The sequence below is a fragment of the Varanus komodoensis genome, unplaced genomic scaffold, assembly GCF_004798865.1.
Source record: "Varanus komodoensis strain SLA01 unplaced genomic scaffold, ASM479886v1 scaffold47, whole genome shotgun sequence".
Classification (NCBI taxonomy): domain Eukaryota; kingdom Metazoa; phylum Chordata; class Lepidosauria; order Squamata; family Varanidae; genus Varanus; species Varanus komodoensis.
This window is the reverse complement of record NW_025336045.1, coordinates 3,417,053-3,561,231: the sequence shown is the minus strand read 5'-3', so window position 1 is coordinate 3,561,231 and position 144,179 is coordinate 3,417,053.

Below are 144,179 nucleotides of genomic sequence, written 5' to 3'. Positions count from 1 at the left end.
AGAATATGGCAAAGTTACTGGGATGAAAATAAACAGAGAGATGAAACTGTTAGTGAAAAATCTCACATTGGAACAGAGAAAAACTTTGATGGAACAAATTGTTAAAAAGGTTAAATATTTGCGAATTTCTCTCACAGCTAAATACACTACATTGAAAGAAGATAACTATGATAAATTATTTAAGGAAATTAAGAGTGACCTGGAAAAATGGGCTAATTTGCAATTCTTTGTTGGGAAGAATAGCAATATTTAAAATGAACATATTACCAAAGTTTCTATTTTTATTCCAAACAATTCCCATAAAAATTGATAATTTTTTTTTTGATGATTTAGATACCCAAATCTCGAGATTTGTACGGAAAAAGAAGAAACCAAGGATTAGATTAAAAATGCTTCAGGAGGCTAAAGGGAATGGGAGTTTTGGCCTTCCTGATTGGATGTTGTATTATCAAGCTTCTGTCTTAACATGGCTAAAAGAATGGATAACTTTAAGAAATAAGAGAATTCTGTATCTTGAAGGGCATGGTTTGCAAATGGGTTGGCATGCTTATATGTGGTATGAGAAGTGTAAAGCACATGGTTGCTTTTTAAATCATTATATTAGGAAATCATTAATGTCGGTGTGGGAAAAGTTAAAGACAAAACTGTATAATAAATTACCAAGATGGCTTTCACCTATGGAAGCTCTTGTATACTCAAATGCTTTGAATTTTGATATGGTTGTGCGATATGATGATATTTTGGATAATGAAGGAGGATTGAAACTGAGTCAAGAAATACAAGAGCAAGGAATTAATATCTCTTGGTGGCACAAGGTTCAAATGTAATCGAGATATGTTAAAGACTATAGAATGTGGGGTTTTTATAAGGAGATAACAACATTTGACCATGTGATTTTAAAATCAGATGAGAAAATGATTAAAAGATTGTATAATTTTCTTCTGGATAGGAGAATGGAAGATGAACAAGTTAAGGAAACTATGATAACTTGGGCACAAAACTTTGGATACAATATTGAGTTAAAGAAATGGCAAAAGCTGTGGGAAAGAAACATTAAAGTAACATTAGCAATCTCATATAAAGAAAACCTGTATAAAATGTTTTATAGATGGTGTGTATCGCCAAATAGATTAGTTGTTTCCAAATATGTCAAATGGATGTTGGAAATGTAAACACAAACTGGGTACCTTTTATCATATGTGGCGGACCTGTGATAAGGCAAAAAAAATATTGGATTAAAATACACAAATGGCTTGAGGGAATGTTACAAAAACCTCTAATATTTAAACCTGAAGTTTTCTTATTAGGCATTGTACCTGAGGATGTTGGTAATCAAGCAATGTATTTGATTTTACATGTAACTACTGCAGCGAGGATTGCATTTGCTCAACATTGGAAGAGTGAAGAACCACCTACCGATGAACTGATCTTAAAAAAGATCTTGGACTGTGCCGAAATGGACAGATTGACTTTGTCTCTGAAGGAGAAAAAAGATACAGACTTCTATCAAACTTAGAATTCCTTTTATTATTGGCTAGAGAAACAGGACTATGCATAGATTTAAATATGTTTATGGATTATCATAAAAAAAAGTTTGGTGGGCTGACCCAGTAGGTCTGATGTTTTTGATGATTGAGGATTTTTAGTTTCTTTTTGTTAGTTTTGTTATTTAGTAGAAAATAATAAAACTTTTTCAAAAAAGAAAAAAGAAATGTACAGTAATGCAGAACTCCCTTGGCAATTAAGACATCAGAATGAATGTTACTCTACTTCATGTGGAGGATACATCAGGCCTTTTCAAAATTATCTCTTAAATTGCTTGTAGTAATAGTGTTTTTGTTAAAGATGGTGCATTGCTGTTTTGATGAAGTCACTTTTACCATTATGATCCATGATGGGCATTGGGTTGTTGATGTTCTTTAACTGACTAAGGTCAGTAAATGAAGTAAGTGTGTAACTTCCAACTTAGGCCAGCATCTGGGTGCTGCACTTGTTCCCAAAGAGGCTAGGAAAACCCAACATGTTGCAATGCGATGCAGTTCCCTCTGCAAGCATGGAGTGAAACCAGCCACATGCACTGGAATGCCATTCTTCATCTGAAGTTGGAGCACATCATTTGAGGTATGCACTTTACCTGCATACATGGAGAAGAGGGAACAGAAAATATGCCATGTTCATGACTGCGCATTAGCTAAATCAAATCACCTGGAATATGGTTCTTCAATAGTATAATTTGTCTTACAACAGTATGTGAGAGTTGCAAGACTGGTATACCGGAGGAGGAGTGCAGTCTTAAGAAGCTGAAGTCTCTGCCTTTCCTTTGCTCTGCTGGCCAGAACAAGGCAGAGTGAGAGGAAAGGAGCAGTGTGAGTTTTATTTATTGGAAGTGTTTATATGCCACCCCATTAATAAAAGTCTCTGGACTTACAGAGAACAAAAAACCAAAGAACAGAGCAAGCCATAACAAGAACAACGTGCAACACACTGCATCCAATAAATAATGATAAAAACAGGATAAAACCAATTAATTGTTAAAATATCGGGAAAATAAAAAGGTCTTCACCCAACACAGAAAAGTATAAAGCGACACTGCCAGGCAAACCTCCCTGGGGAGCGTGTCCCACAGTCGGGACGCCACTGCTGAAAAGGCCCTTCTCCGAGAAGCTCCCCTCCTAATTTCCTTCAAGGAGGGCTCCCAGAGAAGGACCTCTGCCCCTTATCTCAAGCAGTGGGCACGCACATAGGGAAGAAGGTGCTCCTTCAGGTATCCAGGACCCAAGCTGTTTAAGGGCCTTATAGGTCATTGCCAACACCTTAAATTGGGTCCAGGCATCAACTGGCAGCCAGCATAAATGATAAAGGACTGGTGTGATATGGGAGTACCTTGCTTTCTACCCTTTTCTTTGTTGGGAGGCTTCTGTGTCTGTCCAGTTCTGGTCAGGAGATGGAGGGCTTCCATGTCCACCATGCACCCTCTCTTCTCCAAGGAATGCTCACCTTTGAACCCGACCTTTCCCAAAGATGCTGTGGAATCCCTTGAAGAGAAGGTGCTGGGAGGGGTGGACAGAAAATACCCCCTTGGATTTCCCCTCCCAAATTGTAGCTGCAGAGGGGGAAGTGCACTCTGTCCCATATCTCCTGGCGACCACGGGACTGCTCTGTAAAGCGTTTCTCCCAAAAAAGAAGAAAAAAGAGTGCACACAATGAAACTGCCCCTCCTCCAATAAAGAGCTCTCAACACCTTGGGGGAAGGAGTAGCCAAAATACCGGATTAGCAGAGTGGTGGTCAAGTTAAAACTTTATGGAAATCGAGCCCCCTGATCACTGTGAAATCTTTCATGAAACAACTCTATGATTTTGATGGTAACTTTAGTCTCACTGTGTGAAAACAAGCTAAGGAAAACTTTAACATATAGCAACACCTGAAATGAAAACTAGAAACTTAAAATAAACTCATTAAATACTTCTGAGCGGCCTTAAACACAGACAAAACATGCACTTTGATTTTCTACCCCAAAAATTATGAAAATGAGCACATGTAATTATATTTCTCAGTTTTAAAAATTAGCTGACTTACTTAGCTACTAAAATGTATGTCTTATTTTAATAATTTGTCTCCCAGTATGAACTCTCAACATACTTTGATATACAGATTTTAAAAATGGTCACATCCTTGGCATAAAATAAAGTTCTAATAAATTAAAGGTTGGCTGAAAAATCTCGTATTACAGCTTTTAATGAAAGCAGAGGTGCCAATTTAAATTGCTATAGCAAATACGTTATTTTTACAGAAAATGAAAAATGTACTGTATGAATAGATATAGATGCTGGCAATAAACCTGTCTGAACTTAGGGTCTTTAATATTGCTCTGATACATTTCTTTCCATTAAGGAAAAGGGACTTTGACCTAAAATTATGAAAGGGATTAAGATATGCATCGGCAGAGAGATATATGTCTCATGTTGACAAATTATTCATTAAAGTTTTATGCTACTTGCCCACTGGGATTATTAAATAGGATTATTGTGGCAGTTCCTATCAGTGCGTTCATCTTGATTGGTGACAGTCACAGGAAGGTTTTGGACTGTTCATCTGAAATGCTGAAATAATTGGGTGTGGAGGAAGAGGTCTTTTCCCACTTGGTCAGCTTGCTGTTAATCGCTTTATGATCTCGCTTGGTCCTCATGCAGACAATACTGTATTTCCATGTGTCGGATACAAGTGACTTTGGATGAGTTAATCTTGGACAGCTGGAATAGGGATGACATCATGTTGGTCTAGCTAAGCCAGGGTGGGAAACGTGTGCCTCAAAGGACCCCTGAGCAGCCACTGTCCTTCGGTGTGGCCCTGGGGTCCCACCCAAACACCACACTCTGCCTGGCAGCAAAAAGGAGGGGGGAAATCAGCTAACCACTATGGAGTGCTGCAATGACTAAACAGAGCTTGTTTTCAAACTAAATTCTGTCCCTGTAGCATTCTGTGGCAGTTTCTTGCATGAAAATCAGTGGCATATCACTGACAAGAGTACAGCCCATTGGGGTGGGAGAGCAGTAGAAGGTAAAAATGTTTCCAGGATCTCCCAGAGTTCCACATTTAGTTGCTCTAAATCAGTTTTCTCCAATTTTCCTCTCAAACTGCATTGTACTGCAACTCCCTTCATTCCTCACCATTGTCCGTGATAGTTGGTGCTAATGGGAGTTGAAGTTCAAAATAAACCAGAGAAGGCTTTGCTGCAGTGATTTTGGAAAGTGTTTTCTGGTGGACAGTCAAATACAGTGATCCACTATTCTGACACTCTGACCTGCCTCTGCCCTCTCAGGACGAACACTCATGAGAGAGGAATGGGGGAACATGACGGAATTTATTTATTTATTTATTATATTTATATCCCACCTTTTTCTTTCCAAAAAAACTCAAAGCAGCAGACAGCATTCTCCTCTTGCTCTTAAGCTTATCCCCAACACAACAACAACCCTGTGAGATAGCTGGGCCTGAGCATCTGTGACTGGTCCAAAGTCACCCAGCTGGCCCCATGGCCAAGTGGGGACTAGAACCCAGATCTCCTTGCATCCCAGTCCCATGGTCTTAACCACTACGCCACAATGGCTCTCTCAAGTGCACATCCTTTCAGCATGTAGCTGTCCCAGCAGCCAAATTCTCAGCCGCTTGATGTCCAGCGGAAAGGCATTGCCATCTTGCTTTCAGCCTCTCAAAGGTCTTCTCCCAAAATAATGTGACAGCAGCTAAAAGTCTTTTTATGCACCCTGGATTTTATTGATCAAGCCACATCATCACTACGGGGCAACACAGTGGGCATTGCCTAGTTTTAGTAATGAAACAATCAAAATGCATAAATGAACAAACACCAGTTGAACAGATCCAGCATAGAAGGTGCTAAAAGCCCACAGCGCAATCGCAACAGCAACCCCCAAAAGTCTCGTAAAACAGAATAGAGCATGGCCTTCCCAAAGACCTGCCATGTTGGACTTGAAGGAGCAACTGGAAAAATATCAGGAGACACCAGTAGCAATCAGCTACTCCTGCCCTACCAAACATCAGTGGATTAAAGATGCACAGTAATATACACCTTAGGGAAGCCCAGCTGCTTTAAACCCACCATGGTTGCCTTTCCTTGGCAAAGAAGCCAGCTATGCTTGCTTCTGTACAATTCCTCCCAGTCTAAGGAGGACTGGGAAAACTGGTCCTGCCCGTCCCCACATGAAGAGTGGGGAGAAGTGCTGTAATTGCACATGATGTGCAGTTTGTACCAACATGCAGTCCCAGCTTTCTCCAAGGAGTTCATTTTAGAGTCTGTTCTCTTGAGACCATGCTAGGTGAGATGGTTAAAACAACACTATATTACATGAGATTTCAGTAGGTTAGCTCATTTCAGTGACAGACCTCTCTAAAGTTTTGGGGCCAGGTAGGTGTATATTCATATTTCAGAAATATTAGCATGCCACAGTTAATACTGGATGGCAACTGTTTTTAAACAAATGATGCCTACATTTTGAGCATATATTGCTTTGCTAGTGAATGCTTCCTACATTGCTATTAAGCCATTTCTGCGTTATGGGATCCAAGTCTTGCATATTTTCTGTCAGCAGAGTTGATGGTGCTAAGGGCAACAGTTCTGGAATTAGGTGGCCGCCACTGGAGATTCAGATGGGACCTTGTCCCAGGGGAAGGCCAACAGAGTTCCAAGACTCCTTCCCACTCTTCCTCTTGAAGTACCTCTGATTTCAGCAGAGTAGCACATTCCTGTCACCTGGTTTAGAACCTTGACTGAAAAGGATGAGGTGGCAGTCCACGAGAGTGGTTGTGGCATAATTACATCAAATGTCCATGGTTCATGATTTTCCACGAGGAAGGAGTTGGAAATAATGACTCATGAGATTAGGGATGCTGCCAGATTTCATAATTAATTGCTTCATAGGTCAGAACTCACCCATTCATCATGCTCACCTTTGCAGCAAGCCTGACGCAACGCAGTGTGAATTTGCTATTGAGTTTGGAACTGACTGTGATCTTCAGAACATATGCAGTCATGTAGGACAGAGTTTCCTTCTCTACGTTTTCAGTCATCCTACCACCTAGGTCCCCCCAGAAGCTCACTGGAAGCAGTGTCTGTTGCTGCTTCCCTCAGTGTCCCCATGTAGCTCGTGCTTCGTAGGGAGGAGGCGAGCAGCAAGGGGGTCTTCCATTTCCATGCATGCACCTTCATCTCTTCATGAAGGGATGCTGAGTAAACATCCCATGGCAGGCAGGCCACATTAAGACAACCAATCACTAATGAGCTTTACCATGGTAACACATGCTGTCATGCCATCTTGCACACTGATATTGCGCATGCGCGTAAAAGTGAGGGCTCCCATGAAAGGGGGACTCTCATCCATGCTCACACGGATGCATTTGTCGCTGTCCAAGTAAAGAATGAACTCACTTGAGGTGAGATCGTGTGTCACTAAAAGGGTGCTCTCAGCCCAGAAAAGGTCCAGCAGGAGGCTGGGTGCATCTGTCCAGGCTGCCAGTTACTTCCATTCCCACTCTAGCAGTTCCGCTGAGGCCTGCTCCTTCTCTGTTGGCAGCTGGGGTTTTCCCTGCTGCCGGAGCGGAGGCTGAGGGATGCTCTGTGTCTCTCACCTGGCACATTGCTTCAGGTGTTCTGGAAGGCCAAGGGAAGAAACCTGGGGACCACAGCAGGACACACACTGGGATCAAGCGGGTCTTTGGAACCCCAGGCTGGTGGAGTAGAAATTTTCTGTGGCATCCCAATCCCTCTCCTCTGCAGAAATCCTCCTTGAGCTTCTCCACTATCCCATCTTTCTCAGTTTTCTACACACTGCTAAATCTTGTTAGAAATTGTTAGCCTTTTGTTGTTATTGTGTTATCACCAATGATATTAACAACATCAATAGTAACAACAATGACACATTAATTCCAGTTTTTAGAAATACCCAAATAGGATCCCTCTACTTGTGACCTTCATTTCCAGATTTTTGTCACATCCTCATAGAATACTCACATTAGACAGAGATGAAGCATTTAACCAGCTTGAACCTAAATATGTATTCTTAGTACAACCAGGTGCAGGCTTTGAAGGAAAATTTACAAAAGCAGACAGGAGCACTAAATGCTTGACCCAAAGCAGCAATAAAGATGAGCTGAGATAAAACAGATCTCCTCAGCCTACTGAGTTGATTGAGGTATTCTCTTTTCCCTTGCCGGGACATTCACAACATTTTTCATAGCAAATCTCAATTCACACGGCATTCAGCCACAGGCTTTCTCATTCTTTCAGGTGCTAACAAAAACTGACATAAGATTGTCATTGGCTTTCTACATTCAGTAGCCACACAATCACGTTACTCTTGGGCACCACACTTAAGATTCTGTTATTATCTCTCAATAGGTAGAAAGTTAGGTAGGAGAGAGAGAGAATAGGAAATGATAGATAGATGATAGATTGATCAATCGATCTATCCATCAATCCTGGAAAAAAATGTACCTGACAGTACTTTGGTTATTTGAACATGGAGATGCCAAGCCTCCTGATTAGGAGCAGGCATTATGAAGATGTTCGTGCTAACAGCACTTCCATCTTTGAATACAGCTTGGAGACAGAGGTACCTTAATCTGGTAAATCAATGTGGATTTGTGTCCCATGTCCCATGTAGAACTACATCAGCATCCTGCTCCTTACAGTGGCAGGAAAACATGCATGCAATCCTTCCTTCTTCAGTTCGCAAGATACAATAAAATGGCACAAACATAAAAGGGCAGTGCAGCCTAAACACTTCTTTTCTCCTTGTGTTTGATCCAGATTCACTGTTCTAGAATTGGTTTAGCTGTTGGTGTTGCTACATCTTGATCAGCCCAGGTACACGCAACTGCTTTGCTATGCACAGATCCACTCAGCCCATACTGTCCGTGTGCCTTGGGCCTGACATGAAGAACAAGGGGACTGTGTGTATTTTTTTATTGATGTTTAGTCACAAAGTCATGCCCGACCCATCACGGTCCCATGGACAACATTCCTCCAGGCTCTCCTTTCTTCCACCATCCCCTGGAATCCACCTAAGCTCACACCGACTGCCCCAGTGACTCCATCTAGCCACCTCATCCTCTGCCGTCCCCTTCTTCTTTTGCCATCTATTGATCCCAGCATTAGGCTCTTCTCCAGGGAGTCCTTCCTTCTCACTAGGTGGCCAAAGTATTTGAGTTTCATCTTCAGTGTCTGGCCTTCTAAAGTGCAGTCAGGGTTGATCTCCTCTAGGACTGACCGGTTTGATCACCTTGCGGTCCAAGGGACTCGCAGGAGTCTCCTCCAGCACCACAATTCAAAGGCCTCAATTCTTTGGCCCTCAGCCTTCCTTATGGTCCAACTTTCACAGTCACACATTGTTTAGATGTAGGGTGATGTATAAAAGGTATAAATGAAATAAATGCACCAGCAACTGACATTTTAAAATCCCTCAGTGTGGCCACAGCTTCCCTGCCCTGTGATTAGATAGCAGACACTTTATAAGGTCACTTTTAACATTTGGAAGGATAAGCACTTGATTACCCTGGGACAAGGTCCATTGATTGCCTCCTGATGGGAGCCTGCACACAGCTATGGTGCTATTCTACAACTTACTTGGCTTAACAGTTAATCCAGCCCTGGAAAAAATTTGACTTGACAGTGTCCCGCTAGCCACTGTATTTTTGGTGAGGTTTTCCACCAACCTGCCCAAATCCAGACAAGGGTCTAGACAAGGCAGACAGACCAAAGTTGCTAAGGACATTCTTCTGACAAAACTGTTGACCTACCTATCTGCAGTTTCTTCCTACTTTCTCAAGAAATGCCACTGGGAGGAAACATGCTAGGATGTGGAAGTATTCGAAATAAAAATCGACAGTCCTCCAAGAACTGCTGCAATAAGGACAGAGACAGGCAAAGATCCCAACAGTCTCTACATGATGAGGAAATGATCAGCTTGGACCTCTGCTATTTGATTGTAATATTCATATAATAACGGATAAAGCCTGCTGTAAATATCAGTTGCTCTGCTGCAAAGAAATAATGTTAAAACTGCTCCAGGCACAATAGTGTCCAACTCCTTCGTGCTTCTTTTTTAGTTTCAGCTTGCAGTGTAAATACATTTTGGAATCATCTAGTCAGACCATCTTCCCAAGTATTGATTACTTCTGAGTATACAAGCTCTGATTAGGTATACTTGAGATGTCAGTCCTCTTCTGTGAAGTGACCTGATTAACACCTCTTGGACTAAAGTATTAATCAGGTTGTTTTGACACAGTTTTTACCAATTTAAATATACCAAACTGCGCATTTAAACAAAATTTTTAGAGAAAATATATATTCAAATGCACATTTTGTGAGTTTTTAAAAATGAATGTGGAAAGATAGGCATTAGTATGGAAATAGAGGGTAATGCAATTATGGCTTAAAACAAGCAGAAACATGAATTGGAAATAGTAAATTTGGTCAAAGTCACATGGAAAGCCTTCTTGACCTTCAGGTCTGCCCATTCATTTCAACAAAAATAGGTCCATTCATAAATCTCTCTGGCTTCATTGATCTACCATCTCCATCTAAGTGAAAGAAACATCTGAGCACATAAGAGTTCCGTTTGCACAATGAAACACATCCAAGGGTAAAGATCAGGATCATGGGTAGACACCTTTTGTCTGGCAGTGGGGCCATCACTGGATACCAACTCCATAGATACCAGCCAGTCTCCAATGTACCTTTTCTGGGTACAGTCCTAGAATGACCTGGTGACTCAGCTCCAGGTTTTCTTGGATGAAACTGATGATTGGAATCCGCTCCCATCAGAGTTCAAGACTGGGTTTGGGGAGTAAAGCAACTTTGATGAGGGACAAACACTGGGAGCAAGATTGGTGAGCACATCCCTGCTGGTTCTTCTGCACCTCTCAGCAGCTTTCAGTGCCATGAACCATGATATCCAACCAGAGCATCTGGGCAGTAAATGAAGCTGCTGCCAGATGTCATCTAGACTTTTGGAGTTGTGTCTCATCACCATGCTGATGATGTCCACCTCCCAGATGCCTAGCAGGCTGTGGAAGCCCTGAACTGTTGCCTGGACATCACTGGGTGTGGGTTAACAAACTGAGTCTTCGTTCAGATAAGGCAGAAGTACTGTTGATCAGTAGGAGAGCTGAACTAGTGCTGGAGGTAAAGTTTGTGCTTGTTGGGGTGGTACAACCTCTGAAGGATCAGGTTCATAACATTGTGGGGGAAGGGGTGTTCTTCCTGACCTAGCATTACTCCTGAAGTTTCAGATACCTTCCATAGCAAAGAGTGCCTCTGCCCTACTTTACCTTGTGTGCCACTTGTACTCCAGCCTAAAGAAGGTAGATCTGGCAACACGGATCCTCCAGACCTTAATCAGTTCCCACTTAGCTTATTGCAATAAGCTCTGAATGGAAGAATGAAGCCTAATTATAGGAAGGACTTAAAATTCTTCAGATAAAACTCAAACATGAGGATATTTTCTTCTCTGAAGGCTATTTTCAACATCATTCCATTGATTTCCAGAATATAAGAAAGCAAAAGCATTCACTCAAACTTTTGGCCTTGCTGACTTAGTGCTTTTGAATCGGGCCCATGCCGTGAAAATGGTCTTTTGCCTTCTCTAACTTTTGCTGCTTAATCAGGCAGTTGTTATAATATAATGGTTCTCCCTGAAAAGAAAGTGCTGGAGAATTCAGCACAGGGAAGATGGGGTCCTGAGACAAGTAATTCACAAAGTCTTATTAAAAGACCGAGGCTTTCGTATCACTGGCAAATTGCATGGTAACCCCAAGGAGCTCAATTTAACAACAGCAATCATCAGCCAGTTAGCACCATCCTTTTCTCCGAACTTCTCTGGGAGCATTTTCCTCTTTTCTTCAGCAAAATCTCCTCCACTTTGGAGCCATCGAGCTTAGGAAGTTCTGCTCAGCATGCCTATAGAATTGACAAAGATTTTTTTTCTGTCCCTGCCACACTAACCTCCATCTTCAGCATTGTTACAGGGGAAAAAAGGCAAACAAACCTGAGGCTTAAATGAGTTGGCTTGTAGAGAACATAAGGAAAGAGGGCTGCCAAATTAAGGATTGCTTAGAAAATAAAATAATGCTTTAGGCTGCATTCTTAAGCATACTTAGTAGAAAGTACATCTCATTGAACCGAGAGGAACTGACTTTTTACTGTAGGCGTCAGCGATTAGGTCACTTTTCAGCATCTTATAGTTCCCTTTGCTTTGATTAAAATGGCATTCTAGAAGAGGGACAGGCAGCTTTTGGGGACCCCCAGGCACAGCTGGCAATTTGAGGAGAAGTAGTCATGGGCATCTCCACAAAATGCCTGCCTTCTGAGTACACAGCAGAGGTGGGGGTCACACACCACACAGAAGGCAAAATGGGAGGGCCTGGAGCCTTGTCAGGAGCCACGTTTGGAACAGCAAGGCCAATCTCTTCAGGATGGAGTAGTGGCCTCCACTTTGCCTCCCCTGCTGCCATGACTGGAAAACCCTACGGGCATCCGCCTGCTAGGAAAACGAAGCGTGATGCTCACACACTTCCACCCTCACCCCGAGGACTCAGGTCAGAGTTCAGCTGTGCCTCCGTGGTGCCTCAGAGCTGGGGGAAAAGAGGCTTGGGGCTCTGGTGGCTGAGTCTTGGCAAGGCCAGTCTCCTCTACTCCCATCTCCCAGAATTCCCTCAAACCCATTACCCAGTGCTGCTCTTCTGCACAGGCATGTTCCCCCAGCTGTGCATTCAGAGGGATTGACCACTCTTATCTCTGGGGACTCCCCAAAGTCCAATGGCCACTTGAGTGCTGTGAATTGGTCCAAGGAGGGTGCTGTAAATGGACTGATAAACCTCACCACTTAGTCATGCTGGACAGTTCCTGAAAATTAGATGCCTCTTTCCCATCCCCACCTCTATTAACCCCCACAAGTTTTCTCTATCCTAATTTTATAAGTTAGGTATGTTCAAAAGCCTTGGTTGTTTGCCATGAATAAAAGACAAAACTGAAACAAGCCTCAGAGCAATCCCACAAAGGGCACAGCAGGTGGGCCACGAAGCCCTGTGCTTGCCTCACTGTGGCGGGACTTTGATGAACCCTCTAATCTTTTAAGCTGGAGGAACTATTCTTGCCGGTTGCCAGCCTCTCATCTGGCTGCTTTTAGCATCATTAAGGTTTTTTCAGTCCTCCAGACGGTGTTATCAAGACGTCGTCTGCTGGTGCCTGTCTGGATTTAAATGCAGTGAAGGATCACCTTGCAGATTTGTCTGAACCCCCTTCCCCTGCATTTTCCTCCAAACCCCAAGGAACTCCAGGGCATACACAATTCAGGAGAGGCTCAGGCATACGATGCATTGAAGGCAGGGTTGAAGGCAGAAACTGCCTTATTTTACTAGCAAAATCAATCCAGGAGTACAAAAGTAATACACCCCCAGATGGGAGGATGAGAGACCTTCCTCCAGGCTATGGATTATATAGCTCATGTATTTGGGTTACATTAGCATTTCTCACTACACAGACTGGATTTCAGTCGCATCTTCCAACAGGGTAATAGCACTGAAATGGAGAGCCTTCAGAGAGAGAAAGTTGATTCCAGTGAGGCATTCACTTTATGCCTTGTTGTTGGATAAGGAGTTTGAAGCGTTCACATTTTCCTCGCCCTCCTTCATTTGGCCCATCAGGTTGCCATTACCTGGAGTAGATTCACCTGATTACTTCAGCAAATGGAGGTTTGTACGTTCATTTTTGCCATTACTTTAGGAATGTACCTGAGAAAGCTCTCCTATTTCAAGTCAGAGCATTTGTTCCTGACACCGACCTGAAGCAGCTCTCCTGGATTTCAGTCAGAATACAAGGATGCTTTGGTTCTATTTGGATCGGAATATACTGACATTTGCAAAGTTTTTGGACACAAAGTATTTGAGATTCAAACAATCTAAATGTGGGGGAAACTGAAACTGGCCACTTTGCCCATTCTAGTCCAGAGCTGAGTGCTTGATTAGGGTTCTGCTCTTGTTTTCTCATAGGTTCCTCCATCTATAACAGCAACATGGTGCCAGTGACAGAGCATCAATACACGAGTTAAGTGGCCATGTGAATCTGGCAGCAGGGCAAGGAGATTGGAGAAGAGAACCCTCTCCTCCCTTCTCATAGTAAGCAACTATCAAGTATACATTAATAACTAAAAGTCAACCTCGCACCATTTCCTTGTTAAAACAGACGAACAAACAAACAAACAAACCAAGCACAAGAAAGTCAAAACAAACCCCATGATAACATTGAAACTGCAACCGTAGCAATCCAGTTATGATGGCAGAGGCCAGTAGGAGTTCAGGGAGTATCCATCCTATGGTACTGAGTGCTATATGCATGACTCTCTGCCAGCTGGACAGAAGGTGCAGGTGTGCGCTCAGTGTAATGGGCTCCTGGCTCTCAGGGGACAAATTCATTCCCTCGAAGCCAGAGCTGCTGACCTGGAGAAGCTCACAGAATCAGAGAGATTAACCAGTGAGAACCTCAAGTACCAAGGAGGATGGCCCCAACTCCTGAGTGACAGCTTCCCTGCGGTCGTGGAAAAAGGGAATTTTGGGGAAGGGGTACATCCAATGAGAATGAAATGATTGCTTAGAAGGGACCCATTCTTCAGAAGGCAGACATCGAACATCCCACAACAAGAATATGGCTCCAGGAAGTAGAAGGCGTGTGGAAGTGGGAGATTTGGTCATTAGACACATAGACAGCTTTGTTTGTGATGGGCATGTCGATGCCTAGAGCAAACATTTGGGATATTACACACTGGCTAGATAGCTTTGCAGAGAGTGTGACGGTGGAGCCATTGGCTGTGGTCCAGGTTGGCAGCCATGATGTGGGAACATGTAATCATGAGCTCCTGGAAGCCAACTTTAGGTTGGCAGGTAGAATATTGAAATGCAGGGCCACAAAAACGCCTTTCTCTGACACCTGGTCCTCATGCAGGGTGAGGCAGATGCAGCTGAGGAGTCTCACTGTGTGGATGAGATAGCACAGGGAGAAGCGGTTCAGATTTTTAGGTGCTGTGGAAGATTTTGGGATGAGAACTGGAACCGGAACCAGACTGCTTCTGGGCTTCCCCCACTTGGTTTGCCCCACTTTCTCCTGGTGCATGTTCCCAACAATGGCTTTCTCAACAGTGCAACTACACATTTCACTTCATTTAGCTGTCATTGCTAATAGCCACTGATATGTTTGTCTAGTCCTTTCAAAAACCCATCTGTGGCATTGATCGCCAGGACATTTGATGGCAGGGAATTTGATAAATTAATCATTGTTTATTAAAACTATATATCAATTTTCAGCCCACAAGGGCCCTCAGAGTGATATACAATTAAAAATACATGCGAGCAAGTGCTTACTATAGTCTTTCCAGAGCCTACTGCGAGTCAACTTCATTAGATGACTCCATACACACACATTCTAGTGTCATGAGGGAATACTTTTCTTCTACTCAATCTCTCCACAATATGTGTGGAGAATATCATGCGTACTGTTAGCGAGACATTACTTCACAGTGGCCAAAATGTGAAAACGGTGAAAAATGAGCTTTCTCTTTGCAAGCAATGCTGAGGTATGACAGAGAAGTCTTGGGAAGCCATTGCAAGAGAGGTATCTCCAGTCCAAATTTCAGGTGCTGTTTTCAACATGATTCAAGAGAGGCCCCTGCTAGGGGCAGCATACTTGACACTACCTAGGAATATGGAGTCTTTAAAGCCCTATTCCCATTCTAGCCACATGAAAGGCTAGCAGGTGAACTGGGGGCACCAGGACCACCCTTCTGGCCCCTCCCTTGATCTCACCCCACTGACCTCAGGGAATTTTGTGATTAAAGGAAGAGCCAGCTGTTCCTGTGCAATTTCCTCCATTCAATAGTGAGCTCTCTCCCTCCCTCTTGCTTGCTTACAAGACACTAAAATGAACAAGAGCTTTGTAATCTTTTCAATTTTTAAATTTGGTTCTTCAAAACTTTGGCTGGATGGAGGGTTTCCAAATGCCAAGTACAGAAATTTCAGCGTTCATTCAAATATCCAGGTGAGTCACCTCAGCACTCCAAACAACATTAAGAGGGAGACTCGTGTGAAAAGCGTTTGTTTATATCGGCCCTGCAAGCGTTGCCTGCCAAACGTGGGGCAACAAAATAAATAAATATAGATCAGAGCCTCCGGAATTGCTGAGCCATTAAAACAGTTTACACAGCATCATAGATAATTACAATTATGCCCCTCTTAGGGATAAGGGGAACTGCCAATTTTCCTGCGAAGGAAAATAAATAAATAAATTGGAGCAGATGTTGACAACTCGAACTAGTTTAGTAGGGAGCTTTAGGCAGGGCTGTCAGCAGTAAATGTGAAAATGCTGATAGAACTAGAAAATATTCTTGTGGTGCTTTTGTGTTTTTTAAAGCAGGAAAAAGTTGCTAACTAGCAGGTGATTCATCTCAGAGGACAAAAAGAAAGGGGGAAAGCCTGTCAGGTCAGTTTGGATCATTAAAAAAACTTGGTCTGGGGCCAGGGAAATACTATATGGGGCCATAGGAGATTTGGTCACTAATACAGAAAGCTGAAGACTTTTGCTGCAAGGGCGTAAACAGGCATCTCCTTCTCCTCATATTAATGCAACACAGACTGAAACTACAGGTGCCCTGTGCTGAAAGTCCCTTTGCATTATCCTGCTAACCATTCTGCATCCTCCTAGCTACTTTCCTGCTATTTTCCCTTGACCCCACCTACAGACTTCCATCAGATGTCCTTTAGGGAGCTATAAATGCCACAGTTTTGTCAAGTTACTAACCCATTTCAAATGCTGTGCCTTAAATAGGAGCCGTTGAGAAACGTGGTGCATGCCATAAGATGTTTAGATTTATTTGCATCATTTTCACTGTCCTGGGCGGGTCGCATGAGGCTTACTCCTGAGGAACATGGGGATTGGTACTCCTCAAGAGAGCGAATACATCTTAGTCTGGTTTCTCAGCTCTGAGCATCCCACTTTGGGTGGCCGTGGTGGGAGGCCAGCCTAGCAAGAGAGTCCTGCTTCCTGGCTGCATTGTTTCTGGCCACTCTGCCATGCTCAGGGCCTAACATTCAGTCTGGGGATATGTACAGATGCAAAGGCAGAAGCAATGACAATAATTCAACACTTCTTACAATACCGGAGAAAATTACAGCCAGGTGACCCATGTTCTGTTGTCCTGTTAAGAAAACCACAGCACTGTCCTATTTGGCTCCATCTCTGTTAAGGTGTTTTCCTTACTTCTGAATTATGTTTTCCTTGGTGGACATCAGTTTTTGGCTTGATGGTTATGTGTTTGTGTGTTGTTCAGTACTCAGTTTTATTGCATTGAAGCAGTTTTTTAAAATCCATTCTTGTGATTCTTATGGAAGTCAGTTATTTTCCTTTAGTGGTTCTTTTTATATTGTAAGTCTAAGGGAAGGGACTGCCTCACAGCTGACTTCTGGAAGCCATTCTGAGGTCTTTTTAGGCATGCAGAGAACATTTGAACAAATTATCCGGCATGTGTTATGGATATGGATGAAATCTGTGTTGAAGCTTTGCCTTCTGCCCAATGGAGATCCTGATCAGATTCCTTCTCACTCTTGAGACTTCCCCAGATACTGTCTGAACTCCTTCAGGCTGATCACTGCCACCCTAAATACTAGTAACCCTTGTTTAAAAAAAATAGAAGAAACTGGGGTTTTTTTTTTAGCATATTCAATATTCTACCCAATTTCTGTGCTGTGCAATTGCAGAATTGCAGAATATGCCTCATGCTCGCATCTTTCAGAGAACATAGGGTGCCATCTAATGCATGTTTAGACACAAAAAGTCCCACAACAGTGCAGGCTGGGAAATATTGGGAGATGTAGGACTTTAATCCCTTTAAACATGCATAGGATTGTCTCTATAATTCCCATTGATGTGTTCAAGGTCTTTACTCCAAGTCTTGAGTCAAGTCTCAAGTCTTTACTTTCAAGTCCAAGTCAAGTCTCAAGTCTCTCCTCAAGTCCCATGCATCCTGCCCCTTGTTCCCGCCTCCCATCACCTCTTTCGTGCCAAGAAGAAGAGCTGAAGCTTTGCCTTCCTTTCCGCCTATTGTAATCCCCTCCTTCCTATCCTGCCCCCACCTCCTTGAACCTCCCTCACTCCCTCCTACCACCTCTGCTGAATTCATGCCTGCCTTCCAGGATATCCAGCCATGAGGTAATCCATGGAATGACTCAGTTGTAAAGAATGTAGAAATTTCGAGTTGAGGCGATTCACTCTCCCGTTGCTCCTGAGCTGTGTCTGAGTTGAGTCACTGATGCAACTTGAGTCAGGCTTGTGTGTGTTTCCCACACTGATACCGCCCTAGCAGGGATAGAAGCAGTAGGCATGGATGGCATCCAGTGATAAATTGTAACTTGGCAGTGTTCTCTGTTCTCAATTAATGGACTTTTGATGCCACTAGGTTTGACACATATCACACACACACACACACACACACACGGTGCCAAAAAAAGTATACACACTTTAAGGGATATTGTCTATGTCCTACTTTTTGAAGTTGAATTGAATTACGGTAGCAATGCGTAGTAGGACGTTCGCTCCAAAGGGGGCGTTAATCAAATGAATGCGAGCATCACCATGTGGCAGTTTTTAGTACAGTTTTTTTCTTTCTTAAAATGTGTATACATTTTTTTGGCACCATCATATATGAACGTTTTCTGGTGGAGAGCTCTACTAAGGCTGAAATCACCTCTGCTGTGAGGAAATTTATGTTAAGGGCAATGTGAATCTTGTCTATCACACTGGATTATTAATTGTAACAATATCAACATTTTAAGCTGACAGCTGAGTGTGCGTGCCATTTTTTCCCCAGATGTTCCTCAGAATAGATGAAAGAATGAGGCTAAAACATAGCCAGCCCTTTTTGTGACATCTGGAAAATGAGCACATGAATAAAAAGGAATGTCTCTCTGCCTGTCCCGATATGGGTAAAGCTGACCTATTGCCCCAGTGCACAAGAAAAAGGGAAATTCCTGCCATGGTGTGGCAGGACGCATCGTTAATTGGCTTCATGTTTCCACTGCTGCAAGATGACACGCAGACAGCTATGAAGCTGACATCTTTTAAAAACTTGACCCATGTGTCCACAACGTGCATGTTTAAAAAATTCATTGTGTGTACGACAGTGAGAAACTTCTTAAGGAACCGTTTGTCGATTCTGTTGTGTTTCTCAAAGTCATTACATGGGCATAAAGATCTGTGGATATAGATCCAATTAAAAGAAAGAGGTTGCAAATTGCTACAAAGTCAACGGTTCTTCCAACTCAACATTGGCATGCTGATTGAGCAGTCATTTATACCAATCTGAGCTGGATACAAAAGCAATAACAAATCAATTCAGGGGCATCTTGTACCCATTTTGTTCTGGCATTGATTCCGAGGAGGGGGAGGAGGGGGAGGTGCAAGGCAACGATGAGACAACTTGGAAGTCTAAATTGGCATCCTGTGTTTATGATATGACAGATAAGATCCAAGAAACAAATTCCAGGGAGGGGAAGTGGCAAAGGTTTGCACTGAAATGTAGGAAGAAAGTTCTTGGGCACTTGGTGAATATCGTGGTTCTGTGTTTCCCGTACAGTCCTTCCTACACTTTAATTTATTAAATTTATTTATTTATTAAAACATTTTTACTATTCTGCAGGCAGCTAGAAGCATCACTAGAACCCTGGTTCCACAGGGCACTTAATTTGTGAATAGAGGCAGTAACCTGTAAGCTGATTAGATTACAGTAATCAGAATCTGGAAAGGGTTGAAGTGAGTCCATGGTCATTTAATGCAAGCAGGATCTGCTAGTGGTGTCTGTGCAGGAATATCCAACTTCATAGGAAATCTGCCTGACCACCTTAGGCAAGGCTACCTTGTTGGGAACGTGGTGTGGCATCCACCCATCCACCTGGCCACAACTTTCTAGGTGAGTAGAGAAGGCTTCTTGAGCCCCCAAACTCTGAGTGCATGAGTTGAGCTAGCCCCAAAGATCTTCTGTATTTACCCTGTGGATCCCAACGTCTTGCGCTCCAAGCCCTAGAAGGGCACTTCTGGGTTCCCCTTGCACTATTCCTAGCAGTATTTCTTGCACATTAAAATACCTGCACGCTGCCACCTTTAAGAAATGGCACCCAATTAATCCATCAGTATGGTCCACCCTAGAATACTACTTGCTGCCCTAATATAAGTGCAGGGGGAGCGGCCCGATGGGACAATCTACAGACAGGTTCCACCAGAAGAACCCCACTCTGCCCCAAGAGCTACCTGCTAAGCCTATGCAGAAAGCGGGAAGGGAAGCTAAATGGGGAAAAGCCCAAAGTGAGGGTGCTGCTGCCTGTGTTAGCACATCACAGGCGTGGATTACCACCTGCATCCCCACACCAGTTGCAAGTGCCAACGTGGCTGTGCCTGAACATTTGCTGCATGGCTTGGAACGAGCCAGGAGCAGGGAGAGGCCGGACGAACCAAGAACCAGAGGCCATTCCCAGCTAAGCAGCACTTCTTCCCTCCACCCTCCAATCCCTGCCCAGCCCCCTGCCCCTTCGATGAGATGGAATTACAAGCAGAAACACAAAGATTTTGGAAGGAGTCTTCTGCACGCTACTGTGATGCTACTCACATAGGCAATAGTTTAAAGCTGTTTGAAATACTTTATAGCCATTTCCCCAGCATTTGATACTTTAATTATTCTCAGTCCTCACCCTTTCTTCATTCTAATTAATTATTTGCTCACTTGCATGAATCCAGAATGAAAAATGATTTTTTAAAGGATCCAGGTTGAGCCTCTGGCTGGCCAAGACTTGCATTGCTCTCCTGGGGAAATTGGAGGAAGGGAGAGCTCCAGACAGCCTCTGTGTGCCCAGGAGAGGCGCCCAGTGGGTGAGCAGGAGGGGAGGATTTGAGGTGGCCCTACAGTCCTTGGCTGAAAGGAGGGGCATCAGAGGCATCGCCAGCACATTCAAATACGTCTGCATTTCTGTTCATCAGAGCTGCAGTTTCTCCAGTGGGCCAGCTGTTCTAACATCATCCATTTCCAATGGACTTTTGGGTCACTTTTTTTAGGGGAGGGGGGATTTGTGCAAATATGACTTGTGACAATGCACGTTAGCACACCTGTGCTAACCCCGGGGAGGCTGGGGAATCCTGTGCCAGTCGGGATCTGATCCATTCCCATTTTATTTTGGCTCTATAAAAAGTTCTTAGTGATGCTGAACTCCATCCCCAAGATCGGTTCAGCACCACAAGAGAGCACCATGAATGGTTCAAAAAAGCTACAATGAGATCAGGAGCACAGCTGACATCAGAGTCACCAACTTCCCTTGCTAATCCACATGAATCAATGCACATCTATGCAGATGCGCTAATATGAATTAGCCTAAGCCGATTCTGGTTCAAAAGAAGAAAGAAAAGAAATCCAATTGGAACGAAAGATGCCTGGTAATCTGCTAAACACAGATGGAATGGATTTAACAGCATCTGTACATTCCTAGCCACAAAGTCCTGTTTGCTTCTTCCCAGAGCAGGTGAAGCAAGCTATGTGCAGCTGCCCTTGAAGATGGTTCAGAAGCTGCAGCTGGTGCCAGATGTGACAGACAGAGAAATAACAGGAATCTGGATGTCTGCATATGTAAGATCTGTTCTCTCCCACCTGCATTGGGTGCCTGTATGTGTCTGAGTCCAGTTCCTGGTGCTGGTCTTGGCCTATACAGTCTTACATGGCTTGGGACCTCTGTACTGGATGGACCACAATCTGCTTGGACTCTGTGCTCAACAACTGGGGCCTTCCTCTGAGTGCCAACTCCAAGAGAACGGGGTGTGGAGGTCGCAACAAGAGGGCAATTTCTTGGTGAAGACCCCCCCATGTATGGGATAGCCTCCTTACTAATGCCCACCTGGTGCCAACCTTGTCATCTTTTCAGGGATAGGTCAAGATGGCCCTTTATGCCAAAGCACTCAAAGATATGTGTTGGTATTTAAGGACTGAAGAGGAGTACCCATCCCAGGAGTTTCGCAGGTCTACTCTTGACTATGTATTATTTCAGCTGATTTTAATAATAATAATAATAATAATTCCTGTATTTTGGAAAAATATGGCATTGTTTTATGAAAGGAGTGGTATAGAAATGGTGGTGGTGGTGGTGAGGAGGAGGAGAATGGAAAAGCCAAAAACTGTTGGTGAACATACTCAGCTGAGGTTCAGTAGGAGTACTGCTCAGCAGCAGAAACTTGGAGCAGCCAGAGGAGGTGATGGTGCTGCCGCATGGACCACTTCTCAGCAGCCTGGAGAGGAAAGCTGCTGTGCCTCCACAGCCGGTTTAGATATCGGTCCCCACTGCAATGGCAAAGGGGCACGGGTGCCCTCCAGGGTCACTTCTCCTGCAGCGCCCTGCACACAGACTGCATGAAGGCAGGTGAGGAACGGCTGCAGTGGCAGATCAGCCCACCTGAGCTCACGTGGTGCAGCATCTTCCCTCAACCCTGATGTCTGGGTGGGAAAGCCCAGGGAAGGGGTGCAGTCAGGGTTTCCCCTTGACCAGGGACTCCAGAGTGCTAAGTCAGGGCAGGCATGAATACACACACAGATCTCTATACTGTCAGACATCAGATATCTAAGAGTGTCAGAGATCAAGCAACAGCTGTCAAATATCTATCTCAGAATACTGGATATTAAATACCAGCATTGTCAGATCTCAAATATCAAACACTGTTAGAAGTGAGAATGCCAGCCTCAAAGACGGGGCACTGAGAGAAAGGGTCCGCATTGTTTCAGCACTGCTTTGGGTGGCCTAGAAGACCATCACCCTTCATCAGAGGCTGGCTAATGTCACTGCCCTTGTGGATCTTTCCTTCCTTTTCTGGGGAAAGGAGGGAAGCTGCATCTGCCATAGGTCTCCCTTCCCCAAGTGGAAGGAAGGCACAAGGAGCTTGAAGCGGGCAGCACACTGTAAATCTTCATTAGTTTGCTTTCATTATGGAAATGGAAGAATGATGATGATGATGATGTCTGCTGAATAAAAGCACACCTAAAACTTTGAAAAATACAATATAGACTTAAATGGGTCAGTGTAAATCCTTTCGGGCTTCCAGATTCCAGGGGAGGAGAAAATAAGCTAGACGTAATATTAGTGAATATATAAATAAATCCCTCACTGCTTTGCAGCCTAATTAATAAATTATGACCATATATATATATATATATATCTCCAGACAAGATTCATTACTAAAAAGGCAATTTCTTCTAAGCCAGCTTTCCCCTGCCTCGAAGCCATAAAATTATTCACTGATCTCCCACTGTGCTGCCATTCAATTAGAGTTAAATGTTGAACTTTATGTTGTATATCTACTATTGATAGTTTCAAAGTGCATATCACAATGTCCAGGTTTGTGTGTGTGTGGGTGTGGGGAGGGGAAATCTAATAAACTCATGTTTAAAAGGGTATTGAATGTTTCATAAATATACAAGGAGCACCATTTGTTACATTCCACAATGAGATGCAGAAGCCTTAAGCCTGAATATCAATGCATAATTTCCACTAACTTAAAAATTGATCTACCAGAGTCACACACCCTCTAGCAGGATTTTAATTAAATTGAACCTCACTCACCTTTTCCCACTAAATTCCTTAGATTCATTTTTCTATTACAGTTGAAGGCATTTTCCAGCAAAGTTTTAAAACTGTAAAATAACATTTCATAAACAACTTGCTTAATAATGCATCTAAAGCTATCAAGCACTGATCAATGTTGGATATTTTTTTTCAGTCTATCTAACTTAGTGTAACTTAGAGTGGTCCATCCACCAGTCACAAGACACCTGCACACCAGAACCATAGCAGAGTAAATTGTCCCCTCTCTGAAAAAATATAGATGACCACTAATAGTTACCACTGCCTGCATATGACTACTTGCGAAGCTGGGCCAATGGTAGATCTCCAGATGTTTTGGGGCTCCAGCAGGGGCCATTGGTCAGGAATGCTGGTGGTGGACATTCAAAACTTCTGGAGATCTATTTTCCACCCATCCCAATATTGCGATAAATGCTGTGTGATTACATTATAAATAAATAGATATGATGATAAAGAGAAGCATGGAGTTGGAAGGCACTATAAAGGCCAATCCCCTGCTAAGTGCAGGTTGCCCACCCTCTCCTGAAGCAAAGGAAGCCAGCACTTCCTCCCAAGGGGTTACTCAGTTCTTACCTTTAGCCTTTTCCTCCTCATGTTCGGCCAAAATCATCCCCCTAACAATCTCCACTCCTTCATTCTACTTCCCCCTCTGTACCAACAGAGGGAAACTCTGCTCCCTCTTCTGCACAGCGGCCTCTCAGATATTGAAAGACTGCAACCTTTCCTCTGCTTAATCTTCTCTACCCTTGTGGGAACTTTTCCATCCAGCTCAGTTGGCTATTTTCCTGCTGAGTGATTCTGCCATTGGCATGCATCAGGGACAAACGTGTGGTGAAATGCATTGAATTGCGGAGGGCAGAGGCAAATGCATTGAATTGCGGAGGGCAGAGGCAAAAGAGGAGCATGATTGCGCAGTGTGAATGAATGTGCAAAAGAGGAATTTCAGCAGGATTCCTGCACTACTGTTAATAGCACAGGAGACCTGATCAATCCGTCCCATCTGGTGGCCATCCTGGCTTGAATGCTTGGTAGAAAAGCCATTTGAAAGTCCTATACAGCAAGGGTGGGCAACACCCAGATCCCAGGTCCCCATGGGCTTAATTCCAGGCCCTGATGTGGTGGGGCAGTGGAAAAACTAGCAGAGATTTGCCACCACATTTCGGTAGCATAACATGATGGTGGCCTAAAATGACTATTTTCACTTCAAAGTCTTGGCCTTTGGGGGCATTTTGTACGACAGAGTTAAGAAGACAATTTTATTATCTTGGCCCCTTTGTTACTTTTGGTCTCTAGGTCTTCTTGTTGCATCATTCCACTAGTCTTTCTGTTATTTTTTAAATTCATTTGATTATTTACTATTAGAGATATTCCAGGATTTCTTCCGGTCAGCTTTTTTAAGGCAACCAACTTGATTCACCCTTCCCAGGCGCATTCATTCATCACAACACAGGGATCATTCAGTTTCCGCACCTCTCCGAATTTTGTTGTACAAATCTTGGCTCAAAAAACGTTTCAAATATATTTAAACAGAGGTATTTTAGTTGAAATGCATCCACAGATGCATATTTTCCTGAGTACTTTCAAGGCGTACATCAATGCAGCAAAGGGATAGACCAGACTTATGAATGAACACTTGTGCAACTGACAAGGACTGAAAATGCACATCCTCAGGTTCCTATTAATAGAGCCACAGATTCTATTTTAGCTTTTGTTTCCCTTGCAAGCTGCAGAAAAACCACCCAGCCGATATCATGCTGGTGGCTGAACTAGCAAGGGACCGCATACACATTATGGTAAATTATCACATGGTTCATGGTGGAGGAAGGCCCCAAATAAGGAGTGGAGCTTCTGCGTGCACATGGAACATCCTAGGCAGCTTCAGATGTATTCCATCCCCCTCCCCAATGGCTTGAAGCAAAGCAATCCACAGTTACCCAGCAGGAAATGACCTATTATGACCCTTTCACCTGTTATGGCAAGATTACTTTGAACATGCAAAAAAAGCACTGTTCACACTCAACAGGCAAAAGGCAATGATTCAGTGCAGTTGCAGCAAGCATCTGTAAGAGCCCAGATAATTCGAAACGGCCCCTGCATATCAGTGTATACCAAATACGTCAAGTATGGGTCAATCCTCAAGCCAATTGTGGATGCGAAAATGCACATCTCGCTGAAGGGAACGGAAGTGTTCCAGCCGGCTTTGCAGAGATCGACCAGGCCTGTACTCATTGCAGGAATGAATAATCAACACCTGATCCTAAAAGCCGTTCCTTGGAAACAAGTTGCATTGATTTCCACAGACTGCATTTCCTACAATTGCTGACAATTGCAGCCAAAAGTTGAGAACTGCAGCAACAGCAACTATTTAATGAATAAAAATCTGGTAGGAATGGCATGAGAAGTGTTTCATTCTGGATGCTTGTTGCTTCTTTCTCTAGCCTTCAAAGGTTCCAATGTGTTTATCACACACACCAACTGTATGTATTCAATATGTATTCTACCCATTTTCTCATTATGTGTACAGCTTTCTGATGCGTTCTGAATTTATACCAAATCCCCAAGCCAGCTTGCCAAATGTAGCAATTTGGCGAGCAGAATGCAGCTTTTCTTATTTTCAGAACTGGATTTCAGAACAACTTTGCTGGTATGGGTTTGAATTTTGAAATCCTAAACTTTTAAAGCTTTTGGAAGGGAAATGTTGGATATCAACTTATGAGATCTCAGGTTGCAATCTGGTCCCACATTAAGAAAAAGAAAGAAAAAAAGAGAGAGGAGAGGAGAGGAAAGGAAAGGAGAAGAGAGGAGACTCTCACTGGGCTAGATCCAGACTAAGTTAATTGAACTTTGGTCCATTGACATCAAAGGGATAACTAGCAATGGGATTTATGGGAGAAGTCCCATCAATTTCAGTGGGAACTAAGCTCACATTATTTAATTGGAAACCAAACTCCTGATTTCAAAAAGAAAGGGTTCAACATCTAATTAAGGATACAATCCTACATATACTTACATACGTCTGATTGAATTCAGTGAGGCTTTCTTATGAATAGATGTGCATAGGATTGCACTGTACATCTGTCTCCTTGAAATTGGTTTTAAAATTGTTTCCTTCTGGTTGGATCCCTACCCTAAATGTGTACAGATAGAATATATTTCAGATAGAAAAGTATCTGCAATAATAATCATATATTGCAGTTAATATTTGAAATATTTGCAATAAAGTATAGGGGTAGAATAATCATGCTAACACACTCATCCTTTGCTGTATATTTGCACTGGAGCTGGCAAAAACGAGGTCCAGTGCAAACATAGTTGACGATCATCTACTCCATTACTCCCATGTTGCAATCTGTAAGTGGGCCGAGTTATGCAAGTTTGGTTTCTGCAGCTTCTTTCAGGAGATTCCTCAACTATAGCCAGGTCTCTGCGCACTAGTGAAAACAAGTGAAAGCAAAAAAAGATCTCATGGCAACGAATGGCGGTCTCTTCCTTTTGTTTCTTCTGGAAATGATTTTTCCACATTCACACGGATGCTACAGTCTGGATTTCTCCATTGTATATATTTCTCATTATTTTTAGAATAGGCAGCTCTCATTTCTACTGGGGGAGAGGGGGCTAAAAAAGCCCAGAAAGTGCTCCCTGAGTAGGACTCTAGGAATTACCATCTAAAGTAAAGGTGAGAAACTTGGACCTTCCCAGATGTTTTGGCTTACAGTATCTATTGGTCCAGCTAGCACCCAGACGTTAGCATGTGCACACAGGCAGAAATATCATGAGTTGTGTCTGGGATGGCACAAAACTCTATTTTGGAAGGAGGGTTGGAGACCAATTAACAAAAGGGTTCTTTAAAGGGGACATAGTTGCATTAGAAAAGAAAAAGCACTTGATAGAAAGCAAGTTTCCTTCACTGCCATGGGACTTATTTCTCATATTACACTAGCCAGAATGAACAAACAATTACATGTAACTAACAGCTGAATTTCTTGTATGTTTCCTGAAAGTATGTCCCACTGGGGCTTACTTCTTAGCAAACTTGCAGCCTCAGTTCTATTGACTTCACTGGGTCTTCATTCTTCGTAACATCCTGAAGTTGCAATTCTTAGCAGCCTTCCTTTAAGATAGCATGCACTGAATTCCATAGAATTAACTTCCATGCACATTTTTAGTATAAAGATGGGAAATTTACACCATCTGGATTCTGTAGCCTACAACTCTCATCATCTCTAGGCAGCACAGCCACTGCTGAAGGATGATAGAAATTGCTGGTCAGTGCCTGAAGGTCATTGCATACTACCCCTGGACTAGAGGAATGGGTTTTTTCCCCCTTTCATCAAATCTAATGAGTGTAAAACTGACAGATCCCAGGAACGTGGAAATTAAATTCCCTCACTACTCATGTTCCTTGTTAAATTATCTTTGCTATCCCCCTCTGTTTTAAAAGCAACATTTTTAACCTCCCCAACCACTCTTCTCCTAATACCTAGGCAGCCACACAAAGCATTTTTGGTTCCAAATTATTTTGGAATGAACTTAACAAATTGCAACTGCAGCCCAAGATGTTAACTGACAGCTGTTTGAGCAGGAATGCTAATTGCTTTCATACTAAATTAGCCATTGCTGAAATTAAGCAGTGGCACAGCAAAACTATTTCAGCAGGCTTGGTTTAAGGGGACGCTGGCCGACTCAGACAGCCGTTCCCTACAGCAGTGCTTCTAGCAAAGCAGCACAAGAAAAACCTGGAATACGCACTCGTGGGGTTCAGTTACATGGTGCTTGAATTACATTGTTTGCAGTTGCTCCCTGGGTTTTATTTTGAAGAAAGGGTATCAGACCACCCCCATCCAGATCAGTATAACAATTCACAAGGAGTGGAGAGGTAAATCCTGAAAGCCATTCTCCCTTTACCTGGGGGCTGGAACAGAGGAGGGAGGGTCTCCTGTGGCCACAGTGGAGCTGGTCTGCTTTCAACCCCAGCATGGGGGAAAGCGGCTGAGGGAGGTTTCAATCTCATGCATGGTGGTCAGGATCCGTATCACAGCTACAGGGTTATTCTGAAGGAGGAGAAACTCCAAGAAGGGAGCAGCATGCATGCAATTTATGTCATGTGTAAGATCCCCTTTGATTGCTGCCTGCTGGGGAAGGGCACAGGGCAGGCGAAGCCAAGCTGGCTGGTGCCACCTTTACGTATTGTAAACCATTTGTGGTGGTGTGTGGAACACAAGTGTGGCATTGCCCAGGTCCCTCCCTGAATGCTCTGCTTCCCATCATCTTTGGTTGTCCTTTCTCCCCCATAGACTCAGGCCAGACTTTCCCTTCCCGAGACCTTAGAAGCTCCAGTCAGTTCAGTTTACGGACACAGTTGTGAAGGGACTCTGAGGATACTTTCTCTTACGCAGTTGAGTCAGGACTGGAACATATATTTGGTAACGCAATTTCCATCCTGGAATAGTATTTGGGCTCACTCAGGCTAAAAGTTTGGATGTTTTCCCCCCTTAGGCTTGAATTGTGGTGAGTAAGTGTGATTCATTCAACACAGTGGGACTTCTTTACAAGGAAACATGCATTGGGCTTTGTGTGAAAATGGTTTCCTCTCACAGAATGTTGAAAACAACTCTCTTTACAAGTGTAACTAGTGCCAAAGTTCATTGGAGTTCTCAAGTTCAAAATACCGAAATGGTTTTGACGTAAGAAGCTTGGAGATAACTGTCTGTAAAGATTGACTCGGATGATGGGTCACCTTCAGAAGGAAGGGCTGTCAATCCACCTTCCTTCCTCCAGAGAAGAAACCTCCTCATAATATGTGCATTAATTTCAGTCAGATATGGTATTATTTGGTACTTCCAAGTTAGCCAGTGTTTTTGGGACTTGCTATCAGAAGAATTTAAAGTCAATGTAGTGTTAAATAATTTGTTTTAAGGAAGATTATCAGGAAGTCAGAAAAGTATAATAATCAGGGGATTTATTTGTAATGAAATATTTAATGAAAAAGCAATCACATAATGCCTGAATGATTTTGAGTTAGGTTGCAATGCGATAAGCTTCTTAATAAGCATTATGGCAATATGACATTGTAAAGACACAGTAAGAAAAAGGCACACACCTTATTCTTCTGTTGACCTTTGAGGACTCTGTTGAATTGACATTGCCTATGCTTCTGTTGGTTGTTGCAAAGTCTAAATGGTGATTTAATAAAATAAGCCATTTTATTGGCTTGGAATGCAGAGTGTCCCTTCCATAAACGGAGGAGCTCTTCTGCTTGTGGAAGGGATTGAGATCCAGTTGAGTTCAGCTCCCACCAGCTGAAGAAAGGGAAAGCTGACATGCCAAGGTGCCCGGGAGGACTGTGAAATAGGTTTCTGCTGGACCTGAAAAACGAGAGTTCCAAGGAGTGTTTAGTGTACTGCAGTTCAGTCCCCAGTTCTCCTTCCAGGTAAGTCATTTGGGCTGGCTACCAGCCACTTGCCATGCTGCCCATGGCAGCCATGTTGCAGTGGCATCAAGCGGGGTTTCCCAGGTTGTAAAAGTGCCCATGGCCCAAAAAGCTTGCCTACCCAAAGGAGCACAACACTACCCATAGTGGTTTTTCATTCCCTTGTGTTGAAATAGGTCTGCCTTTACCTTCCCATTAGTTTTCCTGTAAATTTCAATAGCAATCCAATTTGCAAGTTTTTATTAAAAAAAACCAACAAACCACCATACATTTCTCATACACCACCCAAGATACTTAACACATTCAAATAAACAGTCCAGATGGACAAGTCTAAGCAAATGGCTGAGTCCTCAAACCAGACTTTCCTTTCCCTTCCTTTTTTTGAAAAAATAGTGACACCTAGCCACCCAAAGCTGGGAAATGGATCTTGCAAAGGAGATAAAACCTCCAAGCTAGTTGCAAGTGATAATAATCTATCATATAATTAAAAGTGGAGATGCACTTCCCTATTCAAGGAGCAGTGATTTCATTTGCAGGAGAGAGCAGGGAGACACATAATGAAACCGTTTTCAGTTTTGCCTTCCTGGTTCTTGTGTGTAAATATCTGAGGAAAGGTTTGCAAACAAAAATTAGTGCATTGTGTAATAATACGCCTTCAGGCTGGAATGCTAAACCATTGCATGGAAAGATAAAATTAACAGCCTCATATCATCATCCTTCTCATCACTGTATATTTTAATTTGCAACATCTCTTTCTAGCATCCACGGGAGAGTGAGGGCATTATTGTCCTTATTTTGTATAAAAGATATGGAAACAAAGAGAGAGTGACCGACAAGAAAGGACAGAACCATACACTGTTGAGAAACACATACCAACAAAACAAGATTCCCAAACTTTGTTTCCCTTCTAACTATAAGGCAAGAGTTCAAGAAAGGAATTTGCAGGAGCAGATAGGGACATTTGACGAATCTATTGGGGTGCAATGGGGTGGGGTGAATCTGATGGGGGTTTTATTATTTTTACCCTGGATTCTAGTTTGTTAGACCTGGGTAGCAGCTGACTTGCTGTGGTGTGAGTCAAACTATCTTGTGTACTTTCACTTCTAAGACAGACCACGATTTGCATTTTTTGACTGCTAGTAAACTTGTGCAAATAAGAATTCATACCTCCAAATGATACGTGGAGTTTTGAAAATGTCCGTCTTAGGGATGGAAGTTCATAGGAAGGGAAAAAATGGACTCACCATCATCAGATGGGAAGTGGTCAGGGAATCCATCAAGCTCCAAGGAGGCTGATTTCCAGGTTTTGGTACAGCCACAGGAGGAGATCTGTTGCCTTGAAGCCACTACTCCCCTCCTGTGCAGCTGGCCATACTGGGAGACACTGTGAGCTACGTAACTCAGGGGGCAGCTCAAGAGAGGGGGCAGTTCACCTCCCTAGCTTTGCTACTGGACAGGCTGCCTGTCACCACTGCCTCCTCACTGCCCCCTCTGACCCCACAGCAGTTGCTGCTGTCCATAACTCAAACCATGTCTACTACAGATTGCTGCCACTGCCTCGTTTCCTGCTACAGCAAGTTATACCTTACACAGCATTTGCCACAACAGCGGAACAGCCAGGAGCATTCTGGGACGTGCCACTGGAGCATCCAGCCATGCCTCGTTCTGTGTAAGGGGTCCTTTCTCAGAACAAGGGATTGTGGGCAAGTTTGCCTGTTTCGCCCTGGCAATGAGAAATACTTTTAAATGGCTGAAAAATAAACAGCACTTGCACTATCATGGTGAAGCAGTATTGGTATGGGTGAGTTCTAAGGTAGCCTCGTCTGCAATGCCTCACTTTGAGGGAAGGTGCATTGCAAACAGTATGTGCTTTGATTTGGATTTCCTACACTCCAGTAGGAAAATCAGGTTCCTGTTTATCACATTTTGAGATTTCAAAGTCCCTTAAGGAATACAGATTACAGATTCAGAAACTAACCTGCTCCCCACCAGAAACCCACCTTCAGTTTGAGATTGGGAGGGTGTATTTGATGCCTGATAAATAGCTTGATTTCCATTTGATGTAGCAGAAGTTGCTAAGATTTTTTAAAGATGATTATTACATGTTAAATGGTCACAGTGCCTTTCCAATATTATCAAGTCAGTTTTTACCTACACTGTGCGACAGGTGAATCGAAGCTGATAATCATTGCGTGGGCTAATTCAGGTCTCAGAAGGCACAAAAGAATTTGTCCGCCAAAAAGGTCCACGCTTTTGGAGAGCTTGGCTCAACACGGTGTAAATAAATACCTACCTCATAAATCACTGGAGTTCACTCAAGGAAGCCAAAAGGGGATGGAGTGCGATTGGGAAATAAAGTAATCTAGTGATGTCGTTCTGGTGTGAGGTGAGAGGCATGACAAGGCTTTTGTGCTATGTCCTCATTTCAAGCAGAAACCTGGAGAGGAATCAAGCTTTTATCTCCACAAACGTTTAAATTGTGGAGGATTTCAACATCCTAACATGCAATATCCCTATCTTCCTTTCCAAGCCTTGTCCTTTGAGCAATAAAGAATGGCTTTGGGTTGCAACCAGCATTCAGGACCTGCTGGGCATTGTTTTCATTTAAGGTTGTTTGTTGTTGTTGTTTTAATAGAGATATGTCATCCCATGTTTTATATTCATTATGCATCTGCTGTTGCAAGCTGGACCCTGTAATTTCTTGAATGTGCTTAAGTAAAATAAGCAGATTCTCTTTTGAATTCAGATAACACTTGTCCTTGACTATGATTTTATGACAACACACACACACAGGCACCTATATCTCCCTGCCAGCTATTTAAATAGTGCAGTTAAACTCAGGAGGTATGAGGAATTCATTTTGATTCATTTTGGACCAGAATGTACCCAATCTGCACTTCCTGGATCCAAAGCGAGACCTGGGCATATTCTGCAGACCTGTACTCATAATGCAATTTGTGGGGGGTGGGGGATAATTCTTTGATAATGCATACACTTGGAAAATGTACTTGAGAAATGCATAATTCTGAACAGTGGGCACCCACACTTTAATTCTGCACAGTGGATGCACACACTTTAATCAAGCAGTGCTAACTGCATATATTTTAACATGCTCACATTTGGAAATATGTGCATGAAAATGCACAGACATTCTTATGCAAACTGAAGGGAGCAGTGCTCACCACCTGATGCATGTATGCATCTGGATGAGCTTGAGAGATCCTTGACAAGTTTGAGTTCTTACTGATGTCATCGTAAGTCCACTGTTTGTCCCCTCTATTTCATCTTGGAAATGTCTAGCCAGGGCATTGTTGCAAGTACCAGACAGATCCACATGGCTTCAAGGGCCAGCAGTATCAAGGCCCTTGTTGACCTGGAAAGCATCTCAGCATGGAACACCCAAAAGAGAGATCTAATCAAGTTAGTGTGCTATTGTTCATCTGGCATCCTGGTGTGGCTAGATTTGGAGTCTAGGCCCCAAGCTTGGAAAGGTTGGACATGGGGCTTACCACAGAGCATCCTCACTGTGTCCTCATAGGCACCACAGTTCTTCCCATGCCGGCTGCAGCTCTGAAGCTGCAAGTGCAAGTCTGGAGATGGGGCAGGCATGCCATGCTCCATGTGGTGGGAAGGAAGGAGTGAGCCCATTGCTGAACTACATTTTTTGCAGTGTGGGTAAAGTACACCTGCTCTTCCTGTGCTTCATTGGATACCTGTAATCCTCCAAATTTGGAGAGTTATAGGAAGTTACAACTCCTGTCTAACACCCTCCATCCAGCAACAGAGGAAGGCACAATAATGGCTGGGGTAAACAGTAGATGAATATGTTGCTATTTCACTGACACATACTTTGGCTTGATTACAACGGTCTCCAGAATGTGCCAACATATTTCTGGAGTTCTGAAGAGGAGTGCATTTTAATGCAAACTTATCAATTTCCAGATCCTGTACATGAACCAGAAGAGATCACACCTTTCAAAATCATGAGATGGCATTCACATATTTTTAAAAGTGTGATAAAAATATGTAATAGGAACAATTTGCTTATTGAGAGTAAAGGACACACACACACAATACACACACACACACACACACAATATGTGTGTGTGTGTGAGAGAGAGAGGGGGGGGAAGCAAAAATGACTTTTTCAGAAATGTATATTTGTAAAAATGTGCTTATTAGGATAAATGCACAGAGCTTTTTCAGGGGTGAATTAATAGATACAGCTCTGAATGAACTTAATGTGGGAAAACTGAGAAACTGCATGGCAGTTTGGTCTATCCTTAGCCAACAACAAACAGGTAAACAGAATAATGATTTAAGCAGGGGTGTCACAGACAAAGTAATGGCAGAAGTGATTATTGAATAGCAGAGTGCTGGGTAGACTCTGAGAAGCACAAGATTGGAAAGAAGACTAGTCAGGGTGAAAGATGCCTAGGACAAGAACTAGAATTTTTGCTGAGGGGACAAAGGAGGAAGGGATGCTTTTTTAAAATAATAATATAATGCACATAAATACAATACTATACAATTGTACCTCTTTATTTTCTTTAAATATATCGCATGTCTTTGAACAGGGCTTTCAAACTGCCATGTTGCCCTCCTGCTTGGATAAAACAGGAAGTCTTCTTTGGCAAAACAGGAAGTTTACCCTGGTAAACAGGATACATCTTTCTATATCTTTATAACTTTCATTTCACATGGACTCTTTTCCCTGCAGTCTCTGATGCTAGATTTCCCAGTATCCCTCATAGTAAATAAAAGACACAAAGAGAGTCAGTTTATTATATACTCTAGAAGTTCACAGCAATTTAATCCCCTCATGAGTCATTGTGTAGATGTATAATGCACACACACAACTAAACTGAACTATATTGCACTAAAGTGTAATATTATCATGATGAAAATTACTTTTCTTTTTCAGAAGACAAATGTAATTCACTCTGTGATAGGTTGGTACAGAGAAGTATAATATGAAGAGGACCAGCCATAAATCCAATGTATCAGATTCATTTTATCTATATGCTGCCAATGTATCATCCTGGTTTATGAGAACTACTTGAAAAACATCTTCAATTATGTAATGGAGCCCGAATTCCACTCTCTGTTACTAACGCTAAGTTAAGAATAATGCATCCAGGCGTGAGTTATGGAGATAATAGCATGCTTCATAGCTCCTGCAGGCCATGTGCTGTGCAGGATGCAAAGACAATATGTTCACAATTTGTGTAGTTTAATTTCAAATCTCCCCAATTTACAAGCAAATTATGAAGAAAATTAGTAATCACTTTCAACTTTGCCTGAGAAAGCTGAAATCATTTGTTCTTGAACACATCATTAAATTAGCCACGATTGGGTACAAAATGAAGGAAGAAGGGCTGCTGTTCAAGTGTGCCACCAAAGACAAAATGGCAACCAGGTGATGGCCGGCTGGTTAAGCTCCCACTTAATTTTTCCAAAGGAAGTATGACCATCTGTCACTGCTGGCCACGCTTTTTGTCCATACTAAAAACCGAGGGTCCTAATGGTGTTGAGGGATTACCAACAAAGGGGGATAACGGCCTGCGTATATAACCACCAGCTATTTAATGACACAGCACACACAAGGCAAAAAGGTACCGGGAGAGTGCACAGGCAGATATATAGTGGGGCAGTCTGAGAAAGGTTCTGGAATGAATTGTCTAAATTCAGGGGTAGGAAACTTCAGCAATTCTGGAGGCCATAGATAAGTTCTATCACAATCAAACAGGAACAAATTTCTCCCCAAGACCCCTGTGGGTTGCGTTCCTCTTCACAGCTCTTGCCCACCAGCAGCATTCAGTGGAAAACCACTGCTTACATGCTCCTGAATATTTTGGTGGGGGCACTGAGGACCCCAAGAAAACATTGGTGCGTGTGAATTCCACCCTTGTTTCAGTGGAACATCGGGGCAGATGTAAGTGTAGGAATACGCAAGAAGGAAGTCTCCAACCGTGAAGGCTTCCAGCTACCCAATGCCCTGCAAGGCTGCTGCCAGCTGGTTGGAGAAGCAATGGAGACAATGCATATCTCTGTCTTCCTGCTGGTACACTTTCTTCTGGGTGGGTTTCCAAGTTCTTCTTGAGAGGTTGCAGGACCAGGGCTGGAGAGGCCACAGGATGCTGCAGATCCTGGTCTTTCCTCTCCTTTGTTCCACCTTGTGAAATCACTTTTGCAAACTTGAGATGCAACCACCATGCTCTTCCCACGGAAGGAATAAGTCCTGGGAGGAAGGCTCCAAAATATTCCACAGTTCCTGTTGCTCTGTTACAGTTATCTGGGAAATTCCACTACATTGAGGGATCATTTAAAACATATTTGCTTTATTTATTACATTTGTTAAATGACATGTAATAGATATTTCTCCGCAGCCTATAGATCCATTTAGAATGAAATGATGCACCTGTCAGATTCACGTTCACCAGCATTTTGTAAAAAAATCAAATCACTTCTTTTCAGAATCAGCGAATTTTAGTAGATTCTTATCAATAACCAACTGAGATAAATCCTCACCTGTCTCCATCAAGCACATTCTGTATACGTTTGTTTGTAACATTGATATCCAGCTTTCCTCCCAAAGGGCCCAAGGCAGCACACACGTTCCACCTCCTCTCTGTTTCTTCCTGACAATAATGCTGTGATACAGTATAATCTGAGAGTCAGTGACTGGCCTAAGGTCACCCATCAAGCCACATGGCGATGTGGAGACTGCAGCTCAGGTGGCTCATGCCCGAGTCCCAGACCTCAACCACTTCTGCACATGGGATCACAATCTGTGCAGCTACTTCCAGCCTGGAGAGGACCATGAAGTACCTGCATCCCATGGGGCTGTTGAAGCTAGAAGGCATCAAAAGGTTGAGCAATCAGGCATTCAGATGCAAACTCAAATGGTCAGAGGAATGCATAGATATGTCATTCTGGAGTTTGCTCACAGTTCTTTTTTAAATCTCAACTTCTTTCTGCTCCAAATATAGATAAGTTTGTATTGCCATCGAACTGAAATGAATTTCTCACTTAGCCTGTTATGTATCTACTTGCTTATTTATTCATGTAAGATATTGGGGGATTGTCCCCTTCACTCAGTAAGTGATTGAGGTGATGGACAAATATGCATTTATAATACATGTTCTCTGGATGGCTTTGAAGCTGATACATCATTAAAGTACAATATAAAGATGCAAAGAACAAAACAGACAGACGAAGGCATTAGTACTACGACAGAAACTTCTACTGAGACATGCCTTATTTCAGCACTGTAGATTGACAAAAGGGTGTCTGGCTGGCACTGGACAGGTCATAAGGATGCTGCCACTCGAACCAACCTGGGAAGGCCTCTTTCAGGCTAGGGTGCCAGTATTGAAGCTGCCATTCCTTTATATGTCACCTGCCTCAATTGACCTCCATCAGCAGAAGAGGAGAGGACATTTTTGCAGAGGTTTCCTCTCCCGGCAGCCCTCCACAGACTTCCTGTGCTCTTTCAAAGGGTCCTCAGTCTCTCTGAAGCCATTTGGAAGCCTCTCCGCTTCCATCCTTACCCACAGCACAGGAATAGAGCTTGACTTGGTCAGCAGAAATGAAAATGGGTTTAAGCCCATTTTAAGGAGGAATGGGAGGCATCTTCACCTCTTGTCCTCCCCAGCACCCCAAATTTTATTTACAATTGCTTCCTCTAGCAGCCGGACTAGATGCCCAGCCCTGAGCGTGAGTCTGGCTTCCCTGACCAAGGAAGGTGCCTGGGACTGCATTGACCCCCCATTGGACCCACACGGCCTGCCCCCCATTTGGCAAAAGACTCAGTTCTGTGCATAGCTGCATCAGTAGCTTCTAGTCTGAGTAAAAGAGTACAAGCAGCCACTAGCAGGAGAGCTGATGAAAGACCAGGCGCAGCTACTCCTACAGACCAGAAGCTCCAGGAATCTAAGCAGTTCTGAAGTCGATGCAAGTCTTTCTTCATCATGAGTGCCATCCTTTTGTTCTCTGAGCCAGTCCAGCTATTGTTTTGCTGTGCGAAGAGGAAAGTGGCAGGACAGCATTATCTTCCCACTGCTGAAAGGCCAGCGGTGGGCCCCTCCCCGCATCCCAAAATGCCAGAGGCCCTGCCACATGGCTTCCCCTTCCTGCTGTTTCAAAGGGGCCTTGCTCATAGCATATTGGCTGTTATTATCACCTGCAGCAGGTGTCTTCTTCATGAAAACAGCTAAAAATATCACTTGGTAACAGAAATCTGGCTTAACCTTGCCATTCAGATGTTGTAACTGAGGCACATGCTGTGTTTCAACCACAGGTCATGGAAACGCTCTTTTGCTAGAGAAGAACTTCCAGCATTTTCCCTCAAATTGCATTGGCAATTCAAGTGTGTGAAAACCTTCTCCTCCGGCACCTGCTTGAAACTGGCTTCTCTCTTTCGTCAGTGGATAAACTTATCTGCATACCATGTACTGATTCTATACCCCGTGTCAAAGGTTTTGTCCTCCCCACCATGTTCCCCACATTCCCAGCAGCCCCTTTCCCTAACGAGAAAGGGGCATGACGGTTAAGCGGAATAAAGCCAGTAGCATTTGGATATATGCAACACAAGAGAGACATGGCACAAAAGAGGAACAGGATTATAAATTACTTTTAGTGTTAGTTGACGGTTCTGCTTTTGCCTGTAGAAATTCTGCAAAGCAAGAACCAGCTGTTCCCACATAGGTTAATTGTCAGATGATGCCAGACAAATAAAGAATAATGCATAGACAGTGCTGGGAGTGAGAGAGCTTTGGTGGCAAGATGGCTGTTTGCTGGCTGTTAATTGTTGGTAGCGGTATTTAAGAAGCAAAAGTACTCAGAAAAGCCCTCGAAATCCAGAGGAAATGAAGGCAAAATATGCTGCAATGCTCATTTGTATGCAAGAGCCAAGTCACTGAAATATGCAAAAGTGCTTCCTAGTTAGAGGGTGTCTTCATTGATAAGCAAATTGTGTATAATCTGAGCTCTCCCAGTTAAAATCAGCTTGCTCACTTCATTATCAGAAGGAACCATAAAGCAAGTGATCTCTCTGAATAAGGGCTCAGAGGTGAAGGGGAACTGTAACTACCCGCTTTATTTCAGCAAGGCCAGGGGTTATGGGATGCAGTGACAGGCACCTCTGGGATCATCAGAGCATGTAAAGGACCCCACCTCTCTGGCTCTCAGGCTTGCCCTTCCCCACTTGCCCATTTATTCAGCTGCACCCCTTGGCAAAGGCTGTTTACATGAGCAGTGTCCTCCTTCTGCGTACCTTTATAACTTTCAGGAAGGCAACTTCTCCCAGAAAGCAGAACCAGCTGTGATTTGATGGTCTGTGATTTTACCCATGTGAATAAACTGAAAAGGACCCCCAGACTGCTGCAGCCTTAAGCTAAGCACAAAGAAGACACATGCTGGAAAGTAGCTAGACCTGGTAGGGTCCATGATGGGAAGCAGTGATGCAGCTATGTAATTTCAGACCCTGGACTTAATGGTCTCAAGAAGCCAGGGAGATGGCCACAGGGATTCCTCCAATTTGGAAGCACTCCATTAACTTCTCTCTTCTCCCCTACCAGACTCCACTTCGAGCGCATGCGTTACAACTGCTTCTACATTCCTGCTATCTTGGAGCGATCCCCTGCAAAGAATAACAGTTGCAGAAACAAACAAAACCATTTGCCAACCCAGAGGAAAGAGCAAAAGAAGCCCATTTCAGCATGTTGAACCTGAATAGAGCAAAAGTGTGACGAGGGGGAATATTCGAGCCCAGGTCCCTCTGTCGTTGCATTTGTCACCTTCTGTTCATGGAGGGTGATCAACTGAAAAGCAAGCAAGACTGACGGAAAATCTGAATTCATGCTTGCCCAGAGAGCTGAACACAAAACGATGCTCCTCTTTTTATTTTTAATTACCTGGGGCTACTTAGTTCTTTGATTGTCCTGTTTCATTGTGTTTTAGGTTCATTATTTTTCTGCTGTATGTTCATTCAATTACGTTTTAATTGAGGGGCTTGGAGTGGGGGTTCCAATTGTCCTTGTCCATTGAACATGCTGCCAGGGCATGTTGGAACTGCAGTGCATGGATATCTGGGTACTCCAGTACCAGGAGCATCTCTTTTTCTCAACATCAACTATTAAATGTGCTAAGGAAACAGAAACATTCTATATCATAGCAAGGAACCAACGCCAGAGCATGTGAGCTCACATGCTAATAAATGAAGACTAACCAAACAGGGGCCAGAAAGAGGATCTTAAAATCCAACTGGAGAACACAAGATACCAAGCAAGGCATGGGATTTAAGGTATTTGGCATTCAGGGCTGGATCCAAGCAAAGGTATGGCCAGGATCAGCAACATTATGCCCCCTAAACTTCATAGAATCATACAGTTGGAAGGGACCCAGCAGGCCTGCTGAACTCCAACCACCTGCTCAATGCAGGACTCAGAATTCCCAGCTAAATTCCAATCAGGCCTGACCCGGCTTAGCTTCGAAGATTAGGCAGGATCAGGCACTTTAGGCTATCCAGAAGCAATCTGGCCTGTGCCTCAGCTTTTATGTGGGGATGGAATGATTAGGATTCCTCACTTGTCAATGCAGTCCTATGGGAAAAATTAACTTGGAGTCAAGAACTCCACCTGACTGGCTGTTTTTTCTCTCATCTTGCCAGCCACCTGGGTTGCCTGGGAGACAGCTTTGGGCACAGCCCTTCCTTGGCCAAGTCTGCCTCTTGGCACCATACCAAATAATGTTTTTCCGGTAGGGGTGACTCAGATGCTTTCCCCCAGACTTAATCCTGGCAATCATCCATCTGGAGTAGCTGTCTCCTGTTCACTGTGATCTCCTGAGGAATCAGGCATAGGTGAATCCCCAGCTCCAGTACAATGAAAACCTTGACCAGGTCCTTAATCAGATTCTTCTGTGTCCTTCTTGAAACCACGGCACAAGGGGAAGGCATAGCACCAATGTTGGGAAAGGCTGATCTAGCTTGTTCCATCTTTGCACTCAACTAGAACAGACAGTCATGCAAGCAAACGTACCTGGTGGAGATTTACTTTTATATTCAAAGGTTCTTCTCCACAATCTTTCCCATCAGACATTAAATTGATTGTGATGGGCAAGAGCGCCATCTCTGTCATGGTATCCTCACTGCACATGTCTATACTTCTCCAAGGAAGTTCACCCACTGCAAAATCACTCTGGCAAGTTTTAGATACCCTTTCAAAATGTATCTGTCCACTCAATCTTTCCCAGACATATATGCTGTTCTACTGATTTTGGAATGTTTTGATATATTTTAATGTAAACAACATATATTTTAATATAGATTAATGCAAAATATTTTGAAATCTTATATCAAGCATAAAGGGTGTAAACAGTCATTTTTTTTCTTTATCATTAGGGTTTATATCCCATCTCTTTTCCTGCAAGAAATCCAAGGTGGCTAATAAGTTCCTCTCCCATTCTGTTTGCATCCTGTGAGGTTAGGTAGGCTGTGAGTCATTGGAAAAGTGATTAAATAAATCACTTAAACAATTCACAAATTCCTTTTTCCTGGAGACTTGCCAAGGTTTGAGCTTAAGGCTTCTATCAGTAGGCAAACTTTCTGCTCCTGATTAACATGCATTCATCTTAAATGTTGAACAGAGCCTGGGGACAATTCTAGAGGTTTCAGTTTCCCTCCCCAACTAGAACTAGTAGTTCTAATTCCCCTTTACTCAGCACTGGTTAGGCCTCATCTGGAGTACTGAGTCCAGTTCTGGGCACCTAAGTTTAAAAAGATCAGATAAGTTGGAAAAGGCTCAGAGGAGAGCAACTAGGACGATCCAGGGACTGGACACAAAGCCCTGTGAGGGGAGATTGAAAGAACCAGGCATGTTTAGACTAGAGAGGAGAAGACTAAGAGGAGATATGATACCACTCTATAAGTACTTGAAAGGCTGTCACAGAGAGGAAGGCCAGGATCTCTCCTTGATCATCCCAGAATGCTGGACATGAAATAATGGGGTCAAGTAACAGGAAATCAGATTCCGGCTAGATATCAGGAAGAACGTTCTGACTGTTAGAACAATATGGCAATGGAACCAATTGCCCAGGGAGGTTGTGGGCTCTTCCACTCTAAAGGCATTCAAGATGCAGCTGGACCGCCATCTGAGAGGGATGGTTTAACTTGGTGTCCTGCACTGAGCAGGGGGTTGGACCCGATGGCCTTCTGGCCCCTTCCAACCCTTCTATTGTATGATTCTGTAATTCTAGGATACTATTCACTGAGCTTTTGCTCTGGGATTTAGCCAAAGCCTTTTAAATATATGTGGCACTATTAAATGAAATTGAGCTTTCAGCAAGCGTCCCTTACTTTTAGGAGTTGCCTTGAGAAAATGTATGTCAAAATTGTAGCATTTTAGCAATGGGAAAATGGATGTCCTAGAAAGCCACAATGATGTGAAATTTTCTGACATGTACTCAGGCATCCTCAACTAGTTATTTGCCTATTAAAAATACAAAACCAGAGCACAAATAACAACAAAGCATCCCTTGAGTTTGAAGCAAAGAAAGCTGTCGTATCTTGGATGTGCATCAATGTTCCAATGTATTTGTCTCTTCAATGTCACTTGGTGGCTTCCCAGTATGTCTCCTCTTTGCCTTCTCCTTGCTTGCTCCTGTTCTATCCTTTGTGTGAAAGTGGTCTGCATGCCAAAAATTGGGACAAGAATAATATATATAAGACAGGCCACAATCAAGCTCAGTGTAAGAACATTCTAGGCATGTTTGAAGGTAAGACCAACTTCTCACGTAAGATTAGGAAGATGACAAACAGAAAATGCAAATGACAGATTTGTCTATCTATTCTTCTTCCAGGAAAATGCACCTCAGTGCCATTAGAGCCGATCCTGCCCTCTGATGGAATCAGAGAATGGATCTTCCCCCTTCCTCCCTTTGACATCCCTCTCGTGCCCACCTATCCATCTGCTCTTCTCTAGGTCACAACATCCCTTGAACCTCCCATCACAGGACTGGTTTTTCATTCCTGCGTGATGCTGGACCACTGTGACATTATTCCTCCTTACTCTCCTAGGTGCATCTGATCCAGTGCCTGGGTGGGAATTCAAGGTGAAGCAGAGCAAAGAAAAGCTCTGCATTTATGGAAAATGTATGATCTCAAAGAAAACAAGAAAATCATTTGTGGGAAAGAGGAGTAACTCAAATAAATGCCAGTGTGATTCCTGGATTATATACACTGAATGATATAAAGGGATTAACTGCTCTGAAAACACCAACTAAAAAGAATTATTATATCTCAAGCAGTACCAGTGTGCATACTCTGAGCTGCAGCCCTCAATACTCAGTCAGGAGTATTATAATGCTTAATTAATTGAAGGAAAACTCTTCACACACAGTGAAATCACACATCTTTCTGGAGTTGTTTTACATTCGGCGCAGTAGGCACTGCAATTTTAGGTATTTCTCCTTCAGTGAATTAAAGCATCATACAATTTTCTCTTCTTGTGTTCAGTGTATTTTCCACATCTGAAGTACACATATTTAAAGGGGATGAAGGGAGGGTTGCCTTTGATAAGCTGGGTTTTGTATGCATAAACTCTATTAGAATTTCCAGCCTGGGAAATTAGATCCCCAAGACTGAGCTGTCCCCTTGATAAGCAAAATGAAAAGGGGAAGGACAGTCAAAAAGCAAATGTGAACTGAGGAGTGCCTGCTACTAAATATATGCCTGAGTAAAGCTTGGCCTACACCGAGACACAGCTCACTGCATTTCCCTATTCTTGTTCATTGGTGGGTGGGGGAACAAGGGGCCCATGGGCCAAACATGTCCCTTTAAGTTTCCACAGATGGCCAGGCCCTCTTTTGGGGCACCCCTCCCTGGCTTTTGTTGGTTGCCGCTTTGGCACATCCCCTTCCCCATTATGAAAGGTTGAAAGGCCTTCCTGCCCTCCAAGGCTTTGTTATTGGCTGTAAGCACCTTAAACTAAAACAAGCTTCTAGTTTACCTTGCCCTGCTCCTTTCAGCTTTGGCCCTGACCTCCAATAGAGCATCGCTCCTGGGTGATTCCAATGAAACTTTATCCTAGGGCTGGGAGAAGTCCCAGTACATGATGCCTGGGAAGTGAGTTTAGGAACTAGGGGTGTTGGATGTCGTAAAACCATTCTATGTACTTTTTGAAGATTCTCAAGAGCCTTCCATTCTGTTTTCTGCTCACTGACTAATTGGATTTTGTACAACTCCTCATTGGTGCAAATGTCTACTTCCACAAGTGGTTGCAGATATGCCCCAAATGTGATTTTTCACTCTTAAGCTTATGAGGTAGGGCCTGGTAATGCAAACTTTTGTTCAAGTTTTGTTTTGGACATGTTTCTATGGCAAAATTTGCATTACATGACAGATTTTTTTTTCCAGGTCCAGATGTCTACAGAATTCTGTGATAGTGGAAAGGGCAGTCCATTGTGTACTTTGGAGGTCAGATTCTTAGACATTCAAATGCATTCTTCACCCATTGGATATTTACCTGATATTCCCATTGGTGAACTAAGGAAATGTGTCTAAGTGGACATGTGAGGATTTATGAAGTTCCGTCTCTGGCATTATGTCCATGGAGGCTTCTGTGCACATCATCTTTGGATGCTGTTGCTCATGAATATAGATGAACCAGCCCACAGCTGTTCGATTGCTTTAAGTGAGACTCTTAACAAGGTGGCATCAGCAAATTCTTTTATGAGCTGCTCCTGTACTATTAGAGGAACAGAGTCCGTTCTTCTGCTACAGATTCACCTGGAAAGGTTGACCTCTCTCTCATGCTTGCCTGAAAGTCCCCCCGCCTCTTGCCCTGACAAGGTAACATATGCTTACAAATACAAAATCTGCCAACTTGGCAGATCCTGGAATTCAGAGATGCCTTTGAAGGTTGATCTGAAATGTTGAAATGTGATGGCATGTGGGTGCTTTGGATTTGATGGGGAACGTCTGGTCCGCTTGTTAAAAAGAAGCCCATTCCCACTCCACCCAGATGAGATGGCTTGGGTAGAGATGGCATTTGTGGGTGGCAGAAGGAGTGGGGTGATGGGGCAGCTGAGAAGCTCCTAAGCCTTCTTCATGCCCTAGTCTTGGTCTCTTTCTTTCCAGCTTCGGGAGCTGGCAGAGTGTCTTCTTGAGAGACAGAGAAGAAAGAAAAGCAAGAGAGGAGATTCTGTTTCCACATGTCTGTCTGGAAAAGCGGGAGGGGCATACTTTGGCTTTTGGCTTAACAGACCTGGCTAGTTCACTGAAGTGGCTGTGGCTTATGGGTTCTCATCCCTCCTTGGCAAGAAGCTCCACTGGATCACTTCTGGCCTGTCATGGATTTCAGTTTGGCTTACCTCACAGGATGGCTGTAAAATGGAGATGACCTTGGCTACTTCCTAGAGGAAAAAAAGGCAGGATATAATAGTGTTTACAAGGCTAACAACAACAACAACAATGGCGATGATGATGGAAATGGATACCTTACACTGATGCAGTTTTTGTAATGAAGGTTTGGCTTCCTTCAAGTGTTGGCTTTGGGAGCTAGAAACCAGGATGCCACCCAAGAGTGGATCCAGTAGAAAGGCAGTGAAGAGCCGGCCCAGCCCCTTCCCACTGTGTGACCAACCCTGCTGCCTGCTCCATCCTCTCCTGAAGAGGAGGTACCAGACCTTGATTGTATTTTGCAAATCTGGGCCACGTTGGTAAATGGGAACATGAAATGAAGACAACAGATGGTGCTCGCATAGGTGAGATGGACAGATCTGGATCTGTACCTCTTTTGGCTACCAGTGGAAAATCCTGCCCAGGATGGCTGAGTGCTTTGTTGTTTTGCATCAGAACTTACCAAGATTCTTAGATTTCTTTATGAACAGGATGAAAATGTATTGAGATATAAAAAAAACAAACTTGAAAGTGGGAGAAACTGAACTTGACAGAAGCTTTGAGTGCTTGTCTCTTAGAAACGTGAGTTAGAATCCCTGTATATTCAGCCATGTTTGTAGCACTGAATTAAAGTTGCCACGTCTCTCGCTTTCTCTCTTTGGTTAGCTTTTTGATTGATTTTAACAGCTGTATGGCAGGCGGGTGCAGCACAGCCTCCACTTTATTCAGAACAAAGAAACATACCAGATTTGGCCATTGTGAGTGAGTAATTTTGTTCCCTTGGTTTGTTGAGAAGCATTTGTCCAAATTGGCATTTTTCTTCATAAATGGATTAGAATGAACATCCAATTTAACAAAATGAGGGAGAAAGCAAAACTGACAAATTCATCCATGGTAAGGTTTCATTTTGGCATGCACCTGCCCTGTATAGAAACTGAACAACTTTCCAGAAATGCGATAGTAGTACATGGGCACAAATGTTGTGCATGCTTTTTGCATTTAATCTGCCAAGAGTTTAATGGATCTTTCCAAAATTCATCTCCCTCCACACACATGCTTGCGATACCTTCTTGCAGGTGTAGGCAGTGTTAGTGCCTGCTGCCCAGGGCAAGGATTCCGCCTGATGGTTGTGGAGGAGCGTACAAAGGCCAGAAAGAGCTTCACCATTTTCCCCTTCCCTTCCCATCATGTGAACAAGGATGACCTAGTGGACAAAATAGCAGCCAGAGGAATAACAGGGGAAGCTCGCAGGGCTCCACAAAAGTTAAGAGACTACCTGAAAGAAAAAAAAGAGCATGCGCAGGAGGTGGAAACAGGGCCAGGCCACAAAAGAAGAATATAGGCAAATAGGGAGGAATTGCAGGGACGGCATCAGGAAAGCTGAAGCAGGAAATGAACTGGGAATAGCAAGGGATGCTAAGAACAAGAAAGCCTTGCTCAGATACATCCAAACCAAAAGACATGTGAAAGAGAAGGGTGTCCGGCTACTGAAAGTGGATGGCAGAGTAATAGCAGATAACAAGAAAAAGGCAGAGGCACTCAATTCCTACTTTTATTATTATTATTATTACATTTTTATACTGCCCATAGCCAAAGCTCTCTAGGCAGTTGACAGCAATAATCATAGAATCATACACTCAAGTCACCCATCCCATTTCTGCCCAGGCCTGACGCTGCTTAGCTTCCAAGATTAGGCAGGATCAGGCACTTCAGGCTACATGGAAGCTTTGCCACAGTCTTCTCCTACCCAACAAGAAGATCGACAACCAAGAAGCAGTGGAAGTTGGAAGTGAGAGGTGGCAGCCCAAGATTAACAGACAAATGGTCAAAGAATATTTAGATGGAATAAACATGATCAGATCTCTAGGGCCTGAAGAACTCCATCCCAGAATCATAAAATTGCTATCAGAGAAGCTCTCAGAACCACTGGCTATTATTTTGGATAAATCCCGGAAAATAGGAGAAGTGTGATCTTGATAAACTTGAATGCTGGGCTGAAGGCAACAGGATGAGATTCACTAGGGACAAATGCCAAGTCCTACACCGAGGAAAAAGAGACCAAAGGCATTGATGCAAGATGGGGAATACGTGGCTCAACAGAACCAAAAAGGGAAAAGACCGTGGAGTAATTGTGGACAACAGGCTAAATATGAGCTAACAAAGGGAAAATGCTATTTTGGGATACATTAATAGTAGTATGGCTTCCATATCATGGGAAGTAATAGTTCCCAATATTGCTTATTACAATATTACAGTAGAATACTGTATCCAGTTCTGAGCATTTACAAAAGATGCAGAAAATTTAGGAAGGGTCCAGAGGAAGGCAACAAAAATGATCCAGGGTTGGAAACACTGCCCTATGAGGACAGACTGAGGGTACTGGACTTGTGAAGAGAAGACTGGTGTGAGGGGCATGATATCACTCTGTAAGTACCTCAAAGGCTATCACAAAGAGGAAGGTCAAGATCTCTTCTTGCTGATGCCATAGGACATGGGATAATCAATTCCAGTTGCAACAACCCAGGTTCAGGCTAGATATGAGGAAAATTTCCTTACTGTCAGAGCAATGCAACAGTGGAACCAGCTGCTGGAGAGGTGGTGGGCTCTCCCACACTAGGGACATTCAAGGCAAAACTGGACAGCCATCTGAGTGGGATGGTGTAACTTGGAGTCCTGCACCAGCAGGGGGTTGGGCCGGATGGCCTTTTTGGCCTCTTCCAGCTCTGCTATTCTATAACTCTATGCTGCTGTACATGGGACAGGATTTAATTAGGGATGGGCTCATTGATGACATGAATGTGGTGATGGGTCCAATTTTCTCACTAGGCTAAGATGGTGGGAGAGTGATGTGCATTGATTCTGGGTATCAGCACCCAGGTTCATGGGGCCAGCTCAAAAGTAGCATATCTTGTGGCTTTCTGGAGACGAGAAGGGAGAATGCCATCGAACAGACGTAACATTTCCACTGATGGAGGCTTGTCCTGCTAACTGTCAAGGAACATCATCTTTGGTGCAGGAGATTTTCCAGAAGGAATAAAACCTAATTTATTTTATTAGCTCCCAAGGGTCAATGCAAATTAAAGACATTGCATCTAATGTTGATGTTTCTGTTTTCAGGGGCTATTGTCACATTTTGTTCCAAATGACTAGGAATCTGTTTGTAAAAACAGCAGCTGTAATCCAGAGCTCCATGTCGTCTCCCACACATGCAGAGCTGTGTGCAATGATCTTTCTAAATGCCCCAGCCTATGCATGAGCAGGGGAATCAGTTTGCCAAATTTCTACTGGGGAGAAAAATTTTCTCAGCGGCTTCTCAGAGGTGCCGCTCAGCCTTGGCAGAGCTTTTTGTTTTCCTAAGCAGTGACGTTTTCCTGCTGCCGAAACAAGCGACAGTGGTAGCAGCTGTGCTGGCAACTTAGCCACCGTCCCACGTCCTCCACAATCTCTGGAACTAGTGTGTGGCAAGGAAATAGAGGATGACAACACAGGGACGTGTGAGGTGCCTGCTTTGGAGGCCGGAATCCACCGGATCCCCTGGGTTTGGCACTCTGGACTCCAGCCTGTTCTGCAGCGCCCCTGAGTTTAACTTCCCAGAAAACACACTGAACATCCCGGAGGCTGCTCATCAGCAAGCGACCCTGCAAGAGCTCTGTGCAAGTAGCAAGTAGCAAATACCATGCAAATGACCTCCAGCATTTGTTTGTGCTGCACAAGATATGGAAGAAGTGTGCCGACTGTGCAACCGGAGAGTTTTGGAACTTCCTCTAGGCTTGGCTTGCTTTCTAAGGATGAGAGGAAGCCTGATGGACAGAAAAGGGCAGAATTCCATGGAGGATCATCACAACCCAAGCTACAAAGACATGGTGAGTATTCAGAAAATCTGCTGCCGCTTGGTCTACCCCAACCCATGGGTGGATGAAAAAAGAAAGAGAGAAGGAAAAAGAGAAACATATCAGAATCTCTCCCCCGCCCCAGAAAACTAATGTATCCTGAGAAATTTGGTGTCAGCTCTAATATCTTTAGAATCTGGATATCTCCAACAGATAGTTGCACAGATACCCCCATATTTATGGGCAATATTTGCAATACCATCCTCACAACATTTGCAGACCTGACAAAAATTTAGTATCTTTTAAAGGCCTCCAGATATTGCCCAATATTCTGATTTTTGAGGTAGTTGTAAGGCTGTCTTATTTTGGGATTATATCTGCGGGAGGGGCATGGAAGGAAATGAGGTATAAGCGACCAAGTGAGCCATCTGGTGAGAAAATGACACCCTCTTTCTCAAGCAGCCCCACCATTTTCCATGGTTGAAAACCTTCCTGAAATGCTTCTACATCCCCCGGTGTCTCCCCTCTGTTCTCACCTGGAAGTATCTTCCAAAGCTTTAATTCATTAATCCTGATCCGAAGCTCAAGTGAGCGTTAAAGTCCACATGTGTTGCCCCATCTTTATTTCAGCAGGTGAGAGGGCAGAGTGAGAAAACAGAACACTGCGTTTCAGAGGGACGGCGTCAACACCGTCAAGCTGACTGCACCCTTGGCTTCCCCTGCACCATCCCGGGGTGCCTGGCTGCTGCCGGATGCGTGCCTGGGGGAGCAGGGAAGCTCTGTCACATTCCTGCACTGGGGCAGGAAAGTGGATGCCAGCCCCAGCTCATGAGCTGATGCCCTCTCGGTCCATTGGTGGGACCCATTGCATGCAAGCATACTGGTTTTAAAGGATTCTTTTGTTCTTTTTGGCTCTTCTCTCAATCAACAGGTGTTTGTCCCTGTCATTTCAGGACAAACAGGGGTGACAAACAGGCAAACAAACAAGACAGAGGTGTTGAACTTCTTTTGGCCAAAAGGCCGAATTTGTTTTAGGGGAACTGTTGACATCCCTGGTGGGTGGCTTCAGCAGGGCCAAAGGTGAGCACTGGAAAAGCCAAGCACAACATTATACCAGCATGGTATAAATTAAAGCTCTTCCTTGAACTAACTAAACCTTGAGAGAGGCATCTTGTCATGGACTAGGACTGAGAAACTCAAGGATGCCTACTGGCAGCAACTCCAAGCAGGAGTTGGAACCTTGTTTCCAAATCTTCATAAATCACCTTGGATCTCACACCCGTCCTCTCCATTCCCATGAGGTGCTGCTATTGCTCTGCTCTCCATCCTAGCAGTCAGGCTCAGGCTCAGGCTCCTTCAAAAAGCAGGTAGGAGAATATTCTTCAGCCTGGTCCTGGCTCCCCAGACCTTCACTTGGAAGTCAGCAACTGCAGGAAAGGACTGTGGCCCTCAAACAAATATGTGCATAATGAAAGACAAGCTGTGAGAGGTGGAACTCCAGAATCTCCTTCTGGTCTGGGTATAATCCCTTGCCGTCGCAACATCTCGGAACTCCTGCTGTAGGTTGATCTCTGTACCCCTGAACCCAATCCAAGTCTTGGCTTGGTTGCCCACCTTAAGGAGCTGAGATGCCACCTGTTCCCTGTTCTGCGTTGCACCTCCTCAGCGTATTTAGCACCCAGGGCAGGTGACAGATACCTGGTAGATCATGACAAATTTCAGCCTTTAAGAATAGTGGGTGGGTAGAGGGACATACAAACAATTGGTGGTTGGGGGAAAGGGAATGGACCGGAGGAAGGGGCCAGAGAACTTATCATCTGGTGAAGCACTATGAACTGGACTGAGACCCCAGAGTGGCTGTATTTGGTCCATGGGACTAAAAGCTGACACCCTAAAATCAGACGTTAAAAGTGAATTGGTACTTTGCAGTTCTCTTCCAAATTAAAAACTGCTTAATGTCCAGCCCTCTTTGCTGTGCAGTGACCTCCTCTGGACTTATTCCTAACATTAGTTTTGTGCTGTGTCTCGAAAGGCTGAATATTCTTATTATAGAATAGAGATCCTCCTAGCAATATCTCTCACAAGAATTTATCGTCCCTTTTTCCACCTCCCTTGAGTCACTCAAGACTTGGAAGACTGGAGAAGAAAGGAAGATGATTTTTAGAACTCCACCTTAGCTAAAAGCTATGTCCCTGTTGAGGAAATGTGTCATACCTCCCGTGTGGTGCTGCCCTGTCTGATTCATCTTGCCGCATTTCTTCACTGACCATGCGCTGCATTATGGAAGGCTGGCCCACTTGAGCTAGCAAGGAGACACGCATAAAGAGAGCAGCAGGGCATTCTTCTTCATGGGCATTCAGGTTCTGAGCTTCACCCTGCGGTCTTGAAATGAAGCACAAATGCCACCAAATCATCTTGCATGCACTAGCTACCCATAGAAGGGGAAAGAAAATTGCCAAATTCTCTAAGGGCGATAGTCTGGAGAACTGATGGAAGTTAATTTAGAGACTTCTGATACTTTCCTTGCTAGGTCCAAACGCTTATTAAAGCTAAATAGCAGGCCATGAACTCTGGGCATGCACAAAATATTCTTCAAATAACCTACAACATTGTGACTGCAAATCTTATATTGCAATAGTCTTGGGAAGAGAGAGAAAGAGATCTTCTGCATTGTGCCTTGGACTGATTGAATCCAGAGTCACTCTTTGGAATTCAGCAAGCTCACATCAACTTAACAGAGCTCAGGATCAGGGGGAGGGAGGGGGAGGGAGGTATAGACCAGGCATGCACCGCAAAGAGAGAGCAAGAAGAGTAAGAAACAATTAAGTGATACAGCAGAATGAAATCACTCCTAGAAGGTCTCGTTAAAAGGGCAGCTTGTTGCGAGAAGGTGTCCAGAGGGTTCCGTAGCCACGTCCCAGCTACAGAGCGATGCTTAACCTAAGGCTGACGTGCTATCAGACAGTGCCGTTTCTTTAATCTGGAACTTAGGCCAAACCTCTGTTCTAAACCAGGCCACTGAATTGATGGGCAGTCATCAGTTCACTAGCCCTGTTAAGAACCATGCAACGATAGTGCCAGAGACGGGCTGGAAAGGAATACATTCACACAGCTTGTAATAGACACATTTATCCATTTTTGGTTTCACTCTCTCATTGTTGCAGTCTTAAGCTAGTTCAGTTTGAACTTCTGAGAATTTTCCACAAGTTTGGCTCACATCTAATTTGAACTTTGAGAATTTTCCACAAGTTTGGCTCATATCAAAATCAGTGTTCCTTCAGAAATTTCCTGAAAATCTATATATAGTTTCGTAATGCTTTCTTGTAATGTATGCAATTGTACCTCTTGTGAATGTTTTTGCGAACAATTCTCCTACTATAATGTATTTTGAATGAGTGTGTCAATTGTGTGTACATTTCCTTATATGTAATGAATATTTAATTTTGTGTATGCCTTTCTAGTGGAAAATTGCCATTTCAAAACTTGAAGATGTGTAAATTTGGCATGATGACACAGTTTTGGTTTGTCTGTTGGTGAAACGTTTGAAATTAAGTAAACATACATAAAAAGCCAATCCCCCTGGCCAGGAGTAAGGATGCACAAGAATTTAATTTCTGTTCATTTAAAATCATCATTTACCCTGTTTGAGCCCAAATTAAAAATGTGAGACCATCTTATATGCAAGCTCACTCATTCCTGAGTTGGCAGAACTTGTTCAAAAACTGCATTCTTTAGAGAAATGTGCAGCTCTTAAATTTGTTTATTTATTATATTTATGACTTGTCTTTTTTTTCCTTTCAAGGAACTCTAGGAGGCTCACATGATTCTCCTCTTCCTCCTCCTCCTCTCAATATTATCTTCACACCAAGAACCCTGTGAGGAAGATTAGGCTGAGATTCTGTGATTGACCCAAAGTGAGGTCAATGGCTCACCCAGTGAGCTCCATGGCTGAGTGGGGACTGGAACCCTGGCCTCCTGAGTCCCAGCCCTGCACTCTTAACCTCTATACTACGCTGGTTCTAGTTGAGGAAGGGAATGTGCAGGGCTGACTGTATAAAGCAGAAGCAATTGTGAGCCCTGCTTGCAGATGGGCATCACTGGATACCACCCACATGATCCTTTAAGCCACACGGTAATACACATTGGCATGTGGAGTTTGTTGTGAAGGTGTGACGATGGCTAAAACTCCACTAACCCACTTCACTCCTGAAATGAACTGATGGAAGGGCCCATCCCTGGATGGAGGAAATCCCCCTTCTGCAGACAGGCTTGAAAGGAGTGGAGATGCTATTGTTGGAATGGGGCAGTGCCATCTGAAATATCCACCATCACAAGACCTTTGCAGCAAATGCCATGTCAATTGTGTGTCTTAAGTTTCAGGGCAGGGATGGACAAATTTGTGGCCCTATGAATGTTCTGGACTCCAACTCCCATGATCTCTCACCATCAACTGTGCTGGCTAAAGCTGTTGAGAGTTGTAGGCCAAAGCCTTTGAAGGCTTCTGGAGACTCATCCCTGTTTTCTAACTCCTGTGATAATCACATTATTTTATGCAATAAGGCTGGAAATAAAATGCACAAATGAATGCATAGAAGTAGGACAAATGAATGAATAAATACAACTGAGATGTCAGACTCTTGCTGTGCAGCAGGTCATGGCTGTCGAAACGTGTGGATGGGATTAAAAAAAGATCCTTCTTCCTTCCTTCCTTCCATTCTGAGAATCATCCCATTGACAGGACCATCAGAAATATTAAGGCATTGCTCTGCTCCCGTGACCATTACTGGATACACAGCAGTCAAGTTGCCAGCAGGATGGACACCCATTCCCTGGGCTGTGCTTGATGGTAATATTTTATGCATGGAGCTCGGGCTTTCTTGAACCAGAAACAACAGCATGCTGTGAAACAGAATGCTTAAGGAAAGAGTTTTTAAAAAATCCATTAACTTGAAAATATTGTTGATCAAAGAAGCTATGAATCCTGTCCTAATCTGCCTCGAATGGCCGAATGAGCAAGAGAGCAAAGCAGTGGATGGAAAAGGTTCACGTGCCAAGCCTCTTTTGGATACCATTGTTCAATGTTGCCTCCAGAAAAGACTGACAGTCTTGCTGGTACCAAATCACTAAGCTGAGGGGAAGGTTGGCAGATGGCTGCACGAAGAAATGGCACTTGTGATTCAGTGGCAACTAACAGATTGTGGGAGGAAAGGAGGGATGCTTAAGGTAGGTGGTCTCTACTCAAAGCTAAGGATGCAGGAGCTCTCCAATGCCCATAGCTGACTTTCCAGTTCAGTAACAGTTCACTGAGCAGTTCTAGTGAATTGCACCAGGCCACAAGTGGAAGAGTTATCAACAGCATGGGCTTGTGGCACAGTTTGCTCCATGGGTCTGGATCAGGTACAGCCCTGGATCCTGCACTCAGTAAACTGGAAGTTCAACCATCGGTCACCCAAAAGTGGAGAATCTACAAGCTGTGATGTGGGCCCTTTCCCTGTATTTCCAGCACATGTACAGGCTGCAAATGTGGCATTGCTTTTTTTTTTTTAGCTAAAATGGTATCAGCCACACAGGCTATGATGATCTTAGCAGACTTGGAGACTCCTCCGACTTGTAGAAGTATTTATTTATTTAGTTAGTTAGTTAGTTAAAGTTTTTATATGTCATCCAATACCAGAGTCTCTGGACGGCTTACAAAAAAATAAATAAAAATAAAATACCAACAAACAACACACTGCATCTGACCATTAATGATAAAAACAAAGATAAAACCAATTAAATGTTAAAATGTTGGGAAAATAAAAAGGTTTTCGTCTGACACCGAAAAGAATAAAGCGATGGCGCCAGCCAAACCTCCCTGGGGAGCACGTTCCAAAATCGGGGTGCCACTGCCAAAAAGGCCCTTCTCTGGGTAGCTACCCTCCTAATTTCCTTCAAAGAGGGTTCCCAGAGAATATATAACATATAAAACATATTTAGGAAAAGAACCCTAGTTGAAGAGAACAAACTGATAAGAATGGAAAGGGATCAGTGGCCATGGAATGCTAGGTCTAGACTGCGTGAGACTTAGAGCAGTCTTCCCCAACCTGGTGCCTTCCAGGCATGTCTGGACTGCAACACCCAGAATCCCCACTCAGTGGCCCTACTGGATGGGAATTCTGGGAGTTGCAGTCCAAATGCCTTGGAAGACCACTAGGTTCGGGAAGGCTGGACTAGAGGATCACGGAGAGGGCATCGCCAGCTGACTGGGGCAATAGTGTGTGAGAGCCAGTGTGGCGTAGTGGTTAAGAGCCTGGGACTGGGACTCAGGCGATCTGGGTTCTAGTCCCCGCTCGGCCATGGAGTCAACTGGGTGACTTTGGTCAGTCATAGACTCTCAGCCCAACCTACCTCACAGGGTTGTTGCTGTGGGGATAAGATGGAGGAGGAGAATGATGTAAGCTGCCTTGAGCCCTTTGTAGGAAAAAAGCAGGATATAAATCGCAATATAAATAAAAATAAAATAGAAAGCTGCTCTCCACACTGCAACATTTTCTTGCAGGTTTCACATGTCCATAGTCTCTCCTGGCACACTTGCCCAAATACGCATAGCAATAGGAAAATACAATGGAGAAATGAGAAGTCCTTAAAAGCAGAAGTGCAACCATGGAGGTGCTCGGTTGAAAAGAGGTTATTTGATTTTAACTATTGGAAGAAAACATCAAATGCTGTTCGCAGTTCCTGTTCCATCCAATATACCTCCAATTTCCATCATTTGGTTTTTAAAAAAAGGTATACCCCCTACACCTGCTCAAGACTCTCTCTCCCAAGTTTGGGACCAATTACTTCTCTTGTTTCCTTAAAGGGATCATCCGAGCGCATCGTGACAATGAAAGCAGGGTGGGGGAGGGGAGAGGACTCAATTTGCTTTAGTAACACGAGAGAGCAGCATTCTAATTGAATCTCATCCCACACTTGGAAAAGCTAACACCGAAAAATAATAATCTAAACGTAATAGGAAAAAGAAAATGTCGCATTGTGATGGCAAATGTGATGAATTCTAAGTTAGATCTTGCTACAATGACAAGGCAGAGACATTTTAAAATATACTTGATATATGTGCTGCTGATCATATTTTTAATCTGTTTTAATCTGCCGTGGAAAGCCACAAAGTGTGGAGTTGACAACAAACATTTTCATTCTGCTGCTGCTGCTGCTGTTTTAATGGAGAAGGCCTGGAGCCCAAGTCCCGGTGTCTGGAAGCCACCCTGGATGCAAGAAGTGGCTGGCACAACAGAACTGATCTTAGTTGGACACCCAGCCGAATCCCCCACCCCTGTATGGTTGCCAAGTTACAAAAGAACCCGGCAACTCTGCTTTCAGACTATAGAAAGAGGGTGGAAAGAAGGGGCAGACATCTCCAGGGCCAAATTTCGGGGTCAAAGAGTGGAATCCTCATCTATTCACTGTGAGTGGTGACCCCGTCCAGCAGCTCCACCTCAGACTCTGCCACTGAGAAGCACAGAAAATGGCCCATTTGGTGATCCAGACACCTGGTCTCTGTAACTGGTGTTATTGGGATGAATTGACAGTGGCCTTCCGAGGTTTCAGGCACGATTCTTTCCCAGCCCAGTCTAGAGAAGCTGGGGATCAAGCCCAGGACCTTCTGCATGCGAAACAGGGGCTCTGCACAATTATCACCTAAACCCCAGAGCAATCCTGCGTGATGAGCTGGCATCATTCAGACAAGGGTCTCTTCTCAGCCTGCACTGGAAGGAGAGGAGCTCTGATGATGATGGAATGCAGATTCCCCTCAGAGCTCCCCGCAACATTTCTGAAGGTGAGGGCAATTTAGTTTAGCTTGTTGAGCCACACGTTGTGCATGCTTTCTCCCTTATTGATGCCTAATTCTAAGGCAGCCCCCTGAATAAAGAAATCTTGCTAGATTAATCAGATGAGTTTTAGGCTAGTAATTGCATAATGTATGGGTTAAATCTGCATAAATTTGATGCAAAGGGGAAAACACCCTTTGTTTTTGTTTGAGAGGGCATATGCGCATTTTTAGCAGACATCATTTTAGGGTCAAAGTATACAATAGTTTGTACAGATTGAATTGATGGAGTTAGCAACTTAGTTTTTCTCTTTTTTAACTCAAAGTAAGTATAGGGGAGATTATCAGCCTAGCGTTCCTCCCTCCCTTCACCCCACACACAGAGCAGCCTTGAGATGGATGATGAAGGGCATACCTGCAAATTAAATTGCCCAAACTGATCCTTTTCTTTTCCAATTGGGCAGCTCTTTGCAATGCAGAATGCAGGTGACTCCAACCCCTGCTATAGTTTTGGAATGAAAGCTAACAGCTCCCCACACTTCGTACTAGGGTGCTCGACTGAATCCCTTGCACTTATTTTTAATACAGCCATCTGAATGGGATGGTGTAAATTGGTGTCCTGCAACAGCAGGGGCTTGGCCTCAATGGCCTTCATGGCCCCTTCCAACTCTACTATTCTATGATTCTATGATTGTATAAGTAACATGTAGTTTGACCTTGGCAGAGTCATTCCCTGCCTCACGTGTGGAGAATATCACAAAGTGCATGGACTCAGAAGCAGTGCAGGAACTCGGTTCAAAGTTCTGGCTTTTCAATCCTCTGTGCATTACTTTTCTGCTGCTTGGGGTTGGTTTTCAATTCTGCTGACTATTTCTATAGCTCTCTTTTATACTGTGGTATTTTAATGCTCTGATTTCATGTTTCTTCGGGGGGTTTTCTGCTTTAAGTAGTTTAATTTTAATTTTGACTTCTTGAATGCAATCCTGGGGACTTACTGAAGGGTGTGTGTGGACAAACTATGGTGCCTGCCATCTGCAGTTTTTATATTTGAAAATGCAATAAGATACTTTGCCTGATCAAGTTGTATCTTTCAAGTCGTTCCAAAAAATTAATCTATAAATCTTGTCATTTCATGGAGTAACAACAGCTTTTGCATGTTAATCATTTGGCTGCAGCCCTCCATAATTTTCTGGTCAGTGACTTTCTGAAGAGGAAACTGTCATATCTGCAAGAAGAAAGAAGGAAAGGAGCAGCCAAAGAGAACTAAGAGAGTGCCATGAGAGGAGGGTGCAATCCAAGAGAAAAAGCAGTCTTGTCCAGGAACTCCCATCCCAGATACGGATTAGGTTTTCCAACCTTTTCCTCCAGATCCGCACAAAAATACCACAGATGTGCAAGCTGTAATTTCTAAACACTTCTAAGTAGCTCATTGTATAACCATTGAGGTTGCAGGACAGGCTGTCATCAACCTTTCCTTTTTGCAATATTTAGGCTCTGCTTTCCGGTAGGGATGCCAGAGAAATCTGCAACAGATTCAGATAATTTCAAATGTCTCAAAATCTGACCTGCAGATTTTGCGTAGACCAGCTTTGTTCAAATCATGCAGATTCTACAGAATTGTGGACCATTTTTAAAGGCATTCTGCAATTTTGCATAAATTGAATCATAGAAAAATATGGAAGGCTTTTAAAAATGATCATTTCTCCCATAGACAAAAGTAAAATAGGAGGATATACATTCGTAAGGATTTGTATGTTTAGGGGAAGATTTGTGTATTTCTTGGAGAGCAACTTTGCACAAGTGCAAACCCTGATCCTATCAATAAGTGGATGACAGAACAAAAAGTTCCTGACAATCTGTAAATGTAGATGGGATGTGTTTATAATAGCTAGAGACACTGTTCTGAGAGCAGGTCCCTCTGAAAACGCTGGTGCTTCAGATCCGTGTACTTAAGAATCACGGTCTAGATAGTACATGTTCGGTATAATGTCAATGGAAAAGTACATACAAACATGGGTACATTTTGTGAAATACTTGTGCAAATGCATATGAACTTCTGTGCACACTGATGTGGCCATGGGATGAAGCAAGGTGAAGGCCGGGCAAATGAGGACCAGAGGATCCGAGACAAACGGACTTTCCCATCCAGATTCCCTCCCTCGAGGGGACGCTGAGCTTGTGGGCATGGAAGCTCCCCACTGAGACAGCCATTTGCCTAAGAAGGATTCTTTCAACATTGTTCTGTCAAATAATAAGGCACTGCACTGTGCTGCCATTTGGCTGCACTCCGCAGATCTCTCTACTTTGGGCAAGATTGATGGGAGGCTGAAATCTTTTAACACCGAATGAATAATGTCCTGCAGTTGGAATTGCTGCTCATATGGGACCTCCATTTGCACTAATTGACATAACTATCACAGTCCCCCACACACGCATCTGAGTATAGACAAAGGAAACTGCTGCTTTTCCATCTCCACTACACTTTGCATTACAGAATTGTTCAATCAATTCCCTTCAGGAAAAGCTGACCAATTTCCCACTCCGAGCCTGGGCTCATCAATATTCCCCCAGCATGCCATCCTTTGAAGAACTTCAGCACATTTTTTAGTTCCTTTCTCATCTTCTCAGCTCTATTTAAATGCCATGAACTTTACCTGGGTGAGGTCACCTCAAATCAGTTCCAGTTTCATCACCCTTCCACTTTTCCCTCTGACTCATTCACAGACACAAAGCAAGTTTGGAGCAAGATGCATCCAGGGACCAACAAAACAAAACAATAGCGGAAACCCGATACAGTATTCACTGGGGATACATGATGCCCTCAACTTTCCTTGCTTATTTATTAATGCAAATTTTCAAGCTCTAATTGTGAACCACTGCACTCTGCTTTTGTTATTAGAACAAGTGTGTCCATCTTGTTATATTTTCTTTTCTTGTCCACAGAGACCCACCGGTCGGAAAGCAGCCAGTCAGCCAGGCATGATGGCTCACCAGGAGCTTGGTGAACTTCCTGTTTTAGTCCTAGAACTCACCTATGCATGTGCAATTTTTTTTCAGTCCATTCTGTTCGTCTCCATGGATTGTCATGCAACTTTTGTTCTGTCATCTGTTCCTTGACAGCATTGATTTTTTTTTAATATCAGAGCTTCATTCTTCATGCAGAACTGCATTCATCTGCATCACTCAATGTGCATTAGTACAACCAGACACCCAGTCCAAAATGTGAAAGTCTGAGTAGTGAATTCATGGAGTCCACCTGACTCAGAAAAAAGCCTATCCCACTGTTTAAGCTATTCCTTAAAGGCTTCCCTCTTAATACTATGCATACAGCAGAACCCTGAGTTTTATTGAACTCCTGCTGGACCCTACACATGTACGGGGTTCTGCCATGGGTCACAAATTGTGTGGGATAGCTAATATTCCATCGAGAATAAGTCAGAACACATCTGGAGAATCCACTGGAGCTTTCTTGGTGCATAATCCAGCTAGCAAGCTCAGTCCTCAGTACATGAATGATCAAGCTATCAAAAAATGCAAAATGGCAGAGCTAAATAAAAAGGTAAACTGCCAGTTTGTCAGTGAAATAAGAAAGCAAAATATCCTATCCGACTTCCTCTGCCTCTTGGTCTTCTTCAGATTCTGAAGTAAATGTTGGCATATTAGAGGCATACGCTGACATAGATTAGTTCTCACACTACAGAGATAATTGGAGGAAGCAGGGCCAAAATCAACAAGAGCTGAGAAATAAAGCCTTTTTAGAAAAGATGTTGTTTTCTTTGTGCATGGATTTTGAAGTACAGGGGAAATGAGGAGTAGGGGACAGGAGGGGAGTGTGAAGCCAAGAATGAAATATTCAAAAGTAGACCCCATGCTGTGGGCCAGATTTGCTGAGCTCACCTCAGAGAGGTGTAAATTACATTTCCACAGCCAGAATGGGAAGGAAGATTGATGCATAGTAAGTGGAGCTATGTGGTGAACTTTCTCAGGTACGGACCGGGGAGAAACTTATCCCCCACTTAGTCTCAGTTGTTGTTACCTCAAGCCGTCTGAAGTAAAATTCGCAGTTTCAACATGTACTTGTACTTGGAAGAAGATGTCTTGAATCCGAACGTGACCTCACTTTTTCCACAGATGGTGAAATGGAGACAGAAGGGATGTGAACAATTTGCACTTCCTCATGTTTCACTGGCCGACTGACTGCTGGAGGAAGAAGCTGCTCCCCTCCCTTGCTTGAGGCCGGAGCTCCAATAAGCCAGTGTTGGCATGGCATGAACAGGGCTTGCTGCCAACATGGAGTCTCCCAGGGAACCTGCCATGCTCCCAAGGGCCATCGACATTGTTTCCACCAGCACATTAGTAGCACTGACGGCAGCACATGGATGGATCCTGCCCATTGCTGCCAGTGTAACTTCAGGCAATCCTCAGAAGAGACCATGTGGAGGAGTCTTGTACTGATATTCATTAATATTAATATGTGGAAGGGCTGTAGCAAGAACTCAGTACCAGTCCATAAAACAAAAGCAGTTATCACCAAAACTATTAACAATGCCACTTTACCAACCAACCACCCACATCACAAAAGTGGTCAACAACACAGAAATATTGACTGAAGTGTTATGTTTTAAATATATCAGTGACTCAATCTCATCATGAATAATATGAGAGCAAGCAGTTACCTTGCGATTCCGTTTCCCTTAATGATGGATATACTTTCACACTCGTGGATGTCTAAAACAATTGGGGCTTAAGCTTTTCCCAAACAAAACTTGGAAGCTCTTTCCTACATGAAATTAAAACGCTCCTTTTGGTTGTTTTGGGGTGTGTTGTTGTTGTTTTGGTGCATCATTAAATGTGTCAAATGTTGTGTTCTTACCTGGGGGATTATGCAAGGCTTGTAATATTTATAAAGTGAACAGCTACTCATCTCAGGGCCGTTTCTGTTGTATGTATTATTTATTTTCTGGCCTTCCCCCCTCCTGTGCAAACGTATCTTTAAGAACTGTGATTAATAAAACATACTAGTTTCAAACATTGTGGACCCAATTCCCAAATATAGTTATTCAGGCCATTTCTATGCAAATGTCACAGGAGAGAGTTGCCATCACCAAAAATTAAAACAACAACAACCCAGAAATGTTGGTCTGGGCAACATCCCTTTATATTAAGTATATGTTTCTGATTAATGGATTTCACTGCCTGCACCTCCAACTAACAGCCTAGGGGATTTGGACATTGCAGCATCAAAAATGCTGTAATTAAAAAGACATACCTGTCGTTTTTAATAAGGAGCACCCCCATACGCAATGTTTTCTCCATGTTGTTGGGTTCTAAACATTATTTGATTATTCATCTTTAAATAGAAAAAATAAATTGAACTAAAGGGATGTTACAAAATTTAATTAAATTTTTTTTATTTAACATTTGTATCCTACATTGTCTGCTGTGGAAATAACATCTCAAGTGGTATGCAGGCATTACGAAGCCCATAATATTTTGCAGAAAAACAGTAAGTTGTACCCACGTTAGGCCTACTTAAAGCAGACCCACGACATGGGTGGGTCTTAAGTTAGACTGGCATTGGATAAAACCTACTTAAGCATGATCCTATGCACGTCTACTCAGACTTATGTCCTCCTGGATTCAGTGGGGCCTCCTCTGAAGTATGAGCACATAAGAGCCATCTAAGAACCATTGCACCAAGTAAAACCCCACCCCTTTCCAAAAGTAGGCATGACTGGGATAAACTGCCACAGAAACCCTAGCAGTAAAGCTCAGCTCCTAGATGCTGAGATCTTGCAAGGAACCTCACCTTAAAGCATTACCAGAGATAATGCTTGCAAATGTGCCATCTCTTCCAGTTCATATCTCTGGGTTGAGATGGTTCTGGTCCAAATGCCCATAGCACTTGCATCCTCTCTCCAGCTGTGGGGTGTGGTACCAGTGCAGCCTAAACCTGCAATCTGATGCACAACTCACCTGGGAGCCTCCCCTGCAATTCAGTGAGGCTTCCTTCTGAATGGACAGACAAAGCATCTCACTATCCTGCTCCAAGCCAAACCCACAGCCTAAGCAAGTGAAGGGCACTCTAGCTGAGGCTTGCTTATTTATTTGTAGATTATATTTTTCATGTAGCCCAGCAACCAATGCTCTCTCAGCAGTTTGCAGCTTGGGGATGCAGCACCAATACTAATAATAGTCTTCCCCAAACATGTAACTTGTCCTTCAGGAGGAATCAACCAGTATGCAGGTAATACAAAGTACATAACTTCAAACAAGCAAAGTGACCACCAATACCAGAGTACACATTTTTAAAAATGATGTTTAAAGATTTAAAAATTGAAGATTTAAAATTCTTTTTAAAAATGAAGGCATTTTATGAATTTAAAATTAAAGCATTCTTTACAAAATGTTATAAAAATGTGTGTGTGCGACAGATTTTTAAAAAGTGAAACATATTCATGTAAAACACCAGGTTCAGTCAGAGATAGAAGTACATTACAGTCACACTTAAGCCCATTTATGACAACCAGTACTGGATATAGGAAAGCCCCACTGGTGTGGATGATGGGCCAATGTGGTGCAGTGCTGCAGTGGGTAAGAGTGTGGTCCTTGAACTCAGGAGATCTGGGCTCTAGTGCCCACTCATTCCTGGAGCTCCCAGGGTGACTTTGCGCCCGTCACGGACTCTCAGCCCAACCTACCTCACAGGGTTGTTGTGCAGAAAAATGGAGAGGAGGAAGAGAATTACGTAAGCCATTCAGAGTTCCTTGGAAGAAAGAGGTGGGACATAAATAACGTAACAAAGAAACAAATAAGCAATTGATTTGAATTGCAATGTATTCAAATTCAGAGTCCTGTCCCCTGCACCTTGCCCAGTCTATCTGTTTGGGTCATCCATTTTCCATCTAATAGCTTCAAAAGGGAAATTCCTCTGCCCATGACAGAGCACTGCTTGCCAAGATCCACAATGACCTTGTTCACTTAGAGCCGCATCATGTTTCCACGAGGGGGCAGTCCTCCTTTTTTCCACCTCCTTAGCAAGAAGGATTCGAAGAATGAATACCACATGGAATTTCTTTGAAGGAAAAGAAGATGGGAGTGTGAAAACTGAGGTTCTTTTAGTAGTGATCACACAGTTGCTTACATAAAGGGTTGTTCCATCTCAGCGTCGTGCAATTTGCGAGTAACCAGACCAAGCATACTTTATCGGTCAAATATTGTAGCTGGCCAGGGCTTTGGAAGCCAATTTCTTTTGGTTGCCTCAGAAAGGCACAACCCCGGTCTCCCATGCCTCTCTTGGGCTGCCAGAGGCACAACTGGAGCCCTGCAGTCAGCAGTGAGGGTTACCCACTTGTTCCTATTTAAAGTAGGCCTCTTGATTGAACACATGCTCCAGCGTTCTGCATAAGAAGATGCCTGCATAAAGGGATATTCAAAGGCAATCACAGGGAATCTGTCAACTGTTTCTTAATGAATTTCTTCATTCTTGAAACTTGATTGTACAATTATGTTCATCATTTCAAGCCATAGAAACATGCCAGGTGACCCCATGGATGTGATTAAAAACAGGTGAGTGATGTTCAGCATTCAAATGAGCTTTTCAGAGTGATCAACCAACGGAGCGCTAGAACGCAGTCATGAGGCAGGAACAAGAAGTAAGACGAACCATTTTATTGTCCTGAAATGGTGTTCTGCCTGCAGAAACAGATGTTTGACAGATGTGTTTCAGAGCAGGAACACGTGTGTTAAGTACTTGTTACACCATGACCTGATGCAGGGGTTATTGCCTTCCAGATGTTTTGGCTTTCTTGGCTAGGACTGCTGGAACACGGAATTATTGGCCAAGCATCTGGCAGCCACAAGTTTCCCACGCCTGGTGCAATGGGTCCCCTTTCATGAAGGATATGTACATCCCCATATTTTACCCTGAGAGTACTGTATAAGAAGCACAGATATAAAATCCTACAAAATACTGTAATAAAGCATGACTTGTTTGACATCATAGTAATATTCACGTTATGAAGCAGAATTGATTGGTTTCGATACGTAGACGTATTTTGATCACTGACAAAAGTTGCTTTCCCTGTACTGTCCCACTGCCAGTAGGACTGGGTGAGAATTTTGTTTCAGGGTTCTTTGATGGTTTTCCTTCATTCATCCCTCCAGTACTAAGTGCAAAAGTGAATGCACAAGATTAGTGGTCAGAAAATCGTACATTTCTGGAATGGCACTGTATTCTGGGAAAGAAAAAAATCTTTCTTACCATTCTTAAAGGGCACAGAAATATGCTTTAGTCCAACTTTTTCCTAACCTGGTGCCCTGCAGGTGTGTCGGGCTGCAACTCTCAGAGCTTTCAGCCTATGCATATACAAAAATGCATGTTTTTGAAGTACACACTGCATTGTACAAATGCATGCATTTGAATGATGTTCCCAAAAACACATATAGCCTCCTGGATGAAGAAAGACCAGTTGCATGGACTGGGAACAGAACTTGCTAGTAGAAAATCAAGGAGCAGGATGAGGTTGAGATTCCTAGATCTCTGACATCCCTGAATGACAATCAGCCATCCATGTAGGTCCGGATGTAGTTTAGTGCTATGAATCTGGTAGCTTGCAATGGACCAGAAGGGAGTTACTACTTCTTGCCACTGAACTGATCATAGTTGACAGCTTTCTAAAATTGACAGACAGACCTGTCATAGAATGAGCATCTGCTGCATGACTCTTTGCCTATCTGAAAGATCTGAAAGATCTAATCCTTTAATTTACATATCTACATCCATTTTCTGCAATTTTGTTTAGCTACTAAAAATGCACACTTGAATTTGTGTTAATAAACAACTTTCAAGTATGCTTTTGGAAGAGAGGGCATTCTCTCTGTGGCTGTTTTTTTAATGCATTTGGACACCTTACCGTAACTTCAAAGGTTTTGCAGATGCAGTTTACCAAATATTCCATTAGCTTTTTCCCATCACATGACATCATTTGACACATATATTCATAAATATATGTGAGGAATGTAAAATTGCATGCTTGTATTTCACACCATGCCTAAATGCTAATTGGGAAGCCTCTACTGCAGGAGCAGATATTCCAGGGTTTTGGATTTTAACCCCCATAATTTCTGACCATTGCCTGTGTTAGATCAGACTGATAAGAGTTGCAGTCCAGTCATCAGAAGGGTAGCAAATTACCAATCCTTGCTCTACGGATAGATGAAACCTGAACACAAATAAGAAAGTCAGCCTATCCAATACAAATACACATCTGGAATTTGGGGAAATGCTTGAGAAAGCGAATGGTCCTAGCCAATTAGATATTGACCATTCCTGCACTGAAATTATATTATTGGAATCAAAGAATTTTAATTAGCAATGGGTGAACCTACCCTCATGGAATCCATTATTTTCTTGTTAAGTGAATAATGTACTTGTCTAATCTTGGATGAAATTCAATTCTGTACATACCAGTTTGTCCACATTAGCAAAGTGCATCATGGGAGCTGTAGTTTGCAATCACATAATACATTGTGATGCTACCCTTCCAGTCCAACTATTCTCGCATGGCCTACACTAAGCAATTTATTCACCATCACTTGTGGAAGGACCTTGAAAGGGCTGCTGTGGGGGCCAAGGCACTGAAAGCAGTAGAATCACAGAATTACAGAATGGAAGAGTTGGAAGGGGCCAGAGGGCCATCAGGTCCAACCTCCTGCTCAGTGCAGGACACCAAGTTCAACCATCTCTCTCTGATGGTGGTCCAGCTGCATCTTGAATTCCTCCAGTGTGGAAGAGTTCACAACCTCCCTAGGCAATTGGTTCCATTCTTGTACTGTTCTCACAGTCAGGAAGTCCTTCCTGATGTTCAACCAGAACCTACTTTCCTGTCACCTGTTATTCCATGCCCTGCACTCTGGGATGATCAAGGAGAGATTGGGACCTTCCTCTTTGTGACAGCCTTTCACCTACTTAAAGAATACTATCATGTCTCCCCACAGTCTTCTTTAGGCTAAATGTGCCCAGTTCCTTCCTCACAAGGCAATATTTCCAGACCCTGAATCAAGTCTGTTGCCCTCCTCTGAACCCTTTCCAGCTTATCTGCATCTTTCTTAAACTTTGCTGCCCAGAAGTAGACACAGTACTCCAGATGAGGCCTAAACAGTGCTAAGCAGAGGGGAACTACTACCCCGCTTGATTTGGATGTGATACTTCAGTTAATGCATGCCAAGATAGCATTGCTTTTCGACATCTGCATTGCATTGTTGGCTCATATTCAGCTTGTGATCGACAACAATTCCCAGATCTTTCTCACTTGCAGTACTGTTGATTCAAGTATTCCCCATTTTGCGGCAATGCATTTGGTTTCTTTTTCCTAGGTGCAGAACTTGGCATTTGTCCTTATCAAATTTCATTCTATTGTTTTCATCCCAGAACTCCAACCTGTCAAGAGCACCTTGAATTTTATTTCTGCCTTCCTGGGTATTAGCTAGCTACTCAGTTTTCTTGTCATCTGCTGATTTGATCATTGTCCTCTGCACTTTCTCATTCAAAGCATTAAAAAAAATGTTGAAGAGCACTGAGCCCTGCAATATCCCACTTATTCTTCCCAGTTTGGCTGATTCTGTAACCCTCCGTGGAGTCACCATACCATTGTTCCATCTAGCCCAATTAGCTCAGTAGCAAGAATGGATCATGCACCTTTTTCAAGACCAAGTAGGATGCCTCATTAGAGAACTTGGGCAACCAAGGTTGGGACTAGGAATGCATGAGAAATTTTTTTCAGTTCATGTTTTTTTAAAAATCAGGATTTATCCAGTTTGTACCTTCTGGAATGAACATGCATGCTGTTCATGCATATATTTCCAAATTTGCAGTATAGAACAAAAAAAAAATCTGTTTGCCACTTACATACACTGTAATGTAATAGCTACACTGTCCAAAATGTAGTGTCATTTGACAGTGAGTGGGTCGTCAATTTATTTATGCTGTTAGCTGTCCAGAGACGTTAGTAATTGGACAGCATACAAATTTTACAAATAAAAATAAAATAAATAAATACATTAGAAATACATATGCAGAATTGTACTTTCAGAAAATGCAACTTCACACTTGCATCAACGGAGAGGAATGCAAAGAGTTCAAGTATGTGCACAGATAAATTCATTTATCATTATCATCATCATTTCAATTTCTCTGATGCTCAATAGCTGTAATTCTCTGAGTGATTAACTATAATGGGGAAGTATATGTTTAGAAATTATGGATGAGAGTATACACACGTTTCCTGTAGAAGGTAAAGAAAACAAAGCTCACAAGAATATGAATATTGGACAGAATGTGCTGTGAGCTGGAATTCAGAAAACATCAGTGCTTTCCTTGTGCTTTCCTTGTAAGTGCATCCCTCGGTTATTTCAGGTAAGTGATGAGGGACATGGCAGCTAGAATGGAGAATGTTTAGTGCAGGATCTCTGTGTAGTGCATGTGCCAAAAATCCAGAATCAGTTTCAGAATGAATAAGGAACGGTCATGAAATTAATTAAATCGACATTCAAGCTTACTGCGCGGGTGGGCATTATGAACCCATGAGTTTTGCCCAGTAAACTGATTAACTGTGAGTTTTGGCAGCACTGCTAATTTTAAGGCATGCATGCAGTAAAGCTAAGGGGCATCGCTTAATAGTAAATTAGATGCTTCAGTTGCAGAAGGATGAAGTTTGCAGAAATGACTTCTCCTTGTAGGGCAGGGAAAGATGGTGCTGTGAAACTCTGGAGAGCTGTTTCTGGTCAGTAGAAGCCACAATAAGCCAGATGTTCTGGCTTGGTACAGAATTGTAATGCAGTGTCTACAGGCAACCTGTAAATATAAAATGCATTATTTTAGAGCAATCTCATAACATAAACATATGAAGTTGCTTCAGTTTGCTAAGTGGGATGCTTATCTCTGAAAACGAAAACCAGCAGCATGTGGTGTGTCACATTTTGGCATGCAACTCTCATCATCCCTTCCTACAGATTATGTTGGCTAAGGCTCATGGGAGTTGTAGGCTGAAACTCTGGATGATCACAAGCAGCCCAGACTTGAAAGGGAAGAATTTGTGCTTGTGTGCAGTTCAGAGACTGAGTGATCATTGAGGTATATTTGAAGGCATCCCAGTGACCTCTTGGCTGGGAAAAAAGAATAATTTACTGCTTTACGGCTTTCAATTTCTCCTGTTGCCGTGTGCCATCCATGCCATGGGGGAAATTGTTCATGAAACCATGAGTTATTGTTGACGGAGGATGAAGAAACTCACAAAGCAATCATGGCATGTCATAATTTTAGTTTGCTGGAAGTTACAAGGGAAGGAGGAGAAGGCTGCAATACAGGTGGCTTTTCAGAAGCACCCATGCAAGCCCTGTTTTATGTCTAGGTCACCCTTAGTTGGCCAGTGATCAGGGATGATGTGTATTGCAGTCCAACAAGATCCAGAAGACAAGAACTTCCCCTCTCCTGAATTAACAGCTTGGGTCCACCTCACATACCCTCAGTCCAACCATGCCCATCTTCATGTATGATGAAACTTTGGATCGATTATCCTGTAATTTGGCTTCTGTATAGTGTCTAATCTTGCCTGTCCTTGGAAGCTAAGCAGGGTTGGGCCTGGTTGAAATCTGGATGGGTGACTTAAAATGTTATGAAGTGCCCACAGAGCTTCAGCTATGAGCAGTATAAAAATGCAATGTAATAATAATTATTATTTAGTGTGGCCTGAAATGCCCATTAAGGATCAGGGAACTGCTAAGCCAGGAGTGCTGAAACTTTTTTAGCTGGTCAGCTAAATTCCATTTTGAAGAATCTCCTATGAGCCATTTGGGCAGGCTGAAGACAAAACAGCAGGTCCAAAATAACGCAATATGTTAGTTTACATTTCTTACTGCAGGTAACTAAGCCTTAGGAGAGACATTATAGCAAGAAATAACTGCAAGAACTGGGAATCCACCAAATACTTCATTCATTCATTCATTATAATTACAATATTCCTTTCAAGGAACTTGAGGCAGCTTATGTCATTCTCCTCCTGCTGCTCTCAATCTTACCCTCAGCACAACAACTCTTTAGAGGCTGAGCTGAGAGTCTGTGACTGGCCCAGAGTCACCCAGGGAGCTCCCTGGCTGATTTCCAAAGTTCCAGTCGCAAGCTCTTGACCAATACACCACACTGGCTCCCAGTGACTGGTGGTTGGGACCAGTCAGGCAGGACTAGGGGAAAGGGACCTGATCATCTGTGAGGAACCCTGGGCGGGGGTGAGATTCTCCCACTCCTCCACCATAAAATTCTGTATCCCTGTTTGAAGTCAGAACTACAGAAGTCCTCTGCGGTGAACCAGCATCTGTGTACAGCTGAATGAGAAAGATTCTATCACTTCTTTAATCTAAAACATCTGATTGGTGATCTGGGAACATCCGATCTATTTCTTATGGGAAGAGGATGCTGCTCTTTACCTGACCTGCACCTTTCTCCTGTACTATTTTTATTTCTAAACTGATTGGAATTATATTTGTACTGCTTTAAATGCACTTGCACAAAAAGGGAAAAATGCTTAACAGTGGTTTCAAAATTAAAGGTTGTGTAATGGACAGGAGGAGATTCCAGACTGTCACGTCTAAATTAGTTGCTCATCTGCTCGCATAACTTTATTGAAGAATCCGCACTACATCTGCCTCTCCATGGCCTGTTCTGCAGATGAAAGCCCTTCCATCCATCCATCGGAGAGCTGAATCGGATACACTCCACTATCTCTTCCCTACCATCTTGATTTCTTCTGCCTGATATGACTGATGTCATCAAAGTTCACCTTCAACTATCTCGTTTTGTACATTGATTGTCTAGCTTGTCACTCTCAGCCATGTCACAAATTGCACGCCATTCCTTTTCATGTATGAACATGCAACAAGAGCTCCTGTATGATCCCAGTGGATTGGTCACCGATGTCTGCCTCTTTGGTGCCTGCAGAACATTCAGCGTTAAGCCCCGACTGTGCGAAAAACTCCTTTAATGCTAAGGGCTGCGTGATCCGAGCACCTGACAAAGTAACTTTTGTCTTGAGGAATATCTTATCACTCGAAACAGCAGCTGATATTAAGAACTATACTACCTCTGATACTTGAGCTAAGATACAGCTTTTTCCTCCAAGCGTTTGCCATCTATGGCTTACTCAAGCTCTCTGTGGCTATCAGTCATGTCAGAGCCTAGATAAACAAACAGGTATGCTGAAAGTTAAAGGCGAAGGAAAGATTTTATTAGAAGGGCACCACAGAAACTCACGTGTGCGACAGTGTGCAAGAGAGCAGTTCTCGAGACGCTGTACCCCTTTGACAGCCTGCCAGAAATTCATACATGTCACAAAGCACAAAAGAAAGGTATAACTGGGCACACAGTAATTTTCCAAGTTACTCGCTCTACACTGTTGCTATAAACAACCCTTGCCAGAAAGAGTAACATTTTTCTTATCTTAAGAGTTGAGGTTAGAAGCATGCAGCCAAAAGCTAAAGCCTCCTTTCCCCTCTTTCTACTCCTTCTACACTGTTACAAATCCATGCCATTCCAACCTAACCCTTTCTTTACACTGACTCCTCACAGTCATGATTGTGGCCATCCATAGAACCCTGGTTTACATGTCACTGCAACCCACAGGTTGGCTGGTTTGTTTTGTTTCCCCCAAATCCCAGGTTATTATAGGTGAAGTGGAAGTGAGTGAGAGAGCTGGAGGGCTCATACTGCAGCTGTGTGCACCTAAATGATCCAGAGATGCCTCAGCAAGTTCTTATGTATCATGTCCACTGGGTATTCTGGGAAAGAAACAACCCAGTTTTACCCAAGAACAAACCATGGGTTATGATTTTGGATCAGCTGTTCTCTATCTACACACCCCTTCTAGGTTCAGACATCACAACCCACAACTCAGAAATGAGGCCTCCCTGGGCTGTTTCGCTGTGTGAGCGAGGAAAATGAGTGGGCAAAAGCCAGCATGTTCACTTATTCCTATTCATTCATGACTACCCATAGTTTAAAGAACATGCAAACCAGACTACTATCTTGCTAATTACAAAGTTTAACAATGAGCTGTGTAAATAATTACTTCCTTTTATCAGTCTTGAATCTCCCACCTAAAAGCTTCATGGTTCTAGCATGGGAAACAGAATACCTTCCCCCATCTATCACCCAACCCAGAACTCCAAACTTCCTTCCTACTTTCTTGCTGCAGAATAGCTTAGCAACCATGAAAGAGAAGCTGGGAGAAACAGCCGTATCCATCTCCTGTAGACAATGATTGGAAAGCCTGCGATAAAAGACACCTTAATGTGTTCCACCTTCTAACATCTAACCTTAATGTCAGAAGGTGGAACTGTCAGTCAATGACTCACACTCCTTTTTCCCCATCATGGTTTAGGGAGAAACAGAACCCAAATACAGCAAGTTTGACTTCAGACCGTGTGCCTTTCCAAAATCCAAATCATGGACAGGGAAGCCTGCTTTGCCATCAGAAGCACTCCAAGCTGTCCCGAGGGGTCCCAGTGAGGCTCATGCTGCAGCCAAATCTCAGGCACATCCTGGGTTGGATCCAGGCTCGGCCTTCCGCAAGAGGATGGGGTTTACTTACAGAGGGTAAGTAATGCCCACCCACCCCAAGGAGCAGGACTCCCAGCTCTCCGTGAGGCACTTTCAGGGCATGGTTGGGCCTGCCACCGAACAAGGAGACTGGCACCTCCAGCAGCATGCCTGCCATCGATGGCATCATTTTACGGTCTCCCCTGCCTCTGATTTCATTTGGAATTATGCCTACCATGAAGTGTGCCTTTTCCACAGCAACCACACACCACAGCAACTTTTTCAGCGTTGTCCAGCACAACCTCAAGATTGCTATTCCGGTCAGCCATTGCCAGCTCAATCCCATCAGCCGGTATGTGAAAACAGGATTGCTATTTGTTTGTGGCCTCTTTTGACACTTCCTAGCATTAAGCCGCATTTGCCATTCAATGCCCAGCCCTCCAGTTCAGAGAGATCTTTTGGGAGTTTTTCACCATCCCATTCTGTTTTAACCATCTTAAATAATATTGTGTCATCAGCAAACTTGATCACAGCACTGTTCACCCCCAAACCCTGATGCCATGCTCACAGAACCCCCAACTCTGGGGACAGGATGATGGTTTTCTCAGATGGGTTCCCCTTTTCCCCTGTGCCCACCACTCCGGAAACAAAAATGCTCTTAGAGAGTTAGAGAACCCTCAGAGCAGTGTGGGGGAAGGCTGAGGGGGATATCAACGAGCTTCCCCCCACCTTTCTGTGAGTGGTATCTTCCACTGAGTTGCCTGCTCCTTCCGTGATTGGAAGGCACCATTCTGGGTGCAAGCTTGAACGATCCTGCGTCAAAGGACCATTTCCTAGGGATGCTGGTACATGTTTTCAAGGCAGATTAGAGTTGCTGAAGTGCAACCACTTAGACCAGACAACATGGCTCTGAAGTTACAGAGAGACCCGTGCTCAGAAATGGCAGCTTGCTTGGTGTATTGGCCCAGAAGCTACGAGATTGGTGTAAAACCTTTTTTAGCTGATAGCAGAAGTGCTAGGTAAAATGGAATATGAAATTGCTTTCATTAAAACTATATTTTCTGTCTATTCCCTACTATTACAATCACAGCTTCTTTTCACCACACACTGTCTACAAAATTATTTTTACATTGGAAGAGACTTTTGAACTCCTTTAAACAGGAAGACAAAACACTTTCAGAGAGGTGATTGAATAGTGGAAATCTATTGAAAAACACTCAACATCAACTATATTTTATGTGATCTATTGTTCACAGAAGGCAGACACACATCAATTGGCTTTATTGTTACACTTGAACGCAATGCCCTTTGTTCCAAATATAAAAGTTAATTGGTTGGTAACTCACTTTGATGACATGTTTGGTGCACTTGTGAGACACATTTTTTCTCAACCGTCATATTTTAAATAGATTGCATGCCTTGCAAGACTTACTTAAAATTGTCATTAGAACTTTGCAGAATTCAGCTCTCTCTGTGTAGGTTTGAATGCTCTCAACATACTTACTCATCCTCATAATAATGTATATATATTATAGACAGAGCAAAATAAACAGGCAAACGGAGGGAAAAAAGACTGATAAAAATGGAGCAATTACTTTACAGCCGGAGAGCAGGGTTGTAATTCTGGTGATGTTTTTCCTTTTGCATTTGAAACAGGCAATCTCCTCCCGCTCTTCCTCCTCCACCACCACCTGGGTGCTTAAAAACCTCCTCTTTTTACTGAAACATCGCAGAGGTGATGTTTTAAGTCATACATTTGTCAAACACATTCCATGATTCATATAGACCAGACTGCAGCATTTGACTTTGCTTTCGGGAAGATGGCAAGAGGCAGTAGAACAAGCTATCCAGTGCCTCAGATTGGGGATCATACGTAGCCCTAGTCACCCAAGAAAACACAATAAAGCAAAGACCCCAAACACATCTCTCAATGCATGTCCAAGATTCAATGGTAACATGAGATGATCATTTTGCTCAGTTTCAGGTTAATTCCTTCTTTGCGGTTTCATTGTTTATATTCAGCTTTGTAGGCTGCTTTTCTGCCTCAAAAGACTCCCGCCATACACCCGCAAGCGGTGCACTGCAAGTAATAAACAGGCAATTGCTATGATACATTGTGGGCAATCAGGAAAAGAACCCTCATTACTTTCACCGTACACAGGGCGAAGGATGCAGCATCACAGAGACACCGACTTGCATGCAGGCTGAATCCTTCTTTGAGTAGAACCTCTGAATTCAATGCAACTGCAGTTTCTCCTCACTAAATTCCATTCTGTTGATTTGCATGGATCTGCCCTAAATACGATTAATAAATTCACCCCGTGGAAACACCTGTTCACATCAATGGCAGCACACACCTTGGGAGGAAGAAGATCTGAAGCAATTTCCCTTTAGGTATCTTCTTTCCATGGTAGGTATCACAGGAGAGTATGTTCAATCTTCTCTTGTATGCTTCCATTTCTGGATCAAGCTCAAAGACCAAAGCTAGTTTGCCTACCTTGCTCATTTTGTTTGTATTTCGTTTAGCTCAAATCATTTTAATTAGTCCACAGTGTATGACTATTTTAATAATACCCATCTGCCTGTGCATTCTTCCGTACTGTGTATTTTGATCTCCAGCTGGTTTTATTTTTAAAAATGGTCAATAAAAGAAAAAATATTGTATTGCATATGTCGTAAATATCATTTCATTTAGACTTTTCTTCCTTTGAGAATAACAGATCATTAAAAGAGGCTGATCAGTCACAGCGATGTCTGCATGGCCAACAGAGTGATTTCAGTGGAAACAGGATAGCAAGAACAGATCTGGGAGTTCCGAATGAACACTGAATGACTGTAAATAGCTCCAAGGGAAGCCAGTTTTGCTATTGCTGAGATTGGACTTAGCTTTATTTCTCCTACACAGTGGCTGGGTAACCATTTCTGCTCTGGAATGTTCTCATGGCAATCCGATTGGCTGTTCCCAACCCAACTGGGAGGAAGGTGCCTATAGCAGGGGAAGGCTTATGTGATGAACTTACACATAGAAGGCTGCTTAATCTTGGCATATTCCTTGGTGCCATACTTCACTGAAGCAAGGCTCCAATGTGGAACTCATGCAAAGTATTCTCAGGGTTCGAATGGATGGATTCACAGTGGAAATAGCAATGGGGTGCAGAGGAATATTCAAGTCAGAACTTTCCTTGGAAGCAAAAATGACCAAACTGAGGCTGTCAAACTCTGGACACATCATGAGAAGGCAAGCCTCACTGGAGAAGATACTCATGCTGAGGAAAGTGGAAGGCACAAAATGAAAGGGAAGACCAAATATGAGATGGATTGACTCCATTAGGAAAGGGACAGTTTTGAATTAACAGAAGCTGAGCAGGGCTGTCATGGTTAGGACATTTTGGAAGGCCCTTCAAGTCAGAGATGACTTGGTGACATGTAACAACAACAAACATAGGAATATAGGAAGCTGCCCTATATTTCACATAGCCCAATATTGTCAACACTGACTGGTAGCAGCTTTCCTGAGTTTCAAGCAAGAATCCTTCACAGCCCTACCCAGAGGGGCAGGGACTAAATCTGGGTCTTTTTCTAAACACATCAGGTGTTCTGCCCCTGAGCACTGCCAGCGATCACAGGAATCAAAAACTGCAACTTTTCCCTCCTGGTCAGAATCGGAGGAATGCTGCAGGCAGAGTGGCTACTTTGGAGGGGATTACATCTGCCAGTGTCAAAAATCAGGTACAGGGGTCTGTTCTCCATCCAGATCTAATGTAGTGCTCTACCAGATACAGACTCTTGTGAAGTACCATTGGTGATCTAAAGTTCATTGATTGCTATTTCTGCCTTTTGCGTATCTTTTATCTTTATCTGCCTTGTAAAACGGATTGTGACCCTGTGGATCCAGAAGCTTTCACTGTCTGCTCTCCTGCACAGGCGTTTTCCTGTGAAAGCTCCTGGTACCATGAACTGCTTAGTAAGTAAGGCAGTATTTGAAATGCATGTAATGTAATGTGATATAATCTTGAACGAAGGACAGTAAACCTGCAAGGTGCCATCCGTTCCTTTTCCCATGGCAAAGGTCACTTTCTGGGCAAGTGAGGGCTCTTCATAGAAGGGAGTTATACCTGGATGCAGAGAATAGGTAGCAAGGAAAATGGAAAGTGTAGCTGGGGAGATGTCACTATATTTTGTTATTTCATAACAACAAAATGGATTTTAAAGGAGGGCATCATTTAATAACTTGATTTAATTTGCTGTTTTAAAACAGCATACCTTAAATTATTTGAAGTTTTGAGATTGAGAACAGTCTCACAAATATGCATTACTCTTGCATCTAACTTTACAATAAATAGTAGTTTACAAGAATAGTAATCAAACATGACAAGACAGAGTAATAATATTTCTATCTGAGCACTAACAAAATAGCTTGACTTTTATTTTCAGTGTTTAAAATGCACATATCTCCATTTAGGTAAACTTGCTAAGTTTTAAAGCTTAACACTTCAAATATATACCTGTGCTATTGGCAGCCAATCCTCTATAACATCCTCTGTGAAATTCGAGTATATTTTTACAGACGCCTTACTGCCCTCTGGATTCCTTCGTTTTTATTGATTTTTATAGCCTTGGGGCTGGCATGGTTGAAACAAGCTGTACTGTAATTTTTCATTTTGGTCCAGCTTTTATTACTTTACCCAGGTCTCTCGCTCAGTTATTGAGTTTGTGCATCATTTTGAAATTTACGTCCCCTTTAATTGCATTTTTATTTTTCTTCTTAGAATTATGCCAAAAACACCACCTTGGAGAGGATTTTAGGGGATGCACTTTAGTTTTCTCTGAAATAGCTCCTTCCTTCAGTTGGCTAACAAACAATGCAATCCTATGCATATCTCCTCAAAAGTAAGTTCCATTGAGTTTGATGGTATTTACTCTCAGGTCACTGTGCACAGGACTGAAGTCTCACTGCGATGCTATCCTTAATTTTTCTTTTTCTTTTTTGCTCTCTCTCCCTCTCTCTCTCTCTCCCTCTCTCTCCAAGAGCACTGGCTGAAGGAAAACGTCCTTAGCTGGAGATTGCCACTCCGGAGTCCACATCTTGCAGTCAAGAACAATTCTGCTCCTTTGTTCCCAGACGAAAACAAGAATAAGGCATCAGAGCAGTTGCACACAGGAGGATAATGCCTGCGAGATGTTGCCTTCACCCACCCACTCTTCTGGGGCAGCAGCCCTGCATACCAGACATGATTGCATACCCCTGCCCACGTGGGGGACCCCAGACTGCGCTTCCCCATTCCCCAGTTGGCCTGAGCCGACTTGTTGCTCTCCTCCCTGGGTACAGCCACTATGCTAGAGTAAGAGCCCCGCAGCCCCACCCCTCTCTTTATGGCTTCCTCCACCACCTGCCTGCGAGGAGCAGCTGTGGAGATGAGCCTGTGAAGCCTCCCTGTGCAAGCCAGAATGGCCATCTCAGCCTTGGGCCATTATAATGGTCCTGGGGAGGAAAGCTATGGCAAATCTAGACAGCACACTAAAAAGCAGAGGCATCACTCTGCCGACAAAAGTGCGTATAGTCAAGGCTATGGTTTTCCCAGTTGCAATGTATGGCTGTGAAAGCTGGACCATAAGGAAGGCTGAGCGCCAAAGGATTGAGGCCTTTGAACTGTGGTGCTGGAGGAGATTCCTGTGAGTCCCCTGGACCGCAAGGCGATCAAACTGGTCAGTCCTAAAGGAGATCAACCCTGACTGCTCTTTAGAAGGCCAGACACTGAAGATGAAACTCAAATACTTTGGCCACCTAGTGAGAAGGAAGGACTCCCTGGAGAAGAGCCTAATGCTGGGAACAACAGATGGCAAAAGAAGAAGGGGATGGCAGAGGAGGAGGTGGCTGGATGGAGTCACTGAGGCAGTTGGTGTGAGCTTAGGTGGACTCCGGGGGATGGTGGAGGACAGGAGAGTCTGGAGGAATGTTGTCCATGGGGTCGCGATGGGTCGGACACAACTTCGCGACTAACAACAAATCAGTCATTTATGCCTGCAGTTAGCACTACTACAGTGGTTGGAGAAGGGCCACCAGGGCTCCCTCAGTGCAGAAAGCCTGTCCACCCAGGGCACCTTCCACTAGCTCCTGGAGCTCACAGCAGGGATGCTGAAGGCAAGTGAGAACCAGCCCAGTCATGAGTGAGTCCAAAGCCATGGTCCCTGCTGCCCATGATTGCGTATGCTCAAGCAACAGCAGCTGTGAGCAGATGGGGAAATCACATGCTCTCCAAAGCCAAAGGGAAATACGCCATGTGTAAGACCAGCATCTCATTATCTCTTCAGTGGCCAGGATGCAAAGAACCATGAAATTAGCTATGTAAGCCCATGGAGATTTTAGATGCCCCTTCCCCTATGAAGAGCAGCCTCTTTCCCCCTACACACAAAGGAATGTGGGAAGCTGCCTTATACCAGCTCAGGGAATTGGTGCATCTAGCCCAGGATTCTCAGTGCAGCCCCCGCTGGAGAGTTTGAGCCTGACGCCCTCTGCATGCAGACCAGGTGCTCAGGGCCACAGAACTGTGGCCCTGAGCTTCAAAAGCATTCTGCGAGCTTCCTTCTTTTCCAAGAAAAACGAGTGAAAAATCCCCTGCAGTGAGTAACCATGCAAATATATACATGCTTCCTTAGAGTTTAATGGGGCCTACTCCCAGGTAAGTGGGTACAGAACAGCAGCCTATTGAAAACTTTCAGGATTGGGCCCCAAATTCAATTTCTGGGACTCCTGTCCATACTATACCCTCCCAGAGGTGATGTTAGGCAATTTCTTTCCAAAAGCATGAATTGCATCATAAAGATGTGATTTATTGCTTGTTTGTGCTGTGTTGATATAATTAAATTGGAAAGGTGAGGATTGCTTTTGAACATCTGTCTTTCGCTTTGGAATTCTTCACACTCTGTTGATTGGGTTGTGCTTTGTATTATTTCAATGTCCATGACTGTCAACAGAAATGGGATAGCGCTCATATGAAGTGGTGATCCGAAGTCAGAAGCAGCGCTGCATTTTTTATTTTTTATTTTTAAAAAATGATAATAGACTATGACAGCTCCAGCTTGGAACAATTCATTTCTTGTGTTTCTGAAGGGCTCAGTGAATTTCAGGGTGGAAATTTGCCCATTTTTCTTTCATCTGAAAAAATAAAAATGGCAAGAAGGGCTTCATTGTCTAACCTGTGTGGCAAGCATATACCCACTTAATGAATCTGGGGGTGCTTAATTCTGAACAGATGTAAATAGACACAACTGACTGTTAAGGTCAGGAAAATAGCTTTTACCAGTTTAGAACTGCAGTGTCTTGGTTGTCAGAGAAAACTTAATTTAACAGTGGCTATCCATATTCATCAACAACGCATAACAAATAGTTGTTGCGATCTTTGCATTGTACACCTTACCTCTGGTGGGCCCTTAGCTCTGTGGCATGAATACCCTGTGCCCCGGATTTTGATCCACTGCAGATAAGAGAATCTAGATGAGGCTTTCCTGAGCACTGGGCTGTCTGTATCTTCCAGGAAACCTGTTGTCCCCTAGATGTTCTGCTGAACAACTCCTTTCAGTCATAGCATTCCCAGGAGGGCTCATGGAAGATGGAGGACAAAACAAGGGCAAGGCCTAATAACATATAGGTTCTTTATTTTGGCTTTTGTCATAGCTAAGAAACAACAGATTACAATAGCGAAACATCTTTATTTGACCCACTTGCCTAGAAGCACCTGCTGGCACCCTGAAATCTCCAACACCTCTCAGCCTGGGGATGATGGTTCCAAGGGCCTCCTTGATGAACACTCTGGGCCAAGAGGCAGCAGAAGCCTGCTGCAGAGCTTGGAATGACAGTGGTGTGGCCCTTTGTAGGCAATGATGGAACCTAAAATGTTTTGCTGGACACCATGCTCCCAAATAGATACACCTTTGCTAAATTTTTTATTTTATTTTTTATTTATTTATTTATTAAAACATTTCTATGCCGCCCCTTGCCGTAGCCTCGGGGCGGCTCACAACATAATAAAATACACAATACACATAAATAGATATATGTAGATCAGACAGATAACTAAAAGTTCCTTTTCACAGAGTAGCTCTATCCCATCTTCCCTTGACAGCCTCCCATGCTCCCCAATGGACTGGGGGATCTATGAGAATGGTGTGGGGCAGTGGGATGGGTGCCTCAGGCACAGGGGAGAGTTGGTGGAAATTTACCCTTATTCATTTATTTCATTTTAAATGTTAGTAGAGGAGAAGCTTCCAATCCAGGCCCCCAGTACTGAGCTTTAATATCTTGAATACCTGAATACATATACACATGTTCTGAATTCTGAAGTTCATCTGAAGAAGCCTTTTCCACCAATCCTGGTTGGGCTGCTGAGTGCAAGGGAGAGGGACTTTTCAGTGATGGCCCCACATCTCTGAAAACAGCTTCCATGCAGGTTCAAGACTGCAGAGAATTATTTGCCCCTCTCCTGGATTTTCATAGCCCGAGGGATGCAGGACTTACTTATTTCATGGTTAAAAGTTCTCAGCTGGTTTTTAAGACAGCAGCCCTCTCGGGATGACCTGTAGAAATAACATCTCATATAGTTACCCCAACCATGATCACTTTTGTTTGTAATCTTTTAAAAAAAAAGAATGCATTGATGTATTCAGACAATTGTTTATCAAAACTGTTCTACAGCTGCAGTCAAACTGTAACACATTCAAAATACAAGTAGAGAAATGCAGATACTGTGAGTACAGTAACATTTTGTACAAAACATTACATTTGGTAATGCTTTACAAAAATCATATATAAACTATACAGATATAATATTTGAACAACATTTAATCATTTGCAGCATTATACGAGGATTAATATTATCCTGGATTCTGGTATTCCCAAAGGAAATAAATGGAGTCTCTTTTTCTGTGAATTTATTTTCCTGTAGTCTTCTTCCTTAACTCTGTGTTAGTTAATCTGTTCACATATGTAATATCCTATAACCTATTAATCCACTCATCAAATGATGGGGATTAATTTTTGTCCATTTAGAGGCCATAATCATGTGAGCTGCTGCTAACAGGTGCATTATCATTTCAACTTCCTCCAATACCAAGGCCTTAATATAACAGACTAAAGTCATCAGCTGTTGTGATGGCATCTCATTATAGCTTTAATTTCATTCTGGATTAATATCCAATAATGTTTAATTTTTAGATATGACCAAAAGGTATGAATCTTATCTGCTTTTACCAGACCATATCTCCAACATTCAAAACAGTATGGATTGTACTCACCTCAAAGAACTCAAGTATACCAACAAATCATCTTGAAAAAAACAATTTTTCCCCTGATTCGAACAGAATGTGGTTTTAGTTACCTCAGTGCATACCTATTTTCATATTTTTGCTTTTTCTTACTTTACCTGATACTGATTCTCATGATGATTGAATGTTAACAATCACTTTATAAATACTAGTATTATCTGTGGGATAAACTACATTCCAAATTATAAGAGGAGAATCCAATTAAAGTTACATTTGTGTGAGCATGGTTACACAAATGATTATGCATATAGTTCTGCATAATGTTTGTACAACCTGTTGCACCTTTGGCAGAATGACACTTTGGATACTACCCACTATTTCAAACTCAGATTTATCTCTCATATAGCCATACTTCCAACCGCCCCCCCCCCGATGAACAGTATCCAAAAATGGAACTTGGATTCACTATATTTTTGTTTAATTTGATATGATATTAATTCATCAATAACCCATCAATAATTTCTTAAGTTTTATCAATCCTGTCTCTTCCCAAAATTACATATTCCCCAGTAAATCCATTATTTCAACTCCTTTGTTATAATCAACAATAGTAAAGAGTGATAGACTTGGACTTAACTCATTCAAAATGTTGTAAACTGAAAATAGAGTACTAATACATAGGAATATTTTTAGCAACTGCTGAGTCTTCCTTGCTAAAATGCTAGAGAGCTTTTCTGTTTTGTCTTGGGAGTTTTTCCTGTTCCAAAATAGTTACATAATCATTTTTAACTCAGGCTCTCAGATGTTGCAGCATAGCTGCCTGATAATACCACTTCATTCACTTTATATTAATCTTCCATCTGTTGATGTCTGATAAAGTGGTTTAGTCTTCATATTGAATAGGGTTCTCTACAGGGTATTGAATATTTTCTTGTAGTTTCATATTTTACTGATGATTTGAAAGCATCATCAGACATTGCCATCCCTCAGGCTTACATTTTGTTGTTTAATTTACATATAAGTAGACCTGCAGTCTAGTGGTTCTGAGACAGTCACCTGCTGGTTGTAAACAATGTCCCCAAAATTCAGCCACCTGCTTTTTACAGTTTTCATTTATAAACCCAATCGTTCCTGGGGCACAAAATAAATCTGCATAACAATGGCCAGTGAAATGCTTTTCTTACCCCACACAATGTAAACATATAGAGGCACAAATGTCCCATGTCCTTTGGATTTTACAACAGGGCATGTTTGTTTGTTTGTTTGTTTGCTTGTTTTTAAAAATACTGGGAAGAGAGGCAAACCTCTCACTTTTTCACTGAAAATTAAAACCTAAAACCCACTGTTATGCAGAATGGAAGCTGAGCAGGGGAACAGTCAAGTCAAACAATGGCCTTTCATAGGGACCATTTCCCTCCCCAAACACACTTTGTTGTATGGGATGAAAGAATAACCTCAAAGATTAATGCTACTTTTCAAAAATTATGCACATGTGCATCCTATTGTTTCCAACTGAAAATAAAAACTATGCTTGCCGATTTGAACATTGTTGATCATCCCACATGCAAAGACATGGGGTTAATGTATATTCAAACGAAGATTCTATCTTAGGTATTCTGTGTTTTTTTAGATCTGGGTATACCTCATCGTGAAGGAGGGGGAGAAAAGCCTCAACAGTATTGTGGCACATTTTATGCCTACTAAATTTATTTTGAAATTCAGATTGGAGTCCTCCAAGACCACAAATATAATATTGGCTAACTTTTTTCACATGACTGTTGACTGGTCTGATTTAACTGAATGGATTTATATCCTGATATTTGACTAAATTCAGGGAGGAGTTTCAAACTCTGTATATTCCCCCATTTTAATCTAGACTTTCCAAAAGTGGAGCACATGAACTCTATTAGAGATCCAGTTAAAAGAACAAATTATAAAAGTGATAACAGGTATCCTGTTATGGAAAGCATCTGATTATATTCATTGGCAAAATCTGATGCTGTGAAATTTGCATATATCAATTTAATTCAGCTGGAAATTTCTTTTCCCATTCCCAAGTTCCATAAAACCTAGTAAGCATAACTCCATTCTACCCTATCAAAAGCTTTCCGGTATCACAAAGTAACAGAGCATGGGGTTTTCTCTCATTTCTGCTCTTTAATGTATGCATTTAGGGTGCCGTCCAATATGGTTGCCCATAATCCTCCAAACTCTGATTATGGGTATCCAATGGAAGGCAACAGCAGGATCTAGCCTAGTGTGCCACTGTGCTCCCCACACCTTCCACAACAGTTAAATGGCCAATTTTGGTTGTCTTAATGTTTCTCCTCTTTTTTCATAGACAAGAGGCTGAAACTAAGGATTCTGAGGCTCCACCAAGATTCTTTGGAGGATGGCAGTCTCTCGATCATCCTCTCCCCATGGTATGACCCTGCACATGCACACACACACTGCTTCTTGTTCTGTACCTTTGGTGTCCAGCAAATGTGGAAAGAAATGCTCCAGTTGTGAGGGTGGAGGCAGGACCCTCTGAAGCTGGAGTTGGTTCTCCAGCCTATCTTGTGAAACACCACCTTCCCAATAATACCAGGAAGCCCTAGTATTGCACCTTCAAGAGCCTTCAATAACTAGTCGATCATTTTGGACTCTTAATAAAACCTGTTTACTCTTTCTTAATATACTTAGTGGTAATGCTACTCAATTTTTTCTAGTATGTTTTCAGATTTTGAAATCTTGAATAAGTGAAGCTATAGATTGGAATGATTTATCTGGTTTGGAATCATCTTTGCCTTAATTTAGGATAACTATTGTCCTGCCCTCCTCCCACATTTTAGGAAAAGCATTTGCTTTCATGATTTCATTTAATACGTTTAATGAAGATGTTGCCAAACGTACACACTCTCTCTTTCTTCCTCTAATGCTCTTCTGTAAGCCCATTTTGTTTTAATTTCTCTTTATAAAAGCAGCTTCTTCCATAATCAGAACTTGTTTATTGTTTCTGTTGTATTTTGGTTAGTATTATATAGTTTTTTATGAACACTGCTTTGAAAGGGTCCTAATCTTACAGGTATCTGTTGAACCTTGTGTCTCATCCAAAGAAAGGGCATGCTATATCTTCCACTTCCCTCTTGAACAAATGGCATGACACAGTAGATGTAACAAGGATGAGTAAAGTGAAATAGTTGTGACATCACAGGATCAGCCAGTTAGGTCATATAGGATCAGGATGAATGAACATGAATTGATACCAGTAAGTAGTTGCAGGATTAGAATGTGTGCCTGTGGTGTAATAGAAGACTCTGGTAAGTAACGACAGGATTATGATGAATACCTAGTGAATGATTTTAGCAAGTAGGTGAAAGGCCAGGATGATCTAGGAGAGTGATTGATGTAAAATTGGAGAAGTCTTCTCTTCTCCACTTGTATTTCCTGGCTACTTTGGACCTAGGAGTTTGTTTGTGTTTGTTTGAGTTTTAGTGGCTTCTTTTGACTCCTTCCCTTTAGGAGGAACTAAGCTCAAAAATGACAAAACTGAGGTTGTCATACTTTGGATGCAGCAAGAGAATGCAAGACTTATTGGAGAAAACAATAATCCTAGGGAAAGTCAAAGGCAGTCAAAGGGAAGACCAAATATGAGATGGATTGAATCCACAAAGAAAGCCATGGACTTGAGCTTGGGAGATCTGAACAGAACTATCATTCAGAAGACATTCTGGAGGTCTTTCATTCATAGGATCTCCATAAGATCCTATGAGGTGAGGTTCCTCGTGAGGTTCCTTGTGAGGTTTGAGCTCGAGAACAGCCTTTCCCTCTGTAAGGTTGCGGATCTGATTGTGCTGGTCTACCCCCAGAGCCGGATGGATCCGGATGGATTCTTGAAGGCCCTGGGGGAATTTCCAGTTGAGAAGGGTGGTGCTCCTGTCGAAGCTCTGGTCGAACTGTGGAATGGGAAAATGACCAGGGCTATTGACACGATCGCTCCCAAGCGTCCTCTTCCGCTGGGCAGAGCCCGCTCATCCCCTTGGTACACAGCTGAATTCCGGGCGATGAAGCGGGTTGGGAGACAGCTAGAGCATAGGTGGAGGAAATCACGGGATGAATCTGACCGAACACACTTAAGAGCCCATTATTGGGCCTATGCTGTGGCGGTGAGGGCGGCAAAAAAGAAATTCTTCTCCATGTCCATTGCCTCCTCACAATGCTGTCCGGCAGAGCTTTTTTGGGTGGTACAAGGGATGGTTCATCCAGGCCCTAAGAAAGACCTGGTACCACCCTTGATGGCCCGCTGTGACAACTTTGCCAAGCATTTTAAGGAGACAATCGCTCAGATTCATCATGAGCTGGACTCCACTAGTGACTCAGAGCCTTCAGGGGAGGGGCCAATGTTGCCGTCTGGTCCACAATTGATGGATGAATTTCAGTTATTGCAGCCTGATGATGTGAACAAGGTGCTTGGACAAGTACATCCTACCACCTGCTTACTGGACCCTTGCCCATCTTGGCTACTTAAGACAGCCAAGGACGGGATAGGGACCTGGATCCTGGAGATTGTCAACGTCTTTCTGAGGGATGGCCGGGTACCTGCCCCTTTAAAGAAGGCGGTAGTCCGGACTGTCCTAAAGAAGGCATCCCTGGATCCAGAGATGGCCACCAATTATACACCGGTGGCCAACATCCCATTTCTGGGCAAGGTGTTAGAGCGGGTGGTGGTGGGACAGCTCCAAGCACTCTTGGATGAAACTGATTATCTGGACCCATTTCAGTCCAGCTTCAGACCTGGATATGGTACTGAATCTGCCTTGGTCACCCTGTACGATGACCTGTGCAGGGAGAAAGACAGGGGGAGTGCATCCCTGTTGGTTCTCCTGGACCTCTCAGCGGCTTTCGATACCATCAACCATGGTATCCTTCTGGATAGGCTAGTGGGATTGGGAGTTGGAGGCACTGCTCTGCAGTGGTTCCGCTCCTATCTCAATGGCCGATTCCAGAAGGTGGTGCTGGGGGACTATGGCTCTGCGCCATGGCAGCTATGCCATGGAATTCCGCAGGGGTCCATTTTGTCCCCCTTGCTATTCAACATCTACATGAAACTGCTGGGAGAGGTCATCAGGAGGTGTGGGCTGCGGAATCATCAGTTCGCTGATGATACCCAGCTCTGTACCAATCCAGGTGAGGCAGTGGCTGTACTGAACCGGTGCCTGGACGAGGTATTCGCCTGGATGAGGGCCAATAAACAGAAGCTCAATCCAGAGAAGACGGAGGTCCTGCTTTGGGATCAGGCTTTGGGATGAAGGAACTTTGACCTTGTCCTGAATGGGATTCCACTCCCTCTTAAGGACAGGGTCCGCAGCTTGGGAGTGCTCCTCAACACAGAGCTATCGTTGGAAGCTCAGGTGACAGCGGTGGTGAGGAGCGCTTTCCTTCAGCTTCGGCTGATCCATCAGCTGCATCCCTACCTGGAGCATGACTTCCTGGCAACAGTGACACACGCATTGGTCACTTCCTGATTAGACTTCTGTAATGCACTCTACGTGGGGCTACCCTTGAAGACGGTCCGGATACTTCAATTGGTGCAAAATAGAGCTGCCAGGCTGCTGATGGGGACTGGGCGTTGTTCTCATATAACCCCAGTCCTCCGTCAGCTCCACTGACTCCCCATTGAAGTCCGGGCCCAATTCAAGGTGCTGGTTACCACCTACAAAGCCCTGAACGGCTTATGTCCTGGATATCTAAAGGAACACTTGCACCCATATATGCCCTCCCGCCCCTTGAGATCGGCGGCAGAGTCCCTTCTCCGGGAACCCTCCGTGAAGGATATTAGGAGGGTAAGTACTCGGAGGAAGGCTTTCTCTGCGGTGGCGCCCAATCTATGGAATGCGCTCCCCAGAGAGGTCCGCCTGGCGCCATCGTTATTTGTTTTTTGGCGCCAGGACAAGACCTTTTTATTTAAATGCTATTTTAATTGTTAAGGTTTATTTGTTGATTTTAAACTGACCAGGCTGTTTCCACTATTTTATGTATTTTATGTGTTCTATGAATTTTTTATTTATTTATTTATATGCGGGATTTTAATGATTGTAAGTCGCCCCGAGGCTTATGCGAATGGGGCAGCATATAAGCTGCCTAAATAAATAAATAAATAAATAAATAAATAAGCAAGCAAGCAAGCAAGCAAGTAAGTTGGGGATGATTTGTCAGCACATATAAGCTAAGCAGTGACTTTCATTTCCTGCTATCCCTTGTGGCACTTTCAGGTTCTTGTTTTGTCCATTTGTTTGTTTGCTCACCTTTGCTTTGTCCTTCTGTGGTCCCTTTCACAGTCCGCTCCTGTCCCACATCTGCCTTGTCCCACAGAGCCCTTGGGCCATTTCAATACACGTTTGTCCTGCTCAACTAGTCCCAGCTATATTTTGTTTCTGTTTCTAAGTGATCCAAGTGGCTCCTTAGTGTGGCCTAAAATCCATTTAATAAGTAAAAAGATAAATATATCTCAAGTACACGTTGGAGGACTCAAGGATGTTGGCAGATGATACCACTCCTATGGACATTCTGCCAGCTGCCATGACCATGGAGGTTGCTTTCCATCCCGGTATGTCATCTTCATACATTTGAAGGCCTCACTGAGGCACCAATACATGACACAAAAGACACTGCCTGATCCCTGTTGAAAGTCATTTTTTCCTGACATGTATGATAATGATAAGCTCAGGAAATATCCCAGAATTCTGATCCCCACCCCCCTCCTGCAAATTCCCATTTACTCTATTCCTGTTTTCCCAGAAAGGGAGTCTATCTTCCCTTGCTGTCAAATGGGTATCCTATTAAGGTCTTGAGCAGCAATATTTACCGCTGCTTCCAACAACCTAACTTCCATGGCTTCCAGCCAGATCCCTTCATTGAAGTATACATTGAGATAGCAGTGGCACAGAAGTTCACCTCAAGGTAAAGTTACGTTAAAATATAATTAACCATTTTATAGTAGATCATAATTGTTTTTCCTTGCAGGGAGAAAAATATTTTGATTTCCTCCATAATTATGGGAAAGCAGCACAGTTAGCAATGTCAGTGAGCTTCGGGGTTTCAATCAAACTGGAAATACTTGCAGTTAACTATATTTTATCCCTCCAGCATTTTAATGATTAGTGGCAATCAAGAGGTCTCTTATGAGGGAATTAGGAAAATAATCAATGATCAGACACACAACCTGTGGAAATGCACATCCCCACCGCCCATTGCTTCCTCGCGGTGATTGCTTTCTTTTGATGACGCCAACCCCACGACATGACATTCCTGAGAAGGAAGTGAGCAGCTATGCCAGCTGGTGAACGAAGAACTGAGTTAGACTGGAATTCTGTTGTTGTTGCACTCACCCTGCTGGCCAACCATCTTCTTACCTTAGCTGACCTGGTCCTAGGTATGTTGTTCATGTCCCCAAGAGTGTCGGTTCTAGGGAATTTTGGGACGCTAACGTTAATAGTGAGGCTGCCATGTCCAGGGCAGCTCCAGCATTTTTGGCCTTTACGACACCTGCAGAACCGTCTCAACTGGCCTGACACATGGAGTGCTTTGGTTTTCCAGCTCTATATGTAGAAGGTGATTGGAGGGTGAGGGACTTTAAATCCGTCCCTTTGTCATGGTCAGTTCACTGCCTGCTGAGGTTTAGAATATGGGAATTCTCCCTCTATATGAGGGTGAGGGACCTATTAAGATGGAATGTTCCCAGAAGCTTATGAGTCCAGATGTCTTCCAAAGGGCTTGAGGGTGGGAATAGGCGATGTTGCTGGATCACCTGTTGACCTCCTGGTTAATCTGTTGCATGCGGGAATGTTCTGGGGGGTTGACATGAGTACTTCTGAGGACCCTTTGCGAAGCAGCATTTGTGCAGCTCCATGGTATACGCACATCTGAGAGTGATGAAGCATTGCAGGACAGATGTTGGCATTCTACCATCTGCTGCAGTTGAAAACACACACACACACACAGGATGGGCCTTGGAAAGATGTTCACCTTTTCTTACACTTCAGCCTTAGGCAGAGCTCCTTCATAATATTTAACACATCAAGGGATCCCGAGTTGAGAGAAGGCTGCTTGAGAGAAAGGAATACCGGCAAGAGACGATTCCTTACTGGTTGAGGGTTCATATGCATGCTAGCCAACAACCCCTCTTCAGAACTTGCCCCTAAAGCGGGGATGGGCAACAGTCAGCCTGCCAGCCAGATGTGGCCTGCCATGGCTGCCTTGTGCCATTGACTGACAGCTTTGATTGGATTAGATATGATGTATACTCTGCCTTGCTACCCAGAAAAATGGCACTGAAGGCAGCTTACAAGAATAAATAAAACTCAACTAAAACAGCGATAAAACTCATGCACTGACACACCACTAAGGAGCTAAAACATCCTCCAGCACAGGAGACCCTCTTACGCTGTTCCTTGAGAAGAAAGGTGGCAAGCCAGCAGAGAAAGAAGGTGCTTCCCTTGGCAGGCAGGGTCACAGCTTGGGAGCAGCCACTGAGCCATGCTCCTGGGAATACTCTGGAAGGGTGGTTCTGCTGGTGAGGTCTGTTCCCTTGTCGTCGCCAAGCATGCCTCCAGACGTGGCTGTATGGCCAGAAGAGCCCATCACAAAGTCCTTGAGACCAGAACAGGCTCTAATGGGAGAAGCCATGCTTGCAGGCAGCCTGGCCCCAACCAAACTGGCTGCTGTAATGAAGGCAGGGATGCAGGGATGCTGCAGAATTAGTTCTGCCTGTGTTTTACAGGTTATCAGGTGCCTTCTGTTGTCAACTGCTTGTTCACAGAATTCGATTTAATATGCAAATCCCTCCAAAACGGGCAAATCCCCAAGTATGTGTTGTTACACTTGAACCTGTGGAGGGAAATGCACATTTTGGGGGCAAGCATACGTATTTCTACAACTAAATTTGCATCAAATTGCACAATTTTGTTTTTACGTTATGGTCTCCATGCCTGTGGTACAGTAAACTCTTGGTTAACTGGAACTCAAGCAATCAGCACTCTCAAGCAACTGGGGAAAAATTTGAAGAAATAATACTTTAAATAAAAGTTAAAATAATATCAATTTCCAGTGAAAATATAAGTTTAAACCTGGCATGCGCCTGCACACCATAGCCTGAGTCAGCCCACATGTCTGTCTCTTGCTCCAACCAATTCCCCATGTGTAAACATATTGGTTGTTGGCTTCTCTTGCTATTCAGATTTTGTGTTCTCACCCAACCCCAAGTGTGCCAAAACAGATCCCAAGTAAGCAAAAACCCTTCGTGCTCACCCTCCAGCAGAAGATGGAAATATGCAAGAGGTTTGAGAAAGGTGAGAGCAGTGCAGTGTTCATGGGGAATTTAACGTCAGTTCATCAACGATCTGTGACATTAAGGTTCAGTCTCAGAAGGCAGAAGTTTGTCTTTATTTGTCTTAAGTAGCTTGTCATTAATGTACTGAAATATTAATATCAAGTCAATACAGAGTTATGGGGTATGATATAGTATGGGGTATAGGATTAGTTAGGCCTGTTTTTAATACTAATTCGCAAGCCACCAGAAACGACGTTTGTCTGGCATCTACCAATCCCATGGTGCCGGTTAACTGAGAGTGGACTGTACCTTCATGGCTCAGGAAAAGGCACTCCATGGTGAAATCCACAGGTTGAATTCTTCGAAATGTGAACTCTTCTGAGTCTGTTGCTGACAATCTGTAGGTGGCAGCAGTAACAAAAGGGGGCAAAGGAAAACAAGGTGTAGGGGTACTTTACGCCTTCTTTTCAGTGGACCTTTACTCTCAATATTTCCAGGACAATAGTTCTGCTCCCCAGTCAACTTGTTCCCTTGCAAAATTCCCTGAATTTATGCCCCTGTGGCAGCAATGTTAGCAGTGGCAGCAGTTTTGGCAGCAGAGGGTGGGATGGTGAATGAAAACCACAAACAGAGAGAGGTTGTCCACCCCATGCTAAAGACTCAGGGGTCTAAAGAGGTGGAATCTGGAAGTAGGGAGACTTCTGGGGCTGGGATTGTGTACATGTGCCTACCACACCTTAAGCCCTTGAGCAGGTTAACTCTGCATATGTTCCATAACACTCTGAAATGTGGTTAAATTGTCCTGAATTGCGGATGAGTGTTAGATGTCCGTGGGAATCTCTGAGTGCACAGTAGAAATTGAGCCTTCGAGGTCTTAAGCAGAAGTGGTTATTTCCCTTGTTTCTGGAGCAGAACAAAGGAAATCAAAATTATACACAAATGCAGAATAAATGTTTGGTATTTGCATGCAAATGGAACAATGAAGTACCCCACTTTGATGTTAAGATCTGCACATTTCTTTGCAATGAGAATGCATGGCTATTTTGAAATGGAACAGAGGAACCCTTAAAACAAAACTAATTATAGATTTGGAATGGGAGAAGAAGGACTGAGGCTTCAACTGGGAAAACACGTGCAACTGAACAAACAATATCATTTCCAAATAACCAGTTCTTGTAGAAAATAATAAGTTATTGGCTAAGAGAGGAAAAAAGAAAGGAACCGGGAATGCAGTTCCACTGCTGTACAATACAGTTTAATTTTATTACTTGACATTGATATGAAGCATTTGCATCTCAGAGCCGATAGAATGAACATGTCGCAGTCTCAGAATGGAAATATTTGTTCACTGCTTGTATTTCAAATGCGATGTGCCGGTGTGATTTCTTCACATACAGAAAAAAGCCAAAAAGCAATATAATTATTTTGTGGCAAACCCCCAAAAAAGGTTGATGTTTACGCAGAAGCATGCCTGCTTCCAGAAATATTTCTCATTGTATTTACTGGGGGAACCCCCAAGATTGTGGAGGACACACAACGCTTGTAAGAGGGGTTGGCTGTTGGCTACCCATGAGCACGGTAGCCCCTGGCATGGAGGAAGCCTGTGCTGAGCTCAGCCTGCTGCGGGTTGAAGTCTCCTGGAATGGGGCTGGTGCTCTCTCCCCCTGTATCCTCCCCAAATCTCGTCTGCAAACCTCTGGACCACATGCGTAAGAGGTTGCAGAGGGGAGAGCCAATCCTTTCCACTAATGGCCTCCTTTTTATCAGTGAGTGGCAAGATTGGATACACTCCCGGACCAGATTCCAGCTGTCTGCTTCAGGTGCTCCCCACCTCTGGAACACACGACTGGAACCTGTTCAGTCATGTTCGTTGCCTCCCACCTTCATGCTGTCCTCTCCATGCCGTATGCAAACTAGAATTGAAATGACGCTACCTTTTCTCCATCTATGGAACATGAAGCAATGAGTCAACATTTCTCTAGGAGTGGAGAATGCACTGTAGGGTGGGTAGATCCATGCCTGTGTGTGCGGCTTGCCTAGGGCTAGAAATGGCAAGGACCAAGAAAAAGAACTTCCCATAACAGATCTAAAAGAAAATGAGGGATCGCCCAAGGTGTTCTTCCACTTGTGGGTGCTTCTTTGATCCAGTGGAGGCTTCCTTAAATGCCCAGGAGTGACTAGTCTCACTTCCCAGAAGATCCTTTCACAACAGAAAGTTATTTCCTCCACACACATTGTATCCCCTCCTACTCGTGCATAATGTCTTACTTAAGCTTCAGTTTATGCCCTGGTCAGCAAGAACAAGATATCATCATCGTAGGAAAAAATTAAAGCATCCCCAAAAAGCTTAGGTACAACTGGCAGAACAAGAAAGTTTCCACAACTTATGTCTGTTTTATTTCAATGTTCTTTATTATTAGGGCATGTATTGCTACATTATGAATTACATGCACGCATCTGCAAGGAGCTGGAGGTGGCTTGTGTGGTCCTTCTCCTATGCATTCTGCCCTCATAATAATTCTGTGAGGCTGGTTAAGCTGAGCACCAGTGACTGCTCCAGTCTCTTCCAGTAGGTTGCATGCACAAGCAGGGACTAGAGCCTCGTTCATTTGATTCCCAGATCAACACCCGCATCACAGCTGCATGTTCTGCTTGGATTCATTCACCCATTTATTCAAAATGATTTTCTGCCTTTAACGGTTAGATCCTCTTATGGCAGCAAAACAAACAATAGAAAAGCATTTAATTAATATTCAATAACTGTAATACTAAAATGAAATATGTGTAAAATAAAAATGGAATTCCATATTCATTTGATAAAATGCTACAAAAGAGATAAGGCCAATAAAACTGCAGCCTGCACGCTATGGAAAGGCCAATGAAAACCAATGGGTCTTCCTGAATGCCTGTAGAAAGAGGTTTGATGAGCCCATGATGGAAACTGATTCCAAAGGCAGGGGGCCACCCGTGAGAAGGCTCTCTCCTTCATACTCAGCAGCCGCACCACCCCTGCTGGCAGGCAAGTGAGAAACCTATCAGTCGATAGGCTCAAAGTACTCAAATTGAGCCCAAACCACTTGAGGATCTAACAGTGAAAGCCAGTACTTTGACCCGGGCTCAGGAACACACTGGCAGCGGGTGCAGCTGATGTGGCAAAGGGTCACATGTGCAGACCGCCCAGCTTCCACTGAGATCCAGGGAGTGACATTCTGCACCAGCCGAATTTTCTGGACCCTCCGGAAAGGGGGTTGCAGCAATCCAGTGTGGATGTCAGCAAACTAGAAATAGCCGAGGCAAGAGTCCCTTTCTCCAGGTAGGGCCACAGTTGGTGTGTCCTTCCCCAGTCCTGGAGTTACTTGCTCCTCCAGGAGGCCTGCATGCACATCTGACCAGACGTATTCCTTGGCATCCCTGAGCAGGGTGTCCCCATCTTATCTGGGTTAAGTTTCAGCTTGTTTGCCCTCATCCATCCCAAAAACATGTCTGAGCACCACTTTAGGCCTTCAACCTTCAAAATACTTTGAAGTTCTTAAAGAGAACATCAAAGTCTAGGGCAACAAGGGGGTGAAAAGTCAAGAGGGGAGCCTGCAAGGTGCCTCCCCTCCCCTCCCCTCCAACCCTTTCAACTCTTAACACAGAACCCATGAAGGGGGCTATTATCTCTGCAGCTATTTTCATGGGCATGTTGAGCAACACTTGCCCATCATGGGTGATGGCAAGAGCGTATTATTAAACACTCCCTCTTAGGGATAAGGTCCGCAGCTTAGGAGTACTCCTCGACCCAGAGCTTTCTTTGGAAGCTCAGGTGACAACGGTGGCGAGGAACGCCTTCCTTCAGCTTCGGCTGATTAATCACCTGCGACCCTACCTGGAGTACGACTGCCCGGCGACGGTGACACACACGCTGGTGACTTCCCGCCTAGACTTCTGTAATGCGTTTTACGTGGGTCTTCCCCTGAAGACAGTCCGAACACTTCAATTGGTGCAAAATAGAGCTGCCAGGTTGCTGACGGGGACGGGGCGTTATGCTCACATGACTCCAGTCCTCCGTCAGCTTCACTGGCTTCCCATTGAAGCCCGGGCCCAATTCAAGGTGTTGATTATGACCTATAAAGCCCTAAACGGCTTGGGTCCTGGCTACCTGAACGAGCGCTTACGTCCGTATATGCCCGACCGCCCTTTGAGATCTGCGGGAGAGTCCCTTCTCCGGGAACCCTCCATGAAAGAAATTAGGAAAGTAAGTACTTGGAGGAGGGCTTTCTCTGCGGTGGCACCCAACCTATGGAATTCACTCCCCAAAGAGGTCCGCCTGGCACCGTCGTTACTGGTTTTTCAGCGCCAGGTAAAGACCTTTTTATTTAAACATCATTTTAATTGTTAAAACATATGATCTGGCCAGGGCAACTTCTTCTTCCTTCTCTTTCTCCTCCTATATTTTTATTTACTTAATTTATACTGATAATTTTAATCTTATATTTGTAAATCAATATATTTTTTGTATTTTGTAATTAATGGTAATTTATTATGTGCTATTGTATTTCATTGTATTTTATCGTGTTGTAAGCCGCCCCGAGGTTTTGGCAAGGGGCGGCATAGAAATGTTTAATAATAATAATAATAATAATAATAATAATAATAATAATAATAAGAGCCTAAAGGAAGAGGCGCTCAATGATTTTTTAGGCATGGACAGAAATGCGTCACTGATTGCCTCCACTTGCAGATCTGCACTCAAAAGCAGGAGTCCATCCAGCTGATGGCAAGGCATACATGCGCTCACGTTAAAGGGTTGCAGACTTCATTTGCACAGCCTGCAAGAAAACTAATTAAGTCAAATCTAGTTCCAGCCGCATCTTCTGATCAGTAAACAAAATTGAGGGCTACAAATTGGAGGGTAGGCTTCAGGGTAATAGACACTTACCAAAGGAAAAAGGAAAAAAGGACCAGAAGAAGAAGAAATAAATAGCAATGCTTCAAGCAATATGGCAATTAACTAGAAAAATGATTTACTGACTCATAAAACACCCTCCATGTTGTCACTGGAGTATATATTGACTGTTGATTTGTTTCACCCTTCCTTTCAGTAGAATTTAAAAGACCATTTTTCATGCTTCAAGTTTAAATACTTGATCTTTTGGACTAATAGCCTCCTTCAGAGACCTCATGTTGTAGCATTTTTAACAGCATAAATGGCCTTTCAGAAAAATCTTAGTGCTGTGACAGCAGAAGGTATCAGAAGCTCATGTGATCTGAGCACCAGAGTATCCCTGATGCCCAAACACTTGGAAGAGATTATTGTGCCAGGAGCTTGCTTGGATGTGTGAATGGTGTGAGATGTAAGACAATGCACAACCTCTCTGCCTCGGAGGATTTTTGCCTCTGTGCTACATGCTAATGCTGATGGAGTGTGAATGTTGACAGAGTAAGGATGTGAGAAGAATCTGTCCTGCCAAGTCTTGCCAGTGGATTCCTCCAATTCACACCACCTGCAGAGGGACCTGGGTGCAGGTTGCAATTAGAAATCTGCATGTTTCCAGATACCACCTGTGGCTCAGGGGGGGAAAAGGGTCCCATAAGATGGACACCTGTGAAAACTGTGCAGAAAAATGTCTATGTTTCAAAAATGCATATACATTTGCTTTAGTTAATGGGTAGCCAAGTACCCAAAAATGCATACACTTTGGAAAAATTGCACACAAATCAGTCCATTTTTCAAAAATGCATTTTAGGATCTGTGTAAATGTTCTTCCCTGCAGAGGGAGGCAAGACATGCTCCAAGCTCAGGGTACCAAGGTTCCATGTAGATGCCAGGAAGCACTTCCTGACACTTAGGACCCTGAGGTATGGAATGGGCTTCCATGGGAGGTGGGTGAGGCCCCATCAGTGAGGGTATTCAAAGGTAGGCTGGACATGCACATGGAAGGCATGTCATGAGTGGAGCTGGCTGGAGCCAGGGGTCAGACTAGATGGCCCGGGAGGCCCCTTCTGACTTGCTCTGTTTCTATGTAGCTTCCAAACAGCACTGCCATTGAATGGGCCATTGGTGGGACAGAGAAGACTCCCATCAGACTATATTTGACACATCTGGCCCTCTCAGTGGGAGAATGCATTGAAATGTTGATCCATCCTGAGCTTAGTATGCACAATTGCACAAAAAATGCGGGAATTCACATTAGCACTCAGAAGTCATTCCAGCAAGTTGCCTCCTGTTCAGAAATTCTAACATATCCAAGATGAAGGCAAATCTATCAGTTCTGCTTTCTGCCACATTTCGCTTAAAAAACAAAAAACAAACCTCAAATCTTTTCTCTTCCAGATATAAAGGACAATGCAAACTGTAGTAAAATATGAACTGAAAAGAAATTCTCACCCATCTGCACTAGCTAAATTCTGTGGCTGCAGCTATTCCCACCGTAGAAAGAAACGTGACATTCCTACCTACAATGTAGATGTTAGAGACGAGAGAACTGTCAGGAAAGAAAGGGGGGAAAGGGTTTTGATTCATTTTTAGCTTGAATTTCTTCTCTACCCCAAATGCAAATAGGATCACAGTTTTCAGAAAAAGCTTGCTTATTCCTGAGTTTGCATTTGCAAAATACATCCATTCAAAACAGAAGCCATTTAAAAATAAGATGCAATTTCCATTTCCAAATGTAGGGGGAAGTGCATGTGTGTACATACTTCGAAAAATGCATTTCGAAATGCATAATTTCCCCACTCAAAGGTAAAGACATATTGCTGTCAAAACTTGGGGTGAGCTGGTCCAAGCCATCAAGGAGGAACTTGCTGAGCATGAGCGTCTCTGATCCTCCCATCCTCCTTAAAGCCCAGATGTGTAAGCAGAGGATTGCAAAGCCCTGGGCCTGGATGACTGGTCCCACTGATCGGTCTTATACCTTGGGTTCTTTTTGTCCCAGATATGGAAAACTTTCCAAAAGTTGCTAAGTTCTTACCAGCCAAATGGAAAGACAATTCTCATCCATTCCTATGCAGCTCTTCCTCTCCTCCATCCAAAATATGGCCCGTGATAAGCCACACATGCACTAGGAAAGAGACCTTTTGTGAGATTTGGGGAAGAAGAGGGAGAATCTTTTCCCAAATACCCTATTGTTAATGTCTAGGGTAGAGATGCCAGGCCTGCCGCATTAAGTCAATCCCGCAAGTGGCCGGGGGTGTTCTAAACAGGTTTTCGAGCTTGAATGGGAGGGCAGATGGTGTGAAAGCACTAATAAAGTTGTTGTCGTATAATATAAAAATACGAAAGTGAAGAAGATCATCACAATATAAAAAAGAACTGAGAACAATAGATGTGACAGTATTGCAGAAGATCATTTCATATACTACTGAGAACAATTATAGGACGTCACTTCTTTTTTCCCTTTAAAACAAAAGACCTGCAAAAAACCCCTCATTAGAAGAGTGTTGAGAAAAGTGATGCTGCTCCAAATGTCAGCTGTTCAACAGAGACTCATTATATTATTTAATGTTATCATTACTCTGTTTATTTTTGCCTTGGTTCAATCACTTGTTGGCTAGGCGAGGTTTGAGTGGTTATGCAAGCTCATTCTCCGCAAATTAATCCTACTGTCATTTCCCACACTGCACAAGCGGGTCAGGAACTAGTATTAAGCTGCCAACGTTAATGATGAGCTATCTTTACAATAATGATAGATTCCAATGGAAAAGGGGGAAAATATTACACAAATCATTTAGAGTACACACACACAGAGGGAGAGAATATGAGAGAGAGAGAGAGAGAGAGAGAGAGAGAGAGAGAGAGAGAGAGAGAGAGAGAGTTACTTTAAGAGGGCAATCCCATGCTGCTCTGAAGTTGGAGACTTCTGACATTTCCAAGACATTGCTGGGCTCCTGGCAGCATGATGGAAGAGAAGAGTGCCATAAATTTCTCCTTCCCTTTGGGCTATTTCCCCCATTGCTCACACTGGTAGTGAAATCCATTAGATTCATGGCTGATCAAGATACGACCCTAAGATGAGAGCCTGGCTGAGGATCAGGAGGGCTTCGGATCCTGCTGAAGTAAAGCGCACCTCATCATTCTGCACCACAGGCCGCTTCCTCCATCTTTTCTCCAACATCAGAAGGAAGAAGGTCTCTGGGACATTTCTTTCCCTCAGAGATCAGAGCTCTGTCTCTCATACAACAGGAGGAGATCTAAGTTTCCTATGTCCCCCAGGACACCATCCCAGGACCATAGGAAAGTTCCTGTAATTATTTGAGTAATAATTCCCAAAGGCTTCCTTATTTCTCTAACTGAAGTATATATTTTTTAAAAAATCCAATAAAACGCATGAAATAAACAAAGATTAAACAATACTTTAACAATTCTTGTAATCAATCAATCAATCAATCTTATCCTCATTTCCATGCATCATATAGGTCAGACTTTACAACAAGCCTGACAAGTTTTACACCAGGACTTCCAATCTAAAAACGAACACGAGAAACATCAGCAATGGAAGTAGACAAAAACGGGGGAAAAGAGAATATACAATTATTTCAGCTACATGCCCTTTGACTTAATAACAGTAGGGCATTGGGACTAGAGAATAAGTCCAAAGTTTCCTGGAAAAGTTGAATTTTGAACAAGAAATTGAAGGAAAGTGTTATTTCAGTGTCATTCTGGTAGGCAGTTAAGGGTCTTAGACACGGTTTCGGAGAAATAATGCAAACTGTGCAAACTGTGCAAAGAACGTGATACTTTGCACAAAGACCACATTTGTGGAAGCTGCACTCAGCTTGCACAGTGGCTGGATTGGTGGCACATGTGCCAGTGGACCTCACAGACTTTCTTGGACTCACTTCATGCCAGACACACATGAAAATACTCAGCATGAGGCAGACCTGGTGCAGAGAGAAAGTGGATCAGTATCTGGGGAGCTGAGCAAGGAAACCGGATGGATTCCTACCCCCAAACCTGATTCATTACATGTTTCCTAAGCAGGCAGGAAATCTGTTGAACTCCAGCAAGCCTGGATTGCCCAGTGCCAGCACACCCCTAAGCAGATTATGGAGTATTTGATCTGTAGACACCTCGGCACACATGTAGTGATCCCTGGAAGCCAGCAAGGATTTGTCAAGAACACGTCCTGCCAGACAAACCCTTTTTTTCATTGTGCAATTAGGTAACTTCCTTAGTAGGTCAGGGAAATGCTGTAGACACAAGATATCTTGATTTTAGTAAAGCATTTGTAAAGTTTGCCCTGAGATTCTGCTTAACAAGCCTGTTAAGCAGAGCTAGATTTTGTGAATTTCTTCTGGGTGGATCCACAGTGGGCTGCAGAACCATGCAGGAAAAAAGTGCCAATCAAAGGTTCTCATCAAATGAAAGGAAGGCATTGAGTAGGATGCCACATAACTTTGCTCTTATTTTTTTTAAATTAAGAACTACATGGAAGAGGAGGGTTAATGTTTACTAAATTTTCAAATGGAACAACCTTGGGCAAGACAGTTAATATGTTAGAAAACAGAAACAAAAATTCAAGAGGCTTTGGAATCATTCACACTTCCCTCTCTCTAGGTAGATACACTGATACGAACAAACTGGTGTCGGGAGCTGATATAGGGCACCAAAATAGTCAAAATCAACTTTCAGGCAAGCTAATTTGACCCCTGCTATTTATTCTTATGACTCCCCATTTTAGCACCAGTATATGTTTGTGCAGGGGAGAGACTGTGTGGAGACCCAGAGGTGGAAAAGGTTCCCAGACTTCCCAAATTTACCCACTAGAGGAACTGAGGAGGGCCGCCACTTGTCACCTACCAGCCAAGCTTGTAGCTGAACAATGGCGGTGGGATTGGGTGGGGGGGTGGGGATTTCTGCACTGAGCAAAGGGTTGGGCTCAATTGCCTAAGAAGTTCCTTCCAATCCTACTGATTCTACAATGGAAATATAATTTCATGCAGTTCCTGCTTCAAATGCTAAACACTTCTACGACAACACCATGGAAAGGTTCATTATTTTGCCCCATTTCCCATTTTGCGTGAGTGCTTGACAAGGTCCATCCACCAGTTCCCTGGTTCAGCAACCTGGCAGTGTGCACTAAATGGCAAGGTGTGCAAACATCTCTGGTTATGATTTCCCAAATATTATGATGGTCTCTGTCTTCATCCCATGCTGTATTTTTTTTAATGTGAGAGACTGTAAAACATTTTACCTGCATGCATAAAACGCAATGAGCAGGGCAAGAACAAGCTGACATCTGTTTCCAGGTATACGGGATTTGCTGTAGATCCCCCATGAAGACACCAATTGTGGCAAGCAAGTGTTGCAACACACGGAATTCAAGTGGGCTGCTTCTGCCATTATGAAGCGGCATCACAACCACACCACTCATCCATCCATTTCTCCATGACCCAGCTGCTCCTTGGGTGGCTTACAAAGGTTCAACCCCTAAAAATCTTATGAACGCCATTTATGTGCATCCATAAACTAGAGAACACAGAGAGAAACACCTTTACCTAAAAAACACTTTAACTCTTAGCAGTAAGAGAAATCCAGGGCTTCCTAGGCTGCTACATGTCTGCGAGTACATGAAGGCCTTAACCTGGCAAGGATAACAGAATTGGCTCCAGGCAAGCCAACTTATTTATTGATTGATTGATTTGTGTTATTATTTCAATGTGTATGCCACTATAGTAGCATACAGTAGAAAGGGCCTCCCCCTTGCTTATTTTTTTAGTTTATTTTTTATAAGTTTTTAAGTTATTTTTAAAAAGTTTTTATATGCCGTCCAATACTAAAAGTCTCTGGATGGCTTACAAAAAAACCAAAACAAAAACACAAAAAACAAAGCAACCATACAGAACAAACAGCACACAACACACTGCATCCGATAAATAATGATAACATCAAAGAAAAAACCAATTAACTGTTAAAATATTGTTATCGCCTTCAAGTGTGCTTCATAGGAGGCACTTGAAGGAGGATCTTAGAAAATGAGTTCACTTAGTTTTTCATGTATTAATGAAATACTAGTGTAACAGAAACCATTTAGCTAAAATGGCATTCCTGTTTCCCATCTTGCTCTGCTAGGATGAGAACCATGGGACATATACTGGGAAGAGAGTTGGTGGCACCATTCTGCTTGGCTGCCCACCGTTAAGATAAGTGAGGAATGTGGCGAAATGGCACATCCAATCTCCAAAGGCTAACCGTGGGCCGAAGGCAAGATCGAGGTGTAGATGAGGATAGGTCAAGATAACCCGTGAGCGATGAGCTTGCTCTTAAAGGAATACTAACATTTGGGTGGTTAGTTGGGGCTGCTGGTCTCTCTCCTTCCTGCTGTGTGCACGCTTCAGTGGAGAGCGTCTGCGTTGGACCTTGCGGGCAGCTGTCCCTCTTCCGCAATCAGGCGACTAACCTGGCCATTGCAAGTGGCATCCCTGTCTGTCCCAAGTCATGAAAGGCCTTATAGGTAAAAAGATTCACTTTGAGTTAGGACTGGAAATAGACAGGTGGTTGGTGCAAGTGGGCCAGAACAATGGAGTCCTTGTGCCCACTTGCTTTCATTTATGAAAACTGACTGGATATGCCGTTTAACTGAAAACATGCAACGGGGTGGCATACACCCCACTCCCAAAGGCCTCAGGCCAGCCTGGGAGGCCCAGGATGGACTGCCTAAGACACAGCCGTCTCCTCCAAGTCCTGGCTGCTGCTGATACAACTGTTTCCTCTGCCTCATGGTAGGGCCGGCCCCAGTGGGGTTGCTTCACTGAAAGATGCATACCAAATGCAATGCTTGAGCATCTTCTCTTCATTTAACGGCATCAGTCTTTCCTAGCCCTATTATTTTAAAATATTTACGCTTAAATGCAAGGCTCTTTACTTTGGCTCTGAGCTTGTGGGCTGCCAAATGTACCCACACATCTTCAGTTGTTGTTCATATAACTATTTATCCAGTGTATCTGAGCAAACAGCATCCTGGCACCTTTTGTTTTTATACACACACACACACACACACACACACACACATATGTTATATCTATATATAAAAATAAAAAATACACATATATACTGCCATGTCTAGATAAATTTGTCCTATTGACATTTTGCTCAGGGCAAGTAGCAATTCATGTTTCTTTGCTGCAGTCTCCCTCACATTACCAAAGGCCTTGCTCAGGCTGCCAGCACATTTTTAATGTAACAGCCGTGTGTGTGTGTGTGTGTGTGTGTGTGTGTGTGTGTGTGTGAGAGAGAGAGAGAGAGAGAGAGAGAGAGAGAGAGAGAGAGAGAGAGAGAGAGAGAGAGAGATGCTACCCTGAGCTACAGTATATTACAGATGACATGAAGAAACCAGTGCCACTGCAAATATAAAGAAAATGTGGAAACAGACATTGGACAGAAGGATGCTTCCTTAGGGAGCACAGCCCATTTAGAAGTGACTACTGCAAGCTTTGATAGCCGTTAATCATCTAATTTATAAAAGCAGTACTTTTTTAAAGGACTGTCCTGCAGACCATTTCCAAATACGTCACTTAGAGGTAGAGCCACAGACTTTAATCGATTAATCAGTGAGATCAAGCAATTAAAGTCTATCTGTGCATTCACATTCTTACAGGCCAAGGATACAGCATTGAGCATGTATGGAATGGAATGAAAAAGGTACTGTGGCTGCTGGCATTTCTTGGGCTCTGCTGGATGGGGACAGGTGGAAGTTGCAGTGTGTTTTGGCTGCCTAAACAAGCACACTGTTGCACTCAGATACTGTAGTGTCCTTTCGGGTTTTTAAGTAGGAACGGAAAAACTTGTTTCAGTCTACGTCATTTTGACATGATTTATTTTACTAGGTGAAAGCTTCATTTTTGTTTGTTTTTGGTGAAATTAAGCAAAATTCTCAAGTTTCCCATAGTTTGGGATATAAAGAAGTTGAAATTAAAAGAACGCTTTGGGAGAAACTGAAACTGACACCCCAATCTTTCATGCCCTGCACTTGAACATTAATCGTCTGGGTTTAAATCCTTCTGTATTCAACCATGTGCGTGTTCCTTTCTCCCCCTTTCTTCTGGCAAGCTCTTCATTTTTAATAGCTGTAAGACAAGGCAGATACATTATTGCCTTCCCCATGTGAGGGAGGACCATGGTGAATGCACCCATCTGGACCAGCCAACCTATCGAATGTGATTGATGCAGTCAGGCAAAAACTTCATTTCTGTACATTTAATAAACATTTGCTCAATTTTGCAAAGTTCATGCTTGGGAACAAAAGAACATGAGATCTTTATTTTAAATGAATTTCAGGAAAAAGTAAAATGAAACAAGACGGGACGAGAAGAGAAGAGAAGAGAAGAGAAGAGAAGAGAAGAGAAGAGCATCCATATTTTTTATTCATAATCCCATTGCATCATTTTTCCATATTAAACCATGGTTTATTTTTATTTTATTTTATTTTTTGCAGGGGGAAAGGAAATTCTTTCCCAAAATAATTTTATTATAATTTTTAAAAATCTGCTTTACATGTGGCTTTCAATTTGGTATTGTAAACTTTTTACAATGTTTTAATATGGTGTATTTTATATTGTATTTTGAATGTACTGTTGTGAGCTGCCCAGAGAGCTTCAACTTTTGGGCAGTACAGAAAATAAATAAATAACATTTAATAATGCTTAAAACTTTGAACACATATTTAAATGCATAATTTTATACTGTGGGGAATCACATTGCAATACTCAGAGTGCACAATCCAGTGGATCATGAAGTTCCAATTTATACATTAGTTCAACAGGTGCAGATACTAAAGTGTAGCAAAGCGTGAATTCCTTGAGTATTCCTTTTCAAGCACCTCCTTTGCTGACTTCACTTTCCCCTGGACCAGTGCTCCTACGATCAAACCAGTTGGCCCTTTAGGAAACCTAGTATTATAAACCATTTCCCACTGATAGAAGGAAATAAGCTGAGGAAAAGGCTGATGCTGCAGAAAAGTTCAAGAAAAATGCTTTGGTGAAGTGTCTCTTTCACTCTTTCTCTCAAGTCTCTTTCCAGGTATGGTCCATGCCCTTCACTCACCAGAGAAGAGTCATGAAAACATCAAACACGTTCTTTTCAAAGCAGTTCTTGTTACCCATTTTACAAAATCTCAGAAGGCCTTGGCAGTTATAGGAGACCTATAAATATGTGAATAAACAAAGAAAGAAAGAAAATCTGCACTTTTTTCTGTTCCACATTCTTTAGTTTCCAGATTGGGGGATGTGGTGAGAAAGAACAGGGGGTAAGAAAGCTGCATTCTGAGAATGTCTGCCTTACGGAAACTTTTGTTTGGATCCACCAGCCTTACCAATGTGCATTGGACAAAAACTAGCTTATATAATTAGAACTTTCATGGCAGACTGAATGACAATTTTTCAAGAAAATCAGTGCAACTGTTTTCTTTTTTCTTTGGTGTTTTTACCTATCCCTCCCACACCTTTTCAAGACCTTCACTGACCACAGAAAAGCCTGAGCAAAATGGAATAACATGTGCAGCCAAGTTATTCATACTTCCTCAGAATGCCTGAGGTCTTGGTCCAGCAAGCATGACAGAAGAATGTGAGGACATGAGGAAAGCCCTGCTGGATCAGACCAAGGTTCATCAGACGCAGTACTTGGTTCACACAGTGGCAAACTGGCTGCCCACGGGATCCCTGAAGTAGGATGGGTGCAAGTCCTCCACTTACCTAACCTCCTCACCAACTGGTGTATGCAGGCACGCATGTCATGGTCACTTATCCCTGTGAATTCCATGGTTTGACTGTATGCTGTCCAAAGAAGTACTATCTTATTTATGTATTTATTGCACTTGTATGCCAGGCTTTGCTATTAACCAAAGGCTCCCAGGGTGGCTTCCATAAACAACAGTAAAACACAGTTTAAAAAGTTCAGTGGGCAATCAAATAATAAAACAAGAAGAGAATAAAGCAGCTAAAAGTGAATAACAATAAAATGAAGCGATCAATTAATAGCAAGGCCATTTGAAACAGATTAATATTCACAAATGTCAATAGGCAACTAAACACTCAATATGGTTGCAGCAGCAAGTATAGATAACATTATAAAACCACTCGGTCACCAAAATGATTATGAAATCAAAATGTCTTCAGCTGGCATCTAAAAGGAAAGAGTGAAGAGGCCTGGTGGATTTCCTGTGGGGGAAGATTGCAGTAGCGGGGTTCTACTTCCTTTTCTCTCTCCTAAATCTCCCACCATGCAGCTTCATGGGATGACGTGGGCTTGAGTGTTATGGGAGTGGGGAAAAACACTTCTTCTCCACTTTCTCCACCCCACACATAATTTTAAACACCTCTATCTTGTCTGATAGAACATGGCTACATGTATGTCAGTTTTACTTGTTTATATTTTTTAAAAAAATAAATCAGCTATGATACATCTCCATATTAATTTGTAATTTTAAAAAGAACCCTTTCATGATACATATGTAATAATACATTTCAAGATGTATTTAAGTGTGCGTGTTCTCCATAAAACTACATTCATCCAACTTTCCAGGGCTCATATTTTGCTGTGACATTTGCTTATTAGTAGACCAATAAGATAGTCCTTCTAGGACATTTTCAAATATATGGGGTAAACAACATCCCCAGACAATTTTTTTCCCCTAAAAACCAAACACTCCCGGAACATAAAATAATCCTCCCCTAAAAATCTGCATAAGAATACCACTGGGGTGCTTTTGTGACCCCAGACAATATAAATGCACATAATGAGGTTAACTACAGGCAATCTTAGTTTGCTTTCAGTGTCAGGAAGAGGAGCAAACCTCTCCTTCCACCAGCAGCTGGAATTCACTGCGGTAAAACATTGTTATGCTGATTGGCAAACTGATAGGGGGAAGTGTGGTTATGCTGATTTAAACTGATGCAAGAAAGATTCAGTCTCAGGTGACCTGAACTGGCTGGAACCTGAAATCCTTTGCTAAGTTGTCTGTAACCTCCTGAGCAAAACCTTCATGCCCTTTCACAGGCGACATGTTGTGTCTGGGATACAAAAATGACAGCCAACATTAGCTTTTATTTATTGTTACTATTTTCAAATGATGGATGAGGTTTAATTGTGTGTCACTTTAAACCACTGAGAACTACATCCCAGCATCTGAAGAAGTTAGAGATGGACAAACCTATCAGGTGCAGTTCTGTGCTCAATACATTTCTTCTGGCTTATTTCTGCATCAGCCTGGAATTATTTTGCTCTTAAAGTCTGTGCAAGCACTTGCACATGTTTTTCTGTGCATTGTCCTTATATAGGTGCTCTTGTACACACATTCCACAAAATACATTTTTTCCATTTGATTTCCCACAATGAAATGCATTTTTGTTTGCACTTTCCTGTAATGAATCTTGGTTTGCCTTGCTTCCTCTGGAAAATTCAGAAAAAAATGCTAGTATTGCTCTAGAATTCAGAAAAGTGCTACTATTCAGAAAAGTGCTACTATTGCTCTATAACTAAGGTGCAGTCTATGAGTACATCCAGGACTTGTGAAATGGGACACCTTGCATGAAACCATAAACCTAATGAACTTCTAACCTATCCTAAGTCTCAGTGCAATATCAGATGGACAGCTACATACTGACCTGGAAATGAGTCCCCACGGTATCGATCAAGCCATTTCAGTTTAGAATTCACAAAGGAAAAAAATATCCTCAGAAATCTCTAATGGGAGCAGTACATTGGGGAAACAGGGCTCATCTCCCTTCTTCTTCTTCCTTTCTGCCTTGCTCGCTCCTCTTCTGTGGAGCTTGCTGAGGAGCAGACAATGAGTGTGAATTATAGCAACTTGAAGGTCTAGTTCCTCAAGCCATAGGACCTTCCTTCGGGACAAAACATGGCAAGCTTCCTTTTAACATGGTGAGGCACTTGAAAATTGCAGGCTTAGAGATGGGTTTTCTGTCTGATTGTGTTTGAAAACAGCCCATGAAATGTTTCTTCATGGATTTTGTGGCAGCCAGGTTTCCATTCATCACATACAAGAGTGTCTCTGTGCGTGCACGCGCCCGTGTGTGCACGCGCGTGTGTGAAAGGGGGAGCTGCCTAATGGATGTACATCTTGTCTAGGCTCTGCTAAATGGTGCAGCCATTTTGCTGGCTGAAATGTATTTTCGGGCAGGCAGCAACTCAATTAACAAGAATAATAAAGCAGGTTGGTCATCTCTCAATGAACACAGTCCACTGAAAAGACCTACAGCTATTAAACAGCCTCTGCGGTTGTCCACCAGTCATTGATCACTTTGGAACAAACCTTTGCATGCTAATTACTTAGTAGAGGAAAACATTCCTCACACCAACAAAACATACTCTCCTTTAATTTGGGCCTGGACAAATAGAACATTTACTCTCTGACAATGTAATCTCAAGAAAATTTGCAGCCAGCAGACTGTACATTATTCATATTTACCTGAAGGGATCTGCAAAATGCAAGGGCAGTAAAGAGCAGAGATTTACATCCTCCCACCCTTAAAATGGTTTGCTTGGGTTGCAGTGCCATCCAGATAAATAATGCAGGTCGCCTGCAGTCATCTGGTTGCTCCTTGATGGCTGAGACGCTGGAAGGCAAGTCTGTCACTCCTGACTTTTTCAGGGTTGGATGTCTGCTGCTGGCGGGCAGAGGAGCAGGCAAGCCTGCAAACTCTCCTTTTTTTTTTGGAAGAATAAAGAAACGTCAGGTGGTGAATGCTCCGCTCTTCAAGGAGCAGACAGCCAATAAGAAAGCAGCTGGGTGTTGCCCATTGAGCCACAAATAGACTCAATGTCATAGCCATTTGCTGCCATTTCTCACTTGTCCAACAGACAGGAGTGCTGCTGGGAGAACAAAATTCAGGCATTGCAGATGGTACTGTATTAATTCTTACTACTCTTTGCGCCTGGGAGCTCACTACTTCGGCACCCACTTTCCTTCCATGCTATAGTGCGCCTTTCTTTACATTTCATCTCCTGCATATTTATTTATGTAATTAAGGAATTGCTATACTGTCCAACGGCTGAAGCTATACATGCCAACCCAGAGATAAACTTCATTGACTTCAGTGAGACTTACACCTTGGGAAGTGCATGGAGGATTGTGATCTAAACATATTTTATTTCAGAATACAAATTTCTAGACACATTTTAATGCATGGGGAAGGCAAGTACACTGCCTGGAGGGTGTTCCAGCCTTAAAGGGGACCTAAATGTAATTTCTGAAATAAGAAATTGACACAGCTAATTAATTCCATACATGAATTCATCTGGGCTGCACACAGCAGCTCCTTTTGTAACCGAATTCACACAGGTCACCTTGGCTGAACCCCCCTAGCTGATTTCCCTGCCATTGGCCCTTGTGTATTTGGCCATGGTTGGCCATCTCTCTCTCTCTCTCTCTCTCTGTGTGTGCATGAGAGAGAGGGAGAGAGAGAGAGAGAGAGTAAGTGCAGGTGGTCCTATGCAATTGTATAATGTTTAAACCCACAGAATTTGGGATGAAGCATTGTACCATCCCAAAAAGGGGCCCAGATCTTGGCACCATGAGTAAAAGGCTAACTCCATCATCCCTTCCACAATGTGCCTGGTTTCTACCTACCAGTAAACAACACAAAACTTGGTGCAACTTAATCCCTATGCCACCTTAGTTCCATTGTGCCAAAGTCAATATTGTCAGTGCCCTGGTGAAAGGTGGTGATGAAAAAGCCAAGTTTGTCCCAAGATGAGAGAAATAGGGTAGTGTCCTGCTCACATGTTCCCTACCAGAGATAAGACTGGACTATTTCCCTTGTCATTAACACAATTTCTGAGCCCATTAAGAAGGATTCACTGGCTGCACGGAGTTCCATGAGGCTGCCTGAGCCTTAAATGAGCAAGTACTAAAGACGGCTGGTGCCGGAGATGCATGGAGAACTAAGGCGAGTTAGAGGTGTGTCCAAAGCTGGTGGAAATGCTGCTGTCACAGTACATCTCTGTCTCCTCGAGAAAACAATGCTACTTAACACATACCATTCAAGGACCACTTCATTCCCCCCTGAGAGCGATATTATATTGAGCAGAGAGCAGCTAAGCGTGCTGGGAGAAAAATAAGGAGTTAATTTAAATGCCCACAAACCACTATTGTATTGCAGATATTATGGAGATCACATCTTCAGGTAAAAAAACACCTCCAATATTTAAAATCAAAGTAATGAGCTGCTCGAGCACCTTTTGTCCGTTGTTCTTTTGCGAAAGGCACCTCGACAGCTGGAGAGCAAAGGAGATGTTTGCAATCATTGCCATTGTTAGGCTGCCCCCGCCTCTCTTTCTCTAGATTGTCAAAACAGCAATGGGATGAGATGCCTTTTCCTGATCAGCCCGAAGAACGTCTGGGAAATAGTCCTTAACGGAGATTTAACGAGAAAAGGGCTCAGCCTTAATAAGCAGGCAGCCCCAAAACCTGGTGGGTGGAAGAAGGTGGGCTGCATGCCTAGATTGGCATGGGGTGTTTCCTTTGGGGTATGCAGCTATCTTGCTTAAGGGAAGAGTTGTTGCTGCTCGAGCTCTACGATTATGCCTCTTTCCTGTCACAAAGCATCCTGATCCTCCATTTCTCTGTATCGAGAAGGCTTCTGAATTTAACAGAGATCCCTGTTAACAAAAATCCCTGGCTGTTTTTTCTTTGGCGACTGGTAGGAATCCATTTTGTGGACTGAAACATGACTGAGAGGCTGATACGGGGCCAGGGGTAATTCCACGGGAGAGGTGATGGGTCACTAGTGCACCTCCTGAGCACAACTGAGGGTGTGATGGCCACAGTCCTCTTGGCAATGCCGATATCCTACCCATGGAAAGCCTGAGTTGAGACAGCAGTGCCAGGGCCTTGAGACAACATTTGAGAGGCCTTTGAGATGTGGCTGTCCCTTGGGAAGATACACTCAAAGAGTTTGCCAGGTTGCCCCCTTTTTACCTCTTAGGAACTCATCACAGATTTTAATAACTATTTCAGTTGATGTAAGTGCCTATAAAAGCCTGAAGGAAAGGGAAGCAGGCAGCTGAAGACCACCTTGCCCCACTGTTCCAGAAGAGCTTTCAACAGAACTTGCCCTCATTTCCCTTTCCAGAAGATTCCAGGGATTCCAGAAGACAGAGAGGCAGGAAGGCCACTGCTCCAGTGGAATTCTCCCTTTCCACCAACTGTCTTCCACCAAACTGCCTTCTGGGTTCTCGATATTGTTTTATAACGGTTTTGAACCACACTTTGTTGTTTTGCCTTTCAGCTACAATTTAATCCTAAAAGGCAGGGTATACATCATTTTAATAAATAAAGGAAATCCGAAGCCAGACAGGCCCATTTCCCACATTGTATTAGCCTGCTTTGTGCTTCACCCTCTGCCTCTTACTTCATGACCTTGGTAAGGTCACCATGGTGCTTCAGCCCCCAACATAGCCCCACCGTTTAGCTACGCTTGGAGAGAAGTCCCATGATCTGATAAGCAAACATCTACCTGGACAGAAGGAAGGGTTTATAATTGTCAGTGAGCTGGTATGAATGACCATCAAACACACACCTGTACCAAGCAAATGATTTTAAAAATCCGCCTCCTCATTTGGCAGGCTGATGTAGAAGACAACCAATGTGCCAAGTTCCGTACATATTGTGGTAAATTACATTTTGGTAGCTGTTCCTCCATGTCTGTCTTACAGCCTCTGGAAGCCACAGAAAATGCATCTTGTGGCCGCTAGACAGACCATTTTGTTTTTCTTCCCATTGATTGTCCTAATCCAAAAGTTGCAGAACACTGAATCAATGCACCTGCTGACCCAATAAGTACTAGAGATGCACTTGAAGAATTTGGGCACCTTGTTGCTATGAGCTGAGCTGAGCAAGGCTGTCAAGGGCAGGGCAATTTGGAGGGCTCATTCACTGGGTTACCATAAGTTGGAGGCATCTTGATGGCATCCTGAAGCAACAATCGCCATTGAATCTTTTCAAAATTCTCAAATTCCCTTCAAATCATTCTTGTCAATGACATACTTCCAGTGGTGGCAACTGCCTTTAGAGATGCTCTCATCTGCAAAGCAGATGGTCAAATTCTGGATCTCTTCACACACACGTATTCCTCTTTGATTCTTGAGAGCTCACCTCTGGAGGGAAAAAAAGGGGGACTTTTTCCCATAGCAAAAGACCTTGCATGCTTATTTGGTATCTCAATTTTGCTAGTAATTTGAGTTCCTTCTTTTTTTACAAGGACTTTCCCTTCAGGAAGGATGATGAAAGAGAAATTAACTTTAAATCCATCACCCACTCTTGTCACATTATCTGATGCCAAGTTTATGTGCTTTCCTTCAGTTCCATCCAATGAATCCCAAAACAGCATAGATCATCAGAAAAATCAGAGATTTTTATCTTTAAAAAATTATCTGTATCTATCTATATTTATGTCATCTATATTATATCTATACCTGCCTTCCATTTGACTGCTTTTTGAAAATAAAAATTGATATCCTAAGATTACTCTTAGTTCGTCATATAATGTAATATAAATATTATATTACAAAATACATCATATATAATGCATAAGTTGGAGTAGTCTGTCATTATTGTACTCCGTTATTGCTGATGGAAAGAAGGCAGGTGATTCCTCGGGGTGCAATCCAATGCCTTCTGGTCTCAGTGGACATGGCAAGGTGTGGACATGGAGATCTCCACCGCCACCACCCTTCCCACCATGCTTTGTGCCTAGATGACCATTTCCAGGGAGCTTGAGGGAAAGGGGCTGGGGTGTCCATAGGGATCAGCATGGGCAGGTGGTCCCAGCCCCTTTCCACCACGCCTCTGAAAGGCAGCCAGCAGAAGTCCTTCTGTGCCAGCTGCACAGGAAGTCGGGCTGGGGCTTGGCCTTCGGAGCCCCAGCACGGAAATCTGGGAGCTCAGTGCTGGGACCCTAAAGGACCCTGTCAGGGGGACACAAGGGGGGCACCCTTAAGGACTCCTATCAGTTGGAGTCATGGAGGGTTTGGAGCAACAAAAGCAGTGAGGCTGAAAGGAGACACTGGGGCTATTCGTACATCACACTGAATGCAAGTTCATGCTCTAGGTGGGCTGATGAAGGTGAGGGCGGTGAGATACTAACCTTGGTGCATCTCTCTCCCTCCCTCTCCCTCTCCTTCTCCCTCTATCTATATATATAGTGATCTACTAATCTGAAAAATAGTTTTCCCTCTGAAAGCCTGCTGGATTATTTTGAAACACATGCTAGAGAAATCCATGGGTACAAGTTCTTTATGAACCACACTGTATTTCCCCTGGACCACTTTGTACTTGACTTTAAGTGTACAAGAAAAGAAATGTTGACTCTAAATGAAACAGACACAATAATCTACTGGCATAGATTCCTTTGAAAATATTGGCTCTTGGCAAACATGGCGGTTGACTGCCTTCCTGCATTTGGCCTCAGGATATCCATCCTAGGCAGAGAGTTTGAAATGAAACCAGACATCAGGCTTGGATTTAATAAATGAAGGAGCCAAGGAGGTCACACTTCAGTTCAGGACAGTATAATTACTTCCCACAGGATAGTAACTATTGTAGTCACCTGCTCTGTCAAATGGGGAATCCACAGGCTGTGTTTCTCTTAATGATTATTCACACCCTTTCTCCAATAACTCATCACCATAGCCCTGTAGCGCGCTTTACTGTAAAGACTTCCAATATCAATAGAGAGGTACAAATGCAGTTCAGGGGCTGCATTCCAAAGGAACCAGATCTGCCCAAGAGGAGCGCCACAGACAAAGCCTGTGCATTCGTTGACATTTTCACCAAAGCATCTCCCACTGCCTTGGAGGCGAACAGTTATTCAATCTTGAAAAGTGTAATGTGCTATGACATGTAATTTCTTTGTATTAAGGTGGTGGGAGGAGAATGTGCACTCACCTTATTCCTTCAGATCTGGACTAATGGAAGCGATGCGTTCCGACACCGGAAAAATATTGGCCATTTGTTCCCCCACACCCACGCAGTGCATTCTCACCCACCTGAACGCCCATGTCGGCATGACGTGATGGCAGGTTTTAATAGATATTTTTCTTATGGTGTGCAATGATTCTGAAAAGAAATGGATCAGTCAGCAGATGTCTTAATTAAGAGGGTGCTGAAAGAAGAAGGATTGAACTCACTGGGTTAAATCCGAACTGAAGAACCAATCCTATGTATGGTTAGATTGCAAAAAGCCAGGCAGGTCAGCTGGGGAATGCTGGGAGTTGCCGACGAAAGACTTCTAAAAGTCTAAACACACATAGGAGTGTGCCCAAAATTAGTCATGCTTGAGTCCAGCAGGCAGAACCCCAAGCCCAAACAGGCCGTGGGCCCTGCCCTCTTTCCCTGACCATGAATGTTTTGCTGGTTCCCAGGTTTGGTGCAGTGTTTTCCTCATTTGAAAATGTTGAAATGCCTTTCTTGAGGCTTAGTTTCTGGACATAAGAGCTTTAAACTAATATAGATTAACCTTTAAAATACCTTTTGGCCCTGCCTCTTTCGTTATTGTCACACTGCATGGGCAAGCTCTCTCTCAGGGTTTCTTGGATACGGAATTTGGCCTTCAGGCTGAAGCAGAGTCAATGCCTGGGCTAGAGTCCCATTTAAGTCCATATGAATTATTAGCCATGACTATTTGCCCCCTGCTTGGCTTGGATCTGAGTTCCCTTCTGCTGATAGAAACATCTCTCGTAAAAGGAGTTCAGTTTGTGGGATGCTCACAATGGATGGGAGAGAGGAGGTGACCTTTGTCAATGCTACCATCTCACTACAGTCCCCCACAGGTTACCCAGGAATCTTCTCTGGAGGATTGGGGACCTCCTGTAAAGGTTTGTGAGTGGGGATGGTGCACGGGAGGGAATTGATGGCGATTCCACCAGCAGGATCTGCCACCAGATTGATATCCATTCATTTACATGGAACTAAGACATAACTAATATAGCCTGTGTCCAACCCACTGGAAGGACAACTTTTAATATGAAAATAAGCCCCCTTGACCAGAGCTCATTCCATTATGAAAAGAAATAGATCTTTCCATTGCTTGAGCAAGTGATAGATGGTTAGATGCAGCTTGCACGGTTCTCCTGCTCAGACCCCACATTAGCACTTCAGAAAACGAGCTGCTTCTGCTCTGACCTGTTGAGACTTAGCATGACCTGACTTCGGCTTAGTATGCAAGTCCAGGGCGTCATGCTTTCCATTGACTATCATGAAGAAAAAGTGACTTATTATTTCTTCCCCCCTTGGTTAGAATTGCATATTTGCAAGCATAGTAGGTCCTCAGAAGGGACATAGGTGCATTTCCTGCTATGCCCATTCATATTCATTGTTATATCCTTTTAAAAGGAGCTGCTACTAGCTTTTTTATTTCTAGAGCAAAATGACAATAGCAATGAAAACTGCAGGATGAGGGTAATTTCGCTGCTAATTGCTCCTGAATCATGCCTGCCAAATCTCAGAATGAAAGATATGGAGTGTGTGTGTGTGTACACATGTGTGTGCCCAAGAACAGATGGAACATTTTGAAGGGTACATGTTTCTATCTCCCCCCACAATATTTCTTGTGGACCATTGCTCTGAGAATTAGGGGCCACACAGAAGTACCCCTAAGGAGCAGTCCTGCCATATTTCAGAAGGATAGGTGTCCTGGTTGATGTGGAAGAGGAACTCCCAAGCTGTTTTTCTGGAAGGAAGGGAGTTGCTCCTCCCCCACAGCTTTTGGGTCAATTAATATGAAAATGGCCATTTCCAAAGATGTCTACATACCAGAAACCCGCCCAGTGTCAGACAGATAGGCTCAGGGATTAGGGAGTTGTGATTCTTGAAAAAGTTTATACCCTTTTCATAGTGATACCTGGTGGCATTTGAAGAACAGTCAAAAGGAGCTTGTCTACACAAGGCTGCTAATCAGCTGTCATTTAGCTTTATCTGCTTTCAGTTCTGTTTGAGATTCAAGCAGTACACAGGATTTTCTTTCTTGTGCCTCCACTACATAAGCTGTAGGTGGCACTGTGGTAAACCAGAACAGCATAAATACACAAGTCAAAGAAGCAGTTTCTTTCACTGGAAAGTTAGAACTTCCTCTAAAGAACTTGTAAACAACTGTGAATAGAGAATGATAAATGATAAACCATAAACCTCATGTAGAAAAAAAAACAATGGTTACTCACCAAGCTTCAATCCTTTATCTCCCCCTCCCATTACTGCATTTAGACAATTAAAATCAAACAAAAGATATACTCTTTTGTATTTATTTTGAGAGAGGAAGTTGGCACAATGCAAGCATCTCAAATCTGAGTTACTGATGAAACCTCCTTCTGAAATGGCAGTTCTCTTCATAGGGAATTCTGCTTCTACAAGGGGTCCAACAGGATTAAACCAAAGCTGGTCAATTTTGCTTGGACATTTGTGGTTCATCTGAATCTGTTGTAAACCCCTAGTGGGGGAGCATGTTGCATGGCAAAATCATCATCATCATCATCATCATCATCATCATCTTTACATATTTTGCATCGGTGATAAAAGAAGTGAGATTTTGACAAGATTCAATAGAGTGACTTCCTTTCCAGTGTACTTCCAGAGGTACAAGTTGCAGATATTTGCAGATAGTAAGAAAGATTTGTGAGGATTTTGTGGCAGTCTCCCTCTCTCTCTCTCTCTCTCTCTCTCTCTCTCTCTCTCTCTCTCTCTCTCTCTCTCTTTCATTCTCTCTCTCTCACTCTGTGTGTGTGTGTGTAGCCTGTTGGTTGTTGCCTAAACTAGTTTCATTAAAACAAATGTCACAAATACGCACACTGGCAACATCATATGGAGGTCTTTTAAGATAATCTTTAAAGATAATTCCTTTTAACAGATACATTGCCCATAGAATGAGCTGTTTGGTTCAGTGCCAAACACATCTCAGGGCTGTGTGGCACTGGGGTTCCCACTCTGTTTAAGCCTGGTGAAATTCTGAAGCATTTCATCCTGGGCAGGAAAGGCTGATTGTATCTTTCCCTCAGTCGATTCAGGGAGGAAAGTGGGTTACATTTTTGAGTGGGTGGAGGTTTCTGCCATTTGCGCAAATTCCAATTTGCACAATTTTGCAAGGGGATCTTGATACAAATAGTTTGTTCTTGTTGTTGTTGTTTTTCAAGTCACAAGTCCCAGAAATGCAAGTCTGCTATGTAGCCCTGCAGAGCCATATTCCCTCTTGTAAACATCCTGTTCAGTTTCATCCATCCCGCACTCCATTTAGTCCTGCTAAAGCCAAAGAGCCCACACTTCCCAAGCAAGGGGTGTAATGGAACTGGAAAGTGTAATGGAAAGCTGACAGGGATTCCCAGCTCCCCAGACCACCTGGGCAAAATTCGACTCAGATTCTCCCTTGTGCCAGAACCCTGGACCAGCAACTGGATTTGGCACATGACAGACCCAGGCTTGGAGAACAAGACAAGTTTATTAAAAGGATAAAAGAGAGGGGGTTCATATAGGGCTAAAACACAGAGGATAAAACCGGGTTAAAATGGGGAAGGGAAGGGAAAGGGGAATTGGACTGCAGCAGCAAGACAGGTTACAGCTGGCCAAGAAACCCACCTCCCAGGGCCTTGTTGGCCCACTCAGACAGGAAAAATAGCAAACTACTTCCAGCCTAGCCTATCCACAGCAACTCTACCTTCTGCCAGTACTGGATACAGAGGATGCCACAGCAGCTTTCGGCAGGGCAAACTGGCAGCAAGCACAGCCTCCCAAGAGATAAGGAAAAAGCTCCTCTGCTCCTTGGGATTTATACCCCTCAAGTCCAGATCAGCTAATAGGTGAAGTGATGGCCCATCTCCCAGTCCCTGTGGCCAGCCATTTACTGCAGGTGTTCATCATTATCCGGCCATCGCTGTGATCTCTGGCATCCTTGATAGTTCTCACCGCCTTAAGACAAATGGGAGGATGATGCTTCCCGGAGACCTCGGGCACCAGATTCCAGCTGGGTGGCAGCTGTTTTTCCCAGCACTTGGTCAATTCTCAGTTGAACCCTCCCTCTGCCCTATGGAGCCTCAAGAGCCAGTTCACATTACAGCAAGTTCCTTGACAAATGTGGACAGTGATTTTGCTGAGCTAAAGGAAGTAGTTTGAGAGATGAAACTGCCAAGGCTCAGTTGGGCTGCAAGGCAGACAGGGTGGGCTTGAGATTGTGCAAGATCACCAATAGAATTATTTGTAAAAATGTAACACCTCCTGCACACAATTCAAGATTGTCCCTTCCCAAATATTTGCACATATTGCCTCCATAAAGCGCGCACACACACACACACACACACACACACCAGAATCAGCAGTGCAGCTTAGCATGCTACAGGCTGAGTGGAGACTAGTGTGTATGTATATGTGTGTATGTGGGGTAGGTGGGGTGAAACAAGTTCCATAGAGATGAACTAGCAAAATCCATCAAGTTTTCATGCTTCACCCCATGGAAATCTCATACCTCACTCATGCAGTTGGATTTCTTCAGGAACTGTGATACAAAGGAGGTCACATGGTCAGCAGCAGATTCTGTGCAGATAGAAACATAGAAACAGAGTGAGTCAGAAGGGGTCTCCCAGGCCATCTAGTCTGACCCCCCTCCCCACAGCTCTAGCCAGCTTCGCTCACGACATGCCTACCATGATGATAATTTCTTTGGAAAGAAATTCATTTTGCGAATTAATCTATGTCTGCAGAACGATGGGCTTTGCAGGGGTGGTTTTGGCCAATATTGAGAAGAGAGTCAGTAATCGGGGCTTGGGAATTTCTTTAATAGGTCCACATTATCATCTTCCCATCCCCAATAAAACGCACTCTGGCATAGTAATATAAGAATGGGTGGACCTCATCGATATAAACATCATATTGTCCTATTCTGGTAGTCATCCTCATAGCTCTGCAAAGCACAACATTTCAAAATTGTCTACACAGGAACATATTGCTGTAGATTATCTTCCGTGTTGATTTCTGCCGATACCTCTGAATGAATGAGCTGCATAGCATTTTTTTTTACAAATGTCAAAAACTTTAATCACCAAAAGCTGAGTACTATAAGAATGACCTTAATGTCCTTATTTCAGAATGAGGGGGATGAAACCAGCATTTGATACGTCCAGACATGTTGCTCTCTGTAATAGAGGCACATACAACTCTCCCCTCCCCAACACGTACCCAGAAAACACACTCTGTAAATTGGCATCTGAAAAAGATCTTGACAACTTATTTTGGCACTTCATGCTGTCTGCCACATTCACACAATTTTCCAGAGTTATTGTTGAAAAGCTAGGTCAAAATTAACACTATCCTAAAACAAAGTATTCTTTCTGTTAATTAGATCTGACAGTCACTTATTCAGTTACTAAGCAACCTGGTGGGATTCTTTTCTGCCTGTTGAAATGTTCTCATACAGCACATGGGATAATATACACCCAACATAAAATCTACCTGCTCCTTGGAATATGCCTGGCCAAGGGCAATGAAGCAAGAAGGACAATGGCTTCGGCACAGGCAGAGGAAAAATCATGCAGGATCTGGCCAAACACACTGGAGCTCATTACCGAGCCTGTTCTGTGGCAGTGAGAGCAGCAAAGAAGGCAGTACTGCCCACTACCATTGTACCCTCTCAGTGTCCTCTAGCATAGCTTTTCCACGTGGTTTGTGGTCCATTGCAAGCTGAGCCAGGGTGAGCACATGGGAAACCCCTTGACAAGTTGGCACATCATTCTGAACACAAAGGTGCTCAGATCTGGTCTAACTGGACACTGCCATTATTTATTTATTCATTTATTTATTCATTCAATTTATACCCTGCCTTTTTCCTACCAAGGGCTCAAGGCAGCTTACATCATTCTCCTCCTCCATCTTATCCCCACAGCAACAACCCTGTGAGGTAGGTTGGGCTGAGAGTCTGTGACTGGCCCAAAGTCACCCAGTTGGCTCCATGGCCGAGCGGGGACTCGAACCCAGGTCGTCTGAGTCCCAGTCCCAGGCTCTTAGCCACTACGCCACACTGGCTCTACTGCAGTTCCATTAGCAGAGTTGCCCAGAGCACCATCTGGTCCAGTCTGCTGGATGAATTTCAGCTATTGAGGCCTGAAGATGTGGACAAACGGCTTGGCCAGATACGATCAATCTCCTATGTGCCTGACCTTCATGGCTTTATGACTTTTAATAAACAGGGGATATCAGACTGGGTCCAGGAGGTCATAAACTTCCCTTTAAGAGAAGAAGAGGAGCTGGCCTCTTAAAAAGAGATGGTAATTAGGACCCCTCTAAAAGAAAATCTAGTATTTATTTATTTGTTTCTTTGTTTGTTTATTTATTATTTAATACATTTTTAGGCTGCCCCCATCGCAACAAAGCCTCGAGGCGGCTCACAACAAAAACAAAATATACAAATATAACAAATTGTACAATAAAAACCTGGTGCATCTCAGCTTAAAAGATTTAAAATCCCATAAATAACCAATAAATTAACAATTAAAATAAGTTTTAAATAAAAAGGTCTTAGCCTGGCGACGAAAAACAAATAACGACGGCGCCAGGCAGACCTCTCTGGGGAGCGCATTCCATAGATTGGGCGCCACTGCAGAGAAAGCCCTCCTCCGAGTACATACCCTCCTAATTTCTTTCATGGAGGGTTGCTGGAGAAGGGCATCTCCCACTGATCTCAAGGGGCAGGAGCGCATATATGGATGCAAGCGTTCCTTTAGATACCCAGGACCCAAGCTGTTTAGGGCTTTATACGTCATAACCAACACCTTGAATTGGGCCCGGACTTCAATCGGGAGCCAGTGGAGCTGACGGAGAACTGGGGTTATATGAGAACAATGCCCAGTCCCCGTCAGCAGCCTGGCAGCTCTATTCTGCACCAATTGAAGTATCCGGACAGTCGTCAAGGGTAGCCCCACGTAGAGCATGTTGCAGAAATCTAATCGGGAAGTTACCAACGCATGTGTCACTGTCGCCAGGCAGTTGTTCTCCAGGAAGGGACGCAGCTGAAGGATCAGCCGAAGCTGAAGGAAAGCACTCCTCGCCACCGCTGTCACTTGAGCTTCTAAAGACAGCTCAGGGTCGAAGAGCACTCCCAGGCTGCGGACCTTGTCCCTAAGAGGGAGTGCAACCCCATTCAGGACTAGGTTCAATTCACCCTCACCAAAGCCCGATCCGCTGACCAACAGGACCTCTGTCTTGTCTGGATTGACCTTCAGTTTATTGGCCCTCATCCAGCCCATTACCTGGGCCAGGCACCGGTTCAGCACAGCCACTGCCTCACCTGGATTGGTGGAAAATGAGAGGTAGAGCTGGGTATCATCAGCGTACTGATGATTCTGCTGCCCACACCTCCTGATGACCTCTCCCAGCGGTTTCATGTAGATGTTAAACAGCAAAGGGGACAAAATGGACCCCTGCGGAACTCCATGGAATAACTGCCATGGTGCAGAGCCATAGACCCCCAGCACCACCTTCTGAAATCGGCCGTTGAGATAGGAGCGGAACCACCGCCACACAGTGCCTCCAACTCCCAATCCCGCTAGCCTATTCAGGATACCATGGTCGATGGTATCGAAAGCCACTGAGAGGTCCAGGAGAACTAACAGGGACGCACTCCCCCTGTCTCTCTCCCTGCACAGGTCATCGTACAGGGCGACCAAGGCAGATTCAGTGCTGTACCCAGGTCTGAAGCCGGACTGAAATGGGTCCAGATAATCAGTTTCATCCAAGAGTGCTTGGAGTTGTCCCGCCACCATCCGCTCTAGCACCTTGCCCAGGAACGGGATGTTGGCCACCGGTCTATAATTGACAGCCACCTCTGGATCCAGGGATGCCTTCTTTAGGACTGGCCAGACTACCGCCTCTTTTAAAGAGGAAGGTACCCAACCGTCTCTTAAAGAGGCGTTGACCACCTCCAGTATCCAGGTCCCAATCCCGTCCTTGGCTTTCTTATGTAGCCAAGATGGGCATGGGCCTAGTAAGCAGGTGGTAGGGTGTACTTGTCCAAGCACCTTGTCCACATCATCAGCCCGCCACAACTGAAATTCATCCATAATTGTGGATTCGACAGCGTTGTTGGCATCTCCTCAGCAGAATCTGGTTCAATAGTAGAGTCAAGCTCATGACAAATCTGAGCGATTTCCTCCCTGAAATGCCTGGCAAAGTCGTCACAGCGGGCCTTCGAGGGTGGTATGAGATCTTTCTTTGGGCCTGGATGTATCAGCCCTTGCACCACCCAAAAGAGCACCGCCGGACGGCATTGTGAGGAGGCAATGGAAGCGGAGAAGAATTTCTTCTTCGCCATCCTCACCGCCACAGCATAGGCCCGATAATGGGCTCTTAAGTGTGTTTGGTCAGATTCACCCTGTGATCTTCTCCACCTATGCTCTAGACGTCTCCCAACCTGCTTCATTGCCCGTAATTCAGGTGTATACCAAGGAGATGAATGGGCTCTGCCAGGTGGGAGAGGTCGCTTGGGAGCGATCGTGTCAATAGCCCTGGTCATCTCCCCATTCCACAATTCAACCAGGGCATCGACAGGATCACCAGCCTTGTCAACCGGAAAATCCCCCAGAGCTTTCAGGAATCCATCAAGATCCATCTGGATCCGGGGGCGGACCAATACAATCTGGTCCGCACCCTTACAGAGGGAAAGGCCGCTCTCAAGCTCAAACCTTATGAGGAAGTGATCTGACCATGACAAGGGCGTCAAACTTAAATTCCTCAGATCACCCTCTTCCAGCCCTGTCGAGAAAACCAGGTCCAGAGTGTGTCCACGTTCATGGGTCGGGCCACTGACGTGTTGAGACAGCCCCATGGCCACCATGGAGGCCATGAAGTCCTAAGCTGCCCTGGTTAGAACCGTCTCAGCATGGAGATTGAAGTCCCCCAGGACCAACATCCTGGGAGTCTTCAACACCAGGTCCAAGACGATCTCCGTCAGCTCAGGCAGGGAGTCTTTTGGGAAGAAGGGTGCACGGTACACCAACAGAATCCCCAATCTGTCTCGGTTGCCCAACACCAAGTGGAGGCACTCCAGCCCCGGCCTCGAGAGGACAGGAAGCCCCACAAGGGAAATAGAAGCTCGATATTATAGACTCTGATGGTGATCCCAACTATAGATCAGTAGCCTGTAATCCCTTCCTGGCTTGGGTGCTCAAGCAGATGATTGTTAAGCAACTCCAATAACTCTTGAATGAAATGAGCTGTTTAGATCAATTTCACTTGGGCATCAGGCCTAGTTGCTGAACAGAAACTGCCTTGGCCACATTGTTGGATGACCTTTTCCAGGAGGAGATGGCCAATTCTAGAAGTTGGTGCTGGGGGATTATTGCTCTGTGCCTTGACAAGGTTCCATAGCTTCCGTTTTATCCTCCATGTTGTTTACCACCTACATGAAACCCCTGGGAGAGGTTACCCACAGGTTTGGACCAAGCTTTCATCAATATGCCAATGACATCCAACTCTCTCCTCCTCCCACTTTCATCAAATCCAGGTGAGGCAGCAGCTGCTCTTAATCAGTGATATAATATATCAAGCTTGTCATCAATTCTAGAAGGGGCTGGTTTTTCACCTTGTCAGGAGAATGTTGGCAAGTTGAGGGAGGGAAGCAGGGAGGGATGGACGGACAAAGAGGACAGAATGTAGACATTCCGAGATGCATGCAGAAAGGAATCCTAGAGATCACAGCTTCCTCTGCTCTTATATCAGAAGAGAATTGTGTTTCCAGTTTATGATGGCAATGTGACTAGATCATTTTCTGTGCCTGTCCCAATTTTTGGCTTTTATGGTCCATTTCAGACCATCCTATCTTTGCAGTTTGTTGTTATTCTGATTTGGTTTCTGTTATATTTCTGTATTTGTTGACAGCATTTTGAAGAAGAGTTGGATCAGGGCTATCGAAAGGGAAGAAAAATACTAGAATGCCATCTATTCCTCCACTGCCTCCACCAGCCAAGGTTTCCAAGGTGAAAGCAAGAAGGAGAGAATATTGCTGCTCTGTCAGAAAAGATGTCACCACAGTTATCTCAGCAGCCCAAGACCCTGGAGCAGTTGCAGCCCATTCAGGACTCTCCCAACCGCCTGCTCCAGGGGTACATCAGTTCTATTGATGGCCATCTTAAATGGATGGAATTGAGAGCTACCACTTCAAAGAATCAAAGTACAGTTCATGAGACCACAGCAGCTGCTTCTATAGCATAATACCTGCCTGTGTTTCTTTTTGGGAAGCTTCTTCTCTGAGAACTAATTTGCATGTCCTTGGACTTCAGTAGCAGCCCGCTGAGCCTACAAAGGGCCTGTTTGCAGAGTTCATAGTGAGGTTACTGCATGAGTTATTGGCGATGCCATTGGATGTTCAGCTTGATATTGAACGAGCTTATCATGTTCCTGGTTCTGTACATGGATTGATAGCAGGGCCTGCTATTGCGCGGTTTTACAAGCTCCACTTAAGGAATATCTTCTCTGCAACAGCTAGGGAGAGAGATGAGCTTTGGTGGGTCACTGCCAATGTTATCTAGCAAGATCAGCTAAAGAAGTTCCTATCTTTGGAGGTGCAGAATCATTTCTCATGGGCTTTAAAATCAGTGGTGCCTTCACGCCTGCTTCCACCTCTATCAGCGTTGCTTAATTTGGTCTTCAACAGGAAAGTTCTTGGCAGTTCACCAGTGTTTATACTGTTTGACTAGATAATTCAGTCAGGTCATATATCACTGAAGTGTTCTTCTCACTCTTATTTTAGATAATATGTATATGCTTTTGTATTTAATATAGGTTTATAAGCAGTTAAAAACATTGTTTATAATACCCACTTTGTTTCTCTTGACTTATATATGCATTTATCATTTTTTTCTTCTTTTCCTTTCAAGGTAATGTAAGATTTAGCATAATAGATATTAGCTCAGACGATTTTGAAGTTTCTGCATTGATGCTACTTCATTAATAATTTGTATATTGTATTACTTAGAAGTCGATAAAATTTCTGTAAAAGTCATAAGGTCAGGATGTGTGAAGGGGTGAGCAACCTGTTTTCTATTGTTCTGTGTTTAATGTGATTAAATGGAATTTCCAGAGGTTGCCAAATCAAAATAAGCTGAAAAATGCTTTCTAAGATAAAATAGCATAATGCCTATACAACTTTTTTACAAGAATTTATTTGATAGCTGCAGATACACATTTGCTGAGAAAATACTAGATCAGTGAAGCAGGCACAATTGATCCTTGGGCTTGGCTTAAGCTGTTGTTTTCAGTTCAGCAGGTCATTAGTGACTTTCATTATTCTTTTTTGGTTATCGTTGGAAAAGGTAATAAACTAATTGCTCTCGTCAGTGCATACAGCCTAATAATTATTCTACAGTTGTATTCATGTATGTTTCAGCTAACTGGCTGATTTTGGTTATGATTATTTGATTGTATGTGCATGTGAAAGGGGAAGGATTTTAACCCCCATCCCTCAAAACAAAAAAAACCACAAAACAACAACAAAAACTAGCACTAGTGACATGTGGGGTCACTTTGATCCCATTAGAAAATGCCAGAAGCAGGAACAAGTAGTGACTCTGAAACACCTTTGTTCTGGCTGACGTTTTCCTCCAGGGGGTTATAGTCAACATAGCAATGGCTTTCAGCCATCAGTAAGAACAGTTAATTTAAGGTTTAATCCTTCTCGAGGCTATGCAAAATGTGAAAATCTGCACAAAGTCAGGTCCAGTGATGATGTCTCTGCTTAACAAAAGTTTAGCCTACTAACTTTAAAAAATCATAGCACAATCTTCCCTCAATGGATTTTCATTCGGTTTGCTGGAGGCTGTAGCTAAGAATCTTAGCTGTAAACTGAGACCAAGATGATTGGAATTGAACTTTGCTTTGTGCATTTTTTGGGGGGGGGGGCGTGTTGCTTAAGGTTTGAAGTACTTTCCTGGGCATGCTTGTTCCTTGGAAACAAAAACAAAAAACTGTACAAGGTCAGAAGCTGAAATTTGAGGAATGAGCCAGAAGGTCTACTCATGTGTAAATTACACTATAAAATGTGACCTGGGGAGAATGCAGGAAGAGTAATGAAGAAGCCACTGCCTGGGAGGACAGTAAAGCCTTTACACAAGACCAAATTATTGTCGATGACTTCTACAAACAATAAGAATTTTAAAATGCTACTAATGTCCCAAAGTGAGAAGCTGAAATAACTTACAACCAAGTTTGCCATTTTTCCAACTGCACAACTTGATCCAGAGCTGCAGAATAAGTTCACTAACATTCTTTCACAGCAGGCAGAATTTCCCACAGTCTGTCCATGACAGGCTGATAGAGAAAAGGGCGAACATCTTAGTAATATTGTTACCCATCATTTCAACCTGCACAAAGATCAAAATGTTATCTCTGCAGTTGAAGATGAGAGCAAGATGGCTTCTTCCAAAGGTAGAACTCCACATGTTTAAATGCTTTAATTCAATTTGTAGTCAAATAGCAGAGTATGATATGGATGTTGTTTGTTTGTTTTTTCCATGTTCATCTTCCATGTTTAGGTTTTTCTCACTGGCAGTTTCCCTTCACTCCCAGGCATATTGAGAAAATGAAGAAATAAATTATAAATATGAACACTGGGAAATTATCTGGCCTTGACCTGTTTCCACTTAAGTGGTATAATTTTTTCCCAGCTTTTTGGTCCCAAAGCTTCATCATCTTTATAAGTATGCAGCAGGACCCCCGTACCCACAGGGATAGGATCCAAATCTCTCTGCAGATGCCTGAAACCACAAATAATAGCAAAAACTATATACTGTACATGTACATTTTTTTGCAGAATTTCACAGATAGAAGATTCGTTCTTACCCTACATCCTAGCAACCTCAGCAGGAACTTTCCCCCCTTCCTTATTAAATTGAGAATTCCCATGTCACAACTTTTCTTTCAGACTGAGGTCAACTGCGGTTAAGTGAAATTGTGGTTACTGAACCAGTAGATTTGGGGGGCCTGCTGTATTTTTCTATCAGATCCTCTTTTATCATTCCTGAATGATGGTTTCACTGTGATTCCCAAGCCTGACAAGGATCATAATTGTGGTGCCATCAACTCACTTTAATAATTAACATTCATACCAATTAACACCGGTATTAAAATATGAACTGCAATTTTCCCTGCATTAAGTTATTACAGGTTTGACCAAGTCAGGTGGGGGAATGTTAAAAATAGACAGAGGACTGGCTGATTGTTTCAAAGGTGCAGAGGCTACTGTTTCTTTAGACAGTGAAAAGGCCTTTGAGAAAATTCATTAGAAATCAATTGTTACTGTGTTAAGAAATTTTGGTTTCTTGCAGAATTTTTAAAATGGGCCAACATTTTGTATTTAAATACTGGACAGGACTATCTCTGATTTATGTTTGAAACCCTGGAATGTGTTATTGGACACAATCATAGTTTTCATGGTGGTATGTTAATTAATTATATTTATATCCCACCCCTTTTCCTTCCAAGGAATTCAAGGCAGCTTACATAATCCTCTTCCTCTCAATCTTATCCTCAAAACAAGAATCCTGTGAGGTAGATTGGGCTGAAAGTCTGTGAGTGGCCCAAAGTCATCCAGTTGGCTCCATGAGAGGTGATATTACACAACCAAACATACAGAGAAGGGAAGTAATGTGCATTATGTATGTGAATTGCAACACAAATGGTTGTGCAATGCAGTTCCTTCACCCCAGGAAAAATTATTGTGGCTGTCCAAGCCATAATGCCTTAATTGTGGCCCCTGCTACCAAAGCTGTTTTAAGCAGTAAGAAAGAAAATGAAATAGTCTTTTAAAATAAAAGAAAATGGGATCATTGGGGCTCTTTGCTTTTTTAACCTAGCTAAGGGGAAATGTTTTGATTGGATTTACTTTCTCATTGGAAGCTCATTGGGATTGCTTTGTGATGTTCTGCGTGCAACAAGGAAAATAAATATGGAAAATTAAGGGATTAATTAAGGAAGGATATTATTTGAATGCCTTGCTAGAAGGCTTTGCTACAGTGTGTGTGTGTGTGTCTGCATGTACATATCAGGGTAGACACTTGTGAGGCCTGAACTAGTATGACTTGTTGCCCTTAAGGCTGAAAAAGTTGTGTATTCCTGGAGTGGGGCTTACGCGACTGAGATCAGGAAGTACTGTGCGGAGATCAGTTACTCTGTTTTTCTGAAGCACAAGATGCTTCAGTTACAGTGACTGAAGAGTCCAGCCAGAGCAGAATTCATACCAAAGCAACCCCTTTCATTAATTCAGTTGTGTTTCCCCAATTGTTTATGATCTCCATTTGTACTAATCAATCATTCTCACAGCTTGAATGACATCTAATTTAGAAAGGGGACAGAACTGCAGTAGGTGAACAGAACACTGTCATATTTTTGTGTGTGCTTTTATTAGGGTTGTTTAAATAACTTATAGCTTTTTTCAGCATGGTATAGTGCAGACATGGCAGTAAAAAAAAATCACCAGCCACCCAGTTTTATTTAATGTCTCTGGAACATAAATCTTGCTACCTGCTTCACTTGTCCTGTGCCAATTAATTATTGTAACTTAACACAACGTGCCAACATAATACAGAAAATAAAGCAAAGCTAACCAAATTATCTTTCAGTGGCATAACCTGTTGTGTTACTGTTCTCTTATGCTAAGCAGCAAAATGCAAAAATGGGCTGAAATTGATAAGTACTGCCAGCAGTAAGATAACGAACTCATTTGCACGATCCGTGCTCCAGCAGGGTCCCTGGAAAATGGAAACATGCCCTTAGCATTGCATCAAGCTGCTACACAGAGGACTAAAGTCCAGATCTATCTCCTTGCCAATGCTCTTTATTTCAGTTCATTTGCAGCAAGGAGACATGCAGTCTTTCGCTATGGTGATTGATGATTTGGTTGGGGTAGGCCAGTTCCGGGCCATTGCCCTAATGTCACTTTTGATAAATTGTCTTTTGTGCCTCTGTTTCTCTGCCGTCGAGATTGTAGTGAGCAGTTTTTTTCCAAGTGTGCTCTCGCTCTCAAGGAGAAGAGAGTGACTCAGAAGGCATTCCATTGACGTCGACTACCAAAGGGGACCTTGTGATAACGAGGGGAGTCCACGGTGGTGACACGGTACTACTTCCTGATCAGTGTGAAAACCGAATACCAACAATGGCAGGCACATCACAACTCCATTTGTTGCCGCTCGTGAACTTCCCCTTACTGGGGCTGCTAAATTACTTCAAGGAATTTATTATGGGATCATGGTTTTAATTATACTACAGCAAGTCCCTCCTCTTGGATGTGCGATTCTGACCACTTGTGTAAATGGCTTCAAAACTGATTGGATTATGACTGTCATTCAATTGTATGTATGTGTGTGTGTGTGCTTACTATTCATTATCTACGTTCTAACAAATAAATGCATTAATAAAATTTAAACAAAACTGCATTTTACCAGTATCTCCTCATAGGAGGAAGTGTAACCAAGAGCGGTCTTTTACAATTCATAGGCAAACATTTTCTTTTCTTATACTTTGAAATGCACCATCATGAGTATTTTCTTCTTTGTTCTCTGTTCGCTAGCACACCAGGCCAGAGCCAAAATAGCACTAGAAATGAACAAGGGTGTCCTTAACTGCAACTGCTGCTGCCACGCCACTGAAAATTTGCCCTTGCTAATTACTCCAATAATGCTGTAGCTGACTAATCTATTGATTAAGCTAATTGAAATTTGAAGAGCTAAGGTTAAATAGAGGTTATAGGGTGGTCAGTGATTTATGGAGCTCCATCTAATGCCAATCAGCAGCTATGTAGGGCAGAAGCAGGTGCTGGGGGCAAGGGTCCAATTTCACAACTATCGGGTTGATACTACAAAGGGCAATGATGGTGAGGAGGAGGAGCAGCAGCAGCACTCTGAACTCTGTACAGAGGGCTTAGAGTAAATTGATTAGCTTTACAAAGCAATTCAAAAGTCCTTGCACATAAAAAACTAATTTGTCAGGGAGAATGCTAGGCTGAACCGTTCTTCTTTACATACTGTGTTTCTACATAAAGGGAATTTATTTTCATTGGGGAATTTTCAAGGATGCAACACATTCCTTGGCTGCACAGTCTTGTAGGATACTGTGCTGGAGAACACAGATAGATGATAGACACAGAAAACTGGCTTTCATACTCTCAGCTGTGAATTGCGGTGAGTTGCAGCTGGCATCTTACAGCCAGTCTCAAAAAAGAAGGAGATGTAGACTGTCCCGCCATGTGCATATCCGTGTAGGCACATGGGAGGCCTGAAGCAGCATGACATGTGACCCTCAAGACTCAAAATCTGTCCACTGAGTCGAGCGGGGCTTTTACTTTTCACTGCAACAGCTAAACAAACACTAAAGTGCCACTCCTCTGGCCTTCATGATCTTCCTGAAGGTTGTGGCACCCACATTTGAAGCATCCTTCCAAGCCTGCTGCCCTCCAGATATTCTGTATTCCAGCTCCCAGTTGGAGATGCAATGGTTGGAGACGGCTGATGTAGTCGTCCCGCACATCTTGAAGGTGCCATGGTGGGAGGAGGCTGATTTTACAAGCCAAGTTGGGGAGCCACTTCAGGGGGAGATGAAGCTCTCTGTCTCCATCTGCCAAGATCTCAGATGCAGCAGTGTAGATTCTATCGCATCCCCAACAAAACTGTTGTGATGTTTTCCTCCTTAGAACCATGCCACAGTGCTACGTTTCATTATGCAGCAACAACCACAAGCTCTTTAGGTTGCATTTCTTCCTCTGATCAAATATAATTGGGGTTATCATGATTAATCAGCAAAACCACTGCTCCAAATATTCAGTCAATCAATCTCATCAACAAATGTCATATCACATGTTTGCTTGGCATGACCTATTTCCCATCTGAGCACATTGATTGTCATTAGTTGTGTACCTTTCCTTTAAATATGTATTGATGTTGTTTTAATTAACTGTCCCATTACTTAGTATGGAATTGATTCTAGGGTGAATGGCCTATGATTACATCAGCCCTTCAGATACTTATTCTTCTATTGCAAGAAACCCGTGGTTCCTCCGAAGCTCAACAGAAGTTCCTCAATGAAACTATCAGTAATGGCTGACAAATTTCCCTGAGCTATCGACTGTGCTCTGCGACTGGTCTGTAGCCACAGATAGCCATGCAGGTAGAAGAGTGTGTTCTATATCAGTGCCTCCATTAATGCAGGACAACAGTGATGAATCAGCTTGGTCAGTGCTCCACATAAACTGAGCGCCTGTCTCCTCTGAAGCTGCCAGGTGTTGGGAGCATGAGGGATGGAAGGCTGGGGCAATAGGGAGTGCCTTACTCCAGAGAGATCTGTGGCTGGCATTTGTTCAAAGGGAGAGCCTTGGCTTGTGTGCTGTGTTCCTGTGGCAAATGTCAGTGGGGATAAAGGATACAAAAATGGAAAGCACAGTCCTTGGTCTTCTTCAAGACATTATACATCTCAGTAGCAGGCCAGGGGCATCTTCTCTTTGGCTCCTTCTCATGTCACCCCAGGGATGGGCATCCTTCCTCTGCAATGTGGGAAGGAACTACATGTTCTTTTGTTCTTTCAGGTTGTTCCTTAGCATGACCTTTCCTAGAATGCTTTACCTAGAGCTTGTCTGTACTTCTACCTTCCACTCAACTGAATGTTTGCTGATTCACACACTGCTACTCAGAAGTAAGCCCCACAGAATTTGATGTCATCTTCTCTTCAGGGTTGCAGCTGCCAAGGGTTACTGTTTTACTCAGGTTGTGAAACATAACCACCACTGAGAATGTTGTAGAGCTTCAAATTAACCAGAAGCAACCCAGGATCAACCTTACAAATGTAGAAAGTTGTCAACAGAGATCAGATCCAAGCCTGAATCCTAGGAATCTTTTACCTATGCTAGCGGTGTCTGTTGGGAATTGTAGGCCAAAATATCTAGAAACTACACTTTATCTGTATTAAATGGTGACCACTCTCTGGGGTTTCAGGCATTAATCTGCAATTAGCCTTGTAATTGTCTGCAATTATCATCTGTTTTTAGCTGATTTAAGCCTCTTAATTTTCTAAACTGATTTTATATTTTTATTCACTGGTATTTTTATTCAGTGGTATATAAATGAGGAGCAGGAGTTGTTCACATTCCTACTTACACTTCCTGGAGACTGAACCAGAGATTCCTTTGCATTAAAAGCTTATGCTTTGTCACTGGGCTATCATCCTTCAAGGCCCAGGACTTGGCACAGTTCTCTGAATTAGGGAAGGGTGAGACATTCATTCCCCTGGAATTTTGATGGATCTAGCAGATTTTCACCTCTCAGGCCAATGTGTGGGTCAAGATGTAGGGCCAGTGCCGTGCTAAAATCAGCACTTTGTGGAGCTTGGTGATGCAGTTTGTCAGGAAAAAATAACATACAAATACATGGGCAAATGTGGCCATTTAGGTTAGAGGTAAAATATGTGCCTTAGAAAAAAGTGAACAGCAAACTGCATTATAGAGAAGTGCTTGAAAGAATGTGTATATCTGAAAAAAAGTGCACAGAGATTCATATACTGAGAGGAAAATGCACAAAGTGCTAATTTCTGTTTGAACTTCAAAAATAAAGCATCACAGACCTAGGCACAGAGGCAATGGAACAAGCGCATGCCAGAAAATCCATCAAGAACTACATCAACAGATCCATGCTTCATCTGACCCACCCAGCAGAGGCAGCTCAGAGGGATCGACTGCTGAGGTTCTCTTGACGGACTCTAGGCAAGGTCCAGCTGTGCTACTAATGAGGCCCAGTCCCGGCACTTCTCCTGTTGTAAGAGCTGCCATTGCTGATAGAGTGGCAACGGCTGCCTTTAGCCCCCACTGCAGCAGATGTTCTGCATGGAGCCGGTGAAGAGAGTCCATGTTCCCCCAGGTGTGGTATCATTTAGGCTTGGATGATACAGAGTCCAGGACCGAAGTCCAGTGGTCAAATGTGAAGGAGATGGTGGTGATGGGATTTCCAGGCAAGCGCGGCTGAAGCAGCTAGATCCACACAGATTCCAGGAACGGGATCAGATCAGAAACGGATCAGATGCTGCTCTGCCTGTCCCTGGAATTAGGCCGCCACAGCAGCCAGAGCCAATTCACAGGCTCCTGCTGTTAGTTGGAAACTTTAAACTACTTATAGTTCTGCCTTGCCGCCTTGATTCTTCTCTCATAATAGCAAAAGGGATTTGAGCACTTCCACATAAAACAGAAAGAAAAAAGATGGATGCAGCAAGGGGAGCTTGGGAGCAGGGGATATTTTTTATATAGTAAACTCGTTTATTCTCACAAGGTTAGCTTACAAAACTATCTTCTGTTTCAAGTTAAATTCTCAGAGTAAAATGTATTCCATAAATATCCACCTTTACAAGCCTATAATGTAGTTATATAGTTAATATGGATTTATATTATCGCTATTCAAAATTATTTAGAAAATTACCCTCATTTTACCTTGTCAGTTGTGTTGTTCTTGTGTTTAACAATACAATCCTCCGTGCAATATAATGTTTATGTGTCACTTGATGATAACATAAGATAGGAATAATTTAGTGCGTTTTCCGAAGGCATTTGCATTTGCTCTTGATTTTATCAGTTTCTCTAGCCAAGATAAAAAGGAAATTTGAATCAGAGCTGTCACTGTCTGCACAGAGTGTTAAAAATGTGCACAGTTTTTGGCCGGAATACTGAAAGTGGTGGTGGCACTTCTTTCACAGCTCCTTCTTCCACTGTTCTTTGCATGACTTACATCTGCTCTGCGACTCCATCTCCCCACCCCCATTTCCCTAAAGCTGCACTGCGGTCAATATTGACAATGTTGGTTTAGGTGAGGGGACCTATGGTAACATCCTGGGAAGGAGCCCAGCCAAGTAGCCACTCGTAGGTGATAAAATGGCGCCATGATGTTGGATAGCCAACCAGATTTGGCGACATAAGAACACCGTGACACCAATTCAGCGTGAAAGCAATGCTTCCTGCTCTCTTTCTTCACAGCCACTCCACTGAGAAAAACATGGAGAGGGTCGGAAAGCATTAATAAGAAGGCCTACAACTTCTGGCTTCACTCTAGCTAACATTGCTCTATGAAGAAAAACGGATTTCACATAAGCATTCATATATATGATTTTGCCATAAGAAAATGTAGCAGCTTGACAGGACATGAGAGGGGGAAAGAGCAGGGAACGACTTCTCCCTTCCCTTGAGTGCTGCTCTGGCTTTCACCAGACATAGACTCGAGGTCCTTAGGGAAAGGCAAAAGTTGGCTTGTGTCTCAGAGGTGGGGTAGCCCTTTCAGGGAAAAGAGGGAAGGAAGCTAAGAATCCTTTTCTGGCTTTCAACACTGACCACACCCTTTGCAGCAAGCATTACATGTCCTCAGTGCTCACCTCCAAACTCGCACCACTAGGTGCTACGACCACTAGCATCAAGTGAGTTCCCAGCACCGGTGCACTCATGACTGTGGTTCTTTCCCTACTGTGATTCCTTTGCTAATTCTTCTTCAGCATTGGTTCTGTGCTCTAAGTATCCCGGTTAATTTGGGTTGTTTACAAGATTGAGAAGAAATGGTTTAGTTTACAGTTTAACACAAATTTACCAAGCCTCACACATTTGAACCATTGAACATTTGAACTCAAAGTTATTTTCCAAAACTTACCCTTCTTGAAATTTTTCAGGGCAGTTCTCCATACAAGCAATGCATACAAATAGCATGTCTTAGGCGCAATAAGATCAAAGCATCCTGGTTGGAAAATTGCTTGCAAAAGTTATGTCTATTAGGCAGAATGCATGGACTGGGAGATATGTTCATGATAAATTGTATGATTAAAAATAATCTTGATGTTCATGACCAACCAAACCAAATTCAACACGGAGACATTTGAGATTACATTACACCGAGGAACATTCCATTTTTTGTTATCTTCGTTGGCAATCATGGATTTTGGAAAACTGGTACAAGGTCTGTTTGAAACCTAAGTTACATTTCCTATTGGATGGTGGCCTTTTTGAGCAATCTCATAGCAATGCAGGAAGAGAAGCAGCACTCCAGCCTCCCCTCTCTCTTCCACTGCATTAGTTCTTCTGTACTCATGGGTGATGCCGGTCTGGGGAGGACAGCCTCCTTTCTCCATGGAGACTCTCCTTATTTTCTAGCATGCTCAATTGCATGGAGAACCTCTTCTGATGGAGGAGGTCCTCCTTTTCAGACACTTGATGATTTCCACAAGTAGAAGACAACAAGCACCACAGAGGAGAGGGGCAGGGGCTGTAGTGTGCCCTTTTGCCACATGTTGCTTTTATCCCCTTTCTTGAATGCTCGAATAGGACTACCGGAAACCTTCACCTCATAATCTGCCTTACAGGACAGGTGCCATCCCATGCACATGGACCTGGGAATGACCTTCATTGAACCCAGTGGACATGGAAGTGTGCTTTTAATATATCGATTCTGACTCACTAGCTCTGCTCTAGAACTATAAAGCAAACAGATTTCGCTCCAAAAGGTCAAATTTAATTTATAAAAAAATATATACTAGAGAGAGGAAAAGGTTGCAAAAAGAAAAAGGTGTACAATGAGCTTGATTTGCATGACAATGGCAACATCTGGTGAGCTCTCCATGTACTGTACCGTTCAATTGGCAATGCAATCTCCTTTATTGGGAAGGGAAGGGCATTTTTCAGCAGCTTTAGTCAAAACCCGAAGTATGGATGTATGAAAATAAGATAGAGAAATTCATGGCTTTTCCTTGACCCAGCCTCCCTGCTATGGCTCAATTTTTAATCATTTTGGGTTTTCGTTTTATATTGAGGGAACAAAATGAATTGTCCCATCAGAGAATATTATCACTTTGGTATTTGTTCTCACATGCATAAATGCACAAAGAGACTCATCTGAACTTTGTTTTGAATTGGCTTGAGAATATGTACTTTGGCATGCACGTGCGTGTGTGTGTGCGTGTGTGTGTGAAGCCATATGTCACCCTGAGTACAACGTAGATTGTTTGAGTACATCCTATAGATCAGGTCTGTGTAACACATGACCCACTGTGGTTCCTACTCTTGCGGTGTGCCTGGGCAGCCATAATACACAGTGGGAGGGGGTGAATTTTGGCCATGCTTTGTAAGCTGAGGGTGATGCAAACCTGGAGATGCTCTACATGCTGCAGGATTGTCATCAGCTATGTGAGCATTTAGAAACTGACATGAGTGTTTAGAAAGATTTGCACAAAAATGCACATACGTTTCCATGAAAAAAGAAGAATTAACAAAGCTCAAAGCAAAGGACACAAGATGGAACATGCTTCAAGGCAGGATTTGGAGAACTTCAGTGAAATTGAATTTCCCTTGTCAGTACATCTCTGGGAGGCTGCCCATGTGGCTTGGCAAAAGTGCCCACCCCACCCCGCCCAGAATAGTGCATTGTTTCAGTGATATGCACATTTTGCCCCCCCCCCCTTTTTGCATTTTATATGCATTTACAAAACACAGAGAAATGCAGTTATAAAGGGGACCTGCATTTCTGTTTGGTGGGTATGACTTAAACAGGTCCCCATTAAAATACAGACCTAACACATTCCTTCCCTATTCCTACCAACTTTAGAGGGTGCTGTGAAGATTTATGTATGTACGTATGTATTTATAGCATTTTTTATGCCACCACCATTGCAGAAAGCCTCGGGGTGGCTTACAAAAAAAGGTAAACAACATAAGATAGAATAACATTAAAAATTTAGAGCATCTTGGCAATAGTTTAAAACCAATAAATAAGAACAACAATTAACAATTAAAATATCGTTTAAATAAAAAGGTCTTGGCCTGGCACCGAAAAACAATTAATGACGGCACCAGGTGGACCTCTCTGGGGAGTGCATTCCATAGGTGGGGCGCCACCGCAGAGAAGGCCCTCCTCCGGGTACTCACCCTCCTAATATCCTTCACAGAGGGCTCCCGGAGAAGGGCCTCCTCCACTGATCTCAGGGGGTGGGAGGGCATATATGGATGCAAGCGCTCCTTTAGATAACCAGGTCCCAAGCCGTTGAGGGCTTTATAGGTACTAACCAACACCTTGAATTGGGCCCAGACTTTGGGAGCCAGTGAAGCTGACAGAGAACTGGGGTTATATGAGAACAATGCCCAGTCCCCATCAGCAACCTGGCAGCTCTATTTTGCACCAATTGAAGTATCCGGACCGTCTTCAAGGGCAGCCCCATGTAGAGCACGTTACAGAAGTCTAATCGGGAAGTTACCAATGCATGTGTCACAGTCGCCAGGCAGTTGTTCTCCAGGTAGGGACGCAGTTGATGGATCAGCCGAAGCTGAAGGAAGGTGCTCCTCACCACCGCTGTTACTTGAGCTTCTAATGACAGCTCCGGCTCAAGGAGCACTCCCAAGCTGCGGACCCTGTCCCTAAGAGGAAGTGGAACCCTGTTCAGGACAAGGTCCAGGTCCCCTATCCCGAAGCCCAACCCACCTACCAACAGCACCTCCGTCTTGTCTGGATTGAGCCTCAGTTTATTGGCCCTCATCCAGCCCATTATCTCGGCCAGGCACCAGTTCAGCACAGCCACTGCCTCACCTGGATTGGTGGAAAACGAGAGGTAGAGCTGGGAATCATCAGCATACTGATGATTCTGCAGCCCACACCTCCTGATGACCTCTCCCAGCATTTTCATGTAGATATTGAATAGCAAGGGGAACAAAATGGACCCCTGCGGAACTCCATGGCATAGCTGCCATGACGCAGAGCCATAGTCCCCCAGCACCACCTTCTGGAATCGGCCATTGAGATAGGAGCAGAACCACTGCAAAGCAGTGCCTCCAACTCCCAATCCCACAAGCCTATCCAGAAGGATACCATGGTTGATGGTATCGAAAGCCGCTGAGAGTTCCAGGAGAACTAACAGGGACACACTCCCCCTGTCTCTCTCCCTGCACAGGTCATCCTATAGGGTGACCAAGGCAGATTCAGTACCGTACCCGGGTCTGAAGCCGGACTGAAATGGGTCCAGATTATCAGTTTCATCCAAGAGTGCTTGGAGTTGTCCCCCCCCCCCCACCTGCTCTAACACCTTGCCCAAGAACAGAATGTTGGCCACCAGTCTATAATTGGCGGCCACCTCTGGATCCAGGGATGCCTGCTTTAGGACTGGCCGGACTACCGCCTCCTTTAAAGGGGCAGGTCCCTGGCTGTCCCTTAGAGAGGCGTTGACAACCTCCAGGATCAAGGTCCCAATCCCGTCCTTGGCTTTCTTGAGTAGATGTGGATAACTAGTCCTATGTATATTCTTCCAACCTTCTTAAAGGTGGACCTGGATCTAAAAGTAGTGCACCCGCTTACGAGTTACCAAAAAAGAGGAGAAATCAGGACAAAGAATAAGGTATTCTTATTCTAATGTACATATATAGAAGCAAGTTTAGACATGATTATTGTAGTTCAAACAGAAATACATCCTCCTGTAGACCCCCTTGTGCAGGTTGATGTCCAGCTGCTGTTGATGGACAACCTCAAGGCCCAGTTCTCCCTTTAACTTGATGTTGGAGGTGGAGCAGCCAGACTTCAACATGGAGGATACCTTTGAAATAGAAGTCACTCCTCTTGCAGCCATCAAAGAAAGGACTGTCCTCTGAGGGGACACATGGCTACCCAATGCAAAAGTAACACTTCAGCAACTGCATGAAATTCATGAAGTCCAAAATATTCATTGGCAATAGTGAGTATATCTTAGTATTCAATATATGAACCCCCATAGTAATTTTTATTTAATGCACAAAATTGCTTATGTAGTAGCCACCAGTGTAATTTTCTGTTTGTGCTTTGCATAATATTGCTTTGGAAAATTATGCACGCCTTCTGGAAAATTTAAAAGTAAGTAAAATGACCCATTTGCATCTGCTCTGCATCTACAGCAGATGACCTAAGTTGTCACTAATATTAATGAATTGTGTTTGTCATTTTGCTGAAGTTGACCCTTGGAGTCTTCAATATTAAAATCACATTTCTTCTTTAGTTTTGACCCCCATGATTATCATGTTTACAGTAATTTGAAAGGAATGCATAATAATTCACCGCCATTACCATGTGAAAAATGAGTCTTGCTTTGTGATTGACAGAGAAGAGACTGAATATGCCAGCACTTATCAAACACATTCATCAATCTAGATGACCCATTTGAATGATTTGGTGTACCTGAATCGTTATGATTCAGAAAAAGTAAAACAAGAAGCAGACAATATAAGCCCTTCCTTTAAAATAGGAGTGGGGGGAAATAGCTGCATGTTACTTGGATATATCCTGTTCAATAATGAAAAATATCTTCTATCATTGATAAATGAAGGATTTATTCATGAGCCTTCCAGTGGTATTGCCTTGCACTGATTAGAGAATAAATTTATGTACTATGGAGAGACATGCATAGGAAAGAAATTTCTCTTGTGGCTGGAGATGCTGAGGATTGGACCAAGCAGGATGGGTGCTGGCACATGGCAGATGCAGGCAGAGGTCACGGGATCGCTGGACATACCACGGTTAGCAGGTAGGTAGCCATTGACTGCCACGGATTTGCAGGCAGTGGCTCACAGAGATGATGTGACAGTGACATATCCGCAACTCAGCTCACCTGCTCTGCCTCACATAACTGCTGCCTCTGTCTCTGCACCACATCACAAGGACAGAGGGGCAGAGCCGGCCTAATCAAGACCAGGGTGCAAAAAGTTCACGGCACAGCTCATCACTGAAGAATTGTCCTCTGATGAGAGAGGGGCAAAGAGGGGACAAAAGAAGAGGGGAAGTGGCCGAAAAGGTGGGTGTACTAATGTTTGTGTACAGCTGCAAATGCGGGCATCTCTGCACACGGCATGGCGGCTGGCGAATGGGTCAGTCGTGTGCCTGCCTGCTTGCCCTGTGGTTCAGGTGCTGGCCTGTGACGGCAGCAGTTCTGATGGTTCCTCCACTTGAAACTGGAACTGGATAGGACAATCCTTCCAGTTTCTGAAGGCCTGAGTGTCTGTCTGTCTGTCTGTCTTCTCACTCCCTGCCCCCTTTGACTTTCACTGGATGTGATGTCCAGGGTGTGAGCAGCAGAAAGGTGACTAAACGCGGTCAGTAAACTATACAATCAACATTCAGTCACCAGCCAAATCCATGTCATGATCCAGAGCAAGCCAAGGTCAACTCAGGAGCAAACAGGGAAGCAAACAAAGCATAGTCCAGATAGCAAAGCATGGTTAAAACAATCCAGAGGTCAGGAGCCATGAAGGTGGCACAAGGGCAGGGATACTTTTGGAACAGGATCAAGGTCCAGGAGCAACAGCAGGCAGGATCCAGACACCACAGAGAGCAGCAGCAGCATCACACTGGAAGCCAGTGTTGCCGCGGAAGCTTCTGGAGGGAAGAGCCACTTCTTACATAGCTCTTCCCCCAGGAGTCCCAGGTGGCATTCATGAAGGTCCTGGCAGCTGCAGCTGAGTCTGGGGGTAATCTTGCATCTCCCAGGGCTGTATTCTGGTGTTTGGCCAGCAGGAGGAGCCCTGAAGCTGCGTCAGATCCCAATACTGGATGACCATGGGTGGTTCAAGGCTGCCCTGCCTTGCAGGTTTGTTGGGTGGATAAGACAGGTTGCTTCTTCCTCACACATTAATTGAACACAGGAGGGGTTATGCAAAATCCTGACTTGGTGTTGGTGGGGTCTTAGCAATCCAACTGCCTGCATTCTGTGCCTACCAGTGAGAATATGTGGGCGTAGCAATAGAAAAGACAGGACTTTGTTGCCCTGGCAGTAAACCTAACCCTTATACTAATCCAGAACCCCAAAATTCCCACCAGGGTCCTCCTAGGCCGTACCATTGCAGGCTTTTAAGACAGATGTTTACCCTGCCCTTCCCCAGTTATGTTTTATGAGACTAGACTACACCCACTACGGTTGTGTTGGAGGTTCTGTCTTCGATTGCTTGCTTTGTGAAACTTTCGTTGCTTGTTTACAGTTGCTCCTTTCATTATGAATTTATTATATGCATTTTATTGTTGCATGTTGCCTTGGGAGGGCTGCTTCTCTGAAAAGCAGTCTAGACACAGTTTTAAATAAATATGTAAGTAAGCAAGCAAGCAAGCATGCTCTCTGTTCTGAGTCTGTTATCATTACAGAAACAATGGTCACCCCTTCCTCTCCAAATTCCTGGACACAGAGAAATCTGTAAGATGTTACATTATTGCTCAGGTGTTTGCACAGACTCACAGACACAATTAGAAGTGCTAGTTGCACCAATAATACTTTGTATTGCTTGTGTTTTATTTATCTTTGAGGCCCTCCCACTTCCTCATGCTTCATTTTGACAGTTCCAGCCCATTGAGGAAGCGCTGGATCCAGGTAGTCTCATAACTAGAGCAGATTCATTGAAATCAATAGGACCTAGGCTGTCGTTATTTTTTAAAAAAAAATTATTGAATTTCTACACTGCCCAGTTAGCCAGGATGGCCCTCTGGGTGCTTTACGAACAATAACATACAGTATAAATAAAATAGTATTATTAACAGCTAGGTTATCCCTGACTGACTCAGATCCCACTGATTTCAGTAGGGTTGTTTTAGGTATTGCTCAAGAGACTGAACTATCTTGGATACCTTCTCCTATGCCCCCAGGTTCTTAGGAAATTGTTCAAATGGAAATGGAGAGGTACAGAAAATATAAACTTATTTATCCAATTGAACAGATGATGTTGGTAGCTGCTAAACTCAAACCCACTCGCCTTTGTACTAATGTGACTGATTAAAGCAAAGGAGTAACCTAGACAAGAAAAAACCAGTAGGCAGAGGCTTAACACGTGTTTAATGCTTAGCAAGGAGAGACCTGCAATGAAGTACTACAGGCTTCCAGACTTCCTATCCAGGCTTCCAGCCAACAAGCCATGAACTTCTCTGTTAAGCTGTATTCTATCCCCCACCCCAGATTTACACACATGCTCAGTTCTCACTGAGCTATTTTCTACCATCCTAAGTCCTTTTCTTTAATCCCCCCCCCCAATCTTTTTCTACTGTTCTACAACCTGAAGTTCCCCTGAGGCTGCTGTCACACCTCCCTTTTGTGCACAGCTATGATATTTTGTCCAAAAAAGTAGCCAGACTTGGAGAATTTCATTTAGTGTTAACATATAAGCTGAAACTGTCTTGGGGTGGGGGCACAGGAAGCATTCATCACACTGCTGCAAATTGCAGCAGGCGAGGTTGAGGCAAAATGACAAACCATCGTTTTGTTTTTGTTTTCAGCCATTGTTGCTTTGTCATATTGTCCGAACCTAGTCATGGTATTTCACTATACAGCTGGATGGACCACCATATCCACTGGCTCAGTTACCATGTGTGCAGTTAACCACGGCTCATCTTGGCTGAAAGAGAAGTTGTAAAGTGCTTCCTGTAAGCACAAATTCTTGCTTTAAAAAGAAAGGTATTTCATGAATGAATGAAATGGTGAAAGAAGCAATGTACTGTACGTAATGTATATAATACAGTGTTCACTACTATCTGCAGTTTCAGGCTTTCATTGGAAGGTTTGGAATCGATCAACACAGATACGTGCTCCTTCCATATTTAGTCTGGTCTTTAAAAACGACAGTAAGATGCAACTGTTTGCTCTATGGTTTTGCTTTTTACTACCCTGGCGTTTCACACTGTCTGAACCCAGGATCAAGGTATCCAGGTCTGGATACAACTACCATAGAGTTCCTTGGGAAGACTGGCAATGGCAGGAACAGCTCTAGCCTCTGTGTGCATACCCATGAGGAAAGGAAAGGTGGCATTGGCAGGAAACAATGCACTTTGGGATTGAATTTCAGGCACGGTGGCTGATGGGAGACATGCCACAAGTGGGAGGACTGAGTGGGGAGGATGGAAGCCATAATAACTCAGAAACTGCTTGACTGCTAGGTAGATCATGATAAAAAACTAGAAACCATGTTGCTTGCCCTGTTGTGTGAATGCAGTCAGAGAGAGCTCTCACAGATCAGGCATTTGAGAAGGGCCTTTCAGATAGAGGATAAAAATCCCAGACAGCCTTAAGCTGTGGCATCAGCAGAAGATAAAGCAGCAGCAGCAGCAACATGTTAAAGACAGATACTACACACTAACATTCATCCACTGAAAATACCAAAAGCAGGTGCTTGATAACTTTTGCAGTCGTTCTTCAGATCTCTTTTGTGCTCAGGTGTGCTTGCTTGTTATTCAAAATTCGCTTCATATTAACCTCCTCAAGAGTCCTCTCTCAGGTCACCGTAGCCTCTGAAAGGGGAAAAGTGGAAAACAATGCTTTTGAATAGAGGCTCTTGGCTAATAATGGAGCAGTGTTCGTTCTCTCTGTTGCGTATCTGCATAACTCAGTGCTTTGCATGCAGAAGGTCACAGTCCAGTCTCTGGCTTCTCTAGGTGTGGCTTCACTGGAAAAGACCATGATGCTGGGAATGATAGAAGGCAAAAGGGACAGCAGAGGATGAGGTGGCTGGATGGGGTCACTGGGGCACTGGAGTCACTGGGTGTGATCTTGGGTGGACTCTGAGGGATGATGGAAGACAGGAGAGCCTGGAGGAATGTTGTCCATGGGGTCATGATGGGTTAGACACAACTTTGCAACTAAACTAAACAAAAACCAAGTGTGGCTAAGCAAGATCACTGCCTGAAACCTGGAGACCAACTGCTGCCAGCTTGTGCTGACAACCCTTCATGCACCTTCTTAAGTTCTAGCGTTCCTCTCACCATAGCCAGCTTAACACTGCCCACCAGCAGAAAATCAGCCACATAATCAAATGACTCTTATACAGGAATCTGGTTTGGGGATGGGGATGGATAGGCTTTCCTCTGTTCACCTCCCCAGCCTCCAACCCGCGTTCCCTCTGCCTTGTGCTGAGTATTTGGGTGGACACCCAGCAGGAAGCAAATCCGAGCCACTGTGCGGCTGGCCTAGGTGCATGCTGCCTACAAGCCCATGGAGCGAGCACAGGGCCTTTTCCACACACGGGGCATGAAGGCTTTGGGTGAAAAAAATGCATACTTTGCTCAGAGAAGTTGCTGGCTTTCCTGGGCATTCGTAGACTTGATCTTGGCTTGGCTCCTTTCCTGGGAAGGGCCAAGAATGGACAAGAAGTCCAGTGAGTGCAAAAGAGCTGGGCTCCAGTCTGATCTTCATGTCCTTAATTTTATATACTACATATTTGTTTCTGGCAAGGAAGGGTGAAAGAGGATGAGTTTCAGGATGAGTTTCAGAAAGATGAGTTTCGGGATCCATGCTTCATAAATCCCAGAAAAAGGAACCTCCTTTGACCTTGTTCTGTGATCTCCCAAGCAAAAGCCTAGTATTCTGGGCCAGTCACTGCTGGTGCTCTTGC